General features: G+C 43.7%; 1 protein-coding gene, 1 non-coding gene and 1 pseudogene across 3 annotated transcripts; 1 reads left to right on the top strand and 2 right to left on the bottom strand.

The window, feature by feature from the left end:
* Positions 1–33,884: 33,884 nt before the first annotated feature.
* On the bottom strand, positions 33,885–33,958 carry TRNAI-AAU (transfer RNA isoleucine (anticodon AAU)). Its single transcript has one exon. It is a non-coding gene; the product is annotated as a tRNA-Ile (tRNA).
* A 7,661-nt stretch (positions 33,959–41,619) lies between these two features.
* LOC130035235 (60S ribosomal protein L34-like) lies at positions 41,620–43,456 on the top strand (annotated as a pseudogene).
* On the bottom strand, positions 43,399–102,136 carry SPTLC1 (serine palmitoyltransferase long chain base subunit 1). Of its 2 annotated transcripts, XM_056126809.1 has the most exons (15): positions 102,035–102,136; positions 99,005–99,112; positions 96,995–97,089; positions 86,058–86,151; positions 85,028–85,100; positions 78,049–78,181; positions 69,069–69,198; positions 64,812–64,901; positions 62,321–62,428; positions 54,462–54,557; positions 53,835–53,931; positions 52,633–52,687; positions 47,812–47,929; positions 45,569–45,642; positions 43,405–44,873 (listed from the first exon to the last, which is right to left on the bottom strand). In XM_056126809.1, the coding sequence occupies exons 1-15, from the start codon at positions 102,089–102,091 to the stop codon at positions 44,780–44,782; spliced, it is 1,422 nt and encodes a 473-aa protein (XP_055982784.1). In that variant the 5' UTR covers positions 102,092–102,136; the 3' UTR covers positions 43,405–44,779. The 2 variants fall into 2 exon arrangements, with proteins under 2 accessions (XP_055982785.1, XP_055982784.1); XM_056126810.1 differs by lacking the exon at positions 45,569–45,642 and having other exon boundaries at positions 43,399–44,873.
* Between the last annotated feature and the right edge of the window lie 42,043 nt (positions 102,137–144,179).

Consider the following 144,179-nt stretch of genomic DNA (forward strand, 5'->3'; position numbering starts at 1 on the left):
CAGCTGGCTGAGGGCAGGCAAGGGAGCAGAGCACATATGGGGCTAATTGGCTGGGTTTTGAGAGAGCTCTAAGGGTCCTGCTCATGTGCTCGCAGCCACTCGTGGGCTGGGAAGAGCTGGGACTGTTTGCACGACAGGCATAAAGAGTCTTGCTAAGCATCTCAGTACTCAGCCAGTAGCCATGCCAGGGGTGGGTGGAGCTTCCCTACCTGGTACCATGGAGACTGAGGTCCACCATACTGGCTATCATCACTGGTTTCAGGAAGGTTTCAAGATGCCAACAAGATGACATCTGTAGGTAACACCATTGCCCCTGGTTGAATGTTACAGTTTCTTGCTGTCTATTCCAATTCTGTGAGCACAGGATTGGAGTGTTGAGTACCCCAGTAAATCACCACCAACTTCATTCCGGCTCTGAGTTTCTAAGTTCCACACCTTAGAAATAACTTACCAGGTGCTGGAACAGTACTACAGCTGGAGGGTGCTTGCCTTGCATATGACTGACCCAGTTCAATCCCTGGCATCCCACATGGTCCCCTAAGCCTCACCAGGAGTGATCCCTGAGCACAGAGCCAGAAGTAAGCATTGAGCACTTTCAGGTGTGGCCCCCCCAAACAACAAACAAACAAACAAACAACTTCCCAATTGCATGTTGCTATTCCTCAGTAGACTTTCATTTTTGGTAAGGACATATCTATTCCTATCACTCTGGTTTCTTTACCTTTTGTCCCCTACTCAGAGGTGGGGAACATCTAGTCCACAGGCCATATAAAAATGTAAAATAATTTGGGGTGACTCTGACAAGGAAAGTGCAGGTGGAACTAGCAAGTTAATAAATCTAGGAGCTGTTTCATAGCAACATAAATTCAAATTAAGTTAATCACAGTAATAGCATAAAATTTGAGGAACAAGCAAAGAACATCCATTACAGAGAAGATGTATATGAATACAAGAAAGAATAGACACACGTGATTCTCTTTGGTTGCCCAAGGCACATACGCATGTATTAGAGTGACCAGACAGTGCCAGTCATGCTGGGAGTGTACATAATGCGAAAAATCAATACACACAGGTGCAACTATGGTGGTCTCGTGAGGATGAGATGAGGGGTAACGAGAGGGTTGACAATGATGTCAAGTGTGTCGACTTTAATGATAAGCCCAATTCAACCTCTATCTACATATTCACCATCAACAATTCTTGTGAAAACTGATCTCAGATGAAGATTAAGGAATCTCAGTACAGAATAGACCCAATAGCTGGTGATACTAACATTGGATCCAAGATATAGACTCAAAACATTGATCAAAACAAAGCACTCCACACATCTGCCTGCCTTCTGCCCCTCCCTGCTGAGGTGAGAGCTTGCCTCCTGGTCCTAGACACTCCCATGCTTCAAACTAGATAGACCCCCACCCTCCACCCACTCTACTGCTGCCTCCTGGCCACCCAGCCTCAAATGAAATCAGTCTCCTGGTTCCTGTGGGCCATCACCTTAGAGCCTCTCATCCACTTCCTGCCCCCTTCACCAAAATTTCCTTCTGCTTTTTCTGGGCTAGCTCCAAAACTTGCTCCTGGAATGCCCCTGACCCTCGCTGTGAGTCCACCAGCTACGCCATGGCTGTGGCTGGTGTCTGACCTTTCTTTGATCACTAAAATTCCATCCCTACTGGTCCTCCCAAGAAATACTCCCAAGGCAGCAGAGGCTACCAGAAATCAGTAGAGGCAGAATCACTAATCATAGATTGTAACGGGCTGGGTTTTCTGTTGTTTTGTCTTGCAGGCCACACCGAGTGGTACCCAGGGTACAAAACAGATATTGTGAATGGGAGCACCAGATCAGTTCAGACTACCTGGAACTTGGAGCTCTAACTTTAGAATCCACAAGGCACTTGGAATCATGAAAAAGAGGAGCAAACTCATATCAGTAATCTGCCTAAAAGTCAATGGACTGAACTCACCTATCAAAAGGCATAAATGGCTGGATGGATGAGAAAACAAAATCCAACCTTTCGCAGCTCACAAGATACACAGAGTTAAAGGATGAAAAACAATCCTACAAGGTTAGTGGTAAAAATCAGGTAAAGGGATAAACATGATAACCTTTCAATATCTATTTTAAACCATAAGACCCAAAAGAAAGGGGTGGGAGGGGGGAGGAAGAGAGAGAAGAAAAATGCCTGTCACAGAGGGGGGTGGGGGCAGGAGGCAGTGGGACACTGGTGAAAGGACAGATGTTGGAACATGCACTGTAGCACTGTCCTCCCGTTGTTCATCCATTTGCTCGAGTGGGCACCAGTAACGTCTCCATTGTGAGACTTGTTGTTACTGTTTTTGGCATATCGAATACGCCATGGGGAGCTTGCCAGGCTCTGCCATGCAGGCAGGATACTCTCAGTAGCTTGCCGGGCTCTCCGAGAGTGACAGAAGAATCGACCTGGGTCGGCTGCGTGCAAGACAAATGCCCTAGCCACTGTACTATTGCTCCAGCCCATTTGGAACATGATATGACCAAAACCCAATCATGAACAACCCTGTACCTGTGTAGCTCACTATGATTCAATAAAAAGCAGATCAATAGGGGCTGGAGCAATAGCACAACGGGTAGGGCGTTTGCCTTGCATGCGGCTGACACGGGTTTGAATCCCAGCATCCCATATGGTCCCCTGAGAACCGCAAGGAGTAATTCCTGAGTGCAGAGCCAGGAAAAACCCCTGAGCATCACTGGGTGTGACCCAAAAGGAGAAAAAAAAGATAAATAAATAAACACTTCAATTGCACCTTTAAAAACAAAGATAGCTTTGCAGGGTAGTGGACTTTAGGCTTGAAGTTGTTGCTTTTCTATTATTCAGTATATGTCTATTATTCAGTAGAAGAGATGTGTCAGAATACGTCTTTTCACTATTTTCTGGCTGGTATTTTATCAGATGAAAGGTACATTGTGATGTTGGTTCCTTTGTGCTTGAGGGTTTCTTTCTCTCTTGACACTTTAAGTATTCTGACTTTTGTCTTTTGTTTTTACTATTTTGGTTACTATTTGTCTTGGTGTTGCTTTGTTTGCTTTGTTTTGTTTTGGTACTCTTTAGAACTGCTGGATCTACGCAGAAGCCTCTCTCCCCCAAGGGAGAAGTTCTCAGTCATTATTCCCCTCACCTGTCATTCTGCCTTGTTCTCCCTTTTCTCCACTTCTGGTAGTGCTATAATTCAGAGATTATTTTTGCTGTTGTCTATCCATAGAAAGCTAGGACAGCCATACTTGTATGAGAACAAACAGAATTCAAACTTTAAAAAGTAATAAGAGGAATGGACACTATGTACTGGTTATGATATTAATAGATTGTTGGTTTAACTTTTATCAGCAAAAATGGAGAACATGAGGGGCTTAGCAAAATTTATAAAACAACTGCTAATAAATCTGAAGAGAAATATCAATAACAGTAAAATAGTGTGTGATTTATTTATTTATTTATTTATTTGCTTTTTGGGTCACACCCCCAGCAATGCTCAGGGGTTAATCCTGACTCTGCACTCAGGAATTACTGAAGTACTGGGGGGATCATATTGCATGCTGACAATCAAACCCAGGTCAGCAGAGTGCAAGGCAAATATCCTGCCCATTGTACTATTGCTCCAGCCCCAATAGGGTGAAATTTTAATACTCTATTTTCATTATTGGACAGACTTTCATTATAGTTATACAGTATATCAGAGAGAAAATAATCCTAAAGGATGAATTGGAATAACTGAGGTTAATATATGTGTACAGGAACTTTGCCTTCAAAAAGCCAAATACACACAGAAGATTTTCCATGACAGACCATATGCTGGGATCTAATCCAAGTATCCATAAGTTTATAAAAATAGACATCTTCTCAAACATCTTCAAATATCTTCTCAGACCACAATTACACAAAGGTAGAAATTTTAACTTAAAAAAATTAACTTCAGGGGCTGGAGCAATAACACAGCCAGTAGGGCATTCACCTTGCAGTGGCTGACCCGGGTTCGATTCCCAGCATCCCATATGGTCCCCTGAGCATCACCAGGAGTAATACCTGAGTGTAGAGCCAGGAGTAACTCCCTATGCGTTGCCGGGTGTGACCCAAAAAGCAACTTGATCACTTGATCACTTGGCATCTCGTTACTCATCAATTTGCTCAAGCAGGTGCCACTAAGTCTCCATTCACTCTTGTCATTTGCTAGTGTAGCCCAATGGCTTCTGCTTGTTCCAGGAACACGAAGAGCCTCAAACCGACTGTTCAGGGTCTTGATGAAGCCTGACCATCCTATAAGTGGGCAGCCATGCGATCCTTTTTTTTTTCTTTTGCTTTTTGGGTCTTACCCAGCGATGCTCAGGGGTTCCTCCTGGCTTTGCACTCAGGAATTACTCCTGAGGGACCATATGAATGCCAGGAATTGAACCCGGGTCTGCCGCGTGCAAGGCAAATGCCCTACCCACTGTGCTATCACTCTGGCCCCATGCGATCTTTTGACGTCCTGTGGAATCCAGTTGGTAATGCTTCTAGATCAGCAGTCATCTCCAAATCACATTATGTGTCCAGCCCATCTGATTTTTGATGCCTTGGCAAATGAGACAGCATCCCTGATCCTTGATCGCCGACGGAGCTTGGAAGGAACTATGGATTCTTTCTCTCACTTGAGTGAAGCGTGATACTCCAAACATAGCTCTTTTGATTCCTCTTTGGGAGACCCGAATAGCGTTCTCATCCTGTTTTCATAGGGTCCAGGTCCCTCAGGCGTATGTTAATGTAGGAGGAACAGTGGAATCAAAGAGATGTGCCTAGAGCCGGAGGTTCTTCATCCTCTTAGCTATTTCTTCAATACTCTTGAAGGCATTCCAAGCCACTATCTTCCTCCTGCACAACTCAGGTGCCAGGTCATTCATCATGTAGAGTTCTCAACCTAGGTACACATAACTGTTGCATTCGGAGATGTTCATTCCATTGAGAGTGAATGGAACATCAGGAACGAGACCGTTTCTCATAAACATTGTCTTTGTGAGATTCAACTGTAGTCCGACCTTACCACACTCATGGTCGAAGTTGGCCAGCATTTGTGCAGCTTGGCTAATGTTTGATGTTATTAGAATGATGTCATCAGTGAAGCTGAGGTGGTGTAGTTGACGACCATCTATCTTCACTCCCATTCCTTCCCATTCCAGTCTTCACATGATGTTCTGGAGGGTGGCACTGAAGGGTTTTGGTGAAATAGTATCACCCTGCCGAACGCCTCTCTTGATGTCGATGATCACTTCCTTGTAGAATGGTGAGATCCTGGTACTGAATCCATAATTCAGCTCATGGAGGATCCTGATGTATTGAGTTTGAACGCCCTGTTTGGCTAGGGCTTCAATGACCACTTTAGTTTCAACAGAATCAAAGGCCTTCTTTAAATCAAAGAACATTAGACAGAGTGGCATCTTGAGCTCCCGAGAAACCTCAGTGAGCTTGGTTATCGTGTGGATATGGTTGATTGTGCTGAATCCTTTTTAGAATCCAGTTTGCTTGCATGGCTGTCTAGTGTTCTGCCAATCCTATTCAGGATGACTTGAGTGAACAGCTTATAAACAACAGACAACAAGCAGATCGGGCAATAGTTACCAATGTCGTGGATGTCTCCCTTCTTGTACAGTAGAACAGTCCTGCTGATTTTCCATTGGGATGGAAACTTGCATTCAGACAGGTAGTGTGTGAAGAGCCGAGCCAGTGTATTGATGAGTACTGAGGGCAGGTTCTTCAGGTATTCGGGTCTGATCTTGTCTGGGCCGGATGCTGTTTGCTTCTTTACCGACAAAATGGCTTGTCGGATTTCGGAAGGGAGAACATTGGGAACAACATATCCATCCTGTGGAATTTGGTATGTGGGTAGGTGGACATGGCTATTGAAGAGGTCCAAGTAGAAGTCATGGATAATCTTCTCCATAGACTTTCTGGAAGATGTGATAGATCCATCAGGATGTTTCAGGGCAGTCATCTTGGTCTTGTAGTCGGTAAAGGACAGGCAGATGTTGTGAATGCCTTTCCCTGCTTCTGCCCAAAAAGCAAAAATTAATTAATTAATTAATTAATTTAAAAAATGAATTGCAATGCTATGAAAGTGAGAAAAATTTTGACACTTGGACACTTGGAAACTGATCAACATACTGTTAAATAACTACTGAATTACAGAGGAAGTCACAAAAATAAAATTGTCCCTTAAAATGAATGAGAATGAAGACACAGACTATAAGAAACCAGGGGACACAGCAAAAGCAGTACTAAGCAGAAGTTTATAGCAATACAGGCTTGCATCAGGAGAGAAGTAAAACTTTAAATCAATAATGTTATCTCATAGCTTGATAAACTAGAAAAATTAATTATTTCCAAGGTATTATTTTTCTTTCCTTTTTTTTCTTTTTGGGTCACACCTGGCAATACACAGGGGTTACTCTTGGCTCATGCACTTAGGAATTACTCCTGGTGATGCTTGGGGCACCATATGAGATGCTGGGAATCGAACCCAGGTCGGCCGCATGCAAGGCAAACGCCCTACCTGCTGTGCTACAGCTCCAGTCCTCAAGGTATTATTTTCTTTCTTTCTTTCTTTCTTTCTTTCTTTCTTTCTTTCTTTCTTTCATTCTTTCTTTCTGTAGGAGTACTGCTATTTATTCAGCCACTGATTAGGCTGATTGAATTGGGCATGAACTCCACCTTACTTTTTTTTTCATTTTTTGTAATTTTATTTATTGAATCACCATAAGAGCAGTTACAAAGCTATTGGGTGTAAGTCTCAATCATAAAATAAAACACCTGTACCGTCACCAGTGCCCATTCTCCACCACCGAAAACCCAGTACACCCCCATCCCACACCCTCCCCCTACCTGAGGGGCAGATGATTTCCACATTACTCTCTCTCTGCTTTGAGTACATTCAATATTTTGACACCAGACCCCCCATTATTATTTGGGATTTTACCCCAATACTCAGATCTGCTGAAAAGGCAACAGAAGACAATTTTTTTTCTATTGCTGGTTATAAATAACATATGATGTCATGCCGCTGCAGTAGTGGCCGTGTGATTTTAAAATTTTAACAATTAAATCTGGAGGGATTTCTGCCAAAACCTGCTGGGTTCCGAGATTTGTTCCTGAGCCTCTGGGATCATGGCCATTAAGCAGCTTGATCAGGAGCCAGAGAGGCAGTTCGTGGGTGGCAACTCAGGGTTTCATTGGGACGGGTTGCAAAGGGCCAGCTCCACCCTCATCCCGTGGGCCCCGCGTGTTTCATCACTGAGGGCCCAAACCTGACTGTCCAGTGGCCTCTAGAGGATGGCAGCCATTGGGCCACTGTGGGGAACAGACCAAGGCACGAAACCTATTTCCACCTGGGGTGGCCTGGCGCCGGTAACCTACTGCAGGGACCAGACGCATTTCTGCCTAAAGCTGTTGGGTTTCGAGATTTGTTTCTGAGTCTCTGGGATCATGGCCATTAAGCAGTTCGATCAGAAACCAGAGAGGCCATGCCTCCAATTATATTGCTGAGCCGAAGATGGTTTGTAGGTGTGTCTCCCACATATCTAACTTTTGGCCGTTTACTTTCTTGGTAAACTTTGCCCCAAGTTTTTGAGGTCTGGCCAAAGGCACAGCAGCAATTTTGGGGTATCTGGAAGTCTGAATGTGCCATCAGGCTGCTGATGCACTTGCCTCACAGGTACAGATTGACCTGTTGGTGGCACCGTACCCCCCAAAGTATTATTTTCAATAAATTAATTATAAAGGAAGAAGGAAGGAAATAATAAAAATTAGAACAGAAATCAGTAAATCAGTAATGTAAAAATCAAGGAAACAATACAACTAGTATTCAATATATTCTTTTTAAAGATAAATTTAAATTTTATTTTCATAAAGTTGTTCACAATAATTAATTGCATTCAAAATCAAGAACACAATAAAAAAAAAGTCAATGAATCAATGAACCAGGAAGCTGTTTTTTCAAGAATGCATAAAATTGAGGCCAGAGCGTCAGTACAGTGGGTAAGGCATTTGTTTTACATGCAGCTGACCCAGATTTGATCCCCAGAATCCGATATGTTCTCCACTAGGAGTAATTCCTGAGCACAGAGTCAGGAGTAACCCCCAAGCATCTCTAAGTGTGACCCAAAAACAAAGAAAGTAAGGATACATAAGATTGACAAAACTCTTTAGCTAGAATCATGAGGAAAAACAGATAAAACCCCAAATCTATCAGATCATAGATAAAAGGGGGGAAATTACTACATATAACTCAGAAATATTAAAAAAAAACCCTCATAAGTGGTTACTACAGAAAACTTTATGCCACTAAGGTAGAGAACCTATAATAAATGATACATTCTTAGAATCCTACAATCTCCAAAGAATAAACAGGTGGAAATTAATATGTTACACTTGAGCATATCTTAAACATACCAATCACAAATAAGGTAATTGAAAGTATAACTTAAAATCTTCCCAAGGACAAAAGCCAGATCCATTGGTGGGTTCTACCAAACCTTCAAAGAAGTCTGGTACCTATACTCTCTTAGCTCTTTCATGATATTCAAACACAGAGGCCTTCCTCATAGCTTCTTGGAAGCCAGCATTATTTTGTTATCCAAATTTGAGATATTACCAAAAGTGAACATCATAAACCAAATATTCCTGATGGCCACTGATGCAAAATCTTTCAACAAAATCTTAGTGAACCAAATCCAGCAATATATCAAAAGGGATCAATTGTCATTTATTCCAGGAATTTAGGGATGGAGTGTGTGTTGGATATTCGCCCTACCCACTGTACTACTGCTCCAGCCCCTCAATACATTCTTTTTTAAAATAAAATTTAAATTTTATTTTCATAAAGTTATTCACAATAATTATTTATATTCAATTTTCAACATCAATCCCACCACCATCACATCTTCCCACCACTTGTTTTGAATTTTACCACCACCACCCAAGCCTGCCCACAAGATAAATAATTTATTTGGAGCGATAGCACAGCGGTAGGGCGTTTGCCTTGCACGCAGCCAACATGGCCGACCCAAGTTCGATTCCTCCGCCCCTCTCGGAGAGCCCGGCAAGCTACCAAGAGTATCTCGCCTGCACGGCAGGGCCTGGCAAGCTACCTATGACTTATTCGATATGCCAAACACAGTAACAACAAAGTCTCCAATGGAGACGTTACTGGGCCCGCTCGAGTTATGAATAATTAACTAAAAATGATCAAAAAAGTTTTCCTTAGAGGAAAGTGTGTGAAAATTGTTGTATCTCATGTTGAAGTTGTTGAGCCCCTGCATAAGAGATCATTAAGATGTTATTAGAGTTTGAGCCTTTGCGTGCTTATATATCTGTATATATATAAGCTCAAGACCACTCTCTGCATGCTTGGATGAGCCTCACGCATGAAGGAACCGGCAGAGGAACCCAGGTGTGCAGGACTCAGGGCTGAGATCTCCAAGCCTGCTCAGATTGGGACTGGGCCTCCTTCACCCAGATGCCCCATCTTCCAGTAGCTAGGCAGTTACAACCACCAACTGCTCCCAGGGCCGTGTTATTCCATTAACAGCCAAGATCCAGAGACTATAAAACCAAGCTCCTGGAAGAAATAGACCTCTTATTGTGTAGTTCTCACTCTCGTGGGCTATCGAGAGTATCCTACCCTCAGGTAGGATGGCAGTGCCTGGCAAGCTCCCCATGGCATATTCAATATGCCAAACACAGTAACAACAAATCTCACAATGGAGACGTTACTGGTGCCTGCTCGAGCAAATCAATGAACAACAGGATGACAGTGATACAGTGATTACAGTGATACAGTAAAGCATATAATATATATACATATATATATATATATTTGATCAAGATCAGTTGACTTCTAACTTCCCCATCAAATGTGGTGTGCTACTCTTGGTGGCATAAAGTATGAGATGTAGGCAGCTGCAAAATGGGTGTGTGCTCCTGGAATCCTAAAATTTTAAATAGAATGCTAGAGCCGGAGTTAAAGTTTTTAACTGGATGGTGATTTTGGGTCTGAAGGCCCCTCTGCAGGGTGCTGCTCTCTTCCAAGATTCATTTGTGAGTCTCTGGATCATGGCCATTAATGAGTTTAAATGGTGTCAGAGGCAGTTGTGAGCGTGTGCCAGGAAACCGAAGGGTGGGGAGATGGGAGCAGGAGCCCATTCCAGACTTCACGCAAGACTGGAGGTTTCAGTCACTAGCCCCACATACCTGGATGTTTCAGTGGATTCATTCTCATGCGTGGGGGTTGGCACAAGTCTGTGAATGTTGGCCAAGCCTGTGAATGAGCGTGGCAGTAATTGGTTCTGGAGGTTTGCAGCTGCCGCAGGTCTTCTGGGGCAGGAGGAGGGACATACCTGCCCCCTCTAAGGTGCCTTGCTGAAACAAGCCCTGTTGCAGGATGGGGAGACATCTCTGTGCCATGCTGCTCTCTTCCAAGATTCATTTGTGAGTCTCTATTCAATATATTCTTGGAAGTTCTCAGCACAGTAAGGAAAATAACTCGAAGGAATCTAAATTGTAAAAGCAGTTAATGATCACTATAAACAGAAGATTTTAAATACTCCATTTAAAAACTCTTGGAAACAATAAATCAATATGACAGTAGCAGATTACAAAAATCAATGCACAAAATGTTGCATTTATATATGCAACTAATGAATAAGATCAGAAAAAAAATTTTTTTTTAAGTAACCAGGGATTAAATCCACTTGGCTTAGTGCAAAGCAAGCACCCTAACCATTGTACTATCTCCCTGGCCGCCCTGCTGAATGACCTTGACAGAATACAGTGATCTTTTTGGTTACTATGGATGGAGTGGCCGAGTCCTGGAAATGTGATCATGAGACTTTACAAACCGTGGGATGAAGTAAAGCAGTTCCCGGAGATGAAGGGAAACCTGGCAGGAAACTCAGTAGGCAAGTGGCTATGGGATCTGGTACTGACAGTGGACAGTGCCGAGTACTGCCCAGAGCCGTACCCAGGGTCTGTTTCCTGTTTTCAAATGAAATCATTTCACACCAAATGAAGGCTGTGGGAAGTGTAACTGGAAAAGAATACAGTGCTTCTCCCCACTCTGGAAGGAGAAAATTCTTCTACATCACTTTTTTATGCTGGTGAACATGCACATGCTATTGAGGCCATTAGCAAAAGATTCAAAGGTGTCAAACGCTGAAATAAATGGGAGTCAATATTTTCTTCAACTTGTAGCTAGAGATGTTTCTTTGCATTTGGTGGGCTCTTTAAATCTCAAAACTGCAGCTTTTGTTCTGCTCTAGGAAATTTCCTTACACTAATTTTATCTTTTACTATTTCCTGCATGACTATGGACTTACTCTTTAAAGAAGCCAATATATTGGTATGCTATTTTAGGTCTTTGAAGTTTTATCACACTTCTAATTTTTGAGATACATTAATTTATCTTACACATCTCTGATAACTGTATCTCTATGGTACATAAATTATTAGAAACTTTGAACAAGATCTTCAAATTTAATGACCGTACCCTTATGAATAATTGCGTATGTAACATGGTCATTTTACACGTATCCAGCAACTTTTGCTGTAACTGCTCCTTTTTCATAATAGCCCAATCTTGTTTTTTTTTATTTTGGGGGGCGGGGTCATACCTGGCAATGCACAGGGCTTACTCCTGGTTCTGCGCTCAGGAATCACCCCTGGCGGTGCTCAGGGGACCATATGGGATGCTGGGAATCGAACTCAGGTCGGCCGCGTGCAAGGCAAACACTCTATCCACTGTGCTATTGCTCCAGCCCCGGTTTTTTGATGTTTTGAATCATGTAAAGATTGTTATTATAATTCTTATTGGCCTGAGGGGTTTTTTTTGGGTGGCACTAAAGAAAATTTCCATATATTTTATAGATATTAAGAGTTTTCATATAAACAATTAGGGGTTACATGGCTCAATGGGGAAAGCCATACATTCTTACATGAGACCTGGGCTTCATTCCTGCATGGCCAAGAAAAAAGCAGTTTGGGGTTTCCTGAGAAATGCTAGATGTGATCCCAAGACCATAAAAAGGGGGTGGGGGGGAATAAAGGCAAGTGAAGTATCCGCTGAAATTTTAGCTTGACTTCTCAAAGTGGGTGATTCTCCTTGGATTCCAAGAAGCTGTGATAGTTTGCATGGATCTTTGAAAGTCCCAGTAACTTTCACCAGACAGAAGTGGGGTGTGCGGTTGTGTATTTTTGGTTTGTTTTGGGTTGGGGCCACACCCATCGCGGATAACTCCTGGGGGCTCAAAGGGGACCATATGGGTTGCTGGGGATCAAACCTGCTTCAGCCTCATGCAAGGCAAACATCCTGCCAGCTGTCCTGGCTCTGGCCCCAGTGGAGAGCAATCTGGGACACAGACTCACCATCTGGCTGTGGGTGAGTCCCACCGCAGCTACTGACAGGCTGTGCCCTCCTGCTCCCTCCCGACCCTCCACCAGCGCCTTTTGAGGGCAGATGCATCTCAGAACTCCCCAGAGAAGGCTCGTCCTCAGGCAAATGTGCTACGTTGGCACCTTTTGCAATGTGAGTTCCACAGAAGAGTTGTCTCAAAACGGGTTGGCAGCACACTGCCAGCACAGACTGCTTCCCTTATTGTCTCTGTCCCTTCTCACCTGGCCACATTTGCTCCTCTTAGCCTTTCCTCTTTCATGAAAGTTCCATGAGTTTTAATAGCAATAGTCAAGGGAACAATCTTGTATTTCCTCCACAGAGTTCCCAATTATCCCCTTTTCTGATGTAGTCCTGGAAGGAAGAAAGCAGGACTGTGAGCTGTCATGGAGTTATTGGAGCCTTGAATCGGTGACTGACATAAGCTTATTCTTTCATTATGGCTGAGATGTCGTCTCCTTCTTCTCCTTCTCCTTTCTTTCTCCTCCTCCTCCTCCTCCTCCTCCTCCTCCTCCTTCTCTTCTTCTTCTTCTTCTTCTTCTTCTTCTTCTTCTTCTTCTTCTTCTTCTTCTTCTTCTTCTTCTTCTTCTTCTACTACTACTACTTCTTCTTCTTCTTCTTCTTCTTCTTCTTCTTCTTCTTCTTCTTCTTCATCTTTTTCTTCTTCTTCCTTCTATTCTTCTTTCTCTTCCTCCTCTCCCTCTTCTTCTTCCTTTTCTTCTTCCTCTTCTCCTCCTCTTTGTCCTTTCCTCCCTCTTTCTCTTCTTCCTCTTCCTCCTCTCCTCTCTTCTTCCTCTTCTTCCTCTCCTCCTCTTCCTCCTCCTCCTCTTCCTCTTCCTCCTCCTCCTCCTTCTCCTCCTCCTCCTCCTCCTCCTCTTCTTCTTCTCTTCTTCTTCTTCTTCTTCTTCTTCTTCTTCTTCTTCTTCTTCTTCTTCTTCTTCTTCTTCTTCTTCTTCTTCTTCTTCTTCTTCCTCCTCCTCTTGCTCCTCCTCTTCCTCATCTTCCTCCTCTCCCCTACTTCTTTTTCCAATTTCCTTAGTCCCAAACTGTCCTCAATCTCTCTCATGATTCTCTAAGGGATAAAACACATCCTTTTCTTTACTTTGATGAAATGCTAGAAAGATGCTAAAAACTAAAGCTCTAGCTTTAGTTAATGATTTAGTTTAGTTTAGTTTAGTTACTTTAGTTTAGTAAATTTCAGACAAATTTAGCTGCCACCATCTTGTGGAGTTAAGTAAATTGATTCTCCCCCATCCCTTCCACCTTCATGCTGATGTGATGAAAAGGGTTGCACAGATACTTAGCTGTTGTCCTGGGGCATTTAACGTGACACTCAGGCACATGCTGCTTGTGATGCCCACTGGGGGTGGCAGTGGGGCTCCTGCAAACTCCTGAGAGCAATGCTTGAACATTTTTGTTTTTATTTGGGGGCCACCAGCAGTACTCAAAGCTAATTCTTGTTTGGTGCTCTAGAGTCCACGTAGGTGGTATGAAGGGAACCATGTGGTGTCAGGGACAGAACTCAGACCTCCTGCATGCAAAGCATGGCCCGAGCCCACGAGCTCTCTCAGGCATATGCCCCATCTTTCATCAGAAATCACTTAGACCACCAGGGCACACAGACAACTGACTTTCAGCATCACTCTTGGCACATGTGGGCAGCACCAGGAATTGAACTAAAGGCCTCACACTTGCAATCCAGATGTTTTAGTCGCTGAGTCCTCTCCCGGTCCCCACAGGTCCACTTCCTGTTTTGTGGCAAGTTGGTGAATTTGTTAAACCGAATGTAAGTTTTGGTCTCATTTCAGAGGCATTTGTAGGGCTAGAATATTATGCACAGGCATATCTTCCAGTGGAAAGTCTGTAGTGGCTTTTCTGGAGCTGGTCAAATGGCTCAGTTGTCGGGAATATGTGTTTGCATGCCAGAGTCCCAGACCTGAGCCCTGGCATTGAGTGAGAAGCAGCCTCTCAGCCCTGCTGGGTATGGTCCAAAACACAAAATAATTTAAAAAATAAAAATAAATGGGGCTGGATTGCTAATACAACGGACTGGACACTTGCCTTGCATGTGGCCAACTCAAGTCCAATCCCTGACGCCCAATAAGGTCCCCTGAGCCCACCAGGAGTGATCCTTGAATACAGGGTCAGGAGTAATCCCTGAGTACTGCCAGGTGTGGCCTCCAAATCCAAATAAATAAGTAAATCAATAATGTGCCTTTTCCAATATATGGATTCTTCATGTTATACAGGTGGTTGGTAGATCAAGACTGTGTGTGTGGTGCTGGTGGGGGTGGAGTGGGGAGAGGGCTGTGAATTTAAGGAAGAGCAGTTGGTAAAATGCTGACCTTCTTATTAGAACTTTTTCAGAAAATTAAAAAAAAATTCTTGCTTATAATTCTTATTGTTACCTCAAGAACATCTGGACAACATCATTGTCACTAACTCACCCATTGTGCTGCTCTCCTAAGAAACAAGCATGGAAGGGAATCTCCCATAAGCATGTTTTCCTTTGCGGTGTTAAATCTATCTCCTTGTTATGGCAATGTATAATTACACTTTGATAGAGCTCTCAGCATTAGAAAGGGGACCACAGTGGGATATGCTACAGATGGGTGACTCTGATAACCGCTGCTCTTGTTACTAATAGGTACTCAGCATTGCAGCCATGTTCAAACACAGCTGCTGCCTGCAACGTGCACATGGTTCCACAGAAGGGAAAATAGGAATGGTTAAGGGATATTTTGAGATGAAGATGATGCCATTCTGAAATATTATTATCTTACAAAAGGGATTTCCCTCTATTCCTTTACTACAACTTCTGGCTAACTGTATTTTCTATTGGAATCTTTGGTAGAACTAGTAGCACTGTCCTCCTCTTGTTCATCAATTTGCTCAAGCGGACACCAGTAACGTCTCCATTGTGAGTCTTTTTGTTACCGTTTTTGGCATATTGAATACGCCATGGGGAGCTTACCAGGCTCTGCTGTGTGGACGGGATACTCTTGGTAGCTTGGCAGGCTCTCCAAGCGGGGCTGAGTAATCAAACCTGGGTCAGCTGGATATAAGGCAAATGCCCTACCTGCTATGCTATCACTCCAGCCCGGTAGAACTAGTGAAACTGTCACTGTCACTGCCCTCCTGTTGTTCATCGATTTGCTCGAGTGGGCCCGGTAACAATGTGAGACTTGTTACTGTGTTTGGCATATCGAATACATCACGGGTAGCTTGCCAGGCTTTGCTGTGCAGGCGAGATACTCTCGGTAGCTTGCCAGGCTCTCCGAGAGAGGTGGAGGAATTGAACTCAGGTTGGCCATGTAGGCCGAGTCCAAGGCAAACGCCCTACCTGCTGTGCTATCACTCCAGCCTGGAAGAACTAGTAAAACTAAAAAAGAGAAATTGATTTGAGTGGCTGGAGAAACAGCACAGTGGGTAAGGCTCTTGCTTTGCATGCTGCCGACTCTGATTTCATTCCTGGTACCCCTGAGTACTGCCATGAATGACTCCTGAGCACAGAGCCAGAAATAAACCCCTAACACCAGTCACCCCTCAAACTGATTTGGAAAATTATTGAATTTAGTATAGGTGAAACATTAATTTCTTCCTCAAACATTTCACAAGCTACCAAGGGTTGGACTGGGAATTTAGGAGACAAAGATGAGGGAGGGAACACTTTGTAGTAGTAGAAAGTTGATAGACTTGTAAATAAGTAGCATTGTAGCACTATCCTCCCATTGTTCATTGATTTGCTCCAGTGGGCCCAGTAACAGCTGTGTTTGGCATATCCAATATGTAAATAAGTAGTTACATTAAATGTGGGAAAGATACCTGAAGGAAGCAGCAACTGAGAGGGCAGGGTGGGGAAGAGGAACTGTGAAATTTTTGTTTGTTTTGGGGTCAAGCCCAGCAGTACTTAGGGCTTATCCCTGGCTCTACACTCAGGAATCACTCCAGGCAGATCCTGAGGGTGACCATCCAGGATGCTAGGGATTGAACCGAGGTTGGTCTCATGCTAGGCAAGCGCCCTTCCCACTGGCTCTGGCCCTGAAAAAAATGTTTTAAAATTCATCACAAGCAAGGATCTGTTAACAAAGACATCTTGGCACTCAGGGGAACTGTGAGTGGCTTTAGATAAGCACATTCTATGTGTTTCTCTAAGTCTTATCATGTTTGCTTAGCACAGCGGTAGGGTGTTTGCCTTACAAGCGACCAACATGGCCGACCCGAGTTCGATTCCTCCGCCCCTCTCGGAGAGCCCGGCAAGCTACCGAGAGTATTCGATATGCCAGACACAGTAACAACAAAGTCTCCAATGGAGACGTTACTGGGCCCGCTCGAGCAAATCGACGATCAACGGGAGGGGGGCCTTTTGCAGAAAAAGAGCAGAAGGGACTGAGTAGGGTGGGATGAGGATACAGGATAACAGCAGGGAAGGTGCTTGCCTTGCATACTGTTGATCCTGGTTGGATTCCTCTCATCTCAAGCCTGCCCTGGAGTGATCCCTGAGTGCAGAACCAGGAACAAATCCTGAGCACCATTGGCTGTGGCCCCCAAACCAACCAGCCAACCAACCAACCAACCAAATAAACAACAACAAGAAAACAAAAAATAAATAAGAACAGAACAGAAAAGGAAACACGAATGAGAAATGGAGTCAGGAATCTGCTTCTAGTTCTGTAGCTGATTAGCGATGTGTCGTCCTGTCTGAAATGTCCCCTCTGCTCTTCCCTGTGATCTTAGAGCGTTTCTGCTTTCTCAAAGGTGGCACATGCTTCATTTACACTAGTTCTTAGCTGCAAAACTGACATGGTCTTTGGAACTGCATCTGTTTCTACTAGCATTTGGTGTGCTCTGTGTGTGTGAGTGAGTGTGTGTGTGTATGTGTGTGTGTGTGTTTGCATGTGTGTCTGTGTAGCAGACTATGCCAGACAGAACTTATTATCCCAAATTTGTACCTGGAAATCACGAAACTGTGAGGGCAAACAAGCTTTGTGGCTATCCAGGAGCCTCGTGAGAGCAAGAAGCTGACCTGTGTCTTATAGGCCAGGATTTCCTGGACAATATTGACTTCCTGATGGCTGGAAGCATCAAAACAAAGCATGGACAGAGGCAAAAGGCCCCAAATCAGAAAACACTGAAGTAACTTTTTATTTGTCACATTGGGAGATGGAGATTGAGTGACTGTTTTTGGCACCTTAACTGATCACACACACACACACACACACACACACACACACACACACACAATCCCAAACTAGCCTATTTTTCAAAAATTACAAACTCTTTACCTTTCATTTTTCGGTTGCTTAAACTTTTTCGTTCTTGTTGGTGGTGGCTTTAAAAATATCTTCGAGTGCCTGCCATTATGGGAAAGGCGCATTTTCAGCCACAGTTTGGTTATAAATGACTCTTGCACAACTGGTTTTTATTTCCATTTGTTTCACTGACTGAGAATGTAAATTGAACTTTGGTGCTATTGTGCTTTGTTCTGCCTCTCTTTGTGGAAATGTGTTCTGAATTAGAGCCCACGAATAAACCAGAGCAGTCCCAAATATTGCCCTTCAGCTTTTGAATAGTCTGTGAGCCAAGAAAAGATAGAGAATGTGGTTTTATGAGCCCCAGATGGCGTCGAGGGTGTCGTGGACGTCTTTATGCAGGGAGGTCACGGGTTCAGGTTCCAGCTGGAGTGGCCACAGAGCCATTTGGGTCTGAAGAAATCAAGACGGGTACAGGGCAGGAAGGGAGGCGCAGCTCTCTCCGCTGGGGAGGTTTCTCTCTGCTCTCCTGGTGAGACTTTTTCTCTGCTGTCATCCCTGGCTGCACTCTTTTCCCATTTGTTCCTGGGAAATTCACTGCAGTATCTCACTCCCAGACTCCAAACAAGAGAGACGGGAAGGCTTCATGGAGAGTATCCTGGGCATTCCTAGTCCTTTGAGAGGGCATCATTAAAGGAATGTTTCCTAGTTCAATTTCTTCTGCAGTCCAGAATGGATATAAATCCGAACAGGGTGGGGGCCAGAGCAATAATAGAGTGGGTGGGGTTTTGCTTTGCACATAGCTGACCCAGGCTCAGTTCCCTGTACCCCAGATTGTCCCCCAGCCTAGCAGGTGTTACCTCTGAGCACAGAATCAGGAGTATGCCCTGAGCACCACTGAGTGTGGCCCCAAAACAAACTCTGAACAGGGTGATGGCATGTTGGACTTTAAAATAGTACTCATGTGTCAAGCTGTTTGGATTTGTGGCCATGTTATTGATTCATGCATCTATTTTCTTTTATGCTTTAAATTTTTAAAACCTTTTTGTTGTTGTTGTTTTTTCTGTTTTTGGATCACACCCACTGATGCACAGGGGATTTTCCTGGCTCATGCACTCAGGAATTACTTCTGGTCGTGCTCGGAGAACCATATGGCATGCTGGGACTCAAACCTGGGTAGGCTGTGTGCAAGGCAAACACCCTACCCACTGGACTATCACTCCAGCCCCTATGCTTTAAGTTTTTAAATCGGGGCAAAATATACCTAAAAAACTTTAACCATCTCAGCCAACTCATTACCAGTGTGCTTCTCCCTATGCTGTCTGTCTTGATTTGAATTTGCCTTTGAATCTCTCCTGATGTGCCAGTGTCCCCTGTGGAAAGGATACCTGATGCAGGTGAAATTGTGCCTTTCTGGGGACCTCCGTCAGGCTAATGCCTGGTGATGTTTTCGGCTGTGACGTCTGGGGATGTCTCTGCCGCTGGGGCTCACCATGAGAACTGGGATGGTGGAAGTGAGTGTGGAAACAATGCACATCTGGCTATCCTCAAACCTTCCCTCATTGCTGGAGATTGCCTATCATGATGGCTACAGGATCTGTCTAACGGTGAGGTGTTTTTTTTTTATAGGAGTACTGCTATTTATTCAGCTGTTGATTAAGCTGATTAAAATGGGCATGAACTCACATTACTTTAAAATATTTAAAAAAATTTTTTAAATTAAATATCCATGAGATAAACCATTACAAAGCTGTTCATAATTGGGTTTCAGTCATACAATGATCCAGCACCCATCCCTCCACCAGTGCACATTTCCCACCACCAAGGTCCCCCATATTTCCCCACTACCATCCCCCAACCCTTCACCTCCCCACCCCCAGCCTCCCTCTATGGGAGGCAGTTTTCCCTTGCTCTCTCTCTCTCTCTCTTTCTTTCTCTCTCTCTCTCTCTCTTTCTTTCCCTCTCTTTCCTTTTCCTTTTATGTATTATGGTTTGAAATACAGATGCTAAGAGGTCATGGTGTTTGTTTAGGGCATTCGGTATTTTTATCAGGACGGTAAGGCTATAGTAGCTTTTAAACTATGTGGCTGCTTTGGGGTGTGGGTGTGACTGCCGACGCTTCTGGGAGTGCAGGGAGATGGAGAGAGGTAGTCCATCCCGATCCCGAGAAAGCCTGGAGGTTTCAGTCACAAAACCTGCCTACCAAAATTTTCAGCAGATTATATCTTGGTGAGGAGCGTCCTGAGACGGTGGAGTCAGGCTGGGGGTATGGAGGTGATTTTGGATTGTGGAAACAAGCAGCTGCCAGGGGCTTTGCACAGGTGGGCACAGGCCAACCCACACCCCTCTGATTTACCCCAGTCTGTTCAACCATGCGAGGGTCTGAGATTAAGCTGTGGCTTTTGATCTCCTTCAAGATCTATTTATGGGTCTCTGAAGCAAGGCCAGTCGTAGAGCTTACATGGTGGTGATGGAGTTGGTTCATGGGGGTGACTGCCAGTGCTTCCAGGAGTATTGGGAAGTGGGGGAGGTAGCCCATCCCAACTCCGAGAAAACATGAAGATTCCGGTCACAAAACCCGCATACCCAAATTTTCAGCTGATTATATCTTGGAGAGGTTTGTCCTGAGTCAGTGGAGTCAGGGTTGGGATATGGCGGCAATTTTGGATTGTGGAAGCAAGTGGCTGCTGGGGGCTCTGTTTGAGCAGGCAAAGGCCAACATGCCCCCTTCTGATTTACTCCAGTCTGTTCAGCCGTGTGTGGGTCTGAGCTTAACAGCAGTTTTAGATCTCTTTTGAGATTTATCTATGGGTCTCTGAAATAGGGCCAACAAATGAGCTTATATAGCTGAGCCGGAGGTGGTTTGTGGGCATAGATCTCACATACCTAACTTTTGGCTGTTTCATTTCTTGGTAAACTTGGTCCCAAGTTGTGGGGGTCGAACCAAAGGCACAGCGGCAATTTTGGGGTATCAGGAAGCCTGAAGTCACCATCAGGCTGCTGATGCACTCGCCTCGCAGGTACAGATTGACCTGCTGGTGGCACCATACCCCCGAATAACTACACATTTTCTTATTAATTAGTCACCTTTGTGTCCCAGAAGGGCTGTGCCATCTTCCCCTGGCATGTGTGAGGGCAGGATAAACTGCTCCTCAACCTGAATCTTACTTGGCTCAAGATTGGTTTTCTTTGCTTTTTTTTCCCTTTGCTTTATTGGTTACACCTGGCGATGCTCAGGGGCTACTCCTGGCTCTGCACTCAGGAATTACTCCTGGTGGTGCTTGGGGTACCATATGGGATGCTAGGAATTGAACCCGGGTCAGCTGCATGCTAGGCAAATGCCCTATCCACTGTACTATTGCTCCAGACCTGGTTTTCTTTTCTGATATCTGATTAATATTTTTTCTGATATCTGATATCATAAATCTGATTTCTGGATTTTTTATGATATCTTCTTATTGTACTTTTTTTTGCTGATTTAATGACTACATTTATCATTCAAAATAGTTCAGAACATGGTAGAGGAATATCAAATGCCCAAAGGCAATAGAAGCTGAGAACTGGTCTTCAGCAAGACGCTTAGGAGGGAGGAGGTGGTGGGTGTGGGGGGGGGCACTAGCACAATGGTGAGGGGAAGTGGACACTGGCAGAAGGTGAGGGGCTGCAAATTTTGTGTATACACAATAACAAAATAGTAATTTTGTAAACCACAGTGCTTAAAATAAAATTTAAGAATATAGTTTGCTAACATGGCAGGGCTTTCTGCTCTGTAAGCGAATCAAATAAGTGCTTGATAAATTCTAAGAGCAAATTAAATGCCAGTTACTATTATTGTAGTTGCTCATGTTATTTGTGTTTGCAGTATAATTATAAATAGGATAGTTCATAGAAATGTTGCAGAAAATCATTTGGAAAAAAAAAGTATATTGGAGAATACCTACCCCGGTGAATTGATTAATTATATATTAACGGGTGAGCTGGAGAGATGGTACAGGGATTCAGGTGCTTGCCTTGCTCAAGGCCAACTCCAGTTTAATCCCTGAAATTACCTATGGTCCTCTGAGTACCTCTAGGAGTGACCCTTGGGCACAAAGCCAGGAGGAAGCCCTGAGCACTACAGGGTGTGGCCCTAAAACCAAGTAACTCCCCACCCCCATTTTTTTGGTAAGTGTTAAGTAGAACATCTTCAAATATTCTTCTTCCAAGTTTGCTCCTCTATTTTCTGAGGTAAAAATCCATCATTAATTCAGTATTATCTTTTAGTCTTTGGGGGGCTGCCAAGAAGTGCTCAGAGGGTCTTGGGACCCCATCGGTGATTCTCAGCCCCATCAGGTCACTAGATCCATGCAAGGACCTAGGTTTCAGGCCCTGTGGGTCTGGGATCATGCACACGGTTCTGGGAGTCCCCAAGGTCACAGCTGGGGGGTTCAGGGAGCCACGTGGTGCTGAGAGTCACAGCTGGGTATGGTCTGTATCTTCTCCCTGACCATGATCTTCTAGTCTTAGTGATAATTCACTGATACCTGTCCAGAGCACATTCTTTGTGTGGGAGCCCTTGCTCTATCCCCACACCATATGGCACCTAAAGCAGTGCCAGGGGACCCCGGTGTGACTCCAAGCCAGAACCATCGTAATAATACTCTGTTGGATACACCTGGATGGAAGGACTGTTGGGACTTTGTGTGGTGAGGGGATCCTATGTGTTGCCGAGGGTCGGAGCAGGGGTTTCTTGCATGCAGTGGAAGTGCCTTAGCACCTATACTAGCTCTTTACCTGAGAGTCACGATGAGTGGTGCTGAGGGGACAGCTGGGGGTTCAGCAGGGCATTGCATACAGCAGGCATGCACTCTACCACTTCAGCCATACCTCATTTCCACCTTCTTTGGGGAGGAGGTGGTCCTTGGGCCATACCTGGTTCTGCTCCTGGATACTCCTACCTCAGTGCTCAGAGGACCTGTGGTGTCAGGGTCTGAGTCAGGTGTCCCAGATGCGAATGATGTGCGAAGCCCTTTGAACTCTCAGGCCTCCAGCCCCTTGTCCAGTGTTTTATTTTTTAAATTTATTTTATTAGAGCACCGTGATTTACAAAGGTATTTATTATTGAGTTTTTGACAGAGACTGTCCAGCCCCAGTCCCGCCCCGGGTCTCAGCTCCCTCCACCAGCATCCCCAGGTCCCCTCCCACCCTGCGGCCTTGGCAGGCACATTGTTAAATTGGTTTGTGTAGTTCGGGTCTCCTGATTTCAGTGCTCTTGACCCTGAAGTTTGGGTATTTTCCTCTACATCTCCTCACACCACTGATGGGCCCTAATCCCCTTGACTCCTGCCCCTCATTGCTTCTCATCTCTCTCTTCTTCTCTCTCGATATAAAAAAATTTTTTTTTGCTTTTTGGGTCACACCCAACAATGCACAGGGGTTACTCCTGGCTCTGCACTCAGAAATCACCCCTGGCGGCGCTCAGGGGACCATATGGGATGCTGGGAATTGAACCCGGGTCGGCCGTGTGCAAGGCAAACGCCCTACCTGCTGTGCTATTGCTCCAGCCCCTCTATATAAAAATTTTTTAAAAAATAATTTTGGGGTCATCCCTGACAGTATTCATGAATTATTCCTGGCTCTGCACTCAGGGATCACTCCTGAGAGTGCTCAGGGGACAATGTGAGATGTCAGGGACTGAACCTGGGTTGGCCACATGCAAGGCAAGCCCCCTATCTGCTATAGTATCTCTCTAGCACTGCTTACCCAATCACCTTACAGTTTCTTTCCTTCTCTTTCACTGACTTTATATAAAAACCAAGTATTGGAGCTGGAGCAATAGCATAGTGGGTAGGGCATTTGCCTTGCACGCGGCCAACCCGGGTTCAATTCCCAGTATCCCATATGGTCCCCTGCGCCAGGGATAATTCCTGAGTGCAGAGCCAGGAGTAAACCCTGTGCATTGCCAGGTGTGACCCAAAAAACAAACAAACAAACAAAAACCAAAACACACACACACAAAGGAAGTATTTCTTCCTTAGTCTGGGAGCTGAAGTGAGCTCACAGGGCTGAATGCAGGCTTGGCATTCAGGAGACCAAGTCTCATGATCCCTAAACACCACCAGAAGTGATCTCTCAGAACAACCTAGTGTGACGCCAGCCCCCGCCCCCCCCCCCCCCAGCAAACTGATGAAATACCATCAAACTATCTTCTACGGTGACCCTTAAGAACTGCTCCGAGTGGAGTGGAAATCTGCGCCTGATGCAGAGACTCTGGGCCCCTCCCCAGCCTGAGACACACAGTGGCTTTGTCAACACACGCTCCTGTTTACACATCAGCCTGGGCTCAGGCAGAGCAGTAAAATACACCCCATTTTAGTCAGAGTTCTTTCAAAACTAGGACTACCAGGAAAACGTGATCTGTTCAAATTTGTCCAACACAGTAAAGAATTTTAACTTACTTATGTTGGGCCTGAGAAACAAGATTGCTCGAACAAACTCCCTCAAGATTCCAGCATGCTGTGGGCCAAGCGCTGGATTAAATTAAACAAGTGTGTCGCCTTACCTAGGTGTAACTGTGGCTACAGTGTGGCTCTGAAACTGTTCGGCACACCCAGCTAAAGCCTTGAATGGAGTTTTAACTTAAACGGGTTTAATTCATAAAATTCTTTGTCCAGAAACAAAGCTGGAGGAGTATCCTACTCAGGCACATAGTCAGATCCTGACCGGAGGAAATGGAGCATGTGACTGTAAACAGCGGTTCCAGCGTGGCCCTCTGCCCTCCCGAGGAGCTCCAGCAGGATGGGGAGGGTGTGAAACCCCCCAGAGAGGGGGGCTGAGGCTGGGTGTGTATGTGATGCTGGGGAGCCCAGGCAGGACTGCACAAATTCTGGTCCTGCGTCTCTCATTTAAATCCACATTTACAACCAGTACCACCTATTCTGGTGAAAACCCTGGCACTGCTTTCTTGCTTAATGAGGGCTCAGACACAGCCTTAGGAGAAGGTTTACGCTGTGGGTGTGAAGGCGATTCTGGTTCCCTGTGCCAAGGTGGGTCTGCTTCCTGTCCACTTTCTTGCTCATGAGCAGGGGAAAGGCCTATTTTTATCAGGTCTATGCATTGTCTCACGTCTGTGTCGTATGTCACTCAGTGTCATGCGTCACCCTGAGCCCCCGCATGGTCCCCTGTGCAGCTGCAAATGTAGACCCCCCTTTTTTTCTTTTGCTTTCTGGGTCACACCCGGCGATACACAGGGGTTATTACTGGCTCTGCGCTCAGGAGTTACTCCTGGTGGTGCACAGGGGACCAAATGGGATGCTGGGAATTGAACCCGGGTCGGCCGTGTACAAGGCAAACGCCCTACCCACTGTGCTATCTCTCCAACCCCAGACCCCCGTCTTGAGTGTGACCGAAGCCTTTGAGAGGTGGTCCCTGCTGGGCTCAACCTGGTCACAGTCCACTGGCTTTTTTCTCCTTCCTCTGAGTGCTTGTCTTGGTCTCTTCCATCTGCTGGGCTATTCCAGAACAGGGATAGAGGGAAGAGACCTCCACCCACCACACACACACACACACACACACACACACACACACACACACACACTCCTCAGATATGTGGGTGCGCTGCAGCTGTGACACTGGAGACAGCAGATACATAAAGTTCCCCCTCCACCCCCTGTCTCTGTAACCCCCACTTCTACCTAAAGTCACATCCTAGTTGACACCAGTGATGGGACAGGTGTCAGAAAGTCATCTGCCTAAAACTTGGCTAGGAATTACTTTGTGGGTCATAGAACCTCAATAAAAAATATTAATTATAAAAGAAAAAAAGATACTTGGAAAAGAAAACACAACATCAGAGATTGTCCCTGAGGAAAGGGCTGTCCTTATATCAGACTAATTTGGCCATTGCCTCCTTTCCAGGAAAAAAATATGTCACTCTGCTCTCTCTTGGCAATCCACCTTATTGAAGTGAATAAACAGAAAACTGTACCCGAGACTTATCCTGCCCCCTTGGATCATTCTAGAACCTCTGTGGCATGAGATCACGTAGCCCAGGAAGCACAGCACTTGCCACGGACTCAGATGGGGCATCACAGTCATGTCTTCCTTCATCCCCCCATACCTGGCTCCCACAATCCACTGCCTCTAAAAGCTCAAATTTTTCTTTTGACTTGTCACCACGTTTTATTATTCTTTGTTAAAAATGGGGTCCAAGTTCTCGGGGGCCTGTCTGCTTCTTGGTGTTTCCTTTCATTTCTTTGGGCCTCCGTGTACATAAGAATAATCCTTTTATCCTGTTGATCTGTCTTTTGTAAATTGAGTTTGTAGGGTTACCCAGAGTGGATGTGGGTGAGAAGGAGTATTTGCTCTGCTTTACCATCTGTTGACTTGCCACCCAAGTTAAACTTGCTCAAGGAGCTTCTGGGCTTTAGGGAAACCGGAGCTTTTATTTGTGAGTTAGAATAAGAGGCCGCAGGAATAGCTCAAAGGAATGGATACTTGGCGTGGTGTTTTGGAGCCCTGGATTTGATCTCCATCACTACCTGGTCCCTCAGTCACCACTGGGAGTGACTCCCAAGCACTGAGCCTGGAGTAGGCTCCAGCACCGTTGATTAGGGTTAGCCTGATTCTCCTGGTGCTGTGGTACTCAGGGGATTGTATGGTGCTGGAGACAGAACCCAGGCCTCTTGCACATAAGCCTGGGCTTCAGCGCTTTGAGATAAAGCTGGCCCTGAATGTGGGTGTTTTGTTTTAACTGGAGAAATTTCAGCGTTATCCTGCTTGTCCATTTTTATTTTATTTTTTAATGGAGAATTGGTCTTTATTATTTTTTTTCCCTCAGGAAAACAAATAAAGGAAGCATTATTCCAGATATGGAAGAGCACTTAAAAAATTAGAACTACCAAAAGAGCTCTTACGAAATAACACTGAGGTAAGAGGAGGCAAAAAAGATTCTCTAAGCAAAATACATCCTTAACTCTGTAGTGAGAATGAGCAAGCATCTGTCTCAAATCAAAAACATGAAATCAAGACTGGTCTGTACTTAATATTCTTTGATAAGGACAACCACTAAAACACGAAGTAAGTGAAATCAAGCTTGCCTCTGTAAGTTGGGATTTGGAATAGAGAACATAGGACTAGAAACTTTCCTTTCATCATGTTTCTTCGCAATTTGTCTTACTCCTGTGTCAGTTAGATTTTAACTTTTTTTTCAATGTAAAAAGCACTTTATACATGGAGGCATTCAAAAGAAGTAGAGAGAAACTCCCAGTGTGGTTGGGAAAATCAAATAATCCTCTGTAGGCTTGTTTATTTGTCGGTGTCTTGGGCAAGTTCCTAGACTCTTGGCTTCTCACTTTCCTTATATGTAAAATTGGTGTAATACTTGCATTTATTACATAGTACACTTGAGGATAAGATGGGTTATTATGTATAAAACGCCCTAAAGAGTGGTAAGGTACTCAAAAGGAGAGAGAGAACAAAAGGGAATGCCCTGCCAGAGAGGCAGGGTGGGATGGGGGGATGGGGGGATGGGGGGATGGGAGGGCTACTGGAATCATTGGTGGTGGAGAATGGGCACTGGTGGAAGGATGGATACTCGATCACTGTATAACTGAAACCCAAGCACAAAAATTTGTAAGTCTACAACTATACCTTATGGTGTTTCATTAATAAAAATTTTTAAAAAAGAATGATAGGGTGCTAAGTGTCATCAATTCAATAAGCAATGAACTCATGATTTCAAGATTTTCCCCTGCTCTAAGAATTATGAATTTTAGTAAGTTAAAAGCTACCACCATACATAAAAACCTACAATCCTGCTTCACACATTAGTGGGTAGTTAACATTTTACTTTATACCTGGAACAGTCCTGTGACAAGGACTCTATTTGTCCACTACTCAGAAAGGAAATCAGAGTTGAATGGTCTGCCGAAACTCACAAAGTAGTTTTTGTTTATTTGGGCCATACCTGGCTGTGGTAGGGCTTACTCCTGGCTCTGTGTTCAAGAATCACTGCTGGCAGGGCTCAGAGGACAATATGGGGTTCCAAGGACAGATTCTGGGTCTGCCATTTGCAAGGCAAACTCCCGACCCGTGGTATTATTTCTCTGGACTATAAATTCACAAATTGTTGAGTTCACTCACAAAGATGTCACAAGAAGAATGCAAACTGAACCTTTTTTATTAATTGATACTCTGACTCACAACACTGTTAATGATGGCTTCAGGTGTACACAATTCCAACGCCACACTCATTACCAGGGTACCCTCTCCCCATTCCCAAGAACCCCTTTTAACCTCAGTTGTGTGGATCAGTTCTCCCATTGTGTTGCCTTTGATCCTTTGTTGTTACCTTGCAGTTCATCTTTAGGTTCATATGAGAAATATTATTCTGTATCAATCTTTCTCACTTCACTCAGCATGATATCCTCTAATTTCATCCATGTTGCTGAAAACTACAGTACTTATCTTTTCTTAGAGCTGTATAAGATTTCATTGTGTGTATATATATCAAAGCTTTTTGATGTATTTGAGTTGTTTCCATATCTTGACTATTACACTAAGCACTAATGAACATAGGTGTGTGTATTTCCTTTTGAAGTAATGTGGGTTTTTTTGTGTTTGGGGGGATAGACGCCGAGAAATGGTATGGCTGGTTCATATGAGTTCCTTTTTATCCTTTTCTTTTGGCTTTTGAGCCACACCCAGTGGTGTTCAGGGCTTACTCCTGACTTTCAGGGATCACTTCTGGCAGGGTTTAGGGGACCATATAGGATACCAGGGATACCATTTGGGATACCACTTTAGTCATAGGCAAGGCAAATGCCCTACTTGCTGTGCTGCTCTGGTCACCAAGAGTCCTATTCTTCTTATTTTTTTTGAAATCCCAAACTAGATGATATTCCCACCAACAGTGGATGAGGGTTGCTTTCTCACCAAACTCCACCAATACTGGCTGTTTCCAGACTTTTTGATATATGTTGTTCTCACTGGTGTGAGATAATATCTCAATGTAGTTTTGATTTGCACTTCCTTAATCATGAGTGACAATACACACTTTTCCATGTGCCTATTTGCCATCCACATGTCTTCTTTTTTTGTTGTTGTTTTTTAAATTTTTAAAAAATTTTTATTGGTGAAACACCACGAGGTCCAGTTGTAGACTTACAATTTTTTGTGCTTGGGTTTCAGTTATACAATTATCGAGTCCCCATCCCTCCACCAGCGCCCATTCTCCACCACCAATGATCCCAGTATCCCTTCCACCCCCCCATCCCCCCCATCCTACCCCGCTTCTGTGGCAGGGCATTCCCTTTTATTCTCTCTCTCCTTTTGGGTGCTGTGGTTTGCAAAAGAGGCATTGAGTGGCAATCATGTTCGGTCTATAGTCTACTTTCAGCATGCATCTCCCATCCTGGGAGGATCCACCCAACACCCTTTATTTGGTGCTCCCTTCTCTATCTGAGCTGCCTTTCCCCCTAGCATCCACTTGTCTTCTTTGAGAAAGTGTTCATCTCCTTGGTCCATTTTTAGACAATGTTGTTGGATTTTTTGTTGTTGGATTTTGTGTACCCTTTATAGATTTCAGATATTAGCCCTCTATCTGATGAACTGTATGCAATTTTTTTCTCTCATCAGAATGCAAATTTTCAGCAAGATAGAGAACAAGGCATTAGTATGAGAATACAGAAGAAAGCTTCTATAAAGGAGAAAAAATGACAAGGAATTCAAGTTATACTAAATGAGCAAACAATTCCTAGAAGAAACTCAGCTTCATAAATTCACCTCAATATCAACAAATACAAATTAAAATGACAATGAGATGCCAATACATGCCCATCAAAACTGCAGGTGGGGATTCAGGAAACTGGGGACTCTATTATTGGAGATTACGCTATTATTATAAATAACAATAATCTTACTGTCAATTGGATCAGCAAAGGTTTATGTTACTTTTGCCATTTTTGATGGGGTGATTATCACGACAATGGTTTTTGTAGTGAAGAACTCAGAGGAGAGAAAAGTTCTGCTCTTTGAACTTCTGTAGCTGTGCTTTATAAGCTTTATAATTCAAACTGACCAAAAATTGACAGAGACTGGGGAGATGACTTCAAGGGTCTGGACATGTTTAGCATGTCCCAGATGAGACCTCAATCACCACAGAGAACAGAGCAAGGGCCTGACGCAGCTCCCTGCACTGCTGAGGTGGGAGCTAAGAGCAGAGGAACATGACTTAAATAAATAATACGAACAACATAAGTCAGGCCAGGGAGCTGATTCAAGGGTTAGGGTGCACGTAGGCAGAAGTGCTGGGTTGACCTCTGGCACCATGGAGTTTCTTGAACACCCCCAGGAATGATCTGCAATGCTTCTGGGTGTGTCCCACACACCAAAATGGAACAAAGGAAAAACAGCACAAGGATGTTCAGTGTTTCCTTAACAGGACGGTCTGGACATCAGCCACTTCCCTCACCATCGTCATGGGTCCAGGCTTCTGCCTGCTTTCTGATCCTCCATCTTCAGATAAATCCTGGTGCTAGACAATATTCTGTGCCCTTGGGTATTTTGTGGGATAAAAGTTGGAGGCCCAAGGGCCTTACATGGATATGTGTGTCAGCAAATGAAGAATCTGCATTTCGTGTCTTCTGAGTGAAGAATCTCTTCCCAAATTGTTACAAGACGTTTTCCCTAGCAAAGCTCATCAAAACACCCCATTCATCTCTAAAACATATGCTTGGAATTTGGTTTCTGTGAAATTCTTTGAGAAATGGGGCTGTGACATTCCATCGGAAACAACATCCATCAGAGAACACAGACAGTTGGTTAATTTTTCTAATGTGAGCCTTTTCTTTTCTATTTTAACCAGACTGATCCTGGAAAAGTATTCTTAAATAGAAATACTTTAATGTTTGAAAACTCTACATGGTAGTGACCGAATCTAGTTTAAACCCCATGAATACCCTCTTAGATAACTGTTTGGTAGGGATCAGAGGAGATGGCTTGGCTGTGAGCACTGATGGCTCAGGCGCACTGGGGGACATGCGGGGGACAGAGTAAGGGGGAGCCAGGAGCTGTCCACCAAGACCCTGAGTCCCTTCTTCGTGGCGAATTCTTTGGGGGAAATATTCCTTTCATAATTCTAATGATAACTATTTATGATTTCTTATGTTTTTAAGGGAAGAAATTAGCAGTAAAACATTGCAAGTTAAATTTGTCTTTGGCATAAAAGACACTAATGACAGATGAAACCTAAAGGGTGGCATTCTAAAAGCTTATCAAAACAACAAAATCAAAACAATACACTTCATTTTTAAGTCTTGTATTTTATTTTTTGTTTGTTTTTGTGTTTTTTCTTTTTTGAGCAGGGAGATGCTCAGAGGATACTCTTGGCTCTGCACGCAGGAATTACTTCTGGTGATGCTTGGGGGACCATATGGAATGCTGGAAATCAAAACCCAGTCAGCCACGTGAAAGGCAAACGTTCTACCTATTGTACTCTTGCTCTGGCCCCCTTTAAGTATGTCTTTTATTTTTTATTTCATTATTTATTGACCACATGTGGCTGTGCTCTAGCTTCCTCGTGGTTCTGTGCTCAGAGATCAATCCTGGTATGCCTGGGGAACCATATGTGGTGCCAGGGATCAAACTCCAGCCGACTGCAAAGCAAGGACTCTACCCCTGTACAACCTCTGACTCCTGTTTCTGAGTGTTTAGAACCATGTTAGGACCAGAGAGAGAGAGAGAGTACAGCAGGGCGCTGAGCATAGAGCCAGGAGTAATCCCCAAGCACTTCAGAGTGAGCCCCTCCAAAACAGAAAAACAACTTAGAACCCATGTTAATTTCCTAAATCATCTCAGGACACAGGTCTGCTTACAGTAGCAGCTTGACAGAGGGGTGGACACTTGCACCCCAAAAACTAATTAAAAATAATCAAGTCCAGATGCTGTTGCCAAGGAAGAGACTTGCAGCACTCACTGCTGTGATCTGGGTCGAATTTCAAAAGTGTCAGATCACAGCTGCCCCACCAAATCTGATTCCTTAACGAGCTCCTCATGCGGTTCCTTTCTTGTCTACAAAAAATGAGGGATCCAGGAGGGAGTAAAATTTACATTTACCAAAACAAAACACCAAGTCGTGGTCCCTGGGGAAACACACCATGCCCAGCTGATCCTTCCTCTGTGAAATTATTGACGGTTTCATTCTGAGGTTTTCACTGTCAAAGCCAGATCTGAGAGGCAAAATAACCTTTACAGAGAAAAAGGGAGCAGAGCACGCTCTCGGGTAAGCACATTTAAAACTCCATGCTTGAACCTTCTTTTTTTTTTTTTTTAAAAAAAATACTGATGTTCTGTCATGTTAATCTGATGCAATTAAAGGTGAGCACTTCTAAATTTCATCATTTCTATTAAATACTAGTATTTAATAGAAGTAATACTATTAAATACTTTCCTAAAAAAGGATTCCAGAAAAGGGAGTGGTTTTGAGTTCTGATGTATGACCTTGTCTAGGTACTGATCAGTAAGTTTTCTTCTTTTGAAAAAAAAGAAGAATCCTCGTGGTGAGAGATTAGGTAAACACAGGTAGTGGGCAGTTTGGCAGACAGACGAACAGATTCATATTATAAGATATTAGTGTCATCAGCTTTTAGAAAATAACACTTTTACCTTTACATCTCCCATTCAACTTGGTCTTTTCTCCAAAAGATGTAGCCAAAAAGTCTTGAGAAATGCTTGCCAAGAACTCCAGCATTCTAGTTCACAAACACTTTCAGGATAGCGAAATGGGAGGGTTTTACCATCCTGATTCACCCAGCCAATAATCATGATGCTGTTTCCTCTCCGTCTGGGCACTCACGTTTCCTGCAGCTGTGGGACTCATGTGGCTCACCCTGTTTCCAATTTAAAATCTTTGGGCACTTTTAGGTCCAGTAGGAGAAAGCACCGAGACCTGGATTCCTCCTCCTCCTTCTAAGAACAACTAAACATTCAACCAAAATAATCCGAGCGACATGAACATGAAAAAGATGTTCAAAACACGAGAAGAATAATCCAGGCTTGCTAGAGGCCTCGGGACTGGAGAGAGTGACCTTGGGAGTTCTTTCATCTCCCATCGGCATCATCTGCTATCAGAGAGGCCTGAAGTCTGGAGCTTCCAATGCCCAGGACAATGACCAGGGGACAAAACGAGAGACATCTGGCTAGAGAACTAGAGAGGGAGAAACTCCAGAGACACTTTTACGGGGCCAGATTTGCCTTCAGAATCCTGTTGGGTTGAACCAAGCCTCGCTCCATGAGAACAATCAGAGGTTCATGCAGAGGAAGCGTCGGCACAAGCTTCTCTGTCTTCCACCTGCCGCGAAGACCCGGCGCCCTTGGCTGCCATCCCTCAACCTCTCAGGGCAGAAGGTAGACTCCCAGAAGCAGGTGACCCATAAATTAACTGCCACACTTCAGGCGACACCAGCAGAGACCATTTATTGTGTCACTGTGGTGACAAAAAAAATAATAAAATAAAGATGAGATGAAGGTTACACTAGTCCCTGAGGGTAGAACTGTGACTCAACAGGGACAGGAGGGGAAGAGGCACAGGGTCGTGTGCACAGAGCAGGCATGGAAGACACAGCACAAAGGAAGGCTTTTGGCAAGCCCACGGGGAGCCACCCGGGGAGAAACCGAACCTCCCGGGAATCTGATCTGGGATTTCCAGCCTCCATAAGAGCTGGGAAAATTGTTTCTGCGGAGGAAGCCACCCAGTGTAGAATTCTATTATGGCAACCAGAATAGAGTAATACCTGAAATGACAACAGCAATGATGGAAGCTTCAGAGGGGAAAGGAACACAACATAAACAAGTAAATAGAATTGGTTATTCTTCCCCTCTAAAGTTTTTTTTTTTTTAAAAGGTAAAAGGTAAAGGCCCTCCCGTTGATCGTCGATTTGCTCGAGCGGGCCCAGTAACGTCTCCGTTGGAGACTTTGTTGTTACTGTGTCTGGCATATCGACTACTCTCGGTAGCTTGCCGGGCTCTCCGAGAGGGGCGGAGGAATCGAACTCGGGTCGGCCATGTTGGCTGGGTGCAAGGCAGACGCCCTACCCGCTGTGCTATCGCTCCAGCCGCTGTGCTATCGCTCCAGCGATAGCCGCTGTGCTATCGCTGTGCTATCGCTGTGCTATCGCTTTATTTTTTTTTTTAAATAATAAAATTGTAACCCGCTGACCCGTACGGGGATCGAACCCGCGACCTTGGTGTTATTAGCACCACGCTCTAACCAACTGAGCTAACCAGCCAGAACTGTAGCGGTAGCACAGCAGGTAGGGTGTCCGCCTTACAAGCGGCCAACATGGCCGACCCGAGTTCGATTCCTCCGCCCCTCTCGGAGAGCCCGGCAAGCTACCGAGAGTATGCCAGACACAGTAACAACAAAGTCTCCAATGGAGACGTTACTGGGCCCGCTAGAGCAAATAAAATTGTAATACCGTTTTTTTGTTGTTGTTTTTGCCTTTTGGGTCACACCCGGCGATACACTGGGGTTACTCCTGGCTCTGAACTCAGGAATTAACCCTGGCTGTGCTCAGAGGACCATATGGGATGCTGGGAATTGAACCCGGGTCTGCTGCATTCAAGGTAAATGCCCTACCTTCTGTGCTATCGCTCCAGCCCCTGTAATACCTTTTAATACCATTTTAATACTTAATACCATTAAATATTGTAATAATTTAATATCATTGTAATTTAATAAGGTACTCACGGTATGTAGTGGAAGCATTTAAGACAATCGTATTTACGAAATGGGGAGGTGATGCTGGAGTGATAGTGCCTCAAGTAAGGTGCTTACCTTGTACACGGCAGACCCGCGGTAGATCCCTGTCATCTCATGGTTGCCCAAGCCCCGTCAGGAGTAATTCCTCAGTGCAGAGCCAGAAGGAAGCCCTGAGTATTGTCGGGTATGGCCCCAAAACAACAGAAATGGGGATAGTAGAGGGTTCTGCCCTTCACTAAAAGCAGTGAGAAATGCTGACATAGTCTGAGGTGTTAACACAGGGCTAACTGGTAATACATAAAGGAACCACAAATAAAACAATTATGGAAAAATGTAACACATGATTGAATTATGGAATGTCTATAAGCAGAGGGAAAGAAATCAGAGAAATAAGTAACAAATTTGGAAAATAGACAAAAAAATACTAAAACGGTGAACTTAAGAAATCAATGTAGCACTGCAGCTTGTCAGGCTTTGCGGTGAGAGAGAGATACTCTCGGTAGCTTGCCGGGCTCTCCAAGAGGGATGGAGGAACTGAACCCAGCTCAGCCGAGCTGGCTGCGCGCAAGGCAAATGCCCTAACACTATGCTATCACTCCAGCCCAAGAAATCCATGATCAATTTAAATAGAAGTGATATAAATATGCCAATTAAAGCATATTTATATGTAGCACTGTCACTGTCACTGTCCTCCCATTGTTCATCAATTTGCTCGAGCGGGCCCAGTAACGTCTCCATTGTGAGACTTGTTACTGTGTTTGGCATATTGAATACATCATGGGGAGCTTGCCAGGCTCTGCCGTGTGGGCAGAAATACTCTTGGTAGCTTGCCAGGCTCTCCAAGAGGGATGGAGAAATTGAACCCGGGTCAGCTGCGTGCAAGGCAAATGCCCTACCTGCTGTGCTATTGCTCCAGCCCATGCCAATTAAAAGACAAATTAACTTTTCCTCAATAAATTTGGGGAGGGGCTGGAGCAATATCACAGCGGGTAGGGTGTTTGGCTTGCACGCGGCCGACCAGGGTTCAATTCCCAGCATCCCATATGGTCCCCTGAGCACCACCAGGAGTAATTCCTTAGTGCAGAGCCAGGAGTAACTTCTGTGCATCGCCAGGTGTGACCCCCCCAAAACAAACAAACAAACAAACAATAAATTTGGGGAGAGTAAAGATTAGAAAAGATAGAAATGGGGGCCAGAGGGATAGCAGAGTGGATAGTAATTTGCTTTACTTGTGGTCAACCAAGGTTCAATCCCTGGCATCTTATTGGGTCCCCAGAGTATCACCAGGAATAATTTGAGTGCAGAGCTAGGAATAACGTCTGAGTATCACAGGTGTGCTACCAAGACAAACAAAAAAGAGAAAGAATGGATAACATATTTAATTATACGCAACAAAATACCTTAAATAATATGGACAGGAAATAAAAGGATGGGCAATATATCATGTAAATCTGAATCAGAATAAAAATACAAGAGTCATATTTTCTCAACTTTTATTTTATGAAAGCACCATGAGTTACAAAGTTATTCATAGTTGGGTTTTGACACACAATGTTCCATCACTGATCCTGCACCAGCATCAATTTCCCCAGTGTTCCCAGATTCCCTTCCCTACCACCATGCCCTCACTCCCAGCCCCAGCCACCCTGACAGGCATCTTGTAAGATGGTTACTGAAGCTTGGGTCTCGTGATTTCAGTGTCGATTCTGTGTTTGGACACTTAGCTCTATCTTTCCTTAACACCCCCCATAGACCTGAATCTCCTGGACGCCTGCCCCATTACTTCTCATTTATCTCTCCCCCCTTCCCCTTCATTCTATTTCCTTTTCCTCCCTATACTCAGACCCAAGGGTGATCGAGGCATGCCCCCTTTACATCATCAAAATGCAGGAGTTATTAATAGCTACTGAGAGTATCTCGCCTGGATGGCAGAGCCTGGCAAGCTACCCATGATGTATTCAATATGCCAAACACAGTAACAACGAAGTCTCCAATGGAGACGTTACTGGGCCCGCTCGAGCAAATCAATGAACAATGGGAGGACAGTTACAGTGACAGTGACAGAATGAACACGGAATAATGATAAATTATCAACCCATGAAAAATACAGCAATGATTTTTTTCCCTTTGGGCCACATCCACTGTATTCGGGCTTGTGCCAACATATGGTGGCAGGGACTGAACCCGGGCCAGGCTGGTGAGCTATCTTTCCAGCCCCAGATATGGCAGTCTGAATTGTATTTGTAGCAGACAGTAATTTCAAATTTATGCAGCAAAAAGTGGATAAAATAATGCGATGAAAAGAGAAATATACAATTTACTATTATGGCTGGGATTTCAAAACCCACGTGTTAGCATTTGGTAGAATTACTAGACATAACATCAACAAAGCTACAGAAGAATAAATACCACCATCAGGCTATAGGACTTACTGACATTGATGAACACTCCACCAAGGCAGTGGAATCTGGGTTCTCTTCAAATCTCTCACGGAACATTTACCATTAAGATCGTATCTGAGGCCACACAAAAATACTGTAAAATACTGTAACCATCAGTGTCTTTTCCTTCCTTTCTTTCTCCCTTCCTCTTTTCTCCTTCACTTCCCTCTCTTCCTCTTCTCTCCCTCATGTAATGCCAGGGATTGAACTTGCAAAGTGTGTGATTGGCTTATTGAATTCTCTCCTTTGTATAACCTACAGTATGGTTTTTGATCATAATAGCACCAAAGTAGAAAGTAGCAACTGTTACACTTAAAAATTAAACAACACATTCCTAAATGCTCCATGGTTAAAAGAAAAAAAATATCAAATTAAAAATAAAGGGTTGGAGAAATAGCAGAGTGAATAATATACTTGTCTTACATGTGGTTGGGCTGGAGCGATAGCATAGTGGGTAGGGCGTTTGCCTTGCAAGTGGCCAACATGGCCGACCCGAGTTCGATTCCTCCTCTCCTCTCGGGGAGCCCGGCAAGCTACAGAGAGTATCTCGCCTGCATGGCAGAGCCTGGTAAGCTACCAGTGACGTATTCAATATGCCAAACACTGTAAAAATTGGCATAATGAAGACGTTACTGGTGCCCACTCGAGCAAATTGATGAACGGGAGGACAGTGACAGTGACATGTGGCTTACCTAGGTTTGATCCCCAACAACTCATATGGCTCCCTGAGCACTGCCAGGAGTATTACCTGACCATAGAGCCAGGAATCAGCCTTGAACCAGCTGGGTGTGCACCCCAACACAAACAAACTCAAATATAGAAAAAAAAGCATGAATGAAAATACAACCTATCAAAGTTTACAGAGTTCTGCTACAGGAAAGCTGAGAGGGAAAATTATAGCTAAGATTGATCACATTACAAAATAAAATACAAGGGGCTGGAACGATAGTACAGTGGATAGGGAGTTTACCCTGCCTTGCAGTTGACCCAGGTTCAATCCCAAGCATCCCATATGGTCTCCAGAGCAACATCAGGAGTTATCCCTGAGTGCAGAGGCAGGAGTAACCCCTGAGCATCACTGGGTGTGACCCCAAAAGAAAACAAACAAACAAAAAGCCCCCAAATAAAATATAAACCAACCTAAGGTCTGTACTCCAGCGGCTGGCAAAAGAAAGCACAAAAGGAAGAAAATGGACTGAAGAGAGTATAATGAGTAGGACACTTGCGACCTGAATTTGATCTGTAGAATCCTATGTCATCTCCAGAGCACTGCCAGGATTAATTCCTGAATGCAAAGTCAGGAACAAGCTCTGAGCAACCCCGGATGTTGTCCAAAGAAGAAAACAATAAAGTAGAAGAAAAAAGAACCAGAATGAACAAAATAAAAATTTTCAATGAGAAATTTAATGAAAGAAAACTGACTAGACAAAAAAAAATAATCAACAACACTCAACAAAATAAAGCACAAATCAATGCTAAAAATAAAATGATATCAGAGAGGATGCTACATCCATTTAATGATAACAAGCATAAAAATAGCTCTACACTCATAATTAGACAATTTGGAAAAAATGAGAAAATCACAGACTACTAAAAATGCAAAAATAAAACGGGTAACATGCATAGTCCCATAATCATTGCAGAAACAGATTTGCAATCTTAAAGTTCCTAAAAGAGAAATTTCCAAGCCCCAGTTGTTTCAAAGAAAAAAATTTCCAAGTATTTAAAGAAGAATTAACTTCAACTTCAGAGAATCTCTTCCTCTTCTCTCTTTAAGAGAAGTGGGGTTAGGGGCTAGAGAGATAATCCAGTGGTAAACCTTACATATTGCTGACCTGGATTAGAACCCCAACACCACATAACATCTCCTAAGCCCTGTCAGGAATGATCCCTGAGTGCAGAGCCAAAACAATGTCCTGAGCACTGCTGGGTGTTACCCCAAAACCAAAATAGAGAAGAAACTTCATGAAACCTTGTCAAAACCAGACAGCACAAAAAAGAAAAATTATAGATCAATAGTTCCCATAACTAGATGCACCCAAAACAGGAAGAAAAAAATTGTGATATCCTTCATGGATTAAACATTTCTTAGTAATTTCTTTTAAAAAATCAAATTCTATTCGTTAAACTATGGCACCATGCCTCCCCAGGAGGGAAAAGGTGTTGCTCCCTTCCGCCTTTCCCCCCCCAGCAGCAAGGTGGCCGCTGCCTCAGTTTATAGGAAAGCCAGGAATGAGCCGGTGGTAATGGGGCAACTGTAGTCTCATGGGAAGGGGAACGGTACCAGTTCGTCCTTCACGCCCTACCAAGGTCATGAGTTGTCCCCCACGAGCGGCTCTACTGCACAGCCATAACACCAGACGCACAGAAACCAATATTGTAATTATCTGGCTCTTTGCAGAAATCCAAAATCATTATATGATTCTCATAACCAGCTATAGAAAACAAATTATTTCACAAAGCCTTTTCAGCAATTCTGATTGTTGGGGGGAAATTCTAAACAATAATGGCGCATTCTTTATCAAAATGATGAGTGTAATCAATGTAGAGTTGAGTGGAAATCATCCGCCTCACAGGCATTGGGAGGGGGGGTGTATTGGGGTTCTTGGTGGTGAAAAATGAGTACTGGTGAAGGGAAAGGTGTTTGATCATTGTATGACTGAGACTTAAACCTGAAAGCTTAGTAACTTTTCTCACAGTGATTCAATAAATAAATATAAGAAGAAGGAAAAAAAAAGTTGGGGCTGGAGTGATAGCACAGTGGGTAGGGCGTTTGCCTTGCACATGGCTGACCCGGATTCAATTCCCAGCATCCCATATGGTCCCCTGAGCACCACCAGGAGTAATTCCTGAGTGCAGAGCCAGGAGTAACAACCCCTGTGCATTGCTGGGTGTCACCCAAAAAGCAAAAAATAAAAAAATAAAAAGGTTAAAGGTTAAAAAGTATAGGTGACATTATAATACATTTTATTTAACCTAACATATCCTTAATAACATCTCAATGCATATAAAAAAATCAAATTCTTTGACCCAGATCCTAACTTTAGCAACCCAGAAATCAAAAATTTCATCAATGGCACTAAATTATATGATTAAGGATGCTCATTGCAGTATGGTGTGCCATAAGAAAATAAGAAAGCTAAATATGAAAATAAAGAGTATCTTGTTGAAAAGAAAAAGAGAAACTTAAATATTTATCAAAAAAAATTTTAACAAGGCATCTGAAAAATATCTCATTTGGGGGCACATGCCTTGCAGATCCAAGGACCTGAGCTTGATTCTTGGACCACCTGGCCCCCTAAAGTGTAGCCCTAGAGACAGGTGAGCTTTGCGAGTTCTGCTTGTGCGTCTTCGGCATCATACCAGGTAGCCAAAGGAAGGTCACATATTAAAAATCATATAGATATGGATACAAATCCCTTCATATTAATAATTTCATTAAATGTCAATGGATTTAACTATCCCCTAAGACAAGAGTCGCAGAATGAATCAGAAAACAAAACCTAACCTACTGCTGCCTACAGGAAACAGATTTAAACTCCCATGATAAATACAGGCTCAGAGTAAAGAGCTGGAAGACAATCATACAGGCTAGTGGCAGACCCCTCCCTTCGTTTGTCCCCCCCCCCCCAAAAAAAAAGCAAATAGCAAATAGCTATTTCAGAGCAAATAGCACTCAAACTAATGAAGAGAACCAAAGACAGGAAAAAGCATCCTGGTTAAGGGATCAATATGCATCAAATGCAGGGGCAGCAAAGACTCAGCTAAGAGACTTGAGGAAATACATCAATGGCTACACAACAGTGCTGAGAGACATTAATACTCCTCTGAACACTGGACAGATCAAACAGGCAAAACTGCAAGAAGCAAGTGCCCTGAATGTGGAACTGGAAGAATTGGGTCTAATAGATATATACAGGACAATCCACACACCAAAACTGAATACCCAATTTTCTCCACTGCACGTGGGACATTCTCTAAGAAAGATCACATGCTGGGAAACAATTTGAACATCCACAAAAACACAGAAATAGAAATTATACCAAATATTTTCTCAGACCATAAAACCACAAAAGTAGAAATCAATCACTGAAAAATGTGAGGAAAAGACTAAATAGGATGAAAGGAAGAGAGGATGGCAGACTCATTTGCTGTTGGTGGAATGCTGTTTCGTCCAACGTCTATGGAAAGCAATATGGAGACTGTCATCCTCCCCACCCTCACAACCAAACAAATACAGAAATTTTATATGAACCAGCAATCCACTCCTCAACCAAAAAACATTTTTAATTTGAAAGGACATACGCACACCTATGTTCATCACAGTGCTTAGTAGAAGAGCTAATACATGGAAACAACCCAAATGCCCAACTACAAATAAATGGACCAAGAGGTTGTAGAATATAAAGACAATGGAAATATGCAGCTTTGAGAAAAATAAAAATGATGCAATTTTCTGTGACACGGATGGATCTAGAGAATACCATGTTGAGTAAAGTCAGTCAGAAGGAAAGGGGTAGAAAAATGGTGCTTGGGACTGAAGCTGGTCAGCTGCATGCAAGGCAAGAGCCTTACCCACTGTACTATTTCTCCAGCTCCAATTTATATATTTAATGTCTAATGGATTAGAATCTACTTTGTGATGGGAGTTCCTGTTTTTGCTTTCATTTCCATTTTTTGTGACATAAAGATGTCTTGAAGCATTTCCTTTTTCGTCTTCCAGGACGGCATCTTAGAGGCCTTCGGAATGGTTCAGGGTCTGTCACATGGCCACTGGCTCTCCTACAATACAGCCTCCAACAAAACCAGGTTGTCCTTTGGCCCTGGAAATAGAATTGTTTACCTTTACACCAAAAGGGTTGGGAAGGCACCGAAGTCTGTATGTGGTGTGTGCCAAGGTTGGCTTCGAGGGGTATGCACTGTGAGAACTTAAGTTCTTAAGAGGCATCTAAAACAAAAACACACATGCCAGCAGGGCCTATAGTGGTTCCATGTGTGCTATGTATGTCCAAGACAGGATAAATTGTGCTTTCCTTATCAAGGAGCAGAAAATTGTCACGAAAGTGAAGGTACACACAAGATTATATAAATATATATGTATACACACACATATATATATATATATGCATGTCTTATGTAGCAGTTTTATTTTGAACCTACTGAAAAAATTTTTGAGGCTTTAGTTATTCATATGATTGGCCTTAATTTGTTATTTCATTGTATTTTGTGTTAAAGCATCAAATTATTGTTCATTTTTCCTTTCTGGAAAAGAATCTAGGGAACTGGAGACTAGTATCAGGGTACTTGCCATGCATGTGGCAGTCCCACTTCAACCCTTGACGTATCAGTACCTCAATCGCTCCCAGAAGTGACCCCGGAGCACAGAGCTGGGAGGGGCCCTCAAGTATGGTCTCATTGGGAGCCAAAATAGGAAGAACTGTATTTTTGCTAGATATCATTATAGCCATAATTTGAGTATTCTTAGTTTTTAATATTAGTACTTCCTGTTCATTCTGACATCCCTATATACACATCCCTTAAGCATCGGTATTCTGCTTTTTCTCTACCTCCATTTTCAGTAGGGTCACTTCTTTGAGTAACATTTACAGTTTCCAGTTGCTCCATCTTTATTCGAGCCTTCTATGAAATGAAATAGACCCTTGGCTCATTTCTATCCTTTAGATAACATTCCCCACTATCAGGTGCAGCTGGTCCACAGCACAGTGCCTGGGAATGTCTCACGCATACAGTTCTGAGTTCCAATTCTCAACAGCTTTTTTCTAGAAGTTTGTTATCTGAAAGAGAGATAAATACACCTGGTCTAATTAGAGTTTTGAAGTACTACTATACCATCTGCTGTCTTCGTTTGCCCCAAAGCCCTTCTCCTCGAACCTACCTGTGAAGAAAAGGCAGCAGTGCTGAGGCTTCTTTCTGCCCCGTGATAATTTGCACCATCTCTGTAAGAGAACTCTGTAACAAGCTTCAGTTTTCATTTTCATACAAATCCGCTCTAGCATTTTTATTGGTCACAGAAGAGTGTGGTCACTCTATGACTTGACTACAAAGACAGCAAGGAACTAGAAGACAGAGGTTTGTTTCAGGACAGAAACACTTTCCCCAGTTGTTTTGGGGGCCACACCATGTGGTACCAGAGGCTCCTCTTGGCCTGTGCTTGGGGGTAGGGGTGGGAGCTCTCTGAGATGCCTGGGGGACCACATAATGCTGGAGATCAATCCCGCTGCCTGTTGAGCCACTTCTCTGGTCCGCCTGAGAACTTTTGATTCTTATGAAAAGTATATATAGCTTGAGTTTGCCATTTGGAAGTACAGAAGTTGTTGGAAAGCTGCCATCCTTTTCAAGTTATAAAAATAACTGGTATTTGGTAATCAATAGTGTTCAAGGCTTCAATCACTAAAAACCTAGGAAATTTCAGACACTATATTGAAGGTACTAACAGTTTCTAAAAACAAAAACCAAAAAGCCAAACACTGACAAGATTTTACCAGGCTTACAAAAAAAGATCAAAATCAAGAGTTTATGCAAACAGACTGGTTATCAGGAATGTAGGTTTATTTCATTAAAAAAACAAAGATTCACCCCCGCCCCCAGAGCATACTGTCCCGTCCTGAAAGCGTGATCACAAGGCACTGTGTAGGAAACACCTCAGGCAAAATAGAAACCAGACATTAAAAAATTTTACAAAAGATGTTGAAGACCATTTGTTAATATAATAGATTATAAAATAACATAATTTATTTTTAAAACAATTTTATTTACCTTTAATAAGGAAAAATGGTGTGACATATCTGCACAATCTTATGGCACAAGTCACAATCATGTGTGCCCAACTGGGTCTGCTAATGAAAAACCAGATAGCTAAAGCGCAGCTGAAAAATGTTCTGTTTCAGTCTTTCACATCTTTTTAGGTATTTGGGATTTATAAGCTGGAAAGGAAAAAAAAACTCATTTTCTTTATTTAGAAAAAGCCCTATATGTGCATATACATATAGATATGCACACACACATATATACATATATATATATAAATATATATATATTTATGCCCCTTGGCAAACCCACTATCCAAAATAGGTATACATTCAAGATGTTCTAAAATATCACAGACATAGTTATATTTTAAGATCATCCCACAATATCCCTCTTCCTGAAACAGATTAGAAGTCAATACATAATAAAATGTCATGGTCATTTATATTAAAATAAAATAGCATCTGATTTAAATTATTGCTCACTTAGGAAGCAGTCTCCAGTTAGGGATGCTAAGACCTCAGCTGTTAGAAATGGTACAACAGCAATATTTAGAGCACACAAAAATCCTATATCTCATAGAATTCAAATATATTATAATGAAAATTTATAATAATCACACAAAAAGTATTCTGTATTAGATACCGAGCTTCACGTAATAAAGACTGAAAATATGTGACTAAAGTGATTGAATTAGACCTTCAAGATATTTGGAATTTATACATTTTCCGATGTCTGTTCAAGTGTTCCTCTTAGCTTTGATGCTGCAAAGACATTTTCCTATTAAACCCTAAGGGCTGCTTGTAGCATCTTCACCATTAGGAGATAAACGGAAGCTCCATTGTTAAACAACATCATCATCCAATACGAAACACTAGTACAATGAAACGTTTAAATAGTACTAAATAGCACAATTTACATTTTGGTTTTGTGCACACATCAGTTTTCCTCTTCAAGAAATCAGGTCCTGGGCCTTCAGGTCCGTTTTCAATTCTTGGAAACGACCATCTTCTAGGTCCCGCAGAGTCCAAGTTCCTGCCTCTGTGGCTGCCCAGACTCCCAGAGCCTTCACATGCTGCTCCATAGCGACACCGAGCAGAGTCTGAGTTGTCCAGGGCGGCCACCAGCCCGAGACACCACTAAAGCAGCACTGCCTGGGCCACCTCCTTGATGGTGGCCGCCGCAGTCTCCAGCTCCTCCTCGGTCTGCTCCACTGTGACCACAACTCTAATGCTGAGAAGCGACAAAGGACATAGGAGGTCACCAGCCCGTCACCACTCCTCCCAGTCCAGCCCTCAGGAGCATGGCTGCCTGGCCACCTGTCCTTTCTACTCTGCGCCTCCTGGCCTGGCCCACATACGTGTAATCTGGTCAGTGACTTGGCAGCACCCGTCCAGGGAGCTCGGGGCACACTGTCACTTCAAGGATCTACTGTACTAGGCCACATGTCAGGCCTCCAAGGTCCGGTCTCGGCAGTACCAGGAGAACAACTCTCAAGCCCCTAGGCACGGCTGAGTGTGGCCGAAAACCAGAAGCTGCTCCCTCTGCCAGCACAGAAACCAGGCGTGATGGCACTTAAGCATCGCTCCAAGACATGCATGTGCTGAGTTCTGTTCTGTAGTAGGTGGGCGGGGCAGCAGGTAGAGGAGAGGGGGTGGGTGAGGCAGCCAACCTGGCACCCCGGCCGTGCTGTGCTGGCTCACTGCTCACCCAGGGGCCTTCTCAGGGCCCTCCTGCATGTGCCCGGGGCTCCAGGGAGAGCGACACTGCAGACGAGTGGGCAGACAGTTCTACCTGTGGGCTCAAGGCCGACTACGCTCTGTTCTATATTCTGCGATGGCCTTTGGAGAGGCAGTTAAACGAGCACATTTCCTACAGAGGCCCCGGCAGGCGAGCTCACAGTGACGCCCTGTCTGAATGCCACCAACCTGGGTGGTGGGAGGCACTTCTCTTCTTTCTCCAAGTAGCGGGCCTGCGTCAGGGCGAGGTTTCTGTTCATGCACTGTGTGAAGAAATGGAACACGTGGGCAATCGTGCTTGAGAAGCGGAGAGAAGCCCCAGGGGAGGGAGGCTCAGGGACATGCAAACCCACTGCTCCTCTTCCTCACAGGCGAAGAAGCAACGGCAATGCCACAGGCTGCTCTTCCATAGAACCGGGAGTGGAGTCCCAAGCTCACAGGCACTGCGCTCAGGGATGGTAAACCTGACGTGGACTTTACACGAACCACTGGAAGCTGCTATCCCCACACAAAGCAGTTAGGGTGATGGGAACACTGGGCAAAGCTGTGTGTGCTAACCAGGAGCTGGACTTCGGAGCCATGCCCCTAAGAACCAACTCAGGGAGAATTCACATGTTCCCCATACTGACAATGCCTTAGACCCCCACATGTGACACTTGGGCACAGAGGGTCTGGGGTTGCCCATATCTCACAGTGCAACCATGCACGAACCACCAGTCAGTACAAAAACAGAGAAAAAAAAAAGTCCAAAGTCACTACCCAAATAAAGAGAGTCTAATAAATCAAAGTAATAGGTTTCAAGAGTTTCTTTGGAACTAGTGATTTAAAAAAAAAATCACTCAACTCTGTAGTTCCAAATATTTTTGAAAGCAAAATACTTTTTAGGAAACATGAAGGGGGGAGAGAAGATAAAGGGAAGTGATAGAGGGAGAGCGGAAGAGAGAGAGTCCTTTAAAGTAAATGCAACGGTGCCAGAGTGATAGCACAGTGGGGAGAGGTTTTGCCTTGCACATGGCCAACCTGGGCTTGGTCCCTCCGTACCCCTATGTTCACCTGAGTCCTGGCAGGAGTGAGCCAAGTGCACAACCAGGAGTAAGCCCTGAACACTGCTGGTTGTGGTTCAAAATTCCCCCCAAATTAAAAGATGAACTGAAAAATCAAGTTAAAGGAATCACGAACTCCAAGTTGGGATGTGGTGACTCTACAGTAGAGTGACCGCATATAGTAAGGAGGAAAAACTGCACAACTGGAGTGAAGGCATGAGACAGCTCCCAGATGGAGCGCCCCAGCTCCAGTTTGTCCCCACAAAAGGGTCCAGGGACGTGAGCTGTTCATACCTGGCAGTGCCCATGCTTGGGACCTCTAGGGCTACCAAGTGATACCTGGGGGGTGCTATGCAGTGCCAGGGCTTGAAACGGCTCAGGCTGAATGCAAGGAAAAAACACCTTAAGCCCTATACTAACTCTCTGGCCCCTGACTTTTAAAGGTTGGCAAAACCTCAGCTTCAACAAGAATTATGGACCCATGACTCTTCCATCTACCTCAAATACTGACATAGAAGAGGGGCGCGGGACAAAGGACTCCGAGGATGGAAATGAAAGTGAATAGTTAAGACACGCCTTCTTCCTATGAACACAATTTCCAGGTTGGACCTGGCTCCCTGCCCCTCCAGCGTCTCTGGGAGTCAGCCAACAGCCTAAGCTCCCACACCCAGCGGCATGGAGTTGGTGTGTGGGGCAGTGTGTGCGGAGGGCCCGGGGATCTGTGCATAGGGCCCCCGGAGTCACTTCCTCTCCCCACTCATGCTGTCTCGGCCACTGGGCACAGAGCAGCAGGGGCGCCCTTACCTGCTGTCCTCCAGGGAGAAGGGATGGGGGCCTGAGAGGGAACTCTCGTGAGGGGCTCTGGGAAACATGCAGCAGAGCCAAGGGTCTGCAGGCTGTGCCTGCACAGGAGGATGCCAGGCCAGCATTGTGGCACCAGCAATGTGCAGCAAACAGCGTGGCTGTGACTCCAGCTACCAATATTCCCCTCAATGTGTCAATGTGACCTCGCAATCACTGAGCTAACAATGACCCATGGCTGTACCGTGTCAGAGACGAGCCGACTACAGTGACGCTTTCTGTCTACAGGGACGCTTTCTGTCCACTGGTTTTTCTCCCGCCCTGCACTTCCTTTCTGTGGTTCCTGTTTGAGGAACGTACTGAGGTTAACCACTGGGATACAGGATTCTCAACAGGTTGAGCCTCCTGCTGAAATCCCTGCTGCTGGGACTTCAGACAGACACTTTTCCCAGACCACCCAGCTTTCTCACAGCTGGTCGAGATGGATCACTGGGCAGGGCCAGGTGTGTGGGTGCCCCATAACTCCCCTGACACTGATTCTTGGGACACAGGGAGTGTTTTACAAAGCCACGCAAACTGGCTACTCACCTGACTGACAATCTCCTGCAGGAGCTGGACATCCTTCTCCCGAGACCCCGTGCTCTCCTGCAGCTGCAGGTGAAAAGCAGGCGAGAATGGCTCTCCCACCACCTTCAATCCGGAAACTCTGGGGGAAGGAAGCACAGCACAGATGGGTTCATGCTCAAGACCTCCCGCCAGCCCACGGATGCTCACAGGGCTGTGCCTCCCCACCCACATCATAGGATAGGTTCGACTTCAATTTGAACAAAGGAAGGCAATGCACACTTCAGTCAATGCTCTGCACCTGGAGAACCGCAGAAAAACTCTTTATATGTATGTGCATGTGTGTGTGCATGCCCTACTGTCCTGAGAAACACCACAGGGGTCACATTTCACAGGACATGTGGTCACCTCCAGTGTCATACCCAGAGGGCTGCGGGCCTTGTTCTCTCACCTCCTCAAAGGCCTTCTGCTTCCTCCTGCCTGTCTACTGCTAGTGACCCACATGCCCAGGGTTAGCTGCCGGGAGGGAGTTTCTCTGGCACTGTGATATTAAGATTGTGCTCAGGTTTCAGACAGACAATGCCAGGTGCCACAGTGGCGCCCAGGTGCCAATGCCTACCTACACTGTCCCCCACCTTCTGTCTGCTCCATCCCCCACATCAATCTTCTGTTACTTCCTTTGTATCCTTCACAATCTCCTTATCACAATGTGTTTTTCTGCTTTTGTCTTTTCTTTAAAACTTTATTCTTTAAATTTTCTTTCCTTATTACCTACCTTTACAGGAACTTCTGACGTCATAAAAAAAATTTTGTTTAGGGGCCTGAGACTGCCTGTGGCCAACTGCCTAGGTTTGATCCCCAGCACCACATCTGGTTTCCTGAGTCCCACCATGAGTGATCTTAAATCCCACACAGCTGGGTGCAGCATAAAAACAAAATAGCATTTTTTTTTTGAGATAAGCAATGCATGTTTCAATTGAAGTTTCCTTCTTATATGTATGCTTAATTAAAAAAAATTATTTGAATTACCATGTTTTAGTATGTTTTTTTCTTTTATAGTATAAACAGCACAGAAACCTGCTATGAAGGAATATAGGCTATTTTAAGGAAAATAATAGATTGTTTTTACTGTATTTTCAAATGGTCATTACAGATGCCAAGAGAACTATTAGTCATATAGTAGTTTATTTAAACCCCCATTTTAGGGGCTGGAGAGAAAGCACAGAAGGCAGGGTACTTGTCTTGCGCATGGCTGATGCAGGTTTGATCCCTGATACCCCACACGGTCCCCTAAACCCCACCAGGAGTGATTCCAGAGGTCAGAGCCAGGAGTGCACCCTGAGTACAGTCAAGAGTGTGTGCTCCCCCTCCAAAATTGGGTCATTTTACCCTATCAACAGCATCATCATCATCATCATCCTTAATTTCTAAAAGTGGTTCATAACTGAGTGCCTTGAGGATATTCCAAGGTGGCCATAGAAGGTAAAGGTAAAGGTCCTCCCCTTGTTCACTGATTTGCTCGAGCAGGTCCAGTAACGTCTCCATTGGATACTTTGTTGTTACTGTGTTTGGCATATCGAATATGTCACGGGGAGCTTGCCAGGCTCTGCCGTGCGGGCGAGATACTCTCAGTAGCTTGCCGGGCTCTCCGAGAGGGGTGGAGGAATCGAACTCGGGTCGGCCATGTTGGCTGCGTGCAAGGCAAATGCCCTGCCGCTATGCTATCGCTCCAGCCCTGGCCATAGAAGAGAACTGCAAAAATGGGTGCAAAGGCATAAGGCTAGGATGTCAACTAGTGGGTAGTGGTGGAGGTAGGAGGTGGCACAGGAAAACAAAGCCAGAAGGGGCCACTGAATGAGAAGGGCTGGGAAACTACTACCAGCATCAACGATAGGTGCCTATTTGAAATTAGCCTACACATTTCACACTGCTTTTGTTGACTTTGTTTCACCTACAAAGATTTCCTTCCCCTTAGAATGACAGGAGCATTAAAGAGTATTTGGTAGTGTGTCTGATCTTTCAACAAATTCCAACTGAACTGGCACTGTGTGCTATACATATTGGGTGCCAAAAGCAAGTCTTTCACCTCTGAATCCCTCCCGACATTAATAATGCTTGTCTCTTTTTAAATGTAATACAGCATGCAAAGTTCTCTTTTAAAAATAGGCTGCAAGGACCCAGAGTGATAGTACAGTGGGGAGGGAGCTTGCCTTGCATGCAGCCAAACCTGGGTTCAATCTTCAGCACCCAACATGGTCCCCTAAGCCCACCAGGACTAAGCCCTGAGCACTGCCCAGTGTGGCTCCAAGACCAAAGCAAAGTAAAGCAAATCAAATCAGATAAAACAGGCTGTAGATTTGAATCATGAAATCTTCCTATTTTGGATTTTGGAATGTGGGGAAACTGCTAGTTAGTTCTTTCCCTAATGCAGAAATCAAGGCGCAAGCCTTCCAAACCCATGCCCAGGGCCCTCAGCAGCTAAAAGCAGGCTCTGCATGCCCAAGGCTGGGTCTGAAACCTGACACCACCCTGCCCCCAACAAACAAAACCCAGCAAAACAAAATGAAAACATCCATTACCTAGGTGAATTTTGAAAGTGTTCAAGTTAGAGATTTTTCAGGCCATGCGGTCTGCCTCAGGAGAGCTTCTCGAGATGCAGAAAGGCATCTGCAGCCCAACCATGGCGTGTGCTCGTCAGACAGGCCCTCCCACAGGCTGGCTGGGGGAAGGGCGAAAACCAGACTGTGCCCCACCTCCTACCCCCTACTGTGGATGGTGAGTGTCAGATGCAAGTTTAAAATGAAACCAAGTGAACAACACAATCTGAGCTCAAATTTAGAAACTGAGAAGCTGTAAAGTTTTTAGAGACACTTTTTATTTATTTCAGAAAGGAAAAAATGTGAAAAGTCTATGACTGCTTTATGACAGTGCTTGCTATTTGCACAAAATATCCAAACGGGCAAATAGCAAGCACTGGCAAGGGCCCAGGGATGAAGCATCAATAACTGAGACATGGTCGCTGTCACGTGATTCCAGTATGGGAGAGACTGGGCAAAAATCACTTAGTGCTGGGGATTCTTCAAGTTTCCAGCAAGACGCCAAACTAGCAAAGGCTGCTGACTCCCTCTCCCAAAAATCAACCAAAAGACAGGAGCATCACACAAAAAATTTAGAACTACACAATAAAAATATTATTGTCAAAATGCTAGTTTTTAAGTCATTAACTATAAAGTAAGAAATGAAACAGTTCAAACACAAAAAAAAAATGAAGAGAAAGAATACGATTCAATGAAAAAAATGTAAGTAGGAAAGGACAAAAACCAATGGAAGAAAAAAATGGATTAAAAAAATAAGCTAAATTGGGGGTGGAGAATGGGCACTGGTGAAGGTACGGGTGTTTCATTGTATGACCGAGACTTAGACCCGAAAGCTTTGTAACTGCTCTCACGGTGATTCAATAAATGAAATTATAAAAAATGAAAAAAAGTAAGGTGGAGTTCAGGCCCAATTCAATCAGCTAATCAGTGGCTGAATAAATAGCAGTACTCCTACATTATAAAAAATAATAAGCTAAAGGAAAGAATGTGCCAGTTAGAAAGTGAAAAAAAAAACCCGCACAACAAAACTCTAACAGTGGGAAAGAAAGAAACAGACTGTAAGTAAGAAATGATCACAGACTATGTCCAACTGGAAGTTCCAGCCAAGATGATCTTTACTGGAGAGGTCCTGACAATAGGAAGAACCACATCTGGTTGGACACAGAAGCTCCACAAAGCAGGAAAACTGGGCGTTCCCAGGTAATAGCACCAGGCAGGGGGATAAACTATAAGGGTCAGGATGAAGGAGCAGAGAAAAGGGAGGACTGGATACCCCCAGTCAGAATGAAGAACATCTGAAGCTGGTGCCAACAGATTCACAGTGGCAGCTATGTGCCGGAAATGCCACTATATTAATATTCAGAAACCAAGTACTGAAACTAGTACAATAAAATCTCACATAAATCATGCAAGAACTTCTGTACTGCCATGGAGACACACCTACAACTTTATTTTTGCCTCTAGGTGATCCGGAACAGCTGTGATCTTATTCATTTATTTCAGTATCATTTTTTTCTTTTTTATTTGGTTATAAATTCTTTTGTTTCCAGAACAGGCATTAGAGAGAACGTTCATGACCAAAAGGTAACTGACCTTAGGAAAGGCGAAGAAACAAGCAAATCCCACAAAACAAAAACAAACCCAGTCCCCCAGCAGTCTGTGTACAATCCTTTCCCTTAAGGCCACGATCTGCCTGCAGAGGGCAGCAACGCGACCGTCCCCTCCATTCTGGAGGGATCTTTCAGAAGCCCCACAGTGCTATGAGAACAGGACAATCTCAATGCTTCTGAATTGATTTTAAACCAAGGAATCGTTTCTAAGAAGTAATGTGAAAGGCCTGAACTCAAATAATCTAATTACATAAAATAGGATCCGAACTATTTTATAAACTTTCTCACTTACACATCTGTTGATTTAAAATAAGCAATTCTTCCGCATTTATCCACAGTGGCATCATGCTGGGCTATTTGTTTTTCAATCTTTGTATCTTCTGTACTGACAGAATATTTTATGCAAGAGCTTAGTTCATTTTCAGAAGAAATAATAATTCTTCAAAGTAACAGAATGGGTGCATTGGTCCAAATCAGTCTGAGTGATTGTTTTTTGTCTTACTCAAATCACTCAAATCAACCCATGTCTTTTATTAAATCTCATTGAAATGAGAGAGAGTGGACACGGTTTTTCAGCAGCAATCAAATGTATTAGGTTAGATAGGCAGCGTGTTGGCTGAAAAGTACATGAAACTTACCCCTGCAAAGCTTTGTGAATTTGTTTGCATTTGTCCTTCAACAATGCAAAAATACCTGAATAATTAAAAAAAAAAAAGCTGATGTTATTCAGGAGATCTGAGAACACAATTTCAAAGCATTCTGAAGATTCAGCTCAAGTTCATACATAAAAAAAGACCGCAAATCCTTCCACGTACTAAGGACAATAATGAGTGAGATGATGTAGCACACAGAGGGACACACTTTCAGCAAAACCTGGCAAGAGATTTTCCAAAAAAAAAAAAAAAGTCTTTTCTGTTTTTCAAAAGTTTATAAAGAACTGAGGTTAAAGGGAACAAATATATTACTTATTCCTGGGCCCTGAGCAATTTGGTGAAAAACAACAAAAAACTGACCATATGGTAGGGCAGTACTCATGTTCTTTCCTTTTATGTAAGAAAAAAGTCAAAACTAAACTATCTGAGCAGGACGAGGCATGCCTAGCCATCTGTCCAGAAAGCCTAAGAGTCTGCACAAATCTCCTTCCCCAGGCTTAAAACAAATGCTGAAAATTCAGATGCAGGGGCTAGAGAGACAGTCCATGAACAACATTTATTTGCCCTGCATGTTCCTGAACACTGCCAGGTGTGGCTGGCACTCACACCCTGCTCGACCAACAAAAAGGGAGCAGGAAGAAAATTTTAAAATATCAGGGAAGACACCCCCCCACACACGGTCTTCCATTTCTGCTTCCAGTTTGGTGAAGAGATGCCATGCCATCCAAAAGTCACATTCTAAGTTTAGTTAGCTATGTTTATTAAGTAAGACCTTTACTGGCAAAGCAGGTTTGGCCTCAGAGCCAACTGATGGGTCAAAGGCACAGGGTTAACAGTGAATTATACAGAACCAGCATCACTCTGTGCTAGCTGCTTTGAAAATAATCAAGGAACAAATGATGACCAGCTACTCTCCGTGGAGGAAGCAGCTGGGCCAGGGCTGACCCCTCCTGCCTCTTATCTCTGCCACAAGGGCACCAGTCTCTCCAGCCTTAAAAGATTTACCTCCTTGAGGCAGCGAGTTCGTGCCACTCTCCCTCGAAATGGCAGACAACAGAATTCAGAGCCAGTTCTATCTTGTAAATAAATTCTGTTGATAAATAAATCCCAATTCCCCTCCCCGCCCAAGGTCAGCTGCGTGGTTCCCACAGGCCGTGCGCCCGCTTGCCTTCCCGGGCAACCCTTACCGGGGTTCTCTTCCATGATGTTGAGGGCCTCCATGGCAGCGGCAGCGAGCAGTGGGGGCAGTGAAGCGGAAAAGCAGTATCCCTGGCCGGAGAGCCGCTGTGAGGAAGCAGGGGCATAAAGGGATTTCCTTTAGGGGCCAGGGGCTACAGATTTAAAGACAACAGATCTCTCCACTGCCAACCAAATGGTGAGGTGGTAGAACCCAGTGTCTGAAAGTTCTACAGGCATTAAGAACAATGCCCCCCAAGCCCCCCAGGGGAGGCAATTTTTAAATATAAATATTATGAGTGACTAACTGAAAAAAACCTGTGTGATCAGTCAAAAATCAATTTTGTACTTTTTCTTTTTTTTTTCTTTTTGGGTCACACCCAGCAATGCACAGGGGTTATTCCTGGCTCTGCACTCAGGAATTACTCCTGGTAGTGCTCAGGGGACCATATGGGATGCTGGGAATTGAACCTGGGTCAGTCGAGTGTAAGGCAAACTCCTTTCCCGCTGTGCTATTGCTCCAGCCCCCAATTCTGTACATTTTAAGGTGATCAATAGAGCTACTAGTTTGTTTCTAATTCTGCTTAAGAAAAAAAAAAATAAAAAAAATTAAAAAAAAAAAAGACGAAAAAACTCACCTGATGATCGATTACAAAAGACCTTCCACAGCAGAAACCCCCAATGGAAGCAAGTGAATTCTCCATGTTGGCACTGATAAGATCAATATCATCAATCTGTCAGAACAAAGGGAGAGGGGAAGTGACTTTTCTGCGCACAGAGGAAGAAGGTCAATGTTTAGTTGTTTTGGGAGACAAAACTTCACCATCAGTCAAGTCAACATCTGGATTCAAACAAACTGTGTGAACACAGAGGACAAATCACACAAAATCTAAAGCTAGAAGGACTGATGTTTCAAAGCCTGACTTTGGGAGAGGCCCACATTATAATCTCTCCCATTTCATCAAAAAGACATTTATTCACAGGGGAAGAAATAAATTAAGAGAAGATAAAAGCAGAGCAATTTGATCCTGCAATGATTCAGAAGTTCAAAATAAGATCACTTCCTTGCTAAAGCAGTAGTTGAACACTGTTTCCCCAGAGAAGGCACTTGAGATAAATAAAAAGCCATTTCTCAAAGTTTTCAGCACTTTGTCCCTACAATCTATCTTCAAGAAAATAAAGTCAGGGCTGGCAAGATAGCACAGTGGATAGGGCACCTGTCTTTATGGCTGACCCAGATTTGATCCCTGGCATCCCATATGGTTCCCTGAATCCCACCAAGAGTGATTCCTGAGGGCAGAGTAAGAAGTGAGCTCTGAGCATTGCCAAATATGACTCCCAAACCAAAATTGAAGAAAGGGGATTCAATGTAGCCAAACATCACAGCAACAGAGCCTTTAGCGAAACGAAACAAAATGGGGGAGCAGGGAGCAGAAGGACCTGCACCCACTGTCTTTTTCTCGTCTTTTGATTTTTTGGAGACTCCATCCAGTGGTGCTCAGGGTGACTCCTGGTGCTCAGGGGAAAATATGCAAAGCTGGAGATGGAACCGGGTTGCCTTCATGCAAGGGAAGCACCGTAATTCCTGTTCCCTCTCACCAGCCAACTGTCTTCTCAATACACAGAGCTCCTCTGTTTCAGTTCCAGCATCAAGTCCCACACAGGGAACACAGGAATCACCCACAAATTAGTCATGAGGGTCAGAATAAAGACTGGCCAACATATAGTGGCGCTTCTATGCCACAGATGCACCAAGGAAACCTCTGCCCTCTTCTTCATTTAAAACCCTTTCCCATAAAAACATTCAAACTGTCCTTGGGTAGCTGTGGGGCTGGATACCAGGACCAGATTCCAGGATCCTCAACTCCTTCATATAAAAATTGGTGCAGTTATCTATTCTACATACATCCTGCCATATACTTTAAGTTATTTCTAGATTAAAACAAACACTGTCCTCCCGTTGTTCATCGATTTGCTCGAGCGGGCCCCGTGACGTCTCCATTTTTGAGACTTGTTGTTACGTGTTTGGCATACTGAATACATCACGGGTAGCTTGCGGGCGAGATACTCTCGGTAGCTGGCCGGGCTCTCCGAGAGGGGCGGAGGAATCGAACCCGGCTCGACCGGGCTGGCTGCGCAAGGCAAACGCCCTACCGCCTGTGCTCCAGCCCTATTCTACTTCTTCCAGCCCTATTTCTCAGGGCCGGAGCAATAGCATAGTAGGTAGGGCGTTTGCCTTGCACGCTGCTGACCCAGGTTCATTCCTCTATCCATCTCAGAGAGCCTGGCAAGCTACTGAGAGTATCTCGCCCGCAGGGCAAAGTCTGGCAAGCTACCTGTGACGTATTTCTTGATTACACATAAAAATAAAAAGAAACACCCTACAACCACAAAAAATTGTAAGTCTACAACTGTACCATATGGTGTCTCACTAATAATAAAAAAAAACCTAGTACAATGTAAATGCTACGTAAATAACTTGTAAGATGGTTTTTTAGAGAATGATGGCAGGAAATAAAAGTCTAAATATGTCTGGTACAGAGACAACCACTACAGGACAAATCATATAGTATAAATTCTCATTCCTTGTATCCTTCCACTTAGAAATACTTAAATCAAGTGTAGAGTACTGAGTGTGCAAAAGTGGAGAGGAAAAGCTAAAGAAGTCCCTTCAACCAGGTTCGATATGATTTGATTCTTGGACAATGTTATTTCATCCATAGCTCCTTAGTGTCCCATCATACTCTGGAACAAATATCAGATTTCATACAGTTTGATCTACAAATATTTCAGTACTCATTTCTAAAAGAGAATCACAAGACAAACACATAATAAAATACAGTTGCAAAACTATGATCACATCTAAAATTTTTTTAAATGTGGGGCTGGGAGGGGTCATACCCAGTGAGCTTGGGGGACCATATGTGGTGCCTGGGATTGAACCTGGGTCAGCCCATGCAAGGCAACTGTCCTGCTCATTGTAATGACACTGTGCTGTATTTTGGCTCTGGCATGCAAAATAAAAAAATTCTTAGTATCAATGGGGCTGAAATGATAACACGGTGGGTACGTCCATTTGCCTTGTACACAGGCAACTTGGATTCAATGCCAAGAACCCTATATGTTCCTTTGAGCCCGCCAGGAATGATCTCTGAATGCAGAGCCAGGAATGAGCCCTGAGCACCAGTGGATATGGCTCCAAAATCAATGAATCAAACCAAGAACCCGAAACAAAAATATTCACAATATCAAAACATTTAGCATTTAAATGTTTGAGTCTTACAAACCTGTTTTCTACAATATTTGCCTGAATCAGGATTGTAAGGTCTTGCACTATGCACCTGTACTCAGATCCTTATACATACTATGTCTACGACAATTACTGAAGGCAAGCAAACCACTCAGTGAAGTCAGCATTTTCCTTCTTTTAAATCATTTTAATGCTTCAAAAATTATTCAAATTTCCGTGGCAGCCTCCACGCCTGACCCTTCCACCATACTCTCAGCTGGCCACCTCCACATCTCGGAACTGTGCGAACAGCGGACAGATGGGGGTGGGGGGATAGGGACATGGGACGGGCCTACAAAGATTCACTCTCAGCACAGCAGCAAACACATGGGAAGAAGCAAAGAAGCCCACCTAGCTGAGTCAGTGAAAGGAACATAGTTTGTATCTGCCTGACGTTGTGTCTAGTCCACCACCCCGGACTCCACCCATTTACAATCCGAGTTCTGTAATTTAAAGCCAAGGGCTTCTTATTTACCACAGAGGAATCCTCTTTTGTGACTGTCTCCACTACAGAGGAACGAGATCATCTGGTACCAATCCTTTCCCTCTGGTTTCCTTTCTTGACTTGATCATCCTCCAGTTGTATCTACACTGCAGAGAACTGCATAAGTTTCATCTTTTCTTCTTTTTTGACCATTTTTATTGAGGTACCAGCATTTATTACACTGTCAATCACACTTGCATTTGTACATCATTTCCATTACCAGAGTTACTTTTCCTCCATCACTGTCCTAAATCCCCTCCCTGCACCCCACCCCCAAACACAAACACTCCCAGGTAAATTCAGTTCTACAGATAACACCTCCAGCTCGTGACTTGTGCCATTCATATCGTATTCCTTTACTATGTTTCTCTTTTATCCTTCACAAGGAGAGAGCACTCACTTTTTTTCCCATTTAATTTTTCCCCCTTAAATTTCCTCTTGTGACGCCTACACACAAGAGATAACTAAAGCTAAACTGAAATTTCACAAAATTGTAAGTCAATGATAAGCTGAAAAAGAAATTTTACCTTTCTCTTTTAGTAGGTATAAAAAGTTTTAAAATAGTGCAAACATATCTATAATACTAAATACTAAAGGCCCTCCCGTTGATCGTCGATTTGCTCGAGCGGGCCCAGTAACGTCTCCATTGGAGACTTTGTTGTTACTGTGTCTGGCATATCGAATACTCTCGGTAGCTTGACAGGCTCTCCGAGAGGGGCGGAGGAATCGAACTCGGGTCGGCCATGTTGGCCGCTTGTAAGGCGAACGCCCTACCCGCTGTGCTATCGCTCCAGCCCTGCTATCGCTCCAGCCCATCTATAATACATTTCAAAATTAACATGAAACAGATAATCCCACAAATACACAAATTAGTAAGAGTGAGGAGAAAAGAATTAAGAAAAATTTAAGGAAATAGACCTGTAAAAGTATAAAAATGCTTTTATCCTAAAATAGAATATAGGCTTTATGTTAGAAAATACTACATGAAAGATAGTATTAAGTAACAGATTGGAAAAAAAACTCTATAGATGAAAAAAAAAATCTCCTGAATAGACAGAACATTCAATATAAATGAAATATTAATTCATTACTGAACAAGTCTGAAATTCTCTAGCAAGCTAGGAATGAACGCTTTACCTAATCTAGTGGTGACATCCATAAGCAACACGAGTGATGCTATGATCAGTGGCAAAGTGCTGAGAACTATGTTCTTTTTTAAAAAGGTCCCTCAGTATTTCCTTTTTTTTTTTAATTGAAGATAACGCTGTGAGATGGAGCATTACAAAATTGTGCATGATTGCATTTCATATTCCAACATCCATTCCTCCACCGGTGCAATTTCCCAGCACTAGTGTCCCAGTTTCCCTCCCACCTCCACCCCAGCTGCCTCTAGGACAGGCACTTCTCTTCTCTCTTTCTCTTTCCCTCCTCTCTCTTATTTTGGGCATTTTCCAGCATGTCTTGCAAAACTGGCTCTAAGAACCTGCATTCTCCGAGCTGTCGCCTGCCTGGGGCTCGGCATCACTCCATCTGAATGATAGTCTAGCTGGATAGAGAATTCTTGGTGAGGTGTTCTTTTACTCTGTCCCCCCATTCTCTTCTGGCTCACAGAGTCGCATGTAATAGATCTGCTGTATATCTTAAAGGCTTCCTTTTGCATAAAGTTTTTTTTTTTTGGTATTGCTGCTTTAAGTACTCTGCCTGTCTCAGGCTTGTGCCTTTTGGGTGATAATGTATCTGGGAGTTCTTCTATCGGGGTCTATTTTCACTGGGACCCTTTTGGCTTCTCGGATCTCAATGCCTACATTTCTCATCTCTAGGAAATTCTTAGTTATATTTTTTAAAATAGTGGTTCTTCATCAAACTTGCCTTTCTTATATTGTACTCTGGCTTCACCCCAGAGTTCTCTGTTCATTTCCTTCTAAATGTTTCCCCCATCTTGTGTTGTTTTCTGGAGGGTTCCTGCACCTCCTCTTGAAGCACCTGGATCTTTCACTTGGCTGCTCAGACCCTGACTGTACTTCTGATATCACCCACCATATTCTTCATTTCTGCCCTCATGCTTCTGCTTTGCTGACTACCTTTGCCCATCATTTCTTTGGGTTCATAAATCATCCTCACCATGGTGTCACGACGTCTTTCTGAGAGTTTACAGAGCTGATGGGCATTAGGCACTGCAGTGGTGCTGAGGGTGCAGTGACTCTGTATATCAATGACCATAAACAACGACACAATTGCAGCCATGTAAACCATAATCAAACAAATACAGAAACTAGAGAAAAGCATTCTAAACGTGAATTCAAAAAGTAATGATTATGGTGAAGGAACTTTGTTATGTAACGTTCATTCAATCATGAACAACCTGTAACTGTGTATCTCACTGGGAAGGAAGGAAGGGAGGGAGGATAGGTGATGATTAGAATCTGGATCTGACTCTCCATCCTGGCTTCTTTCATCATTTCAATCAGTCTTCCACCTATCTGGGGCTAAACTATGTGTCCTGGTAGAGTGAGGAGAGATCAGAATCTGTCTCTCTCTCTTTTTGGTTTTGGGGTCACACCTGGCAGTGCTCAGGGTTTACTCCTGGTTCTGTACTTGGGGTTCACTACTGGCAAGGAGTCAGGGCGTCATACGGGTGTAGAGAATTGAACCCGGGTCGGCATGTATGTGAGGTAAGCATCCTACTCACTATATCGTTGCTCTAGCCCCATACGCAAGAATCTGTGAAAATTCTCTAAGTAATCTACATGCCATTAAGTAGAAAACAAACTATAGTTAATGTGACTTGGGTGCTTACATTGAACATTCAGCTTGTATGTAATTAAAAGTTATAAAACGGGGGAAATATTGTTGTAATTTAGCTTTAGTCATGTTCTCACATTCTGAAATTGCTCAGTGCATTTAACTGCTGAATGGCATTTTGTCAGAGATGTGTGCTCATATTTAACTCTTCAAGATTTCCTTCTGCAGGGTTCACTCCTCAAGCCCATGACTTCCCTAAACACATACACTTATCTCACGGAACTGTCTGTTTCTCTGTTTGCCTATTTCCACTCTGAAGAAGTCTGTGATCTCTCTCAAGCATACTTTCGCCTTTCTTTCTCCTCACATCATTCTAAATAAATTTCAATGAAAACTTTGTTTCGCAAAAAAGAAAAAAATTAAAAATAAATCTTTCTGCTACTTTTCTCCAAGACTTTATGCACAGTGAGATGTAAACAACTAAGGTGATGTTTAATTTTTTTGGGGGGGGTGGGGGCTTATACCCAACAGTGCTCAGGGCTTATTCCTTGCTTTTGCACTAAGGCTTGGAAACCATAAAATGGTGCCACAGATCAAACTCTGGTCAGCTGCATGAAAGGCAAGCAATCCTATTTTTCTGGTCCTGATTTTATATTTTATAATTTCACTTTCTCTAGATCTCAAGACTGTGAAGCATGGAATTCGGAGAAAATCTTCCTTTGTCTGTGCCCCTAGGCATGGGTGCGCCCCTATTGTGGGGTGACACTGGCCCAACGGAAGGCCCAGGAGCATAAACCTTAAGCCCACGGCCAGCTGAGGATCCTTCCCTTCAGCCAAAGGAAAAACAACAACTCAATTCAGTCGTCTGGGCCTTGAGGGCCTTTGCCGAGTCTCCGCAGCAGCATTTCTGACTGCCTGTCTATGAATACATGTGCCAGGGGGTAAGAGTCTCCCCCCCACTCTGGGCTCACTGGACTCCTGAGAACACAGAATCTCCAGGACTATCCACGCCATCCTTTCTCAGCCATCAAGAACACTGCCCAGGAGCTACTCAGGAGACACTGACTGAAGAAGGGAATGTAAGATGAATTTAATTATGTCTAGGAAGAAGCACCGACAGGCAGGAAATTACCAGGTAAACAGAAAGCACTTTGACTTTACAAGTTCCCAGGGGAGACACCCAGAGTCCTGCCCGTGGAACTTGCCCAGCAGGATGGAACTGAGAGGGAGGAGTGGGAGGGTGGGTACCAGGAGAACCAGTTAATGTAACTGGTCCTTTAAAATCTTGCCCACTGAAAATGCATCCAGTGAAGACAGGTAATAGGACGGCCAGATTGGACAGCAGCAGATAAAAGGGAAATCCCAGCCAGACGGCGGGACAGCAGGGTCGCCCCTCCCCCTGGACATAATCAGAGACAAAAAGCTGAGGGGACAGGGCATGGCTGGGGACAGTCCCAGGGAAGGCCAGAGACAGGTCACAGGGTAGCAATCCCAGCAAGGTGGATGACAGAGAGGGCTCCAGCTGCAGACCGCAGGTCAGAACGTGTGCACTGGACAGCATGGCAAAGGGACAGACCCGAGCCATCATACACTGGAGACCAGCAGATCGTGAGAAACAGGACAAGTCTTATTTAATCTGGACCAGTCTTCAATAGACAGGACAACAGATGTCATACACAGGTATGAGGAGAGGCCTGGACAATGAGGGTGCCCCAAACTCACCTACTGAGCTGCACAATAAACTTCTGGTTTTAGGGGTCAGAGTGAGAGCACAATGGGTAGGGCATTTACCTTATGCAGCTGACCTGGCTTCAATCCCCAGCATCCCTTACGGCCCCCCAAGCACTGCCAGGAGTAATTCCTGAGCACAGAGCCAGGAGTAACCTCTGAGCACCACTGGATGTGACCCAAAAAAGAAAAAAACAAAAACAAAAAACACCTTTTGGTTTTGTCAGCAAATTTTTCATATGAACAGAACTTACATTGATACCAAAGTGTTCTGTGACACCACGGCCGTGCTCTCCCAGGACTCCAAACGAAAGGCTTTCCTCCAGGAAGATCCTTGCTTTGTACTTGTACTTTAACTTAACCTAAGATTCAAGGAAAACAACTTTAACACATGAATAGTCAAGCAAATATAGAACAAATTGGGAAGAACAAATTGAAAATAAGCAAGAGGCATGTACAGCTCCCTACCGGGGGAACCTGTATTTGCCATGCTTGCTGAAGCTTGTGTGACCCTGATGCCAACACTGGGCCCTGTGCGCAGAGCAGTGAAAACACAGGGTCGCAACAAGCTGAGTCTCCGCCTGCTGCTTCAGTCCGCGCCGAACACACTCGAGCTTGTCCCTGGTCTATGTACCACCAGGCCTGCCACATTTGGCGCTTTGTCAGTGATTTACTGTTGAAAACATCCTTAAGCACAATGAGGAAGTGTTGTCTAGGGTTCCTGAGTGCAAGGCTCTGATACATCTTTCAGAGAAAACAACATGTTTTCAGAAAAGCTGTTCGGGCACAAGGGGCAATCGACAGTGTATCTGAAATAAGGAATCTCTGAATATGAAACAAAGCTGATGAAAATGCTGCGTCTGGGCCTGCCTCTGTTTTCCCTTATCAGGACTTTGCTGCGCCAAGGTTAGAGAATGTGAGCATATGGGGCCTGGATGAAACAGACCTGCCATGAATAAGGAACACCAACGGCATGCCTGTGTCCCCACAGATACCCCACTCACCAGAGGAGGGACCGCAATGTTGACTGCACCTATACGGGGGCCACACACCAGCTTGCGGTGCTGCCCCAGGGCGGGGCGGGGGCTGGGCCACCAGGGCCACACACAGCGCTCACGCTGGGAAGGGAATGCAGGGCCTCCACATGACGGGCATATGTGCCGGCACTGGGCGCCATATGCCCAGCCCCACACGTCAGATTTAAGAAGAAATGTTGCAGAACACTGTGACCGTAGACATGTAATCTGCTAGACACTAGTCTGCCTCTACTCAGAAGCTCCTGGAAAACAGACATATTCTTCCTTCATAGACACTTCAAACAAACAAACAAACAAAAGAGGCCACTTGCTAGCAGGAGTAGTTGTAGAAGACGGGTCTCTACACAGATGGGGACGGCCGGGAATGGTTATCTGGAAATAATGTAAGTGAGGAGAAAATGCCCACCCCAGTAGCCCAGAGGCATGAGCACCATGCCCTTCTGAGATGTGCAGTTCAGAGGGAGATGTGTACTCTCAGCCCTCCCTCTGGAAGAGCTGTGTTCTCATTTGAACAGATCTTTCTCTCCCCTGACATTTCTCTAATTTAAATAAGGCTATTTTATTTCATAACAAAAAGGGGCGGAGGAAGGGGTGGCTGGCACATCCAGCTGTGTTTGGGCCTGAGGCCACTCCCTTAAGAGCTTGGCCTGACAAAGCTCCTTGGGGGCTGCAAGGGTCACACCTGTCCTTACAGACAGAAAGTAGACTGGTGGGTGCCAGGGGCTAGGGGAGGGAAAATGGAGCATGACTGCTTACTGGGTGTGGGATCTTCTTCGGGAGTAACAAGTTCTCAGAAGAGGAGAGCAGATAGCTGCACAATTCCATAAATATACTAAATGATACTGAACTGTACATTTTAAAGGGACTAGTTCCATAATATGTGAATTTCATCTCCAAACACAACATTTCAATCATTACGATTTCTAAAAATCTGTATATTCCTTTCCCTCAGTGTTATACAAAATATATCCGTATATAGTGAAATTCTACAGAAGGCAAAAACAATACAGCAACAGAAAGTAGATGGAAGGTGGCCCAGCCAGGATTGGGGAACAGACCCCGAAGACCCTGAGGAAACTTTCTGGAGGGAAATATTCTCTATTTTGACAGTATTTTGACAGTGGTGATGGTGATAAGAGTATACATATCTGTTAAAATTGAGCAAACTTCACACTCACACTCAAAATATTTACCTTATGTCAATGACAACCTAATTAAAATTTGTCTATTTACTTGTAATATAAGCAATAACTCACACTGCAGATATTCACACAGGAAAGTGCTCTACTGCTGATGTACATGCCTGGTCCTGTAAAAGCTGGTTTTACAAAGCTGAGTCGTATGTGGGCTGGAGCAACGATACAGTAGGGTAGGGCACTGGCCTTGACACTGTTCAGTCAGGTTCTATCCCTGGACCCCCTTTTGGTCTCCTGAACACCACCAGGAATCATTTCTGAGTAGAGCCAGAAATAGTCCCTGAGCACTGCGGGGTGTGGCTCCAAGACAAAAGTCTTGATTACTCCTAAGAGTCATCTGTAAGGCCACCATTTGCACTTAATGTTACTTTGCTTCCCTGGTAAGATCAGAATGTGCCCGTGATACCTACTATGAAAGCAATCCAGACATTATACATTTAAAGGTGGTCACAAGAAGGCATTATTGCCAAATGGCCCCCAAAAGCTCAAAGAATGAAGAAAAGACTGCTCACCAGTTCTGGAAGAGGACAAACCATTCCAGTATTCATGTACAGCCCTTCTACTACAATGAAACGTCGAGTCACACGAGCCTTGCGAGGATTCTTGAAAAGACAGAAAAAAAAAATCCATTAGTTTATATTTTGATTAACTCCACATGCGCGACCTACACCTTGGCACTGCCACCAGGCAGAGGTAAGCAACAAGGAGTCCAAATGGCCTGACAAGCCATGGTTTGGCAGACTGCACCGAGATGAATAGTGTACTCTCCTACATGTGATGTTCACAGGAACAACCAGGCAAGCCCATACACAGTTCTGGTGCTCTGAGGATGCTTTACATGGTGACAGGCATCAGGATAGCCAGGTGATAGGGCACAGTCACTGGATAAACAGGTTTACTCAGGGTTTACTGGGCAGGATTTGTGCCTGTAAATATGATTCCACATGAGAGAACCATGGTGAGGCTCACAGCCACCATCATCATAGAGATGAAGTGGAGACAGCAGATGGAGTTCTAAAGGACACAACAAGAATGGGAGAACACTGAGGGCAAAGCTGAGGAAAGGGGGAGTGGAAGTTTCCGTCTACTGACTCTCCACTGGTAGTGTCAAAATTTTCTGCAGTGGAAGTTTAAAAAGTCCTGCTCTTTCCCTCATTAGCATGAAACCAGATGAAACACCTTCTCTTAGTGTTATAAATGAATGGAACAAGCAACACTTGACCATGATCCAAGGTGGTAGAGGACCATCGTCCTTCAAATACAACTGTATTGTTTGACACAGACAGGTGATAAATGTACCTCTGGATGCTTAGGGTGTGCTACTTTGGAATTACTAAAGTCAGCAGATGGAATGGCTTCTTGCCTCTATGCTGCTGCCTTCTGGAGAGATAGGTTTGAGTACCCGAGACAATGGAAAGAAAGATAGTACAATGGAGAAGGCTCTTGCCTTGTATGTAGCTGAATTGGGTTCAATTGCTGAGACTCATCAACAGGAGTAAACACTGAGTATAGAGCTAGGAGTAAACCCTGAGCACAGCTGGATATGGCTCAAACACCAGAAGGAAAAAAAATTACAAAGTCAAGTAGTGAGCTGAACGGTAAAGGGGTCTTTAAAACCCCCAGTATCACACTCAGAAAAAGAAGTCTGCTGAAACACACACAAGTCACCCTGTCACTGATCACAAACCTGCACATGTTAGGGGCTAGCTGCACATCAGCTGATGGGGAGGGAAGGGCATGAGAGAGAATGGGTGGCAGCCTTCCTCTCCTGACTCTTCAACAATGAACGCAGGAATTTTGAGAAATGGACAAACACAAAGAAGAATGTAACAAATTAGCTTGTCATTTGGTATCCTTTAACTTATAAAAATCTGTTATTATAAATACTACTCTATTTGTAATAGTATTCGAATCAGGCTTTTGTCCCAATAGTTTTAAGACCTGCGCTTTAAAAACATGAAGTGATGGGCTGAAGCGATAGCACAGCGGATAGGGTGTTTGCCTTGCACGCAGCCGACCCGGGTTCGATTCCCAGCATCCCATATGGTCCCCCGAGCACCACCAGGAGTAATTCCTGAGTGCATGAGCCAGGAATAACCCCTGCGCCGGGTGTGACCCAAAAAGCAAACAAAAAACAAAACAAAAAAACAAAAACAAAAACAAAAAAAACCATGAAGTGAGTCTTTCCATATGAGTCTTATTTAAGGTAAAGGTAAAGGTAAAGGCCCTCCCGTTGATCGTCGATTTGCTCGAGCGGGCCCAGTAACGTCTCCATTGGAGACTTTGTTGTTACTGTGTTTGGCATATCGAATACTCTCGGTAGCTTGTCGGGCTCTCCGAGAGGGGCGGAGGAATCGAACTCGGGTCGGCCATGTTGGCCGCTTGTAAGGCCAACGCCCTACCCGCTGTGATTATTATGAAGTTCTAAAATTCTAGCTTGTGGGTTCTGTTAGGTTTAGATTGTGAATTTTGTGTATTTTTTTGTTCTGCTTCATCATGGTACTTTCTTGAATCTTTGGGAAATTTCTGAGAATTAAAAATTTTTTTTTTAAATGCAGCCCAGATAGAAATGGTCTGAATATTTAGGAATATAAAGGCCCAGAGTACAGCGGGTAGGGTGTTTGCCTTGCACATGGCCAACCTGGGTTCGATTCCTCTGCCTTTCTCAGAAAGCCTGGTAAGCTACCGAGAGTATCCTGCCCGCAGAGCAGAGCCTGGCAAGTTCCCATGGCATATTTGATACGCCAAAGAAGTCGCACAAGGGAGAAGTTACTGGTGCCTGCTCGAGCAAACTGATAAACAACAGGACAGGGCTACAGTGCATAAAGGCCCACAGAAGGTTGTGTTACTAACCTCTGGTTACAGCTCCGGGGCTTCCTTGGGATTTAAAAGGCCCTTTTCTCATCACATCTGTGTTTGCATGACTATTATTATTAAAAGTGGTTCTTAACTGGGCAGTTAAAAACTCTTTATGCGGGGTTGGAGCGATCCTACTGTGAGTAGAGCATTTGATGGCTGACCTGGGTTTGATCCCTAGAGTCGCAGATGGTCCCATGAGCACGCCAGGAGTGATTCCTGAGTGCAGAGCCAGGAGTAATCCCTGTGCATTGCCAGGTGTAACCCAAAAAGCGAAGGGAAAAAACCCTCTTTAAGTAATTCCTCTAATTATTTGTAAGGCCAGACCATATTTTACATTATCATAGTTATCTGCTTTGTTTCCATATCATATTTATTTGTGTTTCTGCTCAGACTGAACAGACTGAAGGAAAAGGGAAGAAGAAACGCCTATGAACTACAATGCCTGGGAAATGGGCAAACTTGGATCGAAATCTGAACTAAATTACAATTTTAATATGCTTTCAAGGAAAAGAGAAATATCCAAGTAGAAAATATTAAAAATTTTAACATTTAAGTGAAAATGAAATTGAAAAAGGATGATTTCTGAAAACCAAAATGTTAAAATTATTTGTGAAGCCTACTCCTGGCAGGAAAATGTAGAATTAACTAGTATAACAAAAAGTATAAAAAGTGTCATATATTAAATTAATTTTATTTCTTGTTCTTACATAAAAATTTCCTGGATCATAATCTTACAATAACATACATATATGAAACTTGAATCTACCCTTTTCCAAACCGTACAATACGAACTTGGCAAGATAAGTTCTAGAGTCCACTGGCCTCCTGCCAATGCACTGTGTCCCAAATTCACTGCATTCCATTATGGAAAGAGAGGAATCTAGAGTAAGAAATTCCTCAGTGGTATGGTCTCAATTTTGAGTTTTCTTACAGGTCTTCCTAAGTTGTGTAAGCATGAAAATTGGCCTATGCATGTCCAGCATCGAACAGTGTACGCACCAATTCACCACAGGAACATGCACATTCACTCAGTGCTGCATGCAGCCTGCCACCTACAGAGAACGGCAGAATTCTAAAGGAGAAAGAAAATTTCTGGAAAGGCAGAAACAGATACACCAGGGATGAGATAAGCATTTTCCTGGGATGAGCTGCCTGGGGAAAGTCCACTTGGAAGAGGTACCTAAAAGAAGGGACAACGTGACAAGGTGTCCTGCCCTCCTACACACCCTTCCCACCATGCGCTCAGGGGCAAAGAGAGCACCCTCAGAGCGCTTCGGACAGCTCCTTCCCGAACACGGGGCTAGTCCCCCCCCACCCCCCCCAGCACGAGGCCCACAGCCCCAGGAGCTGGGTAGTGCCCAAGAAAGCAGACAGATGGGAGCAGGCTGAACGGAAATCGTGCTACGAGCAGTCTTGGCCCACTGGTAGCAGCTGCTCAGAACTCTGAGATGAAGGCAGGGGTGGGGTCAACAGCCTCACTTTGTTCAAAGATTCATAAATTTGAGTCTGCAGTCATTGTTTCCGCTAGCTGATGGACACATGATTTATTCTGCTACAAATAAGCCTACTCTGAACTCACTAGACGCATCTTGTTAAAACCTAATGAGATGAGGTCCATTTCTGTCAAAGATACATCGCTCCACCTCAAAGCACATGCATTTTCTCTCTTCTAGAATGCTGCCTGGATTACCCTCCCCTAAATCTGCCACATATAATTATGACAACGAGGGGGCAATTACAATCAGTCTTGGCCCTCCAACAAGAAGTATATTTAATAAGCAGTAACGCCCTGACTTAATATCCAAATGTGATCCACAGGCAAGTTTTCATGACAAATTACCATTTCATATATAATTTAGCTGGTTACAAAGTACAAAAGAACTGTGTAATTTTCTTCAAAAGAATCATACCTTTTGATCTTCGATCTCTTGTTCTTTTAGTAGTCGCTCCAGGTCAGCCATATCATTATGCTTAAATAACTTAATGTCACTCCGAGATGCCTGTAATCCTTTCTGAATGGCAAAGCAGGCAGCTCTATCCCTGCAGGAAGAAAGAATCATCAAAGTGGGGTTTCAGCGGCCTCATCAACTTTCTCAGACAAGAAACACTTGCTTTTCTGAAAGGAAGTTTTTCTCACCCAATAACCATTTTTTAACATAAACAAGACAAATATTCTTGAGCATTTATACATCATGCTTGTACTTCTCTGAGTCTACTTCACAGAATTATAGTATTAATTCTGTTGCAGGAGGCTCATTTCTGCCACATTCTACCATCTAGGAAATCAGCATGCACCTTACTGAGGAGGTAGATCACTGGCTCACTCACCATGGCTTCTCTTCCAGAAATCATGAAACACTGGTGCATCTCAGTGTCAGAGTTGAACAGGACAGTGATTCTACATGACTCAGGGGAAAACTCAGGGTCCTAGATATTAGATTTCCGTAAACTCTTCTAATCTGGGTTAACCAGAGGAAAATCTTTTTAAAATTAAGTTAGATCACTTGATAGTACATTTTGCTTCTAGGATGATGAAGCTGACCTTCTTGCTACTTCTCGCTAGGTACAACTTAAAACCCTGTCACGGACAAAGAGATAAATCCCAAAGACCTGAAAAGGTGGAAAGAAAAGGGAGCCTACCTAGGGACCTAGATATGACATGGTTCCTTAGATTTTTTTAAGCAACTCTTGCTACTGCAGTTTATAATTCTTCAACACAGGGCTTCATGCATACATTCTGACACCACACCCGTCTCCTCCTACCACTGTCTTTGGTAACCAATCGACCCCCCCCCCCCCCCCCCCCCCCCCCGGCTCCAATTTCTCACTGCCCTGGTAAGCTCCATTCTGTACAGCAGTCCTTAGATTTCTGTAGCTTTCGGCCATTTGTTGTTTTCTTTCTATGGGTTTATATCCCACATATGAGACATCATTCTGTGCCCGTCCCACTCCTCTGGCTGCTTCCACTCAGCAGGACCCATAGCCCCACCCGTATCAACATGGTCTCCTAGCACCATCCACATGGTGGCTAGCTGCATGACTCTATCTTCTTATAACCACCCAATATTTCATTATGTGCATGTAACGTAGTTTCTTTACCCAATTTTTTTCAACACTGGGTTGTTCCCAGATTTTAGCTACTGTGAATAGCACTGCAATGAAGATAGGAGTTGCTCCTTTCTAAGTAGAGGTTCAGGCCCTTCAGCAGAGTTTTTGGACCCCTGGAGAAGAAGATGCCCTGCATTGGAACTGCTGATCACATGGACACTCTACTCCTGGCCTTTAAGGAGTGTCCCATATTGTTTTCTTAAGGGCTGTACCAGCTGATATTCCCACCAGCAGTGACCAAGGGTCCTGAGTACCTTTCCCTGTACCCACACCTGCTCTCTCTGTGATGTGTGCCAGTCGCTTTGGTGGACAGTGGGAGCTCACTGTGGCTTTGATTGGCATTTTCACATGATCAGTGACGCACAGTATTTTTCATCTACATTCTGGATCTCCAGATATTCTACAACACTTTCATAAAAAAATCAGTCTTGTGTCAGATGAGTGGTGGGCAATATATTCTTTTCTGGTCTTTTTATTCTGGCCATCATTTCTTTTGTGGTGCAGCTTCTTAATTTGATGCAATGCCATTTGTTTATCTTTGCTTCTGCTTGCATGGCCAACAGCACTGAACCATTGATTTAATGTCACAAAGAGTTCCTGGGATTTTCTCAAGAACTGCTGAAACTGGCAAATTGCAAATGCCAATGGGCACAGACAGAAAGCTTTAACAAAGTCTTCTTTCCAAGGAAGGGGCATTCCAGCAAATGTCAGAGCTCTATGTAGCCAAGCTCCAGAAAAAAGCAAACTATCTTATCCCCTGCCCTCCAATCAGCAAAGGCTGAAGGGAGACCCAGACTCTAACCACTGAGAGGTGGCAACAAGGCACCTGAGCTGAACTTCCCTCCCTGCTGGATGATGGTCAGTGAGTGGCACCTGCTGGGTTGTCAATGTGTTCTTGAGGTTTGAGTTTGGGCTGAGTCGCGGAGACTCAGTAAAGAGGAAGATTCCACCGACATCCAGAGGAAATGAAAATATCAGCTGACCCACCCATCCCTGTGTCATGAGGACCCTGGACTTGGACCTCTTCATCTGCAGGACAGAGAAGAGGCTCAGCATCCATCTCTGTGGGTAGAGAAAGTGCATGAAAGCAGAAGTTTCAAGTGATGTTTGGAGTAAAACAGCATAATATGAAGATGTACAAGATTCAACCAGACTTTCATGGTCCTACCAAAAGCCAGAAAATATGGAAGACATGAAATGAAAAATTAAAGAAAATAATGAACAGATGCCACTGCGAGCTCGAGAGTAGCCTGATAATTACTCTAGTCAATATATAAAAAATAATTCCAAAGAGCAATTCTGAATAGGCTTGAAACAATGAAAAACAAAGAGCAAAAAATCCTAAAACTCCCAAACAGAAAGCCTCAGCAAAGAAACAAGAAATTCCTTCAGAGATTCTAAATAACAACAATACTAAAAGATCTTAATGGTGAACTGTGAGCTGGGGAGCGAACAATGGGGCTTGCACCACTGCCTCCAGCTGAGCCTGATTCCTAGCACAGCACTCTCCTCACTCCCCCAGGGCCATCAGAGCTGGGAGTAGTCTAGATCTAAAGTCTTTACAAAGGGTCGCTGGGTCCCAGAAGCACTGCCTGATCAGCACAATGGCCTAAGCATAAGCAGAGAAGAATCAGCAGAGAGAGGAAAGAGCAGAGCCCCAGGGACCTGCAGAACTACAGTAGAAGACTTAACATCTGGACCAATTAAGTTCCACTCAGGGCTTAAAAAGCACCCAAAGAAACAGTGGAAAATATTCCAAATTTGACAAGAGCTAAACTATCAAGTTAGCAAAACTTGAGAAGAAAACCAAACAAATAAATGCCAATTACAGTCAGATTTCTGAAAATTAATAATGAAAGTAACCATAGAAAATGAGACCTCACGAAAGGGAAAAAGTAGTATGAGTGACAATAAGGTAAAGGTAAAGGTAAAGGCCCTCCTGTTGATCGTCGATTTTCTCGAGCGGGCCCAGTAACGTCTCCATTGGAGACTTTGTTGTTACTGTGTCTGGCATATCGAATACTCTCGGTAGCTTGCCGGGCTCTCCGAGAGGGGCGGAGGAATCGAACTCGGGTCGGCCATGTTGGCCGCTTGTAAGGCGAACGCCCTACCCGCTGTGCTATTGCTCCAGTCCAGTGACAATAATATTCCTTATTAGAAACACAGAAGTCAGAGAAAAGTATGATGATACACTGCAAGTTCCAAAAGACTATTAACTTACAATGCAAATGTCAAAAAGATAAAAAAGAATCCTACAATCAGCAGAAATATTCTTTAGGAATAAAGTGGAAATCACGAGACTGCCAGCTGAAGTCAGGAGAATCTGTCCTCAGATAAAGAAAATAAAAGAAAGCATCAGGAAGGAAGAATGAATACTTATGTAAAAAGTATAGACAATACCCTAGCTTTTCTTGCCTGAGTTTTCTAATTTTAAAGTGAAACACTTATTTAAAAGAATTATAAATGAGGAGTTGAAGAAAGTACAGAGGAGGGGGCTCTTGCCTTGCACATAGCCATCCTGGGTTCATTCCCAGAATCAAATATGGTTCCCTGAGTGCCACCAGGAGTGGTCCCTGTGTACAGAGCCAGGAGTAAGCTCTGAATATAGTTGGGTGCGGCTCGGCCCCACCTACCCAAAACAACAACAACAAGTTATAAATGAGAGTAAAGGAAAATGAAGGTTTTCACTTGAACTAGTAAAGTGATTTCAGAGTAGGCTGTGGTAACTTGTGCATATATAATTCAATATGCAGAACTGTCACTGTCACTGTCCTCCCCTTGTTCTTCGATTTGCTCAAGTGGCCCCAGTAACGTCTCCATTGTGAGACTTGTTACTGTGTTTGGCATATCGAATATGTCACGGGTAGCTTGCCAGGCTCTCCGAGAGGGGTGAAGGAATTGAGCCCGGGTCGCCCGGGTTGGCTGCATGCAAGGCAAACGCCCTACCTGCTATGCTATCGCCCCTGAACAAAAATCCTATACACCCAAAATATAAAGGCAAATAAAAAATGGAAATTAAAACACATCCAATTAACCCCAGAAAGTGAGAAAGAGAGCAAATAAAAAAATAAAACTGCAAATTTAAATTCAAACAAATCAACTAATAATTACATTAATGCAAAGGGCCAAAACACACAATTTAGAGAATGTCAGAGTGAATCATGACCCAAGTGCAGCCTGATTATAAGAAAGTAATTTCAAATATAATCACATGCGTAAATCAAATGCGTAAATATTAATACAAATGCAGTAAGTATACCAAGCAAACATCTGCAGGAAAGCAGGGGTACCTACATAATATAACCAATTGTAGACTTTGTAACCAAAATATGTATAAGAAAGACATGACATACTAAAATGGTCCATTACTCACAAAGCTTATCTTAAATTATTTACCAAATAACAGAACTAGGAAATAAGCAAAATCTGATGAAAGTGAAAGGAGGATGAGATTAATCACAATTACAGTTGGAGACTTCCCCAGCCCTCTCAACAATGCATACAACTACTAGACAGAGAGCATGGATATGGTAGAGCTAAATCCCACCACAACATAGCTGGATGTATGGAGCACTCTATTAACAACAGGGCATACAATTTTACTGACCAGAGAACAACTCCTAAGAGAGACCATATCACAGGCCATAAAACATAGCAACAAACGGGAACTCACCAACCAAAACTAACTCACACTTATCAATAATCCATGGGTCAAAGAGAATGTCTACAAGAAAATAAAAATTATAATAAATCAAAATAAAGACAGACAACAAAATTTGTGGGGCACAAATAGGGCAGTGCTGGATGGGAAAGTGAATGCATATATATATATATATATATTTTTTTTTTTTTTTTTTGCTTTTTGGGTCACACCTGGCGATGCACAGGGGTTACTCCTGGCGGTGCTCAGGGGACCATATGGGATGCTGGGAATCGAACATGGGTTGGCCGTGTGCAAGGCAAGCGCCCTACCCGCTGTGCTATTGCTCCAGCCCCAAAATGCATATATTTCAAGAGAGAAAAAAAGCCTGAAATCAATCACTGACATTCCTACCTCAAAAACCTAGAGAAAGAAAAGCACAATAAACCCACAATGAGCAGAAAGCAAGACATGACAAATCAACAGAACTGAAAATGAAAATACAGTGAACAAAAATTAATGAAACAAAGAGCTAATTTTTTTTTTTTGCTTTTTGGGTCACACCCAGCAATGCACAGGGGTTACTCCTGGCTTTGCACTCAGGAATTATTCCTCGCAGTGCTCAGGGGACCACATGGGATGCTGGGAATCGAGCCCAGATTGGCCACGTGCAAGGCAAATGCCCCACCTGCTGTGCTATCACTCCAGCCCCATAGAGCTAATTCTTAAAAAAGAAAAAAGATCAATAAACTAACTTGCTAACAAGACTGAGAGTACATATAAATTCACCAATCAGAATTCAAACCAGGCCTGAGTTTACATTGGGCCAGAGCGATGTCATAGCGGGTAGGGCGTTTGCCTTGCATGCATCTGACCTGGGTTCAATTCCTTCGCCCCTCTCGGAGAGCCCGGCAAGCTACCTAGAGTATTCTGCCCACACAGCAAAGCCTGGCAAGCTACCCATGACGTATTTGATATAACAAAAACAGTAACAAGTCTCACAATGGAGATGTTACTGGTGCCCGCTCAAGAAAATCGATGAACAACGGAGGACAGTGCTACAGTGCTGTAAACATAAAGAATACGCCATATATAAATCTGACAATTTAATTCCTTGAAAACACGAACTATTTCAAGTCACCCACTACAATGTAGATAACCTGAATAGCCTCACGGGTACTAAGAAAATTAAACTCATAAATAAATCTCCAGACCCATTTAGTTTTACCGAAGAGTTCTACTAAACATTTAGAAGTTAACAATCATTTTATACAACTCCTCGAGAGTAGTAAAGGAGGAAGTCTAGTACTAGACCAAGTACTAGACTGACTGATCAAAGCAACATCAAAGAATAAAGTACCAAAGAAGCAAACATCATTAGTCATTAGGAAAACATAAAACCGCAATGAGACAAACGCTATATGCCTTTCAGAATGAATAGATTAAAAAAAGAGAAGAAAATATAAGGAAGAAGAAACACAAAATAATTCCCTAAAAAAGTGCTAACCCCTAATGCTCCTCAATGCTTCTGAGTCTTGAGAAGCGGGATCCCTCCACAGCTCAGGCACAGGTGACAGTGGAGAGGAGACAACACAGTCCTGGGAAGGTGCTGTGGGTCTGTGGCTGATGGTGGCACATGGCCCCACAGGGGAGGCTGCCCTACTCTCTCCCAGGAATACTAACTCTATCATCAGACCCAAGTGCTGGACAGGTGACCACAGGGAGGGCATCCTGGACACACTTGAGCACAGCTCAGGAGGGGCCAACAGCATCAAAGCCCCCTCAATCTAAAATCCCTGAACTCCGAGGCACAGAAGTCTTGAGAAAAAAATCTTCTGTTCACAGAAACACTGTACGAACGTTCAAGACAGTCAACAGATAACAACACTGATATCCCTGGGGAAGAATGGATCAACAACTCCAGCGCATCATGCCAGGAAAGCACTCAACAGTCCAAGGGAGGAACTCTTCACAGAAAGGCGCCATCTGGATGCACGTGTGGAGAGTCCATGCTGAAGGACCAGTTTCTTCTCCAATGCTGAAAGTATAACCATATCTACAGAACTCTGGTGTGACAAACTAGGAAACGAAGAACAGTTTGCCTATGGCTGAGAGGTGTTGACTGATGTGACTCCAATCTTCTCAGTCATAACTGTATCTATCGGTGGCAGTATTAGTTGTGACTCTAGGTTAAATTTCTGTCAGATGCAGCTACTGAGGAGACTGGAAAAGAATATGGAGGATATCTGAATGATATCCCACAATGCATAGGAATGGATACATGTGCTGTTTACTGCAGATGAATTAACTGCAGTTACTTCATTAGAGAAGTGCATATTGATCTAAAAGACAAAAGCCTCAAATCATCACTAAGCTGAGAATTACCACTAGCAAGCACTGTCACAATTCACTAAAAGGAAGAAACAGGTCATTGGACATACCATCTCTGCCTAATAAAAACAACCTATCAGTGTACCAAGTGCTAGTTTTCACTTCAATGTTTCTACCGTCAATGAATTTCAGCAGAGCATTTAAAATTATGTAGGAGAGAATAAGAAGTTGTCTAAACAATCACCAGATACTGATCTTTAAAGGACACTAACTAGGTGTAATATTTGGAAGTTAATTTAAGCTGCATTTCCTAGCAATGTAATTTGATATTGTTCTTTGGTTCTCATTGCCAGGAAATGCAAACTAAATTCACTTCTACATATTACAGTGTCAAAAAGAACAGTTTTAAATTACTTATCCGACATAGGATGCATACAAGTTCACTTCTAATCACTTTCGTTACTGTAATGACTTTACAATGGGTTATTTGTATAAAAGTGATCATGATATAATATAGTTGCTTGTAACTATTCTTTTACCAAAACCCTAGGATTTCAATCATTGGCTTTCAAGTTTGTGATAAGAAGACTTATCTATCATTTGATTTCTAAATGATGTTCAAAAAACTATGAAAACATTCACTTTCATGGTCCCAGGAGAAACCATTACTACTCAGCCCAGGCCCTAAGTGCTGGAAGCCTGCCAGCAGGGGTTCTAGCCACAGGGAGAAGGCGCTGGACCACCCTGGCACCCAGAAAGGCCAGCTCAAGTCCACTCATCCAGGCCCACCTTTAGCTCCCACCTCCATCTCTGCTTTACTGCACTAGGATACAGATACAGAGCATTACTGAACGGCAAATGCTGCAGGGAGTTAGGGACTGTCCTAAACCTAAATGCAGTGAATGAGGACAGGGAGTCGGAAGTAAGACAACTCGAGGGTTGACTGTATGTACTGTGACGCATGAATGCATGCACGTGCTCATGTGCTAAGAAGCAGCCTGAGGAGCACTGACCGTGACAGGCAGTGTGAGAGTCTGGTGATCACAGGTCACTAAGCTAATAATCTCTAGTTGGAAGATTTTTTCCTGCATGAGCAGGGGTCTTGAGCAGAACTGAGAGGGTGAAGGATTCCCTGCAGAAGAGACACATGTGCAGATGAGCTGAATGAAGATGAGAAGAGGAACAAGCATGTGTAACAGCCTGGTGGTGGGAGGAACAGAGGTGTGTGGAAGGACAGCAGGATCACCTCAGGATAAGGCCATCACACAGAGCCTTGGTCTTTATTTCAGAATCAAGGATGTTCTTAATACTGTTTGAAATCTGCTATGTGCATTTAAATTTCTTTTTTGAGGGCATGGGGGAGGATGAGGCATCAAGCCCAAGGCCGGAAACATGTGAAGCATCTCAGCTACACCCTTGGACCCCGGATCTGCCTTTTTAAGATTTTTCTGGTTATGGTATTAAAGAAGAGAGAAAATTAAAATAAAAGTGAGCCCAATAGCCTGCTGGAAGAGGTAGGTGATGGCGGACCCTGCCTGGCTCAATCTAGCTCCTCGGCACCAATAAATAAAATGACAACAGTAGAGAACTGACCGGCCACATCTGTATGCATTCTTCCTGTGAAGGCCTTACAGAATCTACAGAATTACCTGGCTGGGACAACTGTGTATTTCTTGAAAAGGAAACAACAATTAAAAAAAAAAAAATCAATGGTGTCTCAGGCAGATAGTCTCTAACAAAAGCATTCCCTATGGGAGCCAGCATATTTCCAAAGGAGTTCTGATGGAGAAGGCAGGTGAAAAGGAACTCACACAAACACAATGTCCCCTCTCTTGGAGTAGGCGGGAATAGCACTGGCGATGGTGGCGAATCCATATGAGTAGATGATGGCTTCTTCTGTCTTCATGAATTTGGCGAGGCGGTCCTCCAAATCCAAGTGCACATCTATGTCAACAGAAAGTTAAAACGGTTCAACTGTCTAACAGTTTTCTCTTCTAATAAAGAGTGAAAATAACACAAAAAATTTGCAGCTTAATTTATTAAGCTTTCACTTAATGACTAAAATAACTGTTCTGCTGTTCATGCTCTAAGCAACCTACTGAAATCATTCTAGGCCAAAACAACTCCTAAAATTTGCTAACTAAATGGGCTTTTCTATTACCAGGTATCTCTGACTGTGGATTCTGCTTTCTTATCACTCCACTGAAAGAGATCAAGACTGAGCCATACTCCTTGCTGTATCCCCTCAACCCACACTGTGGCTCGGCCAGACATGACATCCAGTCGTTAATGCCTCAGAGTCAATAATGCATTTTAGCAGAAGGGGCCAAACTAGGGAGTCAGGCAACTATTCACCACCTTGTCAGAGGAAGATGACAGAAGGGAAGAGTAGCGTGTAAAACATTCTGCACATGCTGTCAAAACAGACGAAATGAAACCAAGCAGTCTGACAGCCTGAGCCAGCATCTAGTGAGGCAGCTGGCATCCCTCGGCAGGATGAGCTTCTGCCTGCGTTTCTTCTAAGTGGTCCAGGGATCTCAAATACACAGCACAAAGAGGTCCCGTTTCAGAAGCAGCTTAAGAACTTGATGGAACAACGGGGAAGTTTGAATTATGGGCCATTCCCCCCCCCCGCCCCCACCCCCCAGTACAATGAGGTACTCAAGTCTTTCATTTTCCCAGCTTTAGTTAGTGAAGCTACAGGCCTGGGACGGGGGGGAGGGGGGAGGATCAGCACCACGTAGGAAAGCAGTCTGTCAGGTGGCTCTGAGCAGGAAACTTCAGAAAAGGAAGGGCAGCACTCCCAGGAGAAAAGCACATGGCTCTGCTACCACAGGAGCTGAAGAACTAGATTCCAGGGTCTGGTCTTAAAACCTGCCCCCTTCCCACTCCACGGCAGTGCTGTGGAGTGGGGCCATAGAGAAGAGCTCAGCCTTCCTGCCCAACAGCACGCGGCCAGTGGCACCTGGGGACCCTCCAGGGCCACACTCAAGAGATGTTGGGGTAACAAGAGCTTCTGGTGCCTGGGATGGAACCCGGGGCCTTGCAATAGCCTACATGATACTTCTACAGAGTGTCCAGCACAGGAGAACTCAGAAGCAGCCACATGAATGATGTGCTCAGACCCCAGTCCAGCCAGGCATTGAGAGACGAATGACATGAGAGGTAGTGTACGCAGACTCTAGAGAGTGTGGAAGGTGCCCGCAGCCACTGAGGGAAACTCTGCAGCCCTACAGGAAGATTGGCAGAGATGAGGCGGCAGCAGTGTCTACCCGCCTGTGTGTGGGCATTGTCCCAGGCCCATACTCAGCACCAGGAGCAGGTAGGACAGCCCTGCATCCCTTTAGGGACAGGTAGTCTCCACATTTGAGTGGGGAAGGCTGAGAGACCAAACAGACGACTTTCTCCCCTCAGAGCTGGACCCGAACTCAAGAGCTGCACAGAAGGGGATCAAGACCCAGTGACCCTCAGGGATGAGCTGTCTGCTGCTGTCAGGGAGGGCATGGAGCAGCACGAGCACAGCTGTAACTCCTGCGAGCTCCTGAACAGAGACCAAAATGGTCTTGGCAGTGAGGCTCATCTCCCTGTGAGGCCATGAGACAACAGAATGAGGATCTGAAAGCTGCCACCTGTAAGGATCAAAAATAGACACAGGGCTGGTGCGATAGTGCAGTGGGTAGGGCATTTGCCTTGCACATGGCTGACTCGAGTTCGATCCTGGTTGTCCCATATGGTGCCCTGAGCACCTCCAGCAGCAATTCCTAAGTGAAGAGCCAAGAATACTCCCTGAGCATTGCCGGGTGTGACCCAAAAAGCAAAAAATAAACAAAACAAAAAGACAAGATGGGGTGTGTGTGTGTGTGGGGGGGGGGGATGCCACAATTCTCTCAGTGTTTCACTGGACTTGCAGATACTCCTCCTCTCACCTGACAGTGTCTGGTGCCACAACTTAGGGAAGACTGCCAGCTGATTCCAGAGAATTTGAGCCCAAGCTGCAACCTGACCTCTTGGACCGATGCTTCTGGGCCGCCATGCACAACCAGCACACCAGCAGCCACTTCTGACTAAATGTCCATGGATGGCACGCGACTGTGAGTCAAGAGTGTGTGATACAGCTGTCCAAACTAGATTTCCCAATGTGGCCAACACTGCCCCCTGGGGGCCCTGGAACAATCTGCGAGGCAGCAAGTAGCTTTGGGTGGAGAGGGAGTGCTTTAGCTTATTTTAAGAAGGGAGTTTCTAGGGGTATACCTAATAAATTCATTTTCTCAGGTCAAATAGTTACAGTGAGGAAGTAGAACATTTTGAATCTTTACAGAAAGTGAAGCGAACTGAAGCTCACTTTACTTGCATACTTTTTTTCGAGGAGGTACTGCCTCCTATGCCACACAAAACATTTTATTTCCATCACCATGTGCTAGTTAGAGTCATTTCAGGAAATAGACACGCTTATTGTATCATTAAACAAACATGGAACTTCGCAATAGCCAAATCTAGAGATTATAACAGTTGTCCTATGCCTCAGACCTACATTATCACCGACTCCTTCTTCAGTGTCCTGGGAATTAACTCCACCCCGGAGTGCCTGCAGCTTTCTCCAAGATGCTGCCAGTAGAAGTTTAAGGCAAAATCTGGCAAGGAAGAGAAAGCAGCGAAACAGCACAGAGCAGCCTAGATAACCTTCCTCAGAGAGCGCTGAGGGTCCTGGCCCCCCTCACTGTCGCAGGAAAGCAAGTCAAGGTAGGCCGTCCCGCCCAATGCCCACGCTTTCTCTACCCTGAGTGTATCTCGCACCCTGCCCTCCCATACCACCCCCGCGACCTTCTCGCAAATTAGCCACAGAAAACCCAAGCCGCGTGGAGCTGCGCTCACTCAGCGTTTCCATTCCTCAAAGGAAAGCATGCTATGGGGACAAGTTAACCAAAAAGGCTCAGATCCTTCTGCAGGTCTAAAGGACCTCTTGGACTGGTGATATGACAACATAATCTTTGCTTTTTTCAAGGTTTTAAAGCTAGCAAGCTACCCACATGGTAAAAACTGGCACATCTATGCTTTATAGCTCTTTCTTTGGTGGGGGGGGGGGGAATAGTTTTGTTCAAAGAAATTAACTTAGAGAGTGAAGGAAGAGAAAAGTGTGTTTCAGAAGGAAAAGAGGCTTCTCCAGGAAGGAACAGCCTATACCCTGTAGCCAGAAAGTGGTCTGAAGTGTCAATGACTTACTGGTTCCCGCCAAGTCCTGGAGCCTGGAAAAAAAGGCCTTCTCTCCCTCCAGAAGACCTGGCCCTGCCACTGCTGTGCTGCAGAGCCGGTTTTGTAGGGGGGTGACTGGATGCTGCAGGACTTCTCCTGGATGTTACAACAGCGACTCTGTATGGTGCAGACATGCTCTCGCCAAGTGAGGGGAGCGGCATGCCCATGGCCTCCTCTCAGATTCCTGTTCTTCTACTCTGCTGTGTAGGATCTACCATTGCACTAACTGGTGGCACAGATGTGCCAGGAGCAGAAGGCAACCCCTGCCTTCTCCAATTCACTTCCCCAATTCTACAAACAGGAAAAACTGGGGAGGGAGGTGGTGGAAGGTCCTTTCCCTACCCAGCACTCCCTGCCCTTTCAGGCGTCTGCTGCTCCGGAAGGACGTCATGCAGGCCAGGTCAGGGAGACCATCTCAAGGGGTTCAGAGGTGGACCTCCTCAGTGCAGGTGTGGCCCTGTCAGACCTGTGCCTCTCAGGCCCCTCTGGCAAACAGGCAGCAGTGTCTCGGGATCAGAGGATTACTAGGAGCTAGAAAAAAACACTCAGAACAAGGCCTGACCAAGAGAAAGAAAGATGCTGCCTATCAAAGAAAACAGAATTTAGGAAACTGAGAAACTTTTTTCTTTTAAAAAGGAAAAACAACTGGGGCTCTAGTGATAGTATAGTGGACAGGGTACTTTCCTTGCATGTAGCTGACCTGAGTTCAATCCCTGACATCCCTTATGGTTGTGAGTGCTGCCAGGTGATCCCCGAGCACAAAGCCAGGAATTACCCGAGTTATCGCCAAGTGTGGCCCAAAACAAAAAAAACCAACCAAAATAGGGAAGCAATTATTTTTTTCTAACTACATTACCAAAACCCTGAAAAATTAAGGACAATTTTATAATCAGTTTTCTCTCATTTATCTAACATGGTTCCTTATTCTGGTAATTTGATGCTTGATGCTCTAACACCATAATCATAGCCTCTTATCCTGGTTTTCTGGACTCTGAAGACTTAAGTATTCAACTTTAGAGCAATTTAAAAATAATCAACCATCAATGTTTTCTCCCAAGGCTTGTTTTTGTGATTTATATATGCCATATTTTTGAAACATGGACAATTTTAATTAATTAAATTAGAACATGAATACAGCGCCAAAATTAGGCTACTCAAATGTCTTCACGAGCACTATCTTAATGGGATTCTTGGCAGAACATTCTAAGTGGTGTCAGCCAGGGCTGTTCCCGGCCCATCCTTGTGGAAACTATACCCCTTGACGGTTCAGTCCCACCTGGTCCCGGCGGTGTCTGGGGGATAATGCATCACTGAGGCCTGAATCACAGGCTCTAGCATGTGACACGTGTGTTCCAGCCTGCTTAGCTCTCTTTCTGACCTGTAAGGATCATATTCATACCAGAAAAATTCCAGTGTGGTGAGAGTGGTCTTTTCATTCCTGAAAAATACCTGAGTACACTACTTCAGGAATGCGGGTGAGGATGGGATCAGGCACAAAATGGAAGCTGTTTTGGTGGGCCCCAAAGAGAGAGAGAGAGAGAGAGAGAGAGAGAGACATACACACTAAACTCTTCATGGTTATATTAGCAACTTCAAACAAAAGAAAGGGCTCCTACTTGCTCTATTCTCCCAGAAGCATATATTCAGAGTAACTGAGCTATAGGAGCCCCTTCAGAGATTTAGCCTGATTAACCACAACCTTTGTCAAGATGTTAGCCTGGACTTCGGCTGAAGCCGGGTAAGGATGACCCAGAGAGCAGAGGGGTCAGCAGACACCTGCATGTTCTTCCTTCAACCTGTGAGAAACACACACCTAGGAAACTAGACCCAATTTGAGTTTTAAACACACTTCAACAGCAGGGACAGAACTCGTGTACTCTGTACCAACATTTCTGTAAGAAACGGGAGACAGGAGGACGAAAAAGGCTTGAAATGCTGACAAAATCCCTCGAAGAACTGCTAAGGGAGCTGCCTCCTATGCAGGGATAGGCAGTGACTTCTCCCTCTTTATTTCTGTGATGTTCTGAAGTCTGTATACTAACCTGTATCCCTCAATCAAGAAAACCAATGAAATCTAAGTTATTAACCTACACACTATGTTGAAGCACAAAACTGGGCAATTTTTATTTATCTCCAAAGTTGCAAAAAAGCAGGTTTTGAAAATCTGAAGTGTTTTCCGCACAACTTGATTAGCAATGGATCTCTCGCCTATTTTCTCAGATTAACTCCACAGCAAGTACTATGGCCATACATGCAAATAAAGTCCTCTAAATAGGCTTTTAAAAAAGCATTCTTTTTTTTCAAGCAAGCAGATCACAGGAAGCCTTGCTAATTAGACAACAAGCATGAAAAAAAAAAGCTTTTCTTGGTTTCTAATACATATTGAGGAAATCATCCCCTACCAATAAAACCCAAACAGTCAACCATGTTTGCAAGAAACCAAGGGAGAGAGAGTCAGTTGGGCTAAAATTAAGGAGCTGTGTTTCTATAACAAAGTCAGCCAACCTCTATGAGCTCTCTTCTGAATAGCTAGGATGCTGAAGTCACGCTTTTCCTTTCCAGCTATTAGACTTTTTGACACTACTGTTTCTAATAGAAATGACTGAATTATGAGCTAGGATCAAGTTGCTCCCTTTAAAGTAAAAATCTTAACTGTTAAAGTGAAAGGGTGGAGGATGCCCCACAAAGAACCGGCCATGGCAATGAGCCTAGAAGGCAGAAGAAAAGACTGAGTTTGTTTTCTTATGCTCTGGGCACGTTGTCACTATAAGAGTGCTATGTCCTGACAAGTGTCAGATAACAATTATTTAAGACACATATAGACTTTCTGAAAGCAAAGAGTTAACATACACTTCACAAACCCCACGAAAGCAAGAGCTTTCCTTCACAGCTCTAAGGTAGAGTTTTAGGAGCCTGCAACCTCCTGTATTGATTCAGCCCGGTTGGGGCAAGGCACGCGCAAAAGAACGAAGCTTCATCTTCACTGCAGAAAAGAGAGAAGCAGAGCCTCTCAAGCCCCTCCTGGCACAGCTGCCTTTCTTCCTGGCCAGCACGAGGAGGTCATCCAGCCAGAGCGCCTAAGCGGCCTTCCCTATGTCCATCCAGCTCAAAGTTTCCTAACAGGGTGTGGTCAGGAAGACCAGCGACTCCAGCTCTAAGCCTCCTATACTGACCAGGTAGGCAAGGACCCCACCTGGAGATGGAGCCCGGCACAAGCCTGCAGGCAGAGCGACTCACAGCAGCTCAAACACTGCAGCACTGCACCGTGGGCCTGGCAACCATGTCTCCTCAGGTTGCATCTGCCACAGCAACCCAGACTTTACTCTTGGGGACAAGGCACCCAGGTCCCTGAGATCCCCCTGCCACAGCTGACACAACCCCAGGCTAATGAATTCACCCCCCACACAAACTGAACAGATGTGAGGAATCAGGTTAAGAAGCATCACCCAGCAGTTAGACCACAGCTGGTTAAGGGTGTCCTTTCCAGAGAGAAGCGAGAGAATTAAAATTCTGACTGAACAGAAGGTGCTAGAAACATACCAAATGTGCCATAGAATCCTCTAGGTCCGCACGTCCCCACGCCATACTTCTTTAGAGATGCCAAAGCAGCTGCCTGTGTGGAAATTTAAAAAAGATGTCTTTAAAATTCATCTTTAAGACTTTGAAACTGACTTTACTACTCCCACACAGCTCCTTCCTCTCCATCTCCTTCACTTCCCTTTTTTAGAATTAAGACATTCAAACAAGAGGACATAAAGAAAGGCAGGAAAGATGGTAAATTATAGGTGCAAAAGACTTAAATCATCTTAGAGTTTTAGTTCAAGTCTTAAGCCCTGGTAAACTCAATTCCTGCCCTTACACGTATTTCTGTGTGTGCGGGCATGCCTTTGCTCACAAATGTGCAGATGCCCTTAGGCCCACAGGGATTGGTGCAATTTCCTTGACACATCTCAGAATATCATCCATACAGCTCGCTGGCTGGCACCCAAAACTGAGCCACAAGAGACTGTTACCACCCTGTGCTGAAACACAGATGACACCTGTGTCAGAGGAACAAAGGCCAAAGAGTCTATAGCTGTCTCTTTTCCACTGTTTAACTGTTACAGCTGAGATCATGTTTACCAGTGTTAAGGAATATGATCCTTATGCACACTGTTACCACACCTCACCACCCAAAGTGCCCAAGACTCTCCCCAATGTCTCTACGGTACTTTTAAGCTGACTTAAAAGTACCTCTTCCACCCTGCTCAGTGCTCTGAGTTTTGTAAAAGGGTTTGCCATTGTTTGATACTATCATTCCTCTGGTTTTTTTTCCTGTATGTCAGAGATATATGAGGTCATTCGGTATTTGTTCTCTAACTTATTTCGCTTACATGACGCTGTGCAATTCCATCCAAGGAACAGTGAACTGCAAGATTCCACCTTTTCCTACAGTGGCCCAGTGTTACTGGGTGTGTATACCACAACTATTTTTTTCTTTTTTTTTCCTTTAATGCAGGAGTACTGCTACCACAACTTTTTAATCCATTCACCTATCACTATATATCTTTTCAACACATGTGATACTTACCTTGACCCTAGGGTTATCCAACAATCCAAGAAAATTAAATGAGGCAAAGTTCACACACTTTTTTCCATTCACCACAATATTGTGACTTGGAGGCCTAGGAAAAGACACAAGAGTGCACACTTCAGCAATTGGGGCAAACATAGGCTCCAAGTATGGGAGATGATATTCCAAGCAAATAACTTCTTAAAAAGGCTGGTGGACATACTTATATCATACAACATAAACTTCAGGCGCTCTTTTTTAAATTTATTTTTAAATTTTTATTAGTGAAACACCATGAGGTATAGTTGTAGACTTACAAATTTTGTATTTTTTTTTTAAAGAGTGTCAGGGATGGTAATTTCTTAATGATCCAGAGATATATTCACCAGGAAGAACTCACACTCCTAAACATTTATGCACCTAATGAAGGACTAGCAAAATACCTAAAACAACTAAAAGACTGAAAATACTGACAGTAACACAGTAGTAGTGAGGTGTCAACACTGCTTTTTTCACCTCTAGATAGATCAACTAGGCTAAAACTCAACAGAAACTCAGATTAAAGAATGACAGGGGAAAAAACTGGCTCTTTATCACCAAATGTTGAATACACATTTTTCTCCAGTGCACCTTGGGACATTCTTCTAAACAGACCACATGTTGGGTCAAAAAACACACCTTCATAAAATCAAAAGGACAGAAATTTTATCAAATATTCCCTCAGAAAATGAATGAACTTGAAAACTTGAAAATGGAAGTCAGAGAAATAGGGAAAGAGATCTCAAACACTTGGAAAACAACCCACTACTAAACAACCAGTAATCAAAAAAGAAGTTCAAGAGGAAATTGCAGGATTCCTGGAAACAAGAATGAAGACACAAGCCACCAGAACATAGAGAACACAGGAAAAGCAGTGTTAACAGGACGTCTATAGCAGAAACACAACACAGTGTTATACGTCACCACTAAAGTCATCAAGTATGTTCAGTTGAAAGGAAGGGTCACACAATTAACTATACAGCTTATCAACTAAAAAATACCAGCAAAACCAAACAGAAGGAAGGAAATAATAAAAGTTAGAAATTAATGAGATGGAAACTAAAAATCAAATCAGAAAGAAAAGGGGAGACATCACAGCAGATACTACAGAAATTCAAAGTATCATCAAGGATTACTTTGAAAATCTTTAAGCCACAAAATAGGATAATCTATCTGAACAGACTACTTACTATTGAGGAAACTGAAATGGTAACAAACAAAATCTCAAAACCAAAAAAAAAAAACCAAGGTCCAGATGAATTCATGAGTGAGTTCTTCCAAATCTTTAAAGATCCACCCTCAATCCTTTTCAGACTCTCTCAGAAATTTGAAGGACCAGGAGTCCCTCCAAGTCCCCCCAAATAGCTTCTATGAGACAAACATTACCCTGATACCAAAAGCAGACAGAAACATCACAGAAAAGTCAAGTTAAAGACCCATATCTCTCATAAACATAGTTGCAAAAATCCTCACAAAATGCTAGCAAAGCGAATCCAACAATGACCATGTAAGATTCATCTGGGGAATGAAAGGATGGTTCAATACATGCAAGTCAATTAACAGAATATACAGCATCAATATAAGAAAAGACTTTAAAAATCATATGATCATATCAGTAGATGCAGAGAAAGCCTTCAACAAGATCCAACACAATATAGAGCCAATAAAATGGGAACTGAAGGAGCTTTCCTCAAAATAGTCATTTTACCACAGCAAACATAGTACTCAATGGTCAAAAATCAAAAGCCTTCCCTCTAAGATCATGCACAAGATGAGGTTGCCCACTGTTACCACTACAATTCAATATAGTACTTTAAGTCCTTGCCATAGCAATTAGGCAAAAAAGAGGTATTAAATTTTATTTGCAGAGGATGAGATACTACACTAGAAAAACCTTAAAAATGCCACTAGAAAAAAATACACTTGTACAGTAAAGTGGCAGGCTGCAAAATCAATAGGCATGATTGCATAATCAATATTCATTACTTTTCTATGAAAATAATAAAAAGAGAAATTTTTAAAAAATTTCAAATCGTGCTTGAGAAAATCACAGTGGGTAAGGCGTTTGCCTTGCACGCAGCCAACCCGGGTTTGATTCTTCCTTCTCTCTCGGAGAGCCCGGCAAGCTACCAAGAGTATCCCACCCACCAGGCAGAGCCTGGCCGGCTCCCCACGGTGTATTTGATATGCCAAAAACAGTAACAAGTCTCACAATGGAGACGTTACTGGTGCCCACTCAAGCAAATCGATGAACAATGGGAGAATAGTGCTACAGTGGTGCTGGAATAAGGACAGACCCTCAGACCAATGAACAGAACTGAGCATCTAGAGACAGATTCCCAGGTATATGGATAGTTAATCTTCAATAACGAAACAAATAGTATGAAGTGGAATAGTCTCTTCAACAAATGGTGATGAGATAACTGGTTGGTTACATGCAAAATAATGGAATGCAGACATAAAAGTCAAATTAAAATAGATTGAAGCTCTCAATATCAGACCTGAATCCACAAATTATATCAAGGGAAATATAGCTGAACACTCCAAGACAGTGAAATAAGAGCTATCTTCAATGATCAAAGCCAGTGGCCAAGCAGAAATAAACAAAGGGGACTACATTAAACTAAGAAGCTTCTGTACCACAAAAGAAATGAAGACCAGAGCAAAAAGAAACTTCACACAGTGGGAGTGGATTTTGGCCCAACATGCATCAGAGGGTTAATATTAAAGATACTTAAAAATATTGGTAGAACTTTATACGAGAAAAACAACGAATCCTCTCAAAAAATGGGAGGATGAACAGAAACTTTCTCAAAGAAGACATGCAGATGGCCAAGAGATATACCAAAAAACATTCTGTATTAGTTGTCATTAGGGAAATGCACATTGAAACAGAGATGAGCTACCACCTCACACCACTGAGACTGGCACACCACAAAGAACAAAACCATCAGTGCTAGTGTAGATACGGGAGAAAGGAACCCTCATTCACTGTCAGTGGGAATGTTGATTGGTCCAGTCTTTGTGGAAAACAATGTGGACACTCCTCAAAACATGAAGAATCAAACTTTCATATGACCCCGCAATTCCATTTCCTGACATCAAAAATCTATTCCAAAAAGACAGTCCTATGCTCATTGCATCACTGTTCAAAACAGACAAAAATCTGGAAAAAAATCCAGTGTCTAAAAACAGATGACTAGATAAAAAACAAACAAACAAAAACCCCGGTGGCTGTACATGTATACACGATACATATACACAATAGAATATGTATATGTATCATACTCAGCTATAAGACAAAACTAAAATTGTGAAATTTGCTGCTACATGGATGAATATAAAAATACGTGAGACATAATCAAAATAGGGGAGTAACAAATACCCGACAGGCAAAAAAAACTGAGAACTGGTCTTCAGTAGGAAGTTTACCACAGTGAAGGGAACTAGGATTGGTGGGCCCATGGGATAGTAAGTGAGGGTATGGGGGACGGCAGGTGAGGGTGTGGGAGGAAGACAGGTGAGGGTCTGAGGAGAGACTGTTATGCATGAAATGCTAGCATTAACTACTGTGATCCACAGTGCCTATAATAAAATTAAAGAAAAAGTAAAAATTACACAGCAGTATATGATAACTAGATAGTTGGCCATTAATTTTAGTCTTAATAGGTTACCGTGACCTGCTGAAATAAAAAGGTAATATGAGCTAGAATTTAAAGATGGATAAATGGCAGACCTTTGCTTTGGTTTTGAAAAACTGCTTAAAAATGAAGTAGCTAAATCAAGTACCTGGGCTGGGGTGCCGAGTGGGGTGAGTTTGGAGCAAGACGAAAGGAGCGGAAATTTTACAAAATCAAGAGCAGAGGCAGAGCAAGTTGCCATCTTTCCTTGTCAAAAGTTATCAACAGGAAGTGGGTACAGGAATCGATGGTGTTGCTGACCTAGGGTGGATACAGGAATGTTGTATCACTCGAGGAAGGGCAGGCACAAAGGACCAGGAACCGCAGAGCTCTTCCTGCAGGCATGCTCTAAAACACTCCTGAGCTACTGACAGATGCTGGGTGCTGAGATCAATTTCTCAGTTACAGCCATCAAATTTTTGTCTTTCAGGCCCAGGCCCAGGTACTCAGGACCAAGAATGGCAGCATGCAAGGCAAATGCCTTATCTGGGGCATAAGCACGCCTATTCGGGCTAGAGCGATAGCACAGCGGGTAGGGCGTTTGCCTTGCATGCAGCCAACATGGCTGACCTGAGTTCAATTCCTTTGCCCGTCTCGGAGAGCCTGCCTGGCAAGCTACCAAGAGTATCTCGCCTGCACGGCAAAGCCTGGCAAGCTACCCGTGACGTATTTGATATGCCAAACACAGTAACAAGTCTCACAATCTTACTGGACCTGCTCAAGCAAATCAATGAACAACGGGAGAACAGTGATAGAGTGATTTCGGCTAATGGATCGAGTGGAGCAGCAAACACCAGGAGGCATGGCACAGGGTAAGAGGAAGGACAGCAGCATGGAAAGATTCTGGTGATAAACTAGCACCACGTGACAGCAACGTGTCCTGCCTGGCTGCTCCATAAACGCACTGGAGGCAGAAAAGAATCAAGGAAACTGCTGACACTGGTCTTAGAAAACAACTGGTTTCCTCTAAGAACAGTAACCAAGGATGCTGAGAAGCCAGGGGATGAAAAGAATGACTACTTGTAAGCTGAGTGACAGCACGGTGAGTAAGTCACTGCCTTGCATGCAGAGTTCCATCCCCAGCAACCCACATGGTACCCTGAGCACCACCAGAAGTGATCCCTGAGTGCAGATTTGGGAGTAGACCCCGAGTATTGCCAGGTATGCCCCCCAAAACAAACTAAACCAAACCCCACTTGCAGAAAATTCACAAAAGCAGATTCATTCATAGAAAAGGCAAGAAGATCGGTGAGAAGCTGGGTGGCCGATGAGCCAGTGTCAGCTGCCACCAAGTGAGCAGGGAAAGAAAGACTCCCTCCTCTCAGGGAAAATGGCTTCATACTCACCCCGGGTGAGAAGAGGTGCCCTCTGGCTTCCTCCCTCCAGTCGTACAGCTTCGGGGCTCTTCTCTGAAACCCAGTATCGCTCTCTCCTCTTTACCCACTGTGGTTCTGAATGCATCTTGTCCTTTACTTTCTACCTTTTGAGCTGTGATTAAGGGCCCACACCTCCCTGCTGTGAAAGTGTTGGCAACTCACAAAGAGGCAAGACACCAAACACCGCGTAGCTGAGGGCATCCTGAGGGCTGCTGCTTGTGATGGAGCTGCGGCCTGCATACCGACCAGACTACACAGAACAACCCAGAGCCCTGCCACGGACAGTGAGGGGCCAAGACACGGAAAGAGGGCCGGAGGAACCTGTTTTTTTTCCAGGGCAGGAAGGACAATTTCCCCAAAATAAGGGAAGACACACAGTAGGCCCAAGAAGGCTAACAGCACCAAGTAACGCTGGGCACTTAGCACAGAATTCCTAGAGCACATGACCCTTGAGGTTTCCTCAGAGAAGCAAATAAAACTGACTTAGGAAGACTTCCCCACAATTGAATCCTCAGAGGACTTGAAGGAAAGAAACCAAAATCTTGGGGCTGGAGAGACAATACAGGGGTGAAGGTGTTTGCCTTGAATGTGCTGATTCACTGATCCCGGGAATGCAAATACCCACTTGAGGGAACAAAAAGAAGGGAAGGAGGAAGGGAGGGGGAAAGAAGTCTTCCAACAAATGGTGCTGGGAAATCTGGAAAGCCACAAGCAAAGGAATGAAATAAGATAACCACCTCAGACCATGCACAAAGAGTTGGCTCAAAATGGATGATAGACCTGAATCCATAAAATATATTAAAGGCAAAACACACTGTGATATTAGTTTTAGTGATCTTGGGAACAGATTCCAAAGACATAGAAAACAGTAACATTATAAAAATGGGAATGCATTTAGGGGAAGAAAAAAAAAGCTTTGCACAGAAAAACAAATATCACTAAAACAAAATGACATTTTACGGAATGGAGAAAACAGTTTCATACAATCAACCTGATCAAGGGCTAACATATATAAATAGATATAAATATCTACCTATCTCAGCGGTAGGGTGTTCGCCTTACAAGCGGCCAACATGGCCGACCCGAGTTCGATTCCTCCGCCCCTCTCGGAGAGCCCGGCAAGCTACCGAGAGTATTCGATATGCCAAACACAGTAACAACAAAGTCTCCAATGGAGACGTTACTGGGCCCGCTCGAGCAAATCGACGATCAACGGGAGGGCCTTTACCTAAGAACAAAAAACCCCAAATATCCCCATCCAAAAAAATGTGAAGAGCTAAACATAAACTTCTCCATAGAAGATATACAGATGGCAAATGGCACAGTGAAAAAACATAGATTATCAGGGAAATGCACATGCAAATCAAAATGACAAATGAGTACCACACACCAGTGAGAATGGCCTATATCAAAAAGGTGAAAGAAACTCTCATTCATTTCACCTTTGATGGGAACCTATGCAAAACTGTATGATGATCTCTCAAAGAATTAAAAAGAGAAGTGCCATATGATGCCAGAGTTTGATTGCTACTTATCTATCCCAAGAACACAGAAGCTCTAGTTTGCAACGGTATGTGTGTCCTTATGTTCATTAGGTGAAGGAGAATGACATCTGGATAAACTCACTCATATGTGTTATAAAAAGCAAGCAAGGAAAGAGATAATATCCAGCAAAAATAAACTGTTAGATCCTGGCCACAGAACAAAGGTGACAGCAGGCTAGGCGCACAGGCTGGGTACAAGGGAGCAGTTGAAAAGTAAGGAGGCTGATGACTGGTGATGATAAAGACACAATGGAATACTACTCAATCATAAGAAAAGACAAAGTCACGCTGAAAGTTTGATGGAGCCAGAGAATATCATGTTGAGTAAAATCAGTCAGAAGGAGAGATACAGACTCAGAACTATCTCATCTGTGGGTTATAAGGAAATCTTGCAAGGGAATATCAATGCCCAATAGAAAGGAAGAGCAGCATACCTGGTCCCCAGTAGGAAGACTGACACTGGGGCAGGGATTGGGATAAATTAGGGAAGGAACACTAGGACAATGAGGGAGGGAAAAAGTGCCTGCCACAGAGGCAAGCTTGGGGGGTGGGAGTGTAAGGGGAAGCTGGGGACATTGGTGGAGGGTAGTGGGCACTGGTGAAGGGATTGGTGTTGGAACAATATATGACTGAAACTCAATTAAGTATCTTTGTAACTTTGTAATTCATGGTAATTCAATTTTAAAAAGCTATTAAAAAAAAAGAAAGAAAAGAGGGTGAAACCTGGCCACAAAAAGAGGGGGCTGGAGCCAATCTGTGTGGTGTTGGGGACAGCTTCTGGAATGAGTCAGGAGGATAGACACAAAAACATGGTATGAGACAAATACCCAAGGACCGAGGAAATAAGGGCAAGACAGATTGGCCCATGGTTGGAAGCCTGCCTCAAGTGCTAGGGGAGAAGGCAGTTGGGCTAAGGAAGGGACTACCAAGACAAAGATAGTTGGAAATGATCACTCTGGATAAGAACGGCATGCCAAAAATAGGTAAAGGAACAAACATGATAATGTCTCAGTACCTGTATGACAACCATTATGCCCAAAGACGGGAGGGGGAGGGAGGAAAAAAGAGAAGAAGGGAAGGGGCAGGAGAGAGAGAGAGCGTGAGCGAGCGCCTGCCATAGAGACAGGCAGGGGGCAGAGGGGACTGAGGGGAGGGTGAGGAGAGGGAAACTGGGAACATTGGTGGTACGAAATGTATACTGGTGAAGGCATGAGGGATGGATGTTGGAATGCTGTATGACTGAAACCCAACCATGAACACTGTTTTAACTGTATCTCATGGTGATTTCATTAAGAAAAAGAAAAAGAAAAGTTTGAGGGTTCAGTAATGTATTGTGGTGGAGTGGTATTGGTGCCTCAGAGGGGCTGAGATACTATAGTTAACACTTCATCTCTAAAACATATAAACATTTAACTCATAAACTGATGTCACTTCAATGAAAATTAAATCAAATACAAAGTATTTTAAAAAGTGAAGTACTTATAATTGCTATAAGTACTTGAAAATAATTGTTGAGTAAAATCAGTCAAAGGGAGTAAAATTGCTAGGGGCAAAGATATAGCATTTGCCTTGACTACAATGGTTTCGGGTTAAATCCCCAGCATCCCATATGGTCCTGAACCCACCAGGAGTGAACTCAGCTCAGAGCCAATAGTAAGCGCTGAGCACTGCCAGTGTATGGTCCAAAAACTCACAAACAAAAAACAAAAAAGGGAAAATACTGTGTTCAGTCAAAGAGTGAGTCACTAAAGGCCACTCCATATAACATGACTGCTTTATTAGGAAACGAACCTAACAGGCAAATTCATACAGAAAGTAGACTAGTGGTCAGCAGAGGCTGGGGAGAGGGGGAATGAGGAATGACTGCTAGTGCACATGAACTTAAGTTTGTGTGTTGGAGAACATATCCTGAAGTCAGAAGGTGGTATGGTGGCACAACTCTGCAAATTAACTAATCCCCAGTTAATTTATACTTTAGAAGGAGAAAATTTGACAGTGTTTGAACTACATCTCCATAAAGTTTGATTTAATGGGGAAATAAACTATGGGTTAACTAAATTCACTTTTCTATCAACTCACAATCAAATGTTAAAAAAATATACAACTGAAAAGTAACTCTAAAGTTATCAAGAGCAACAAAACATCAAGTTTTCCCTGCAAATTCTGCTATTTATATGCTGATGGATAGGGTTGCAATGTTCTGCAAATGTTTAAATAATAAATGCAAAGGTTCACCACTCAAAGTATTTAAGAGATGAATCACTTTAGCTAAGAATGAAAACAATCTGAAGATGTATATCATTCTGATAGCTTCCAGAGACTGTTCTCGGCGTATAGGAACGTAAGGAATAAACAGCAAACAATGAGGAGACACGAGAAATTCCTGAACAAATTCCTGGAATGTAACAGAACATTCCAGGGCCAACCCAGCAGCAGTTCAAAGCTGCAACCAGTCAGGACTAGAGCAGGATGACAAAGGTCACAGGAAGTAAAAAAAAGAAAATGAATCCAATAGATGAGCGGTTTCCAAATGTTTTGCACCAGTGAAATAGCACCAATCCACGGACTGGAGGCTAAAAACCACCAGAGTGGTGGAGTAACACACATGAACATTCTGAATGGAAATGTGCATTCTTGGAAGAATGAGCATGGGCAGTAGCAGCAAGCAATGGATGACTGGATGAAAAGACTTCCTTCAGGGAAAATGAAAGGGGATAAAAAAACAACAACGCGATCACCGACTTGTTTCAGTAATGTGTTAAGGCAGTCCTAGGAACCTAACCCTAAATAATGTAAGGATACCTGAAGTCCTGGGCACTGTGAGGGAGAAGGGAGAACGGGAAAGCTGCGCCTAGCTTGGAGGATGAAAGGCAGGTGGGGGGAGGAGGGGCAGCCGCGTGCGAGGCAAGCACCCTATGCTGTACTGTACCTCTGGCCTCCAAGAAGATTAATGGCTGGTAATCTTTGCTCACCTAGAAAGTGATTCTAGGTGATTACAGGACATTTTAAAACAAAGTATTAAATGTTTTTGGTGACAGTCATTATGTGGCAAAAGTATAAGCATAAGCAAAAACTGTCACCAAGTTTAAGACAGTGGTTATCCTGCATGGGAAAAAACTGGGAAAGGTTTTTTCTACCTATCTTTATGCTACTTTGCTTTTAGGGCTGGAGCGATAGCACAGCGGTAGGGCGTTTGCCTTGCACGCAGCCAACATGGCCGACCCAAGTTCGATTCCTCTGCCCCTCTCGGAGAGCCTGGCAAGCAACTGAGAGTATCTCGCCCGCACGGCAGAGCCTGGCAAGCTACCCGTGACGTATTTCGATATGCCAAACACAGTAACAACAAAGTCTCCAATGGAGACGTTACTGGGCCCGCTCGAGCAAATCGATGAAGAACGGGAGGACAGTGACAGTTTTTATTTTAAGGCAGGTTTCTTCTAAACTAATGATAAATCAATATAAAGGGGATATGGTTATGTAAATAGAGCACAAAAATGTAAACTGGAAGTAAAGAGAAGACAGAAAATTTTAGTGTCTGACTGGAGTGATAGTACAGTGGTCGGCACTTGCCTTGCACATGGCTGACCCGGGTTTGATTCCCGCCACCACACTATGTTCCCTAAGGCCCATCAGGAGTGATCCTTGAGCGCAGGATCAGGAGTAAGCCCCGAGGCACTGCTGGATGAGACCCCCAAAACAAAAAAATTAAAACAAAATTGTCACATCATTAAATTTGGATAGTAGGTAAGTATATGTCTTGCTATTTTCCGTACACTTTAAAATACATTTTAGTTTCATCAAACCTGCTAGGTGAGGCAGGCACCATCACAGCTGCATGACCTTCTGGCTGCTTTTCATTGCTGATGTGTCATGGTAACATTTAATATCATGAGTATAAATCAAAAACAATATTTTTGGGGGGTTGGGGATAAAGCAAGGGACAAAGCCTAGAGTCCAAGTATGAGAATAAAAAGTCCACAACAAGAAAGTTTTATATCAGAAACTAAAGCTGTTCATTTCTGATCTCCAGAGATTTACAAGTTTTAAAAAAAGGGGCTGCAGACAGCACAGCATGTAAGGCACTGGCCTTGCTGGGACTGCTATCCCCTGAGCACTGCCAGGCATTATTACTCCCAAGCAGAGCCAAGACTAGCCAGTGAGCACTGCCACATGTGTCCCAAACAGTTGCTGATTCCTCTGTCCCCCTTCCCCCTCAAAACAAAAAAAGCAAACCACACAAACTACTTTATACTTTGACAAATTTACCTATCCCATGAGAGCAAACCCAAGTCCTTCAGGGAACAAAGCCAATTTACCCGGAAACGATATTGTAGTTGAGGGCAGGATGGTCTTTGGAGACAGGTACAACGAGAGGTTCCGGCTGCCACTCTTCAATTAATTCTTCCTTTTCCTACAGGAGACGAGGAGTCAGCAATACAGCAGCATGCGAGTCACGAACTGAGCCCCCGCCCCCTGCAGTCTCTGGGCAGTTTACTGAGAGGAACCTCCACAGTGGGTGTCTGTTAGGGATCCAGGTTGGGCTGCCTGGCAGAAAGGAAACAGCCTCACTGTTGGGGTTCCAGGCACCTGGCAGCTCATCTCTTCCTATCACGGTTTAAGGGCTCTTCAAATGGAGCCTTGTGGGGCACTGGAAGTCACCTGCCAGTGATGGCAAAAACCAAAGAAACGTCTCCAAGGCAGAGAGGAGAAGTGTGGCTGTGGGAAAGTGGGCTCATGTCTACTTTCAGGTATCAGAAAGCCCACACCCTCCTTCTTCAGTCCAATCATAAAACCAGATAACGGAGCGCCATCTGATGGTTCTGTTACTTCCTCCAGAGAGTTTCCATACATGCTCTCTTTCTTTTACCTGATACTTCATTACAAGTATTTGACTATTTTGAGTTTCCTTTACCTTCTTGGCTTGAAAATGCAGCGAGGGTGTGCAGGATGAGACAAACATGAGCACCATACCAATTCCGGGCTTACACATAAGCCTGCTCTCCACAGCTCTAAAAACCTGTTCAATGCTTCTGTGCATATTCTTCCCCACAGGTAACGCCAGAGCAGGACAAAGGCACATTCACCTGATGCTCAGGCAACTTCGAAATGTTGACTGAATCAATCAATACATGTACATCTATTGACTGCCTGTGCGGCATCAGCAGTCCAGAGAAGCCTGAAGTACTTTAGGTTTCTCAGGTTTTTTTAAAAGAACAGTTTTAGAAAATTTCCATGGATTTTTTTGGGGGATAAAAGGCAATAATTATCTAGATTCTTGTTCTAGTTAAGTTTTGCTTCTGGAGGATTATTATTCTTAAATTATGTTTAGTTGATGTGCTTTTATGGATTAGTATGTTTAAACTAAATCTTAAGAGTATTAGGAATGGAAAAAAAAAAGAATATTAGGAATGGGGCTGGAGCGATAGTACAGGGGTAGGGCGTTTGCCTTGCACGCGGCCAACCCGGGCTCGATTCCCAGCATCCCATATGGTTCCCCCAAGCACCACCAGGAGTAATCAGGAGTAATTTCTGAGTGCAGAGTGCAAAGCCAGGAGTAGCCCCTGTGCATCGCCAGGTGTGACCCAAAAAGTTAAAAAAAAAAAAAAGAATGATCAATTCAAGCTGGAAATTTCAGGGTCACAGAATCACTCATAAGGAGTTTCTAAGAATCATACTAAGGTGAACTTCTCTCTTTTGGATGGTCCAGTTTTACTTCAGTGATACTGAAAGTTTCTCACAGCACTTTTTTTTTTAAATAGGGGAAGGAAGAGATCTCTAATCAAGTTTAAGGTTTCCTTTAAGATAATCTATGACATATTAAAGGCTGTAAGAAATCCTGTAACGATATTCCTTTACTCCACTTTATTCAGTTTTCTGAAACTTATCTGCCACGTAGTGCTGATGACTGAACTGGGGTTGGACATATGCAAGGCATGTGCCGCAACCCCTGTATGACCCCCTCTCTACCCTTACACCACCCCAAATCCATAAATAAAAAGCATAGAAAAAAACTTGAGCAAAGTTTTCAGAAATGCTGGTGATTTTCCTGAGCATCTGTCATTACCCAAATGTGTACCAGAAAGCCAGCAGCTGTTCACGTTTCCTTTTACCCTCTCTCCACAAGACCGTTAACCCTTAGCAAAGTACTCCCTTGGGTGCTCATCTCTGGCTTCCTTGTATTTTGCTTACTTTGATATTTCATTCCCCTTCATTTCCCTACCTTACACAAATCGTTTTATACTGCTGAACACAAAAATTCTTCCAAAAAGTTCTTTTGGGAGAGATGTACAATTATATACCAAATCATAACAAATTTTATTTCCTACCTTGGGGGTAAGGTCAGATCGTTCTTGTAATTTGTAAGTTTTAGAAAAAAGAAGCCTTATTATCCAGAGTATTAGAATTCCTTCCAAAATTAGATGGTAAGCAGGAGCCTAAGAGACAAAAACAAACAAAAGAGAAATTAACATTTCTGAAATCTGTACATTAAATGGGCTGGAGCGATAGCACAGCGGGTAGGGCGTTTGCCTTGCACGCAGCCAACATGGCTGACCAGAGTTCGATTCCTCCGCCCCTCCTGGAGAGCCCGGCAAACTATCGAGAGTATCTCGCCCGCACGGCAGAGCCTGGCAAGGTCCCCGTGACGTATTCGATATGCCAAACACAGTAACAACAAAGTCTCACAATGGAGACGTTACTGGGCCGCTCGAGAAAACGGATGAACAATGGGAGGACAGTGACAGTGACTGTACATTAAATATAATGCATCTATAATACTGCCTTATATAATCTCTAGCCTTATTCTGAAAATTTAATTTCAAAGTTCCTATAATTTCTAACAAAGCAACTTTTCCTACACAGGAAGAACTTATCACAGCAACTTTAAAAAAATGCAATTTAACGAAAAATTTTTGGGGACTGGAGCAATAGCACAGCGGGTAGGGCGTTCGCCTTAAAAGCGGCCAACATGGCCGACCCGAGTTCGATTCCTCCGCCCCTCTCGGAGAGCCCGGCAAGCTACCGAGAGTATTCGATATGCCAGACACAGTAACAACAAAGTCTCCAATGGAGACGTTACTGGGCCCGCTCGAGCAAATCGACGATCAACGGGAGGACAGAATTATTATATTTCAAATAATATCAACTATCAGATCTTTCAAGTAATTTTTAAAAGTGATACAAGATATTTTTATTGAATTAATGAAACTTATTTACAAATATGTAGGTGGTGGGGAAAAGAGGGTATGTGTTCAAGAGAGAACACAGGCTTCTCAAACAGACAAGCAAGTTAGACACCTGTTCAAGGGAGTACCTGGAATTGAAAAGCAAGTCCAAGTAACTCAATTTTTATCAGCAGAAAATAACTGCAATAAACATTTCAGTTTTCCAAGTCATCAACCACTAGCATTTATTATAAATGCGTAATTCAGAAATGAGTCTCTACAGTTATTCTGCAAATTGTATTTTTAGGTTATACCTGGCAGTGCTCAGGAGAGGCTCCAGGCAGAGCTCAGAGGGACAACAGGGTGGCTGGGGTCAAAGCCAAAAACCCCACATGCAGAGCATGTCCCACTGAGCTTTGTTCCAAGCTTCCGCAATTTCCCACCTTTGGTTATGCGGCCACAACCTGTTGGTACTCCAGGGTTTACTTCTGGCAGGACTTGGGGAACCATTAGCGGTGCCAGGATAAAACCCTGATAAAATCCCTATGGCTCCAGCACCAGCTTCCACAATTCTTAAAAGAATTTTGAACGTTCTACTGTATACTCTGCATACATATCTGATAAGCCCCTTTAAATCCATTTTGGAATATGAGAGAGGAAAAGTGCTCAGAGGAATAGTGTCTTTTCTCCCAGCTCCCCAAAGCACTTTGTGTTTCCCTGTCAACAGGCATATAGACAGACCCCTCAATGACATTATCCACTACAGGTTTCCTAAGAATATGCTTCCAGATAAAGACCACGCTGGCTTATGTGTTTTTTTTTTTAACTAGACACACTAATAGCTTATCAGAAAACCATTCAAAGGGCTATTTAGACACATAAACCCAAATCATTTTCACACACTACAGTGATGATTCACCAGAGTCTGAAAAATCTATCCAGAACGAGGGGCTAGAAATCTGCTGACAAATTTGCACGTGAATTTCAAAGATCAAGCACAAGTAACTGAAGAAAAATGAGTGTCTGTCCTCGCCCCTTCTACTACACCGGGGTTGCTGATGGGACCCCAAAATGCTGGGATCCACCATGCACCCTAACCCGGTACCATTTCCCTGGCCCCTAAGAAGCTCTTTCACACTTGCTAACCCCTGAAACAATTCATTTAAAAATAAAAAAATAAGGATCCTGGTCTAACTAACCACTTTCCCCCCAACAAATGAATCTAGCTGACAAAACATCTTATTCACATCACCAGCTGCACACCCCACTCCCCAAAGAAATCGCCCCAAGAAAATTTCAGAGTCTAACTGAAGAACGTGCAAAAGTAACAAGCCATTTCCCCCTGGAGATAAAGTAGAAACTGTTGCATCTACTAGGGTTTCCTTTCGTACTCACGGCCAACCTCAGGATCCGTGAAGCCGGCGAGCAAACGCACCCTATGAAATCATCCACGCAAAACACTTCCCTTCGGGAAAAAAACAAACCAAAAAAAAAAAAAAAACCCGCTGCGCGTTCCGTGGCCCAGTTGCTCTCAGCTGCTTCTCGGAGACTCGGGTCCGCCTCGCAGGGTCGCCGGCGGCGCTACGGTCCCTCAACAAGGAAGCTCCGGGATTCTTTTTTTTTTTTTTTATTAAATTTTCAATTGTCAAAAGAAATAATTCACTTTGAAAGGACGCAAGTTCTCTAAGGAAAAGTCCGTCCGCCCCGGGCGCCCGCGCCCCCTCGCCGCCGCCTCCTCTCGGGAAGCCAGTGCGCACTCGGACCCCGGTCGCGGGGACGGCGTCCGGGACCCCCGCCCCCGGGGCAGGTGGGCGCCCCGGAACACGCGCCCGAGCACCCCACCTCGCGGCCCCGCCTCTGATGGGTCACCCCAGGGTGGCGGGCGGGCGGGCGCGGGCGGCGGGGCCGCAGAGTTGCCTTCACGCCGCGGCCCGGCCCCGGCCCCGGCGCTCTGGCCCGCGCCCCCCGCCCCGGCGCTTCTACCCGCGCCCCGCGCCCCGCGACCCCCGCACCTGCCCCCGCTCCGGCGCCGTCTCCCACACGCTCGTTCCCGCGCCCGCCGCCCAGCGCCGAGACCCGCCGCGGACTCGGGGTTGGCAGGGGCGTCGCCAGGCTGAGCCCCGGCGCTCGGGCCCTGCCCTCCCGTCCTTCTCCGAGGGTCGCCCAGAGCCGGCCTCCCCGGGGCCGCCTCACCTCGTAGAGCGCCTGGACCATCTCCACCAGCACCCACTGCTCGGCGGTGGCCGCCATGGTCAGCCGCTGGGGCTTCCTTCCTGAGGCGCCCGCACGCACGTCAAACCGGAGCGGCGCGGACTAGTGACGTCACGCGGGCGGGGCCACCCTGCAAGGGACGCCCCCCTCCCCCCTCCGGCGCCTGCGCACGGGGAGCCGGAAGCTGCGTGGGAAAGGCGCCGGGAGTCGGGCCCGCGGCGGCGCTGATGCCTCGACGAGTCCTTACGGTGTCATCGCGGGCGCGGCTTTTTGTTTGATGGAGGCGGGTCACAACAGGTGCAACTCAGGGGTCACTCCTGGGAGGATACGGGGGAATCAGAGGGGTCGACCCCAGGTGACCGCGTGCGAGACAGACGCCCTGCCTGCCGTGCTGTCCCTCTGGTCCGCTTGAGCATAGTCTTCTGCAGGAATTCAGTCCCCTAAGGAGACCTTACAAAGAGCTGTGAGGGGCTGGAGAGAAAGTTCAGCGAGCAAAGGGCTCAACCACCCGATGTGATCGATGGGAGGTTAGATTCTTGGCATCCCATGTGATACTCCAGGAGTGACCCCTGCGCAGCTCTGTGTGCCCCGACCCCGCTCCCCTCTGCCGGGAGTGGGGCGGTGTGGGTGGGGTGCGTGTATAAAAAACAGAGCACGTTGGAGGTCCCAGACACGGTGTAAGCTTCACGGATATTTCCATCTTGGATAGAGCACTTTGAAGGTCTCAGACATGGTGTAAGCTTGGCAAGTATTGTCCTGTAACACATAGAGCCTTACACTGCCTTCATTGGGCATAAACAAATAGACTGTTAAGAGATGCCCTTGAACTCGTTTTGTTCTAGGTGGTGGGATAATAGGAGCAATATTGTTACAGGACTGGTGGTGACCATTTATGTATTTTTTTCCTCCACCTTCCGCCCATTGCAAACAATGCTGCCCTCAACAGTAAATGTGCACAGCCTCAAGCTCACCTGGACCATTTTTGATGAGTTTTTAGAGTGTTTTCATTGTTATTGTTATGGACTAAATATTGATTAGAATGTTTACATTGTTATTGCTAAATATAGTCATAATACTCTATTGAATGACTGAACCAATTAAAAATGTTTCAAGGAATAACCACACCGTAGCCCATAAATACTCTTTTAAATTTTGCTAATTTAATAGAAATACTTTATTTTCTGTGCTGTGAGCTATTCATGAGGTCGAGTAACTTCCCACTCATTGACAATCATAATCCTGTTATGACTCAGAACATAACATTCTTTGACCATTTCTGTCCATCATTTCTCATTTTCTTACAGATTTTATCGGAGACCTTTTTACTTTCTGGATGCTGATGCTTTTCTACCTGGCATGTGACCACTGGTTTTGCACAGCTTCAGTCAGGTTTATGTTACCTTCTGTCAGACTGATATTTAAAACTTTATGGGCCAAGGAGATGGCTGAAAATACATGCCTTGCATGGGGGAGGTCAGGGTTTGCTCCTGGACGCAATGGGGTCCTCTGAGCACCACTGGTTGTAACTGAAAGGTCAAAAGAGGATCAGGAAAGTCTTTGAGCTGGAGAGATAGTAATGGAGGGTTAAGACACTTGCTTTGTACGTTGTGACCCCTAGTTCAGTCTGGGACACTACATATGATACTGCTAGTTGTGCCAGGGATAAGCCCTGAGCACTGCAGATGTGCTCTCCTCCCCCACAGCCCTTTGAAAATAAATGTTCTGTGTTTGGTGGTTCCACTACACCAAATGCCTGTCCCCCATGCTTACATCTCCTCTACCTTCCCGTATTGACTTTTCCCTGATAGGGTGTTGCATGTGGCTTCATGGGGATAGTCATGCATTTAGTTGCAGTGCTCAGTGGGAGTGCATGGCAGATTATGGTGCTCACGTGGCCTCAGTGCTGGACTGGGGTTGTTCTCTAGTCTTGGTGCTTGTTCACTGCACTCACTAGGGGTTGCATTCTAGTTGTGGTGCTCATGTACATTCTGGTTATTTTGTGGTTGTGTGTGGGCAGAGAGACTGCACTCCTCCCGCATGCTCACATACCATTTCTGTTAAGTTGCAATGTTTGCTCAGGGCCAGACTCTGCTTGTGCAGTTCATACACACCTGGCTGTGGTACAGATGGAAACCATGTACAGCACTGGGTACTCAAACAGCTGAGCTGCCGGAACTGTGCTCAATGCTCTTGGCCTTCCTTCCGCTCATGCTTTCGACAGAGCGCCATGTCCCATCACTGCACCTTCAGCACTCTTATGTCTTTCTCACATCCTTACATCCATTTGTGGCTACAAGGAGCTCTTTAATTACTCTGAAAAACACATTTTTGTGTGATGGGATAGAGTCCTTAATCATTTTTTCCTAAAGGAATACTGAAATGTCCCGGTATTGTACCTGAGAGTGTAATATAGCCAGAAGAGTAGTAGTGTGCAATAGAGGAAGTCCTCTTGGTATTCTCATAGGTTCTTGGAAACAGTGACTTTAAGTGAAATGATACATAATGAAAGCTGGTCCAATTGTTTCCCCCCCCCCCCCCCACCCCATCAATGTTAAGGAAACTGACATTGAATGTGATATTGGAGCATCTGTGAAATACAGCAGCATTACACATTACATTTCCACAGGGAGTAGGTACTATGTACCCAGTGATGCCAATGCTCTGGGCATAACCCAGTTCTGTGGTTGTGTATGGTTTCACCCATTATTTTAATTCCAATAGCCAGCACCTGGTTTTTTTTTTTTTATTAGTAAAACACCACGAGGTACAGTTGTAGACTTACAAACTTTTGTGATTGAGTTTCAGTTATATATGATCAAATACCCATCCCTCCACCAGTGCCTATTCACCACCAGTGATCCCAGTAGCTCTACCCCAACCCACCCCTCACCCCCCACCACATCCCATCTCTGTGGCAGGGCATTCCCTTTTGCTCTCTCTTTCCTTTAGGGTGTTGTAGTTTGCAATAGAGGTATTGAGTAGTCATCGTGTTCGGTCTATAGTCTATTTTTAGCTCGCATCCCAAGCGAGTCCTCCAAACATCCTTTACTTGGTGTTCCCTTCTCTATCTGAGCTGCCTTTCCCCCCAGCATGGACTGCCGGCTTCCAAGCCATGGAGCAGACCTCCTGGTACTTTTCTCAACTATTCTTGGGTGTTCAACTCCCATTGTGTTACTTTATATTCCCCAGATGAGTGCAGCATGGTACTGGAACAAAGGCAGAACCTCAGACCAATGGAACAAGGTTGAATATACTGACACCTCCCACCAAATAAATGATCATATTGTCTTTGATAAGGGAACAAGAAGTGTAAAGTGGAGCAAGGAAAGCCTCTTTAACAAATTGTGCTGGCAAAACTGGACAACTACATGCAAAAAAGTGGGCTCAGATCTCTACATAACACCATGTACAAAAATAAGATCAAAATGGATTAAAGATCTCAGCATCAGACTGGAATCCATAAGGTACATTGAAGACAAGGTTGGCAAAACCCTCCACGACACTGAAAGCTAACAGTATCTTCAAAGATGACACGCCACAGGCCAAGCAAGTGAAAACAGAGATAGACAAATGTATTTTTTGGAATTCTAGCTTCAGACTTCCTGAAGATGGAGGAATGGAAGGATCTGAGCTTGTATGTTTCTCTGAGCAGCCCTTAACTGAACGGATGACTTATGGTTGCTGGGATCTAAATGTGATAGCCTCCAGATCTGCCATATCTAGGCAAATCTGAGAGGTGAACTTCATCATCTCTTTTGGATTAAGATAATAGATGGCTCAATCTGCAAATTCTTTCACCAACAGGGAGAGACTAGATTCTCTTTCTTGAGACTGGCCACCTCTCTGTGACATTTTATATGGTTTACTAGCTGCCACATGGAGAGGTCTTGGGAAGATCATATGAAGGGAAAGAGATAGCTATGGCGTCCAGGTTGCTTCCAGCACTGTATGTTTGAGTCTTACTAGTTCAAGTGTCAGAAATGTAAAGGAAAATGATTCCATATGGCTCGTTACAGCCAACCTCTGCTTACCATCACTTGAGAGAGCCAGAGAGAGAAATGCTTAGTTAAGTCCAGACAACCCCCTGTGGTGGGTGAACAAAATAAATTACTGCTATTGTTTTAAGCAACTGCTTTGGAATTGTTGACATAGCAGTTGTCAGCCACTGTGATAACTGGAACAGGTTTCGATACCATGAGTCTTTGCTGACTTTTGCACTTAAGCTTGGCCACTGTATTATTTCCTTGAGATTACATTCTTAAAAGTTATGAAAAAAATGTGTGTCTTGAAACAAATTTAAATTTATTGTCTAACAGTTACAGAGGCCAGAAAGTTCAAATTAAGGTTGCGAGCAGGTCTGAATTTCTGCCACAGGCTCTAGGTAGGCCTTCTCTCTTCTCTCTTCTCTCTCCAGATTCTGCCATTTCTTACATTGTGGCTGCACCGGAACAATCTCTGCCTCTATCTCCTGGTGGCCTTCTCTGTCCTCTCTATGGCTCCACCCTTGCCATTAGGTTCACTCTGTTCATCTAGATTGCTCTCATTGCTCTCCTCTGTAGATCCTTTAGTCACATATTCAAAGGAAAGTTTCTAAATGAGACTGTGTTCACACGTATACTAACTTTGTGATTGCCTTTCTGGTTAGAGGTAGGTATAAAGGGTTTTATTATTATGTTTTACATTTGAGCTTTCCTATTGCTAATCTTTTATATTCTTCTGGTTATCATTTATATATATGATAGGATTCATTTCCTAGGATAACACAATAGGTCATTGACAGTTGAACTCACTTCCGGCTCCTCCACCTTCCCTTCCAACAATCTTGGTGAGGAACTCAACGTCACAGCCCTCTAATCACCCGAGGGAACCACTTTCAAGTAGTTCCCATTCTTAGGTGCTTTTAAAAGTCATTACAAATAACACCTTTATCACCTTTGACACTTGGAAAAGTCTAAGGATTTGAGTGACAGAGCTGTCACCTGGAAATTGGATGCAGACTAAATATGTGTATTTTGGTCATCTGAGTGTCTCCAAATGTATATTCTGCTTACAAATCAGAACATCGCAAATGTCTACTCCAGTTTTTTTTCCACATCTAGTTATTATCTCTTATTGTAGCTATTTTATGGTTTTCCTCACCATCCTTCACTTCTGTTGCATTTATTTTAATAATATCTTAGAATATTTACCTCTGTTTCTTTTGTTCCCAGCTTTCAAAACTCCCACTGAACAGATAGAAGATATTCCAAATCTAATTTCCATGTCTCTCAAGTTTAATTTGTCTTCTTTACTACCATTTCTATCCTTTTATACCACACATTTTGAGTACATTCAGACTTACTGAGGTTTAAGTTCAATAAGTCACTTTTTATTTGCCATAATAGCCAGATAACTATGTTGATTTAAAAAAATCTGAAATATTATATTTTTATTGCTAAAACTCATTACTTCATATAGCAGCTTATTTTTGTTTGTTTGGGGGGGCACATCTCCACTGTGCTTAGGATTTACTCATGGGTCCCCTCAGGGGTCACTCCTGTTGGTGCTCAGGGGATCATATGTGGTGCTGGGGCTTGAACCCAGATCTCCTGTATGCAAGGCAAGCACTTTTCCTGCTGTACTATATCTTCACCCCAACAGCCTTTTAAAAAAAACAAGCTACATTTTCTCTTCATTTACTAATTCATCTAATACTTCCTGAATATCCACTGTAAGCCTAAAGATAAAGAGACAAAGATGTAAACACAGTGACTCTCCTTGGAGCTTGTACTCTCCTAGGGGGACAGGATAGGTAAAGTCTATAATACCTTAGATCATAATAAATGCTAGATAAACACTATAAAGCAGAGAAGAATCATAAGTTGTTGGGAGGGCTAACATTTTAGTGACCAGGAAAGCCTTACTGTGAAACTGGATTTTGTTTGTTTCTGTTTTTGTCTTGGGTCATACATGGCAATGCTTAGGGGTTACTCCCATTTCTGCACTCAGAAATCACATCTAGCGGTGTTTGGGGACAATATGAGGTGCTGTGGATTGAGCCAGTGTTGGCTGTGTGTAAGGCAAACACCCTACTGCTGTATTATCACTCGGGCCCCCTGAAACTGAATTTTAACTTAACTGGAAATGAGAACTTGAGTCTTGAATATACATAGTTGAAATCTTTGTCTTTGTGCTGTACATGTTGCAAAGATTTCTCAGCTTATGTGAACTTTGAAGATAGAAGGTGAGTATTTGCAAAGACCAGGAGATGGGTAATTATCTGTTCAAGGCAGAAAGAGGTGTGGCTAGATGGGAGTGAACCAGTTGGAGTGTAGTAGGAGGTGAGGTTCAGAGCAATGGGGAAACAGGTCTGATGGGGTTTGTGTCTCACCCCTAGAACTTTGACCTTTCCCAGTTGGCATTGGGGCTGTTGGAGGATTCGAAACAACTGTGGCATGCTCAGACTTGTGTGTGCTAGTATGTTATATGACAATTGACAGATGGGGCCAACATTAGAAGAATTTTATCAAACAATGTCTATCTAGGAAAACTTAAGACACCTAACTGAGAAAGCATATCTGACCCTTTAGTCTGAGCCAATCTCTGTTACATGCCCTCTGCCCTTCCTTAAATTCTTGCTCACTGTGAATGATTGTGTTGTGCCCAAGTTTCAGATCCCCAATCACAGAGACCCAGTTCCACACATGATAAATCAAAAGTAAAGGAACTTTATCACTAGCCCAAGCCAGTGCTAGCCTAAGCTCGGGTCCAAGTCTCATCCAACACAGTGGAGTTTTGACAAGGACCCCCAACTCCAAATCACAAGCAGTTTATGTAGAGTTCAGAGTTCAGAAGCAATTTATATACAGGTCTATTTTTAGCATTAGTTGTATTACAATGGTGGTCAGCAATTAGGCAATGGTTAGTAACAGTTTCTAAGGAGGGTACAGTGACCCCTCATGACCAGCCAGACCCAACTGCCTAATTCCTTATTTTGGCAAATTATTTAACTGGGAGTTTACCAGTTCTTGCTTTGACAACCTGGCAGGCTACCCAGTGTAGCCTGTCCACGCGGCAGAGTCTGGCAAACTCCCCGTGGTGTACCCAATATGCCAAATACCAGTAACAATGATGGGCCTCATTCTCCTAATCCTGAAAGAGCCTTGAATGTGGCACTTTATATTATCTCAGGACTAGGATGAAGGAGACGTTACTGATGCCCGCTTGACGCCATCGACGAATAACAGGATGATCGTGATCGTGATACCAGAAACTGCAAGTTATGCTCCAGAGAAACAGAAACTGAGGCCTAGTTGAGACTTAATGTTAGCTGCAGCTTGTCATGGCACTAGTTTTGCCTTCACATTCCCCGCTTTTCTTTAAACTAAACTGAGGAATCTTCCTCAGCCACAGGGTCATTAGTATTGGTATTGCTGGCTCAAAATTATAAGCTGTACTGTATTTATTCTGCTCTTAACAGAAACCACTAGCTTGTTCAGGATGCAGGGGTCCATGGTTAGGAGCAAAAGGAGAAGCACTAGTTGTCCCAGGTGGGATGGAATCAGGGTGACAAGTTGACTTTCCCAGTTCCCATTCTATTACAAGATGCCTGTAGCACAATCGTTATCATTAAACACAATTCAGGAGTATTGGAATTGGCAAAGCAGGAGAGGAACAAGTAAGGGAATATGTACAAGCAAGCCAAGTACCAATTGGGTTCCCAGTATAGGGGCTCTTCTAGTAGACCTGTGGTATAATTACTGGGAGGCCACTCTATAGTTGGTTACAATAAGCTAGGTAGGTCTCTGAACAAACACACGTCCCAATGTGGGGCATAAGTGACACAAATCAAGGTTAATTCTACGTGTCTCAGTATCAGAAAGTACCCAGTGCCAAAAGTGGGGCCAAAGGAGCTCACTCTACAGGCTTTCACTATTAGCTTATAGAAACAGAATAACCCATGCCCGTCCCATGGTTCCCTTAAGTCGCCTTTCTTCAGTCTTATCTTGAAGGGAGTCGTCTCCTGTTGTCCAGACATTCCACTAGTTGGTGTTGTTCTGTCTCCAGTGGGGGAGGCAGCTTTTTGATTCTGTCCTTCAGAGCAGTTGGTGTGGTCAGGATCACGGTACAAGGACCTCTCCACCAAGGTTCGCAGGTGGCATTCTTATGTCACCTGGTTCAGACTAGTTCTCCCAATGCATACAGATGAGGCATTCACTCTGGCAGTGTGCTCCAAGCCCTGCATGGAGCTGGGCCTTGATACCTGTAAAGGCTAGTAATGACTGGAGAAGAGAGAGATCATACATTCTGGCCTACAACCCTTTTCTAGAATAGTGGCAGTTGACCCAAAAGAATTTCAAAAGGAACAGAGTTCTTCCATAAAGGGGGCTCACACTCACAACAGGACAATTGGGATATTCAGGGGGGGGCTTCCTCTATCTATCTATCTATCTATCTATCTATCTATCTATCTATCTATCTATCTATCATATTCCCCTAGAGATTTCACCGCCTTTAATCCTTAAAGGGAAAATGGTCAAAGTTCCATCTTCTGGAACTGCTTCCTGCTGACACAGGATGCCAACCCTTCTTGCACAAGGGCTGAAATCTCAAGATACCCAAGGCAATAAATTTGGATGATCCAGATCATGGAATGCTACTTTGAAATGACCCAAACTTGGAGGCGAAAAGCAAATGACAAATACTCAAATGCTCAGGGTACAAGAACCAATTATCAATAACATAGGAAGCACAGTTCTGAGTTACTTCCTTCTTACTGTCCTGTTCATCCCTTTCACGAATATTTCATTGCATCAGTCCAGTGGTCAGTAATTTTCAACTTCCCTTTAGACACCTTCCTTTAGATGGAAACAACTATGTAAGCTACTACAGTGTACAGAACTGGCACAAGATGCGACCTTCCCTCCCCCCCCCACTCCAGCCATTCTGGAAAATAAACCCCAATCCTGACTTTCTTTCCCTTTCACTTTCCCTGGCTCTATTCCTCTTCCATAAAAGCTCATCCAAAAATTATATTTTTAAATGTATCTCTCTGTCTAAGACTTTGCTTTCTTCCCCACATTACCTTCTATATTTACATGTGCCTTGACTGGGCTCTGTTTCCTTGGGGGGAAGCCACTGAGTTCTGGAAATCATTGGATTTCAGGAGAAACCACTAGCTAAACAAGAAACTAAATAGGGGCATCTTGTCTTCTCTTACATAGATGAATCTTCACTAAAGTTGATTGTTTGGGTCTGTTTCCTTCTGGTTATATTAACTAATGGGAAACTAGCATTATCATTATAGGGGTTTGGGCTCAATGTGTTAGTACTCATGGGATATTCCTTCTTCCATGCTCTATGGTCATTCCTGATGGTGCTCAGGGACCCATGTAATGTTGAGGATCAAACCTGGCTTCTTACATGCAAAGTGTGTGCACTGGCCCTTGGAGCAATCTATGTGGCACTTAGCTTGATTCTGGACTGTGACTGTGTGAGGAGATCGCTATCTCCCCCCCACCCACCCCCCGAGGAGAATCATCAATAGAAACTTTCCTGTTTCTTCTTTACATGACACCGCATCTTTTAACCTTGAGCCAGTTCTTCTGAAAGATGAACTCTCTAGAAATTTCAGGTTTTTTTCCCCCACAGGAAACTATTTAAAATACAGCAGTTTTAGCAAAGGCACAGGAAGAAACCTAAAGGAGAAAGGGAGCCAATGCAAAGATTCACAGTGTGACTTCCTTCCAAAGGTGAGGAAGGCAATCATGGTTCAGAGCTGGGAAGGATGAGCTGTCTGAGGGCAGTGGCCAGGACCAGCAGAAGCAGGCAGGCCCATAGAGATGCTTACAGTGATCAAGTTGATTATCAGGAGAGCAGGCAGAGGAGATTGTGAAGACGGAAGCATTCTGAAGCATCATTTTGAGAACAAGGCCAAGTTTGATGATGGCCTAAATAGAACGTAGGTGGAAGAGAGGAGTGGAAATTTCGTACTGTTAACCTAAAATTATACACTTAAAGACAAAATTTGTTTATTTTGGATGAAAGAATTTCAATCGTGGAGGTGCAGTGTATGCTGGATAATAGGGAAATGCAGAGAAAGAAGAGGAACTTGCTTTATAGGGAGAAAGAAAGGATGAGTGGAAGGGTTGTTCTGAGGGAGAGTTCATGGAAGAGAGAGAGGTTTCCAAGTTGACAATGGTGACCTCTCATTGGCTAGGCTGTTGCTATGTGGATCAGATTCTTCCAGGGCAGGAAAGCCATCACTCTGTAAGTTGAGCTTCTTCCTACTGGTGCTTCCTGTGAAAGATGCACTGTAGCACTGTAGCACTGTTCTCTTGTTCATCGATTTGCTTTAGCGGGCACCAGTAACGTCTCCATTGTGAGGCTTGTTGTTACTGTGTTTGGCATATCTAATACACCATGGGGAGCTTGCCAGACTCTGCCATGTGGGCGGGATACTCTCAGTAGCTTGCCGGGCTCTCTGAGAGGGACAGAGGAATCAAACCTGGGTTGGCTGTGTGCAAGGCAAACCCCCTACCCACTGCTCTATCGCTCCAGCTTATGGGTGAAAATGTGGGAGCATGCCTTCCACACACCTCCCCAACTCAGATTCAGTTGGTCTTCCTGATTTAGCTTTCTTGGTCCTGAGGAAGGAGAATGGCCCTGCCAATAGTCGAGTTGAGGAAGGAGTCAGGAAGAACAGGTTTGGGAAGAAATATCAGGTGTTTGATTTGGGGCATGTTGCTTGCTCCATCCAGGAGAGATGTCAGGTGCTCAGCTGGAGGCATAGGTTGAGTGGAGGGATCTGAGTGGAAGGTATAAATCTGTAAGTTGTCAAAAGAAAGACAGTGCTATTAAAACACATTGTATGAAATTGCCCAAGTCAGGAGAGAGAGATACACACACAGAGGAAGTGTGTGTGTGTGTGTGTGTGTGTGTGTGTGTGTGTGTGTGAGAGAGAGAGAGAGAGAGAGGGGAAGAGAGAGAGTCAGTCTATCACATCAGAGTATACAGTTAACATTATGAACAATTGATATAACTATTTTCAGGCATAGGCCCCGAGCACAGCTGGATATATAGCCCACTCTTACCTTCGCAATTATTTTTTCAATCCTTCGCAAAGGATTTGACTAGACAGTCTTCCAAGGAAGATGACACAGATAGTCAGTGAAAGAATGTTTCTATACTTAAAAATGATTAAATAAGTGATTGAGAATTATTTATAATTTAAACACTTGTAATATTTTGTCTTTTTGTGCTTTGTTCTGATAGTTTTTTTCTCACATTTTTCCATTTAATGAAAATGCATTCATTTGAAAACATATTTAAGACTTTTAAACTTGAAAAGTTGCCCTAAAGAACTAGAATAAAATTTATGAAGTTATAGATATGAAGTCATCCTAGGTAAAATATCTGTTCACTAAAGGAGAACTTTCACTAATAGTTACATGTAATAAGTATCCTCAAATGCAAGACAGCAGTAGCAAAAACCCCAAACATGATATGAAAAATATGAAAACACTAAATAAAATAAGAAAAAGTTAGTTTTCTCTTTCTTCTTAATTTTACAAGTGGTGAAAATCTGTTCAGTACTTTTGCATTTTTAAAAAACATTTTCCCCCTTTATTTAAACACTGTGGTTTACAAATTTGTTCACAATGCATTTGTTACAGACACTCAGTATTCCGACACCAATCCCACCACCCGTGTGACCTTCCACTGAAGTTTTGGTAGAAGTTCTAATGTCAATATTATAATTCACTAATTTTATTTTAAGTTGTGCACAGTCAGCCCTTTGGATCATTGTTTTGAAATTAAATTTTACTTACCATTTTTAATTCCTAGGAATGTTGGTAGTTAAAAATTCTAGATGTCAAGTTCATTTTATTTACATGTATTTAGTAAGCACTACTTATTTACATGTATTTAGTAGCACTATTTAGTAAGTCCTTTAAAACTTGGGATATAGAAATCAATATAGAAGCCTCCCATGCCTCCTGGGAACTTACATTCTAGTATATAGATGGACAACAGACAGATAAAAAACTAATTATCTGGTTTAGTGTCATGAAATGCTATGTGAAAAAGGAAATGTGTATGGAGATAGGGAATCACAGACAGGGGACAGGAAAGTTATCTCTGAGGACTCTCTCTGTCTCTGTCTCTCTGTCTCTCTGTCTCTCTCTTTCATACACCGTATCTAATGGTGCTTGGGATTTATACTCCTGGCTCTGTACTTAGGGATCACTTTTAATGGTGTGTGTGTTTGGGAGGGTGGGGGTAGAGGCGGTGGCATATGTGATGCCAGGAAATTGAAATGGGTCAGCTGTGTGCTAGGCAAGTTCCTTATCGTCTATGTTCTATATTACATCTCTGCCCCCACCCTTACTGAATTTTTTTTGTTTTTTGTTTGGGGGGAAGCATACCAGCTGTGCTCAAGACTTATTCCTGGCTCTTTGCTCAGGGATTACTCCTGACATTGCTTGGGGAAATCATATGGTGCAAGGGATCAAACTCGGATCAGTTGCTTGCAAGGAAGGCACCTTATTTGCAACACTATTTCTTCTGCCTTTGCACAATACTCTTAATAGAAGGAAATAATTAAATTCATGAATGTACACAGCAAGACCATCAAGAGATGGGGAAATGTTTGAATGACTTGAAACAATGACATGAGTATGACTCATGCAGCATCAGAGGTATGACTCAGATACAGGTGGTAGAGACAAAGGAGATGAGCCTTTGTCATTAAAAGTAGATCCTGCAGGTGTCATTGCTATGGGATGGGAGAGATAATGTGATGTATTTTATTCTACAGATGAGAACAACATTTTCAGGGAGGAGGGGCAGGAGAAGAATACATTTCATCTACAAGCCTAAAGGAATATTTAGATAACAATAAAGAGCCCTGGGGAATTAAAAACTTGGAAGCATCAGAGGAAATATCCTTCAGTTCTAAATAAAAGGTAAAGATAATGGCATCTCCCAGAAAATAGAACACAAGGCAGAAAGAAAAGAGGGATGAGAGACACAAAAATGAGAGAATGTATTTAGGAATTGAAGCCTCCAGCATAAAATAGAACACAGCTAAGATACCTAATACCTAAATACAGCTGAAGGGAATGATGATATCATGCAATTAATTGCAGCTTGGATATTCCTGGAGGACATCATGTTAAGTGAAGTGAGTCTGAGGAGGACAAACACAGGTTGATCTCATTTATCTGTGGTATAGAACAAAAGAATGTAAGGTATCAAAGGGGAAATGGCTAGATTACCCTTGGCCCTAGATGATTAAAATGAGGACAGGGAAGGGAAGACATTGGGGGAGAAGAAGAAGAGAGAGGAAATGGGTCGGGGGTCAACAGTTTAAGCAGGAGATCCACCGTCCTTCCAGCCCCGCGAAGACCATGAGTTGCCCACCATGTGCGACTCTCTGGCTCTGGAATGGCCATGATGCCAGAGGCACACAAACCAATCTCAGAACCCAATGGCTTTTGGCAGAAATCCCTCCATACTTAATTAGCAAGATATCAGAAATCCAAAATTAGCGGCCGTGTGACATGATTCGCTCTTCATAATCAGCAATAAAAAACAGATTATCTAACGATACCTTTTCAGCAGGTCTGTTTGTTGGGGGAAAATTCCAAATAATAATTGTGCATCTTTTGTCGAAATAATGAATGGAATCAAAGGAGAGAGTTAAATGGAAATCATCTGCCTTACAGGCAGGGGGAGGGGTGGGATGAGGGAGTTAGGGGGGGTTCTTGGTGGTGGAAAATGTGCATCGGTAAAGGGATGGGTGTTTGATCATTGTATGACCGAGACTTAAACCTGAAAGCTTTGTAATTGCTCTCATGGTGATTCAATAAACAAATAATAACAAAAAAAAATAAGCAGGAGATCCAAACTACAACATTCAAACTTAAAAATGTGCCTGTCACAGAGGCAGGCTGAGGTGTGAGGGACCCTGGAGATACTGGAGGTGGGATACTGACGCTGGTGATGGGATTGGTGTTGGAATATTGTATGCATGGAATTCTCTTATGAGCAACTTTATAAATCGTGGTGCCTTACAGAAAAAAAACAATTAGAAAAAGATTCAATGACTTAGTTCCAGAGAGCACATAAGAAAAGATGGGAAAGAAGTGATTGGGGACATAATAGGAGAAAACTCCCAACACAATTGAGTTTTTAGGTATAGTCTCCATCAAGCCCAGAGCAGAGTTTGGGAAAAATCTATACTAGTTATTCTATGGAGATAAAAGGAAAATAATATTTTTATCTCTCTAGTAGAGGGGCTAGAGAGATAGTATAGTGGTGGGGTGCTTGTCTTGTACAGCCGGCCCATGTTGGATTACAGGAACTACGTGCATAGGGTCCCCAGACCCTGCCAGGAAAGTGCAGAGCTAGGAGTCAACCTTGATTGCAACTAGAATATCAAAGAAATTATTTAAAAAAAAACTCAAAAGGGGGATGGCAAATAGACACAGAATACAAAGAATCAGCAGGAAGAAGGATGATATTAGAATCTCATTAGAATTCTAATTCTCATTCTCATGAGAATTCTCATCTCATGTTAGATGCCAGGCACAGGAATAATATCCTTAGAACTCTGAAGGAAGTAATTTCCAACAAAGCATTTGGTCACTAATGAAACTATCAAACTATCAATAAAAGTAAAATGAAGACATTAGTGTTTATCAATCATTATAATGTTATTGCAATAGCAACCATCCCTCAAATCTTTGTGACTTTTAAAAAAAAGTTTATTTCTTGGTCCTGCTCCATGACTTTGTAAATTTGGGAGGGAGGGGAAGAGGTTCTGCAACAGGTCTTGCTCAGAATCCAGACCAATGCAACACTGCCTACTCACTGTATTAGTTGTATTAGTATGAGTTTCAGAGTGGCAATTAAATGTGCCAACAGTACAATGACATGTCATTTCTGTTCATGTGGCCAGGACATGTGATCTTATCCTATACATGGAAAACAGCGAGAAAGAATTAAGGTGGTTATTCCTGAAAGCAAGCACACACACACACACACATACACACACACACACATACACACACACACACACACACACACACACAAATTCTTAAAAACCAGTCTGCAATGTACCTTTTGTCAGAGACTCCAAGTTTGCCTACTGTTCCCCAGGGAGTAAGCCAAGCAACAGAGATGGTCAGGAACCTCACTTAGAGGAGAAGGATTGAGGGTCCCAGGATGACAGCTGCAGGCTGGACCATATTTGGCTGAGGGCAGAGGAATGAACTTGGGTAGGCTCAACATCAAGCAGATTAATTAAACACAAACCTTCAGGCTGAAGAGATGAAGTACTGAGGGCAGGGAATTTGCCTTGCTTGCAGCTGACCTGAGTTTGATTGCCGGCACACTCTATGGTTCCCTCTGAGCCTACCAGGAGGGATCCCTGAGCACAGAACCAGGAGTGGTCCCTGAGCACAGAACCAGGAGCGATCCCTGAACACAGACCAGGAGTGATCCTTGAGCACAGAGCCAGGAACAAGCCCTGAGCACTGCACTTACACCAATCATCCCCTTCCCTGCCTCCGCCCCCCCCTAAAAAAAAAACAAAGGACAAATCCAGAAGGAAATTGACAGAGAGTAGTAACTTCTTGACTCAACACTGAATAACAGCGTTTAATACTTGTTCATAAAAACACCTTGAATGGACGTAATCAAAAACTGTGCAGAGACTATTGAAATGGTGAGAGGAAAAACATGAGGACAATGTGAGTCTGCATCTTCATCTCCCAATATCTAATGGTGACACTAAGGCAACATAGACATCAGGCTAGCGTGCTGCTTTAAAGCATGGGAAAATGTTAAGAAATATCTAAAAGCAGATGTGAGGAGGGTGGGTCAGAACTGATATTTTGGGATTATAAACCCCGATTTTATCTTGAATACTTGAATGATTATGTCTATCCTTGAAGAAGAGTAAAACTAAAATTAAAAAGTAAAAACGAAGTTGCCCAATTATATATTTTGTATTAAATATTTAGCATTGTATGTCAGTGATATTTAGAATTTGTTACTATCATTTGCAATTTATGTACATTGTGTGAGATTTAAAGTGATTTATGTTTTTGGGGCTGGAGAGATAGCACAGCGGGTAGGGTGTTTGCCTTGCACGTGGCCGACCCAGGTTCGATTCCCAGCATCCCATATGGTCCCCTGAGCACCGCCAGGAGTAACTCCTGAGTGCAGAGTAAGGAGTAACCCCTGTGCATCGCCAGGTGTGACCCAAAAAGCAAAAAATAAAGTGATTTATGTTTTAATATAAAATCAAGTAGATTTGTGTAATTAGTAAAATTCACCCTTAAAGTTCCTTCAATATCTCATAACTCTAAGGTGTATCAACACAGTTTTATAGTTCATATCTTTACCTTCGAGCACATTCCTGCAACTCTTCCTTAGAGGAAGAGCCTTGAGGGCTCTCAATTTGTTGTGTTGTCCTTATTTTCTTTGGACTGCTAAATTGTAGATCATTTTTTAGCCAGTTGATTCCTCTTTCATCTCCCTTTTGTTCCAGGTCCTCATTCTCAGTACCAGCGGTGTCTTGAGTATCATTTTAATCTCTTTTAAATTTACTGGTCCTCTCGAAACACTAGGCAGTGGCTTTCATTGTTCACATCGTTAATGAAAAATTTAAAAAGTGAGGTTTAGGGCCCACTGGCATAGCTATATCGACTCATCCACCAGCCCTGCTCTTCAGATTCATGAACTAAATCTCTGAGGAGATGCAACCAAGCAGCTGAATTTCATGGTAACCACTCCCGTGGCTAAACATTCTGGGGTACCCGTTGGGAGGGGAGTCCAAGCACCCTCCCTGCTGAAGCCCCAGTAGCTGCACTCACACCCTCTGCTGCTGCCACGCCAATGGCTATGGCCTACCCCTGCCTTCACTAAGAGTCTCTTGAGAGTCTTCCCAGTTCTAGAGATTCTGAAGTTTCTGGAACATGTGGCCATGTCTGACATTTCCAAATTCCACAGTACTGAGACTCCAGTAGGTACACACCAAATTAGATAGAAAAGCAACAGAAGACTCAACTAGCAATGAAAAGCTTAGTAAATCCTCAACGACTTAGCAACTCCATGGTGATATGACAATTTTCACAGATTTCCTTTTATTGAAGTAGTTTTGATAATTTCTTGAGGGAAAGTCCCTCAGGTGGTAGGATTGGTGATGAAACATCAAAAACCTGTAACAACTGTATTATGAACAACCTCGTAGATTATGATGTTTAAATAAAGGGGGGAAAATTGGGGCAGGAGTTGGGTAGATGTCTCAAGGAGTTGCAAATGCATGTGCTGGGTCCCAAGTTTTAGCTGAAGTAGTGCAAGTCGCCCCAGCTTTTCCAGGAGGGTCCTGAGGACTCTAATACCGCTGATCTGAGCAACACTACATCATCAGGCACAAACACCAAACTCTCCAGTCTTGAACAGCTGAACCAAGTATTGCCAGGAAATGCTTCACCATCCCTCACAAGCTCAGTTCATGCCTGAATAGCTCAAGTCTTAGGGCTCAAGTCTGAGGCTCTGGTTTTCCCAACATGTTTGTTCCATTATCCAGATGGTTGATTTCTGGTGTCTGTAACCGCCTACAGAGAATGGCCCTGCTGGACACGGTCAACCCACAGAACTGTGAAAACAATAAATGAGAGCTTTCCATTTTGTTCCGGGTTGGTTTGTGCTTGACCAGTAGATAATCAAAATTAGTCTTTTCACACACACACATATATATGTATGTATATGTGTATATTAATGTATATATATGTATATTGGTTTTAGTTTAGCTTTCACTTAACTGCAAGAAAGAGAGTGATCAATGACTTTACCAAAGGCTTTTAATGACCTCACATGCAAAAAATCTGGGTAGAAGCAGTTCCAGTATTTGCCAAGGAAATCAGCAATGCTGAGGACCCAATCTCTCTCTGTTTCTTGGCATGGTGGTTTTGTGACTTCATTTAGGATTGTCTTCAATTCCAGTAGTCCCACAAACCCACAGAAGGTCAGGAGAGGGCAGGGCTAAAAGTACCTTTCCTCAGAGAGCTGAGGCTTTGCAAGGAAGTTTCTCAGGAAGCTGCACTGCTTTTGTACTTTATTGCCAGAACTGGCCGCCTGTCAAGCCTTGACCAGTCACTGGAACCGGGTGGGAGGGGGTGGGGGCAGAATTAGACAATCTATTGTGATTCCTAGGCTTGGACTTTTGGCTCAGTGAGACCAAGGGGGTCTCAGTTCACCACCCAGAACCACAGGGCTTGTTTTCAGGAGAGAAAGCTTGGGGTTGAGCTGCTGCACCAACACAGCCTGTCCCTTAGCTCTGGGCCTTTCCCTGGTCCTTGCTGTGCCTCTTGGTGCATAAACTACAAGTCACACCCTTTGTCTGGAACAGAGACTGCCAAACTTATATGGCTAGTTGACCCTAATTAAAAACTAAACTAAAAAACAAAACAAAACCCCCAAACAACCCCCAGCAGCACCCTGGAAATCTACCTTTCTTAGGTGAACAAACAGAAAGTGCCCCTTACCCAAGTAACCTCAGGCCATGCACAGCCCCCAGGGCAGTCTTGCATATTTGGGAAACAGTGGTCTCTATTCCGGGCTACAATCTCTCCTATCAGAGGATTCATGTTTCAGCTCCAACAATCTATTCTCAGAATCCGTCCCCATCTCACCTGTGCCCCTCACCCCTACTCACACTCTGATATGCTGTGTATTGGGGGGGGGGTGTTATGAAAAAAACCCAAGTGTGTCATTGTACAGGTATCATCATTAGCATCCTTTCCCACAAACTAACAATAGAAACTGTGACAATTATTTTCTCCATTATTTTTGTCAATAGATCTGACTACATATTACTAAATAATTACTTTGTTCACTCAAATTCCCTTATCTCTCTCTTCTGGCATTTAAGCTCAGAAGTCTTTTTTTATTGTTAGAATATAATCAGAAAATCCAACTAAGAGTATGAAATGACACTAATTTCAAACAGTAAAGGCCTAAGAGCTACATAGTTGGCTCTAACTCTTCTGGTTGTCAAGGGAAAAGATTACATTCACAGAATTTTGTGTAAGAGAAGAAAGCATCTATTATTCAAAGCAGAAACCTTCTTGAGAATAAGTTCTATAATAAAAATTTCCTTTGAAATTTCTTTTTTTAAAAGAAAATTAGCTTGGTTTACAATAGATTTAATAGCTGTATTTTAGGCATTTTATTTTGCTTGTTTTGTTTCATACCTGGTGGAGTTAGGGCTTACTCTTGACCTGTGCTCAGGGGTCAGTCCTTAAAGAACCCTGTGTGGTGCTGGGGATTGATCTGTGTGAATCCTATGTGGTGCTAGGGATTTGACTAAGGTGAAAGGCAGACACCTTAACCCTATACTATCTTTCCAGTCCCATATAAGCCATTTTAGAAAAACTGCCTTGCGTTCTTAAATCCTGAACAACTTTTAGAGAGTATTCTTGGATCATCCATATAGATTTCATTTTGCTTAAACAGTTGCTTGCTGTATGTCTGCTGAAATTTCCAAGTTTCAATTCAGGATTCTATAGATAAGCAATTTTTAATGATAATGCCCTATTCATATTTTAAGTTTTGAATAACTTACACATTTTTCAAATGCTGATTAGGTGCTGGAGAATAGTGTGTACAATTCATAGGGCATTTACGTTGTACATGACCCAGTTGGGTTCAATCCCCAGCATCCCAGGCCCAACCCCCATGCCCCCCAAAAGCTGATTAACAGTGACTTTAACCAGCCCTCCTTAAAGTATTTTGTTCTAGAAGTCAACATGTTTTATAACTTCTGTGCCAGTATTCTATAGTTAGATGTTAAAATCAATACTTTCCAGGTGAAAATGTAGCTTAGTGGTATAGCACATTCTTTGCATATATGAAGCCTGAATTTTATTCCTAGTATTATATACACTGTTTCACTGTAGCACTGTCCTCCTATTGTTCATTAATTTGCTCAAGCTGGCCCAGTAATATTGTGAGATTTGTTACTGTGTTTGGCATATTGAATATCATGGGTAGCTTGCCAGGCTTTGCCCTGTGGGCGAGATACTCTTGGTTGCTTGCCAGGCTCTCCTAGAGGGGTGGAGGAATCGAACTCGGGTCAGCCGGGTCAACCACGTGCAAGGCAAATGCTCTACCCGCTGTGCTATCACTCCAGCCCTATATACACATATATTCATAAAAAAAAGTTGTTTCCATACTTTATTTAAATCGGGGAAAATACTGTTTCAAGTTACAGTTGTGGGCTGGAAAGATACAGTATAGGGGTAATGCATTGTCCTGTGCAACCAACCAGCTTGCATCCCCTAACCACATACTGTCCCTAGAGTACTACTGAGATTAATTGCCATGCACAAAGTCAGGAGTAGACTCTGAGCACCACTGGGTTTGGCCCCAAATGAAAAGAAAAAAAATAATAAATTCAAATAATAAATTATAGTTGTGCTTACAAATAGCCCTTCTATACTACCAACTCTGTGACCTGGGGCAACTGCTTGGCCTCTCTGTGTTGTTTCCTCTAATTATAAAATGGGGAGAACTCTTGAGATTAGACAATTAGTATGTGCAGAGCCCCTCTGATGGGGGCTGGCCCCATCAGTGCCTTCATTCAAACATGGTTATTGAAGTAGTAACTGTCTTGCTCTCTTTTTAAAAAATTCTTTCCCCCCTCCAATTTCATTAATCAATTAATAAGCTAATTAATATGCTTTGTGGTGACCCCAGGTCTTATGCAAACAATATTGGTGCTTTTCCAGTCAGTCTCCTTCCGAACCCCAAACTTTCTGATATTATTTCTTCCCTCCCCCAACAAAATTTTATTTTATGAAAGCACCGTGATTTACAAAATTATTGATAGTTGAGTTTTAGATATACAATGCTCTATCAGCGATACAACCACCAGTGCCAACTTCCCTTCAAAAGTGTCCCGAAGTTCCCTCTACCAGCCCCACCCCCAACTCCAGTCTACCATCTCGACAGGCACCTTTTATTTATTTATTTATTTTTATTTTTATTTTTTTTATGTAGGAGTACTGCTATTTATTCAGTCATTGATTAGCTGATTGAATTGTGCATGAACTCCACATTACTTTTTTTTCATTTTTTATAATTTTATTTATTGAATCACCATGAGAGCAGTTATAAAGCTTTTGGGTTTAAGCCTCGGTCATACAATGAAACACCTGTACCTTCACCAGTGCCCATTCTCCACCACCAAAAACCCCAGTATACCCCCATCCCACACCCTCCCCCTACCTGTGGGGCAGATGATTTCCACATTACTCTCTACTTTGATCACATTCAATATTTCAACACCAGACCCACCATTATTATTTGAGATTTTACCCCAACACTCAGATCTGCTGAAAAGGCAACAGTAGACAATTTGTGTTCTATTGCTGGTTATGAATAACACATGATGTCATGTGGCTGCAGTAGTGGCCGTGCAATTTTGAAATTCTGAAATTTTAACACTTAAATCTGGAGGGATTTCTGCCAAAACCTGCTGGGTTTTGAGATTTGCTACTGAGTCTCTGGGATCATGGCTGTTCAGCAGCTTGATCAGGAGCCAGAAAGGCCATTCATGGGCGATGACATGGGGTCTCATTGGGGTGGGGAGGACAGGACCAGCTCCACCGCCATCCCGTGAGGTCCAAAATGTCTTGTCTCTGCGGGTCCAAACCTGACTGTCCAATGGCCTCTGGAGGATGATGGCCAGTGAGCTGCCAGGGGGAAGCAGGCGGAGAGACAACACCCTTTCCCCCCTGGAGTGGCCCGGCGACAGTAATCTACTGTGTGGTCCAGACGCATTTCTGCCAAAAGCCGCTGGGTTTCGAGATTTGTTTCTGAGTCTCTGGGGTCATGGCCATTAAGCAGCTTGATCAGGAGACAGAGAGGCCATTCGTGGGCAATGACTTGGGGTCTCATTGGGGTGGGGAGGACAAGGACCAGCTCCACCCCCATCCTGTGAGGCCCTGCGTGTCTCATCACTGTGGGCCCAAACCTGACTGTCCAGTGGCCTCTGGAGGATGGTGGCCACTGGGCCACCAGGGGGAACAGACAAAGGCACGAAACCTATTCCCACCAGGGGTAGCCCAGCACCGGTAACCTACTGCAGGGACCGGACGCATTTCTGCCAAAAGCCGATGGGTTTCGAGATTTGTTTCTGAGTCTCTGGGATCATGGCCATTAAGCAGTTCAATCAGGAATCAGAGAGGCCATGCCTCCAATTATATAGTTGAGCTGGAGGTGGTTTGTGGGTGCGTTTCCCACATACCTAACTTTTGGCCGTTTACTTTCTTGGTAAACTTTGCCCCAAGTTTTTGAGGTCTGGCCAAAGGCACAACAGCAATTTTGGGGTATCTGGAAGTCTGAAGGCGCCATCAGGCTGCTGATGCACTCGCCTCACAGGTACAGAATCACCTGCTGGTGGCACCATACCCCCTTCAACAGGCTCCTTTTAAAGTTTGTTTAGTTTAGTTTGGGTCTCATGATTTCAGTGTTGCTTACTTGTGATTTGGATATTTAACTCTATCATTTCTTAACACCACTAATATACATAGACCTGTGACCCCTGTTGCTTCTCATCTGTCTCTCTCCCCCTATTTATTAATATTATTATTATTATTATTATTAGTAGTAGTAGTAGTAGTAGTAGTAGCAGCAGCAGCAGCAGCAGCAGTAGTAGTAGTATAGCACAGAGGGTAGGACGTTTTCCTTGCACACTGCTGACCTGTGTTGGATTCCTCTGTCCCTTGTGGAGAGCCCGGCAAGCTACTGAGAGTATCCCACCCACATGGCAGAGCCTGGGAAGCTCCCCGTGTAGTATTCGATATGCCAAAAACAGTAACAGCAAGTCTCGCAATGGAAATGTTACTCGGCCCGCTCAAGCAAATCGATGAACAATGGGAGGACAGTGACATTACTATTATTACTACTATTATTATTATTATTAATTTGCTTTTTGGGTCATACTTGGCGATGCACAGGGGTTACTCCTGCCTCATGCACTCAGGAATTACTCTTGGTGGTGCTCAGGGGACCATATGGGATGCTGGGAATCAAACGTGGATCGGCCGCGTGCAAGGCAAACACCCTTTCTGCTGTGTTATCACTCCAGTCCCCCACTCCCCCACTTATTGTTATTCCTTCTCTCCTTATCTGTGGGAATAAGGGTGATCTAGGCACCCCCCCCTTGAACCAATGGATTTCCTCATCTGCTTACTCTAAATACCACATATAAGTGAGATCATCCTGTGCTTATCCTTCTCATCTCTTCATTTTACACAATATCTTCTCCTGGTAAATTCTTATGCTATTCCAAGGCTGTGATGCAGCAGGTTTGGGCATCTCCTCCTTCCTTCAGCTGTGATTCCAGTAAGAGTCCGGGAAGCAGCAATATCTCAATGCAGTCATTGAAATCACAAACTTCCAAGGCTGCAATTCAGGTTTACCACTTAACCTGCTCTAGGATCTGTACAAATCATCTGCCCTCTTTAAACTTCTGTATTCTTATTGGCGTACTGGTGATTATGACCTCTGGGGCATGAAGTAAAGCAAACTTAAAATGCATCTGGAAGGCCCCAGAACACCAGCTGCTTTCACCAACAGCACCTCAGCTACCCAAATACGCCATCCTGGAAGCAGTCAAAGCTGAGGAGCTTTCAGAAGCCATTGAGTTCAAATTCTGTCATTTTCTGAGGAAACAACTCAAGGCCAGAAAGGGAGGGGTAAAGTAACTATTAAAAAAATAACTTGGCTAATTAGGGACGTGGACCATATTACAAAAGAAAACTACTGTGTGCCCCTGTGCTTTATGACAATCTACCTTGTTTTCTTATGCTCAAAGTCTACACTTACTCAACTGGCTTTGGGTCTAGAAACTGTACACTCCTCCTGAGGGCCTGATGTCTCCTGGGAGAAAGAGGCCAGATGAATCAGCAGCCGCAGTCACTGTGCTCATCCTTCCCTGTCTCTCTGGAGCTCCAGACACTGGGTTCTCCCAGTCCTCAGAAGGAATCATCAACAAAGGCTATACGTACTTAAGTTTTGGGGGGACTTAAAAGTTCTATGTGTTGGGATGGAGTGATAGTACTGTTGGGATGGAGTGATAGTACAGCAGCCTACCTGGCTGCTATCCCCAGCATTCTATGCGGTTCACTGAGCCCATGAGGAGTAATTCCTATGAGTGCCGAGCCACAAGTAACCCCTGAGTGTCACTGGGTATGGTCCCCAAACAAACAAAAAGTCCTATTAGATCTTTGGAATGTGTTTCTAAAGCATCATTTAAAAGTCAGATCTGCTGTTTTACATCTAAAGAAATGGCCAAGGTGTCAGTTAAGGATCGGTAAAGCAGAAAATCATCCTTAGGCCTAATATTTCTTGAAGATTCATTGAGTTTCAGGAGGGCCTGAGTGGCTCCAGTGTGAGGCCCGTGTAACCTCTGTAACTCCAGTCAGGTTCTGAGTTGAAAGCAGCTCCATGGTCCACCCAGCACAGCCAGTGGAGAGCAGGGTAAGCACAGGGTCCCAACCCACCACGAGTCTGTGATGCCTTTTGAGTCACAGTCCTAGGTGGACGATTGCTCTGTGTACTAGTTCCAGATCGCTCAGAGAGCTGGCCTGGAGTGGCCCAGATAGGCCCTGATTAGGCTCCTGCACTCTTATCTTCAGCAACAAACAGAGCTTGACCTGCTTTTCAAGTACGATCAGATTCTCTCAAGGAAGCAAAATAGGGGTCAGAGCGATTGTACAATGGGTAAAGTACTGGCCTTGCACACAGCAGCAAGCACCACCAGGAGCATTTCCTGAGTGCAGAGCCAGAAGTAACACTTGAGCACTGCCAGGTGTGGCGCCCAAACCAAATGAATTAATTAAAGCCAAATAGAATTAAATATCTAATTTTCAAATAAAAACCTTATTTCTCAGGAATGGAAAAAAGATGAAGAGGTTGTGGAAGGTTTGAAGAGTCCAATTTAACAAAGAAATGTTCGCAGGAAACTTTAAAAATAAACATGAATGGGCCAGAGAGATGGTACAGGGCTGTAGGTGCATGCCTTGAAGGTAGCTGACCCCAGTGCAAACCCTGCACCACAGTGTCCTGGATCCATCATCAGGGTGACCCTGGTGAACTCCGTGAGAAGTACTACATCCTTGGGCCCTTACATTGAAGCCTTAGCTCAGTTGGCATTGGCTAAGAATTGCAGCACGTGTAGCATGTGGCCTCTGGAGTCCCTGGAGCTTCTTAGGCACCGCCCCCCCACCATCACCACCAATTTTTTTTCTGATTTTTTTTTTTATTAGTGAAACACCATGAGGTACAGTTGTAGATTTACAATTTTTTGTGCTTGGGTTTCGATTATACAATGATCAGATACCCATCCCTCCACCAGTGCCCATTTTCCACCACCATGGATAATATCCCCCCCACCCCATCCCCCCATCCCCCCCGCCTCTGTGGCAGGGCAATCCCCTGTGTTCTCTCTCTCCTTTTGGGTGTTGCATCACCACCAATTTTCAACTGCTAAAATGAATCCAGTTAGAGAAAAAGTCTTTGGACTGGATCTGGAAGCAAGTTGCTTTAGAGAGTGACACAAACAGATTTTGGTTTTCAACAGTGCTGACTGTCTGATGAGAAAGACCTGGGACCTAAAAGCCATATATCTTTTAATATGTTTTGAAAGCGGACTTTAAAAAATTGCTTTCTTTCTTTCTTTCTTTCTTTCTTTCTTTCTTTCTTTCTTTCTTTCTTTCTTTCTTACTTTCTTTCCCTCCCTCCCTCCCTCCCTCCCTCCCTTCCTTCCTTCCTTCCTTCCTTCCTTCCTTCCTTCCTTCCTTCCTCTGCTTTCTTCTTTCTCTTACGTATTCAGATTGAGGCCTTGAATCTATTTGAACTATTGTGTATGGGATGAAAAACACCTTTTGTGAGAGGTTTTCCTTCTTCCACTTAATGGCCCTGTTCCCTTTCCATGGACTACCTGTCCTTCTATCACAGGAGTTATCTCTGAAGTCTCAATTCCCTTCCCTTGGTCTGACCACCTACCCTTACTGTAAGGCTGCACTGTTTTGGTGGCTATGGATATACAGTACAGTTTAAAGTCAAGAAGTGCCATGCCGTTCATATTTCTTCTCAGAATTCTTTGACTATTTGGAGTGTTTTGTGGTTTTATAAAAGTCCTAGTAGTACTTGTTCTTGGTTCTTAAAGTCTGTCATAAGACTTTTGATAGAGATTACATTGACCATTTGGGTAGAATGGTCATTTTAACAATGATAATTCTTACAATTCATAAACATGAAATCTCTTCCATTTCCTTGTTTTGTCTTCTATATTTATTTTAAGTAAGTTATAGTTTTCCATAAGTAAGCCTTTCACCTCCTTTGTTAACTGAAGCTGGACTTACGACAGCCTTAAGATCTGTGCTTAGTGTCGTAGGCACAGGAGAGGCAGGACTGGCAAAGGAACAATTAAGCCCCTGCCTCCAGTGTGTTTTTAAAACCGTGTGCCTGATTTCCTCATCTGCCAAACAGATGTAATGTAATTGACTTCTGAAATGTCACATAGGAAAAGTAAGCATTACACCAAGCCCAAATCTTCATCTTACTAAACTTAATTTAAGGGGGATAAAAAGGAAAAACTACTTACTGACTATAAAAATTCGTTTTCAGCTAACCATGAAGTCTTAAGTCTTATTTAAGACTGTGTCAAGGTTTTATTTTCTTTATTTCTTTTTCTTTTTTTGGGGGGGGTCATACCCAGAGATGCACAGGGGTTACTCCTGGCTCTGCACTCAGGAATTACTCCTGGTGGTGCTCAGGGGACCATATGGGATGTTGGGAATTGAATCCCAGTCGGCCGCATGCAAGGCAAATGCCCTACTCACTGTGCTATCTCTCCAGCCCCAAGATTTTCTTATCTTCATAGTAAACAAGGCCAGGTAGACGGAAAACCAAAGAACTGTACACAATGTGACTTCTAACTAACTAGCTCTACTTCGTGTGATTCTCTTTGATTCCTCATCTTTTTTCTTTTTAAAACTCTCTTAAATATGACAACCTCCTCCCACCACCCATGATACACAGCTTGGACTGATACCTGAGTTTGTGCTTCTTTATTAGCAAATCTGAAACCTTCAAATAAACCTTCTTTATTTATTGCAGCCTCACCGTGTTTTTTTTTCTTGGTGCTAGAGGAGGAAGAGGTGATTTCTGCCAGAAGAAGATGGGTTCCCTGGTAGTTCATAAATTCTGCTGCAGCTCACCTGAATCCTGGCTATTTCCCATAGTACTGTAGGTGACTTGGAGAACAAAGGAGACAGACTTGAGAAAAAAAAATGCTTCCACCTTTCTTCTCAACACACCTCAGCTACCTGAGGAAATGCCTGGCATGTGACAGGACTGATAAAGTCTGCCATGAGCAACTATAGGGTATGTGGATGCTCTCTTCCCATCAGCCCCATGAGACGTTTGTCAAATTGCCTCTGAATCCCACATGTTCTGCAGGGCATGGGAACTGATCCCATTGCTTGAATTCTCGGGGAGTTGTGGACTCAGACTCGTGTGAGGAATTATTCTCTGCAGGAAAGGAAAATCAGTCCTAACCTCTACACAGGCATTCCAGGAATGTAACCTTCTCTTGCAGAGAAGAATTTCAGGAGGAGGCAAAATAGTGAAGTAAAATAGATTTATTAAAGGAAATGTAAATGAAAGGAGAGAGAGAAATAGAGAGAGAGAAAGAACATGAACCTCCAGTGGAAAAAGCTGAGAGGACACATCTGAAGTTGAGAAGTGGGTCAATATTCAGGGTGGAGAATAAATCTCACATGAAAAATCGACATAGTAGGTTTTATTGTAGATTTTCTTCCAAACTGCCTTGGCCCAGATTTCTCTGCATACAGAAAAATTAATCTGGGTGTTGTCACAAGGACAAAACCTTGGACTATTGCGGATCCAATCATATTCTTATCATGACCTTTAGGTTCTCTGGAAGCTTCTTTCCTAAAGGGGACCCACCTTTCCTCTCTTCCACCTTTTCTTTTCTTTTCCCTTCCCTTTGCTTCCCTTCTCTCATTTTCTTTTCTTTTCCACTTAATTTCATTTTTGGTTGTTGTTGTTAGACAAAGACATCACAACAAAGCAATTATGCCATGCCTTGTGTATGGTAGTGAAAAGACCTGGTGCTCTGCATATTGTCTGGATTTCAGGTGTACTATTGTTGCCAAAATTCTCTCAGCAAAAAACCAGGCCCCTGCTCCAAAGGCTGGGCCTCTAGCAGAGGCAAGAGCTCTGTTCTACAGAAGTTTATAGATGCTCTGATAGGACATGGGGCATTTGCAGGCAGCTGGTGGGAGAGTAGACAAGCAAAAGTTCTCGAGAATGGCACCTGGAAAGCAAGGGAGAGGCAAAGACATGAGTACATTTGGAGGACATTCCCAGGCCACAGGGATATCTGACCATCTCAGGGACATCCTGAATTTTGCCCAGATTCAGTTGCCTTTTCCTGACAGCTCCTCCCCTCCTGGTGTTAGCTTGTTTGAAAGGTGGGCAAGGGTCTATTTTCCTCATCAATATGAGCATGACTCGGGCTGAAGCAATAGCACAGCAGGTAGAGCGTTTGTCTTTCATGCGGCCGACCTGGGTTCGATTCCCAGCATACGATATGGTTTCTCCAGGCACCGCCAGGAGTAATTTCTGAGTGCAAAGCCAGGAGTAACCCCTGTGCATCACTGGGTGTGACCCAAAAAGAAAAAAAATATATAAGCATGACTGTCTGATTCTTCCTGAAAAATAAATGAGCATGATCTTTAAATAATAGTAATTTATGTTGTAATTTATGATTTTATGGTGTTTTCTCATCTGTAAAATGGGCTGGAGCGATAGCACAGTGGGTAGAATTTGCCTTTCACGCGGCTGACCTGGCAGACCCAAGTTCAATTCCTCCGCCCCTCTTGGAGAGCCTGGTAAGCTATCAAGAATATCTCGCCCACACGGCAAAGCCTGGCAAGCTCCCTGTGACGTATTTGATATGCCAAACACAGTAACAACAAGTCTCACAATGGAGACTTACTGGGCCTGCTCGAACAAATCAATGAACAATGGGAGGACAGTGCTACAGACAGTGCGACAGTAAAATGAGCAAAAATGCTCTCTTGAGTTTTGAAGATAAAATAGTTTAATAAATAGGAAGTGTCTGACATAGTAATTGACATTATTTTTATCATGAAGTGGGAACAGAGGGTAGACAAGAAGCTTTGAGTAGGACATAGTCACTTCAGGGAGGGACCAGATGAACTGACAGGATCCCCAACTGAGAAGGGCCCAGTCATGCCTGGTGGTTTCATCTGGGTCATTTCAGGGTGAAGCAAGCATTTCTATGAACCCTGAACAAAAGCATGTTGAAATATAAGATAAGACCAAGGATACCAGGATATGCTTATGATTTCATTTCCTCTTTTGTTATCACATCAGTATCCTTTGCCATATCTTTCCTTATATGTCCTAAAGGAGATACATTTGTTTCTCCTGTATCCAAAGTTTCTATAATTTGGCAAAATTAAATTTTGTTTTGTTTTGGAGCCACACTAGTAATTCTAGGGCCTACTTCTGACTTTTGCTGAGGGGACCATGTGCTGCTCAGGATCAAACCTGGGCCTCCCTTGTACAAAGAATGCATCTAGTCCTTTGAGTTCTTTTCCTCACACTCAGATTTTTGTATTGAATCACCATGAGATACAAAGTTACAAAGCTGTTCATGATTGAGTGTTAGTCATACAATGTTTGAATATTTGAGCACACATCTCTTTACCAGTGTCCACTTACTTCCTCCAATGTCCACAGGTTCCCATGCCTGCCTCTATGACAGACAATTTTATGGCCTCCAATGTCCACAGGTCCCATGCCTGCCTCTATGGCAGACAATTTTAATCATTTTTTTTCCTTTTAGGAACTGTGGTTTGCAATACTATTACTGAAAGGACATCATGGATATCATTTACCTTCTTTCCATTCAATTATTGTCCTGAGTGACCTCTCTAACCTGTCATTGTCACTGTCCTGCTCTTCATAGGTCTCTTCTCTGACCTAACTGGCCTCTCCCCATTGTAGCAAGCTTTCTTCCTGGCCTTTGTATCTATTGCCTTTAGGTATCATTCCTCATACTACATTTACATCTTGCAAAGAATGTGATTATTCTATTTCTATCCCTCTCCCTTTGACTTATTTCACTTAGCATGGTACTCTTCATGTCTATCCATGTATCAGCAAATTTCATGACTTTATTTTTTTCTAATGGCTGTGTAATATTTCATTGTGTAGATATATCGTAGCTTCTTTATCCATTCATCTGTTCTTGGACACTTCCTGGTGTCCAGCACAAAGGTCAAATCAAAATGGATTAAAACCTCGATATCATACCTGGATCCACAACATACATAGAGGAAAATAATGTAGACAGTGAGACAGGAAATGGCAATGGAATTCCTAGAAAGTAATAAAACTACTAGCCCCAAGGCTGCAAAAAGCCCATCTTGCAGACACAGAAACTAAGGTCTGATAAGACTTGACCCAGAGAAGGCTGCACATCCCTCCAAGAGAAGCTCCAATGGGAACAAAGGTCCCAGGAAAAGAATTTCAAAGACCAGTAGTTCCAACTCTACCACTTTGGCAACCACCCTAGCAACAGACTGTTACCTACCTAGAAAGTTCCAAGTGGGCAGCTTGGGAAAAACCCTATAAAAGCAAACTTGTATGAGGTTGGAGCAATAGTACAGTGGGTAGGGCATTTGCCTTGCACAAGGACAACCCGGATTCAGGGCCTAGCATCCCAAATGGTTCCCCAAGCACATCCAGGAGTAATTCATGAGTGCATGAGCCAGGAGTAACCTCTGTGCATCGCTGGGTGTGACCCCCCCCCCAAAAAAAGCAAAAAAAAAAGCAAAAAAAAAAGCAAAAAAAAAAAAGCCAACTTGTAAAAAGGAAGCATGCATTCATGTTGCCCACCTTGTGCTGCTTTTGCCCATGTGGCTAACCGTGGGTGGTGCCTGAACACCAGTGTCATCTGCATCTCTCCTCTGGAGATGTGTACTGGGGCTCTCCCTGCCTTTGGAGAAGCCCAAAGTTCTCTATTGAGCATGTTTTTCTCTGTCTCTCTCCTTCCCTGTCCTCAAAAAGCCTTAAAATACAATCTATTTTTCACTTCACTAAAGTAAATTTACTTCATACCCCTCAAATTTTTTTCTGTGAGAAGGACAAGAACCTGGAAACCCTGGGGAAGGCGTGACACTGGCTTTTTTTCCCCCTGCCAAGGACAATTCCTTGCTACAGCCTTTTATGGCTTCCCAGGAAATCAGGTGGTAGGAATTAACTGAGGTCAACTGGGCATCAGGCATGGCTTGACGGCCACCTAGTGGGATGGTAAGTCTCATGTCCATGCCATGAGTGGTTCATTGCAGACGTTATCAGTCCTAGCCTGCCCAGCCAGCTTTAGGGTAGCAGAGGTAGATCAGGAGAAAGAGGTCATCTCTCTCCTCTCTGCTTTACATAAGTCACCTGTGGGGGACCACCCACTTAAAAATCATAGGCTGAACCCTCCATGACATTGAGACTAAAGGCATCCTTAAATGAAATACCACTGACCAAGCAAGTGGAATCAAAGCAAATAAATGAGTCTACACTAAACTAAGAAGTTTCTGCACCTTAAGGGACACAGAAAACAGAATACAGAGAGAGGCCACAGACTGGGAGAAATTATTTGCCCACCCCTCATCTGTTTAAGGGTTAAAGCATTGGTAGAACTTTACAAGAAAAAAATTCAATCTCATCAAAAAATGGGGAGAAGAGATGAACAGAAACTTCCTCAAATTAGAAATCCAAATGGCCAAAAAGCACATGAAAAAAATGCTCTGCCTGATCTACATCACTAATCATTAGAGAGATGCAAATCAAAATGAAACACCATCTCAATTAGATTTTTAACATAAAATTCAATTAGACTTTTTGTCAGCAATCTCAAACTTCCAACTGGTTAATAACCTTTTATGCATAAACTGGGGGAAATTAACAACCCCTCTTTCTTCATTCCAAACTTGTGAGTGCTCAGTGTTAGGTAATGTTAGTCCTAAACCTGGAGCACATCTTGTTTGGGTGGAAAGTGGTGCAGGTGCCAAGAAGAGTAGGTGTGTCCTGGGTCTTGAATTTCTTGATTAGAATGAGTGCAAGGTTTCTGGAGTCCAGTCTTTGGGATTCAGGAGCAGCAGGACAAGTCTGGCAACATCATGATCACCTTTGTTGGTTTGTTGGTTCCTACGGCCTGCATTTCTCAATGGCAGGCTTGCACAACGACAGTTATGAGGTGAGGCGCTTCAACACAATATTCCTTCTTTATTCCTATATTTAAATATAGCAATACATCTCTATTTAAATATAGATTCAAAATTCTAAATCTATTTATCAAATTGTTAAGTATTTTAAATTTAATATGTAAGTGTAGATTTAAAAATTTGAATTTAAGCTACGTTTAAATATTTAAATTCTGAAGGAAACTGAACTCCTATGGAGAGTGTTTTTCCCAGACCAAACCACTGTTGAGGGAAGAACTCTGTTGCAATTGAAAGAGGTGACTCCCTCCAGAAGAAGGTTGGGGTCCCAGGGAATGCAAGAATCGGTTGCAGGTCACCTGACCTTTAGATATCTCCCCCAAGGGTTACAAGTGACTTGGTAAGGAGGGCTGTGAGGGAGGTAAGCTTGAGAAAACAGTGCATCCTCTTCTCTTCGCTACCCACCTGACTACCAAGGGAAAGGCCTTGCATAGGTCGGGATTGATCAAATCAGCTCTGAACACCTATATGGCACAGGTTCTCACGTCCCACCAGTCCCATGAAGCAGCTGTGTGGGAAGCAGCTTGTTCTGCAAGGCATGTGAGCTAATCCCCCTCACATGAGTTCTCGGGAAGCTGTGGGTTCAGGCTGAAGTGTGGAATTGCTCTCTGCAATAAAAGGAAAGTCAGTCCTAACTTTAGCACAGATGTTCCAAGGTTGTTACTTTCCTCCACAGAAAAGAATTTGGGACTTTGCAGGCCCCAAAAGAGCCATAGTTAAGAGCCATCATTTTTCTAATGTTCTTTTTCGGTTGTGATGAAACTGCTCCACTTTTCCTGACAATTGAGAGTGCCAGGCTGTGTGGAGTTGAAAATTATCTTTTAAAACTGAAGCTAGATGCTGGGTGACTTTAGAAGCTAAAGAAGTTCCACTATCACTCTGTAGTGACCTGGCTAAGCCAAATCTAAGAATGATTAGACACTTCTCTGGCGTTCTCAGTACAGGTGGGGAAAGCTGCTCATCCTTTGAGGGTGTCAATTACAACCAACAAATATTTATATCCTGAACATTGAGGCATTTGTGTGCAGTCAAGTTGACAGTCCCTGCCACCCCACCCTCAGGTAGGTTCCCGATGCTTAGTAGGTTGTACCAGCAGAGGAGGCCTGGAACCTCTACTGGGTAACTTAATAGTGCACAAAGCACAGTTCTGAGTTACTTGTCTTACTGTCTTAGAAACATTAGGTCTTTTAGTAATGTTAGCATCTTTTCCTAAGTGGGAAGCCTCATATAATCCTGAACAATTCCACACTGTATTGAACCAGGAATAAATAGTTTCCTTTGTTTGGTCAATCACCCATTCATTTTCTTTGGGAAACTAAGCTACAGTGCCCTTTGCATAAATACTTATTAAGACTGGAAAATTTTTTATTTGGTATGCCCTCTTATTTGCTGAGAGGTCCTGAGGACTGGCCTAGCATATGACTTTGTATTAGCAATAAGATGAATATATATACACACACACATATATACGTACATATATATGTATATTTATTTCTTTTTGTGTCACACCCAGAAATGCACAGGGGTTACTCCCGGCTCATGCACTCAGAAATTACTCCTGGCGGTGCTCAAGGAACCATATGGAATGCAGGGAATCGAACCTGGGTCGGCCACATGCAAGGCAAACGCCCTACCTTCTGTGCTATCGCTCCAGTCCCAGCAAGATAAATATTTTACCTGTTATGTAAGGTTTACCCAGGAGTGGTCAATGTGAAGATCAGGTCAGTGAGGTAAGCTGGGGGTAATCCTGGATCTTCTCTCTTCTGTAGGATTGATCTGGCAGGAAGGGATCCATCCCAGTCCTGTGCGTGCCTGGGAAAATTGCTGGGATCTAGGCTTTATTTGATGCTGAGAACAGAGTCTGGCAATGCACATGGCCTGGACGTACCTTGTTTTCCATAGCAGAGATGTTTGCACTTATTCCTTGAGCCAGCCTGCCTTTGGGAATCTCCCTGAGATCTTCAGAGGCATTCATATGAGTTACTTATTATTTGGGTTTGTTTAAATCCATCACTGTGGACTCAGTTTTCCAGGAAGAGGGGTTTGGGGTCCCATAGATGACTCTTGAAATTTCCTGCCTTTATTAAGGGCAGTGAGGAAATGTTTTCTTTCTGCATTTATGCAGACATATTTCAAAGAAGTATTGACACACGATGAAGGTGTCAGGAAGGGAGAAAATCAGATGTTTCACTTTACTCACAATAAAGTGACACAAACCCATTTGCTGTGGGTCATAGGTCAAAAAGAAGCTTTATTAAAATAGATTGAGGTGAAACATCCAGGTCACAAAAATTCATCTTTGTTTAATTTAACATTTAGTCCCCTGTTGAAAACTTTGATTACCTATAACTTTTCCCTTAACATCACAGATTTTGTTTATTATTTTGGATTGTCACTCAGTGATGCTCAGGGCTTTCTCTTGATTCTGTGCTCAGGAATCACTCCTGGCATAATCAGGAGACTGTATATGGTACCAGGGATTGTAGGATAACATTGGTTTATCCTTTCTGCCTTGCCACAGGGAGCTTAGGTTTATTAGGTTACTCCCATCACAGTGCTTCCATTCCTTTGTGTTTATTTGTAACCTTTTTTTGTGCTCTGCTTCCCCAACCAGTCAGTCACCTTTATCTCCTAATAAGACTCTGTTAACTTTTAAATATTGCTTTTCTCATGTCTTTTGCATAGTTAATTCAGAGTAATGTCCTTTTTGTATAGACACAAGTTAATTAACTCCAAATGATATTCACTCCTGGGCATCTGTTCTCTTGACGTAAGCCTCAGTTGCCCTTACTTCCTTGCCCCCCAAAAACAGAGTCCTGGAGAGGGACTGGATGGACCCAGGACAAGCTGTGAGCTACCTAGGCATCAAATTGGGCCAGGCCAATTACAAGTTAAGAGCATGGTCATGAACAAATTCTATCACGATCCAAAGAATATCATCTAAATTAGGTCCCTGCTAGGGTTAGGAAAGATTAATCTGGCCTGTAGTCTGAGATCTATATTGAGATGTCCCCAAGAGAGCTACCCTGCAAGCTTAATGTATCTTTTACTGTGTCCATACAAAATAACCTATTAAGAAGTAGAATGAAGGTGTTAATTAAGATGTTAATTAAGTTATTGGATTAAGGAGAGGAGAAACACCCCTAAATGGTATTTTGCCCTTAAGCAGAAGAAGGACTTTCATATGTTGATTTTGCTACAGGGCGTGGTGGCTACCCCCATTATGGGGAGTTGGAGAGAGACTAGAGAGAGACCAGGGCTGCAAGAGGGAGTGCAGATGGGTGTTTGATCATTGTGTGATTGTAAACCAAACACTAAAGCTTGTAACTTTCTCACGGTTTTTCATTTCATTTCATTTCATCATCCTGTTATTCGTCGATTGCCTCGAGCAGGCCCCAGTAACGTCTCTTTCATCCTAACCCTGAGATTATATTCAAGGCTATTTAGGAGAATGAGACCCATCATTGTTACTGGTATTTGGCATATTTGGTATGCCACGGGGAGTTTGCCAGACTCTGCCCTGTGGGCAGGCTACATTTGATAGCCTGCAAGTTTGTCCAAAGTAGGACACTGTGATTCAATAAAATTGAAAAATTAAAAAGAAAAAGGAGTGCAGAGAGATGAGTGGGAGAGGCTGAAGGAGACAGGAATGAGGGGCAGTGTGAGAATAGAATAACAAGCTTAGTGAGACTGGAACATGTTTGTAGAGAGAATGGAATAAACGGCCACTGATCACCAACTAGCCTGGCCCTCGTCTCCTCCTTTGTCCACCCATGGCATCAGCTGTCCCTGGTGGGGAAGCAGTGTGAGACCACCAAGCTGCGAGAGAGAACTATGGGATTTCCTAGACTCCTGGTGATTACACAAGGGATCAATCCCAAGTCGGCTGCAAGAAAGGCAAGTACTTTACCACTGTACCATGTTTCTAACCTTACTATGACACATTTGTACTCTGCAGTACTTCTAAATGCTTTTTCCGGCAGACTGCTCTGAATATAGGGCATTAGATCAATTCTATAAATGGCAAAAAAGGCTCTTACTAGATAAGATAATAAGATCTAAAGATCTTATTACAAGAATGTTTGTTCACATTGTTAATTAAACAGGACATACTACTGTCACTATCCTCCCATTGTTCATCAATTTGCTCCAGCAGGCCCAGTAACGTCTCCATCATGAGACTTGTTGCTACTGTGTTTTGGCATATCGAGAATACCAGGCTTTGCTGTGTGGGCAAGATACTCTCGGTAGCTTGTCAGGCTCTCTGAGAGGGGCGGAGGAATCGAACTCGGCTCTGTCGGGCTGGCTGCGTGCAAGGCAAATGCCCTACCACTGTGCTATCGCTCCAGCCCTAGGACATACTAGTATTTAGGATTTCCAATCAATTTTGGGTACCAAATTACTACCTATTAAGAAGGCTAACCATGGGCTGGAGAGATAGTACCTAGGTAGGGCACTTGACTTGCATGTGGCCGACTCATTTCTGATTGCAACCTAGTTATCACTCCAGCCCCTAGTGATAGCACAGCCGTAGGGCATTTGCCTTGCGTATCTCACCCACATGGCAAAGCCTGGCAAGCTACCCATGACGTATTCAATATGCCAAACACAGTAACAAGAAGTCTCAAAAATGGAGACGTTACTGGGCCCGCTTGAGCAAATCAATAAACAACGGGAGGAAGTGTTTGTTTGGACAGTGCAACCTAGCTCTGGCATTCCTGGGCTCCACATATAGACAGATAAATTAACTACAAATATAGAGGTGGCCACCCTCATATATATATAGACACACATGGTAGGTTGATCAGATTGTCCTGCTGTTTCTCTGACTCATCAAGTGTGGCAGAGGGAAGCAGATGTGGGAATGAGTAAGGGATAAGGGCAGCCCAGGGCAATAATAGCCCTGTGGGACTCTTAGGACATTACTCCATGTTTTGAACCCTTAGGGCAGCAGCCTTTGTTATCCCTTGGTTTTACATGGAAATAGGTTAAGGATGAACTCTATTGGTGCCACACCAGCAGACTGAAGTGAACTAAATAGATGTCATCTGATGGGAAGTTCATGGTGAGTAGCTCGGCAGACACAGTCCTAGTGGCACTGAACTTTGCAGAGACAAAAAGATACATGCAGGAGAATGGAAGGCAATTAAACTTCTTATAAAATTTTGACTTTTTAGTTGCATGACATTAGTAGTTTCTAAGTCCTTTGTGATCACAACAACACATAAAGAGAAAGAAATTATAAACAGGGAGGTCTTATTTCAGGTTGAGTTTTAATTTTTATTAGGAGCGGTCAAAATCCCCATTTGACTAAGTTTCCCAGTGATGATTATAATATATGTAGTAAGGGAGCCCACACCCTGGGCATGGATCTCTAAAGAGAGCAGGAGGGAACAGCACCCTATGGTGTAGAAACCTTAGAAGTTGTATGAGTCATTTGATTGAACTTCTCCATCACTGACCTTTACACTTCGTGTGTGTGTGTATGTGTGTGTGTGTGTGTGTGTGTGTGTGTGATGGTGGGAGTCTGACCTGGCCTTGGCCATGACCACCGCTGTTATATGCAGAGCCTAACCTTTGAAAGATATTGGAAAGATCTCAGTTTGAATGTCTAATCTAGGGCTTGGAAGACCTTGTCACTGGGACTGGAGGGAAAAATAAATAATTCGACCTTTCTGCCTAGAGACCTGAAACTCTTCTCACAAGATTATGCTGCTTGCATTTAATTTGCAAGCCAAGAATGTGTTATGACCTCATTAGCATCCCTATTCCTACCTAGAGATCCCCAATTCCCCACAACCAAATTACAGAGCTATTTCCTAATAGAGTACACCAGCATGACAGGTTTTCATGGGGTTACCTCCCTTCTTCTAGAGATTTTCTCCTGCAGTTTCTTCACTTTTCTTCTCAATGGCTTGCCAATTACACTGCAGGTGGGAGAGAAGTAGCTCACAAATTTGGTTACAGATTCTCTGAGCCCTGGTTATCTCCCCAAGTTGAGGGGAGTTGAGGGAAGTGGGGAGTGAGGGAGACAGCATCGAGAAAAGTATGCTTCCACCTTTCCATTCAGACACACTTGAAATGCCTCGCGTGGGTCAGAGCTGTCAAATTGGCTCTAAGCACCGACACTGTATAGACACTCATGTCCCACCAGCCCCACAGGGGCTGTCAATCTGTCAAGCTGTGTCTGAAACCTACTTGTTTAGCAGGGAACCGTGAACTCAGGTTGGAGTGAGGAATTGCTCTTTGTAGGAGCAATATGTCAGTCCTAACCTTGGTGCAGGTGTCCCAGGCCCATTGCCTTCAGAAGGAGGAAAATAGTTTTATTGATATAAATTTACCTAGAGAAATATGGGGGAGGGGAGAATGTCGCTGTTTCTTGGTGGGTGGTTACCAGCTGGTGCATGGTGACCCAAGGGTCCCTTGGGCGAATTTGGGGGTGATCACTGTCCCCCTAATGTTTTTGTGAGATTTATGTGAGGTTGGGAGGAGAGAGATGATCACTTTCTCCTGATCTACCTCTGCCACCCTGAGACCCAGCTGGGAAGACTAGGACTGAAAAAGTCTGCTATGAGCCCCTGCTCCATATGAGCCAGAGCCTCACCAAACCCACCAGGTGGCTGTCAAGCCACACCTGATGTCTGCTTGGTTTTCTCTTTCTTTTCTTTTTCTTTTTTAAAAAATTTTATTGAACCACCATGAGATAGTTACAAGCTTTCATGTTTGGGTTACAATCACACAATTATTAAACACCCATCCCTCCACCAGTGCACATTCCCCACCACCAATATCCCCAGTAAACCCCACCCCTTTCCCACCCTCCCCCTGCCTCCATGACAGACATTATTCCCCATAACCTCTCTCTACTTTTGGGCATTATGGTTTGCAATACAGACACTGAGAGGTTATCATGTTTGGTCCTTTATCTACTTTCTGCACACATCTCCCATCCTGACCGGTTCCTCAAGCCATCATTTTCTTAGTGATCCCTTCTCTATTCCAGCTGCCTTCTCCCCTTTGCTCATCAGGCAGGCTTCCAGCTATGGGGCAATGTATCTGTCCTGTGTATCTACTATCCTAAGGTGTCAGCCTCATGTTATGTTGTTTTATACTCCACAAATGAGTACAGTCCTTCTATGTCTGTCCCTCTCTTTCAGACTCATTTCACTTCGCATGATAATCTCCATGTCTATCCATTTATAGTGCTTGGTCTTCTCAGTATGGAAGTTGATCCCTGATACCCGATTTCTCAGGGAGCCTTGAACTCAGGTTGAGACAAGGAATTGATCTTTAAAGGAAAAGAAAGTCAGTCCTAAACTTTACCCCAGGATACTGGGTTCTTGTCTTGCCTTATAGAAAAGAATTTCAGGAGTAGATGAGCAGTGAAGTAAAACATTTTATTGGAGGTTTTTGGAAGTGGAAGAGGGAGGGAAAGAGAGAGAAAGAGAGGAGAGAGAGTGGGGGAGAGAGGGAGAGAGAGAAAAAAGAGAGAGAGACACAGAGAGAAAGAGAGAATGAGAGAACAAGGACTTTTCTAGAAGAGAAAAATCAGAGAATGGCTTTTGGGAGAAGGTTATATAGAATTTCTCCAGATTGTTTTGGCCTGGAGTCCTCCCTCTGTACACATAAAAGTTAACCTGGAAATTCTTGCAGGGAAAGATTTTTCTCTGCATTGTCACCAGTACTTGCCAATTTCTTGTTTTGATATCATAACTGAACGTTTATTACTTTATTTATTTTGGTTTTTGGGGCCACACCTGGTGGTGCTCAGGGTTTACTTCTGGCTCAGGGTTTATCCCTGGCACCACATACAATATTCCTAACTCAGGTTGGCCACATGCAAGGCCAAATGCTATATTACCACTCTGCCCCAAAAGCTGAGCTTTTGAAATACCTATCACTTATGCAAATCAAAATTTCATATAGATAAAATATAAAATAACAGGGTATTTTATGAGTCTTTGGAAAACATACAACACACATTAATAGGAAAGCCAGGATTAAACTCTCAGGAATGAAATGTAAAGATCATGCAGTGCACTGAAATTTATAGTCATGTACTGATGTATATTGTATAATATATATGAGTAAATTAAATTTTTTAAGGGTAAGGGAAATATAAAGGGAGAAACATATATCTCCTGTTGTTTAAAGATTTGTGATGCTCTGCCATCCTGCTGATCTTCATGCCCATCTCTCAGAGAATCATACTCAAAGGGTCTTGAACAGCTTGGACCACATAATGGTTCTAGTTTGGATATGGGCAGCCTGTGTGTTCTTCCTCTTCTCTCTTCCTCAGCCTCTGGCTTTTATAATCTACGTCATTCACAGGATTAGGTTTCTGGAGATCTGGCCATTGAGACTTTTTTTTTGCTTTTGTTTTTTGGGTCACACCCAGCAATGCACTGGGGTTACTCCTGACTCTGCGCTCAGGAATTACTCCTGGACCATATGGGATGCTGGGAATCAAAACCAGGTCAGCTGCATGCAAGGAAAATGCCCTACCTGCTGTGCTATCGCTCCAGCCCCTGGCCATTGAGTCTTGATGTGAAGGAATGGCTGTCCTGGGAAGCCATCTTGGAGGAGGGTTTGGTGATTACACCAAGGTCTCACCCACATGCTTCTAGTTAAGTAGATGTTGTGTTTATGAGCTCTTTGTCCCTTACAAGAATTGGGAATTGATAGGCTACAGCCCAGGAGTAGTATAGGAACAGGATGGTTGTCTTTGTAGTGTTTGCTGGCATTCACAGGTACTCAGTATTGTCACCCCTTAGTCCAGGTGATATTGCAGTGCCAGGTGCTGGATGACCCTGCTGTGCCTCCCTCTTGACCTTGTCCTAACAAAGAATGCCTCATTTCTGAGTTGCCCTTTCTAAGTAGAGGCTCTGTGATGCTTCTCAAGATGCTATGCGCCTTGGTTAATGGGTTTAGCTTATTCTTCAGATATTTGGTGGTTCTTTTTTTTTTTGGGTCTAAGCTTGAAATATTATCATGGAGATTATAAGCACTTTTTTTTCAATTTACTGATCCTTGAAATAAGGTAAGTGCAAGCCTTTATACAGAACGACAGTGGGATGCAAGCAGAATAATAGCAAATGGAAGAGCTTAGTGAAGGCAGCCATGATGCTGGTGATGTCAGAGCTCTAGAATTAAGTCTGGCCTTTGAGGTCTTTGTGTCTTGACTCTGTGCTCAGGGATCACTCCTGACATTGCTGGGGGATCATATGTGGTACCAGGGATCAAATGGGGGTTAGCTTTGCACAAAACAAGCACCTAACCCCTATACCCTCTTTGACCCAGCATGTCTTCTTTGGAGAAGTGTCTGTTCATCTCTCCCCATTTTAGGGTGAGGTTGTTCCCTTAGTTGTTGTTAAGTTTTGTGAGTCCTTTGTCAGATGTAAGGAATGAGAATATTTTCTCTAATTTAGTAGAATGTCTATAGTTTCTTTTTTTACATAAAAAGATTTTCATTGCGATGTAATCCAACTTATTCATTTTTGCTTTTATTTTCTTTATCACTGTAGTCAAATCCCAGAATATACCATGAATCCAATATCATGGGCTTTTTTGGCCTATATTGTCTTCAGTAAATTTTGTGGATTCAGGTCTAACATACAAATCTCAAACTCATTTTGAGTTAACTTTGTGCATACTGCTGAGAAGGTTATCCAATTTTGTGCTGTTGGGTGTAAATATCCAGTTTTCCAGAAATCATCTATTGAATAGACTTT

The sequence above is a fragment of the Sorex fumeus genome, unplaced genomic scaffold (assembly GCF_029834395.1).
Source record: "Sorex fumeus unplaced genomic scaffold, SorFum_2.1 ptg000063l, whole genome shotgun sequence".
Taxonomy (NCBI): domain Eukaryota; kingdom Metazoa; phylum Chordata; class Mammalia; order Eulipotyphla; family Soricidae; genus Sorex; species Sorex fumeus.

Coding starts and splice junctions, on each gene's coding strand:
- SPTLC1 (XM_056126809.1), bottom strand. CDS start 102,091: ATGGCGGCCACCGCCGAGCAGTGGGTGCTGGTGGAGATGGTCCAGGCG. Junction 78,182..85,027: donor AGGATTCTATGGCACATTTG/GTATGTTTCTAG, acceptor CTGTTGACATAG/ATGTGCACTTGGATTTGGAG. Junction 52,688..53,834: donor CATCATGGAAGAGAACCCCG/GTAAGGGTTGCC, acceptor TTAATTATTCAG/GTATTTTTGCATTGTTGAAG.